General features: G+C 41.8%; 1 protein-coding gene across 2 annotated transcripts; it reads right to left on the reverse strand.

The window, feature by feature from the left end:
• Positions 1–20102: 20102 nt before the first annotated feature.
• WAPL (WAPL cohesin release factor) lies at positions 20103–98328 on the reverse strand. 2 transcript variants are annotated; one of them, XM_063433606.1, is made up of 20 exons: positions 98099–98328; positions 91699–92213; positions 82781–83863; positions 70915–71024; positions 59721–59801; positions 49529–49624; positions 47122–47271; positions 41835–41971; positions 40436–40547; positions 37254–37478; positions 35816–35927; positions 33120–33217; positions 32341–32417; positions 31284–31459; positions 30297–30412; positions 29754–29912; positions 29005–29212; positions 24246–24334; positions 23918–24013; positions 20103–22556 (listed from the first exon to the last, which is right to left on the reverse strand). In XM_063433606.1, exons 2-20 carry the CDS (start codon positions 92189–92191, stop codon positions 22491–22493), a joined length of 3684 nt encoding a protein of 1227 aa, XP_063289676.1. In that variant the 5' UTR covers positions 92192–92213; positions 98099–98328; the 3' UTR covers positions 20103–22490. The 2 variants fall into 2 exon arrangements, with proteins under 2 accessions (XP_063289676.1, XP_063289677.1); XM_063433607.1 differs by lacking the exon at positions 59721–59801.
• Between the last annotated feature and the right edge of the window lie 45851 nt (positions 98329–144179).

Here is a 144179-nt window from a genome sequence, read left to right on the forward strand (position 1 = left end):
AGAGACAGAGACATATACATACAGGGCCCCATGGATTGTGTGGATGCCACCGCATACATAGAGACACACATACGGGGCCCCATGGATTGTGTGTACGCCACTGCATACATAAAACACATACAGAGACACACACAAATAATTACAGACACACATACAGAGAGACACAGACACACACACACACACACATACAAAGACACATACAAAGACACACACACATACACACACACACATATATAGAAACACAGACACACACACAAATATAGAAAATGTTTCTTACCTTGTGACTTTCCCTGGGGTCCAGTCCCCCCTGATGGGAGTCAGAGTTCCCACTCTGACTCCCTCCTCCTTCCTCCCACGCGGGCTCTCAGTATGCTGGGAGGAGTGACCGGGGAATCACTTCCTCCCAGAGATGATGTAAGCACAGACCGGGCCCCCTCACAATACATATCCATCAGGTGGCCCTGACAGCATGGGCCACCCGATGGACCCCTCCATATATGGCCCTGGCGATTTGCCGCGCAGGCCGGGCCCGCAAAACGTGGCAACTGGCACCTGATGTCTTGCAGCTGCGACCCCTACGACCGCGGTATGTACGCCGCTGAATTTTAGTGTGCATAAGATTAGCATACATTCTCACCCTGTCCCAACAGCATTGGCAAGACAGTTAATGAGACAAAGCATAATAGGTACAAGGCATTGGAGTATACTGCACAAGTTTTCAATGTAGTGTAGAGTAACATGTCTAGCTTAACTATTTAGAGAGGAGATACTAAGCTACGCAAAGTCATAGACATGGTGATAAATGTGTTGACGTATGTTGTGAAACATGCTTATGTTAGTGTGCAACGTGTATCCAGCCCTGTGGTGTTAGAGTATGGCATTAGCCTGCTGAGAGTAGGTATACATAAAACAAATAAATTAGAATTCCGCTAGGAGCCAGAAACTAAATAGTGTTAGTAGGGATCAGTCATTAATTGTCGTCATAGATAGCAATACTACAGAGTGTTAGCCCTTAGAACTGGTATGGCGATGGGGAATCTGCTGATCCATCACAGATCCGCTCAGCCGATGCCCCTGGATGGTAGGCAGGTGTCCCATACATGTTGCATGAAGTAGCTTAAGAGTCCAAGAGGAGGTCGATGCGGCAACAGGCTGAAGTGTGGAGATGTGCCGTGCTGCAGTGTTGGTGATCCCCCAGACATCACAGCCTCTCGGGGAGGTACAGGATATGGCCTCTGCTTATGCACGCCAGATGGTAGGTTGCGGTCAGCACGAGAGATGAGGAGTTGTTGCTGACTTTTCAGACTTTTTCCGGTGCGCCGTCGGTGGAGAGTTTGGTCGAGAAGATGAGGTCACTAAGGGCTCAATGCTGCAGAGCGGGAGCCTCCCCCGTCCGACCGGTTGGTAGGCCTCAATGGGATCCACCGGACAGGGGAGCTTTGGGTGCTCTATGGGAGCTGACAGACTCCCAGGGTTGTTTGGGAGATAATCAGGCCCCAGATTAGGCAGATTGTGGTGTTTGGGCATTAGATCGAGAAACTCCCGTGTCAGGCTAGGAGCTCATGCAATGTGCGTCCGGCGGCCATGCTGGTCAGGCCCCGCGATTTGGCTTTATTAATTTCTGAGCATTGCGAAATAAAATTCAGTTATTACAACCTAATTTTTTTGATACAAACTAAATCCTTTCCTCACCACAAATGATACATTTAAACAGAAACATCCTTGAGTTGAAATTCTGAAAAACCTTCCCAATTTACAGCTTGTTAATGGGAGAAGGAGGAATGTGCAGCGTATGTGGATGCGGTTTTTGAGCAGATTGATTGCTCCTATCTGTGATCCCACCAGGGATGGCATTGTATCTATTGATTAAACCTGCCTGTTCTGCAGCTGCTCTCCTCTACGGCTGACTCGTAACATCTTAAAGGAACGTGTTCCAACTCGTCATAACCACCTCTTTTAGCATTGAACCAATACTCCCAACTCCTCCCTAGTGTGCTCTGACAGTCAGCCTGAAAGTTTTCATTTTCCCAGAATGAACTCACAGTGGTTGCTTGTTGTCTATGTTTTTGCCTTTGTAGTGTGAGTCTAATGAGATTTACAAAATAATAAAAATGTCTTCCCCCCTTTTATTAAATAGGGGAGAAATCAGGGATTCAACAAAGTGTTTATTATAATATTTGTGTGTGCATAATTGCCAGGAAGTAAAATTCAAGTTGCAGAGTAAGTAGCGTGTCTATGGGATCAGAAGGTGCAAAGCTTCAGCTAAAGCTCCATAAAGGAACAGTCATTTCTCAGGATAATTGGTTCTTACAGAAATCAGCACACACTGAACATTAAGTCAAGTTTTCTTGAGTTGTCTGCTTTGCCTTCTTTTACTGCAAGGACGCATTTCACAGAAGCTAAGAGCCCAAAGACCTTTCCCCCATGACTATTATTAAAACTGAAAAGAGATGGGGCAGGCTTCGGCTTAGGCCACTGCTCCTCAGCAGAATTTTACCCTTCACCTTAAAATTGCCCACTTTTATCGACTGGAATAAGTCGTGTGCTAACAGGGGCTACTCTGGTGATCAAACAGATCCCTCAATCACTGACCTTGGCTACTGATCACCGTGATTTCTTGGCCGTCTACTTGCTGCATAGACACGGGAGATGTGGCCACTGTCCTGTTGCCTTGATCGATCTGCAACTTGACTAAGCTTCACCACCTTTTTGGCTTGGTGGGGATTATCCCAGTCCTGTGTGTCCATTTAATTTTGTTGACACACACCTTGTAATCTAATAGTCTCCCATTGCAAAAAGATTGGCAGCACATTGGGTTTGTTCTTTGCCATCAATGCAGGTGGTAACCCGCAAAGTCCAGTGCTTTCGTAGGGTTTATGCCCTAACTAGCCTTTTAGTCTCGACATTTTGTTAAACACTTTGAAAAAGCCCCTTTGGGTTTAACGCATTAGTGTTTTTATGTCATTGGTTTTATTATCTTTGTTTTAAATAAAACTAGTTTCTCACCTTACTTGGACCTTCCTGATTTTATCCCTGAAGTTTTTATCTGGAGGAGCCACACTTTCTACCTCCTTAGTGGGGGAGGAAACCACCTACACTACACAAGATTAAGCAAAAACCTAATTTTTTGCTCTCCTTTTTGAATATCTGTGACACTGCAATTTTGGAGGGAAATAACCGTGAACGTGGCACTTTGACGGTTGACCCTGACCTACTATTTACAAGGAACCAAGCTGAACGACATATCCGCAGACGGCGATCATACCGTCCATGTGAATATATCTGGAGCTAAACATAAGCTCCAGAAAATTGTAAGTGGCATTTCTCTTATTTTACCTCATCAACTATAGAATATACTACACTATATTCTGTTTTCTGACTTCATATTTTCCATACTGACTCGCCATTATACGAGTTTGAGGACACCCTGAAGGCGCTAATTTCCTGTACCCTTTCCTGACCTTGACCTAGTTACTGCCAGATAGAAGAGCCTCTGGTTTAGGAAGTACCAGCGATCAGACCCGGATCTAACAAGCGGTTGGAACCTCACCAGAGCACGTACTCTAAGCACCACAACCACTACATATTAATTAACCCCTTAAGGACACATGAAGGAAATATTCCGTCATGATTCCCTTTTATTCCAGAGGTTGTGTCCTTAAGGGGTTAAGTGGTTTCGTGATTTAGGCAATGTTTACATAGTGACCAGAAGTTTTTACATTCCCTTGTAATGCTTTCTTAAACTGAAATAGATTCCACGCTTTAAAGGAATACACAAACTGTGAAAATATTACAATTAAAATGTTTGTGTTTATGAACAAACAGAAAATGATCTATTAGGCAGACAATGTCTGTAGATATGTATTAGAAACATTTTAATATAGAGTATTTATTGTAATAACTGCAGACATCTACCACTACTGTTTTTCCTTTGAGCAAACTTCAGAAAAAGATGAAATTATTCTATCAGCCATAAGTCTTTTGGATGTACAGATAACTGATCTAATTACACTGAAGATTATCAGATTAATGTCTGTCTGATTCCTGTTGTTACCCATCAAGAAAGCGCTGGGGAGAATCAAATCCGTACTGAATGAACGTATGTAATAAGCTGCCTTTTCTCTCTGAAAACATACGTTATGTGCATTTTGGTCTTAATCTTTTTTGCTTCTGCTTTTTGCCTTCATTTTTTTTAACCCCTTTCTTTGTGAGGCCTATTATCCTCATTTAGCCACGTGATGCCAAGTGCACAAAAGATCTAAAATGAAAGCTGAAAACGAGCAAGAGGGAGAGAATCATTGTGCTTGTTTCTATAACAAACACAACTCTTAACACAGAGCAATAGAAAATGGTATGATTATCATCTTGAAAGGTTATACCTGAACGATTTGCCTTTCTTATCGAAAGACTTGAGAAGAATTTTGTTTGCAAACTCTGAAGAACATGCACACGTCATGCTGGCGGAGAAATACGTTTTGTTGAAGAGCCCTTCAAGGCACAAAACCAACTTTACAACTTGGATTTCTCCACTAAGTGGATCGCACGGAAAAGAAAGAGAAATTGGATAGTATCTTAAAAAAAAAAAAAATTATGTTGGCACTAAATCTAGCATTTGACCGTCTCCAAAGTGTTATCCTAGGAATAGAGAATGCAAATAAAATTGAGATATACAACACCATGCTTGCTACATTACTGTAGCAGGAAGGAAGTACCAGCCAAGATATTGGTGCAAAACTGGGTTTGTACATAAGGAAACAGTTAAAAACAGAACATTCTCCAAACGTTGATCCTTTTTTCTTCAACTCAGAACAAATGCATCCCGCGTACGATACTTCTGCAACCAATTTTACAAGCCACCGATCCTAAAAAAAAAAAAATTATTAACCACTTTAATGTCAAATGACTAAACTGAAATATGTCAAGCAAATATCCGCTGTCTGAATGTTATGGAGCATAAGTGATCAGTGAATTGCATTAAACAAAACAAACAAAAAAAAAAGCTAAGTTACAAACAAATGATCTTGCAGTAACTTGCCTAGCATTGTATTTAAGGGAACACTATAGGGACAAGAACCCAAATTCCTTACTCTAAAGTGTTAAAACCACCATCTACCCCCCCACCCCCTTGCCTCCCTAAATATAGTAAAATATTACTTCTATTCAAGTCTGCTGCTGCTGTCTTTACCCCTAAACTGCCTGCTTGCCTGACATAAGACGTGAATCATTGAGCCAATCACAATGCTTTCCAATAGGATTGGCTGAGACTGTCAAGGAGGCAGAATGAATCAATGCATCTCAATGAGAAAAGTTCAGTGTATCCATGCAGAGGGTGGAAACACTGAATGGCAGTCACACCGTGCAGCACTGCCCCAGGAAGCACCTCTAGTAAGCACCTGATGAGTGGCCTGTGGAGGCTGCAACGTAAACACTGCCCTTTCGCCGAAAAAAAATAGTGTTTACAGCAAAAAGCATTAAAGGAATGATTCTACTCACCAGAACAAATGCAATAAGCTGTAGTTGTTCTGGTGACTATAGTGTCCCTTTAAATCGAGGTCTTGGTCTGCTATGTAGTATTGTGTCTTAAAGTAGATGCATTATTGTAAAGAATAAAGAGAACATGACCCAACAGAAGCCATATTCTCCCAGTTACATTTTGGATTGTATCCGTAAATATCAGGTTAAAAGTTTGTAAGGAACAAAATGTCAGTAACGTCTTTATATAAAATCACATGAAGGAAAAATGGTTTGTTTGGTGTATGTTCTGTGAATGATAATGTCTATCACGGAGGATAAAATAATGGCACCTCCCAATCTTCTACGGGCGGGAAAATAAAAATCAATAAATTATATACATTGAACTTAGTTTGTATAAAGAAAAGTTCTAAGATATTGTACTTGTATTATGAAGATTAAAAAACGTCTTGCCGAGATATCTACATTTAACCTGAGGACACTGTGAGCATAATACTGTTAGCTCAATGTAGATGTACGTCTGTGCTAAAACACTGCTCTCTAATATAGAGCTTTGTAAGACGTTGGAAAATCACATCCGTTCAGACCAATCGATATGTTCTAAAGATCATACTTAAGACTAAACCACTTAGAATTATTGTTGTGTACATCTTTTTCATTAGTGAGATACATGATAGGATTATTTAACCCTGCCTAAGAATATGGTTTGTTGGAAATCTATACCGTGAAAACATTAAATGAACTATGAATAGCCCAACAGTGGAAAGAAGCAGAACACTTGGTCAATCATGTGAATAATATATAGAAAGCCATTATACCCATATTTAAAGTTCCAGGGATACTACGTTTAACACTGTGCGCAGATTTAAAGGATTCTCTATTATGTCAATGCATCGTCTGACAGTCACCATCTGCCTAAAATGGTAGAATTATAAAAATAGCTTTAACTACCTCTGGATATAAACTTTGCTGTTAGAAGAAAAAAATATATATATATAGAACACACACTATGCTATATCTACAAAGTTTTTAAATTCATAAGAGAGGACAAGGTTTAAATTGGTGGGGGGAATTTAGATTTACAGCTGTTGAAATACATTGATTGGACCACAGAGGACCCTGGTCAAGGCTCCTGGCTCCTATCGTTCCTCAACAGCCTACTAAGCTCAAAAAGTCCCATTATAAGTGGTGGGATCAGGCGTCCCCTTGTGGGAAGGTACTTACTCTAACGGGAAATCCTGCTCTGATCATAGATAGAAAATGCCTCCCATTGCTCATCCATGTGCTTGTATGTCAACTTCCCGCATAACAGCAGCACATTGTAAACACCCTATCTCCTAGTAAACCATCTGAGGTGGGTGAGCCATCTCATCGCTCTGCGCTTAGCCTGGTCGAGCTAATGGAAGCTAATTGTAGGAGCTTCTGGCTCTATAGTACATCACTGCCAGTAGAGCGCAGGCAAGTAGACTGACCGGCAGAGCGCAGGCAAGTACACTGTGACCGGCAGAGCGCAGGCAAGTACACTGTGACCGGCAGAACGCAGGCATGAACACTGTGACCGGCAGAGCGCAGGCATGTACACTGTGACCGGCAGAACGCAGGCATGTACACTGTGACCGGCAGAACGCAGGCATGTACACTGTGACCGGCAGAACGCAGGCATGTACACTGTGACCGGCAGAACGCAGGCATGTACACTGTGACCGGAAGAGCGCAGGCAAGTACACTGTGACCGGCAGAACGCAGGCATGTACACTGTGACCGGCAGAACGCAGGCAAGTACACTGTGACCGGCAGAACGCAGGCAAGAACACTGTGACCGGCAGAACGCAGGCAAGAACACTGTGACCGGCAGAGCGCAGGCAAGAACACTGTGACCGGCAGAGCGCAGGCAAGAACACTGTGACCGGCAGAGCGCAGGCAAGAACACTGTGACTGATAGAGCGCAGGCAAGAACACTGTGACCGGCAGAACGCAGGCAAGAACACTGTGACCGGCAGAACGCAGGCAAGAACACTGTGACCGGCAGAACGTAGGTCAGTTATCAACTTATTCACAACCAGTTTGACTACTTTTGCAGGAGTATGCCTGAGCATTCCTGGAATCACAACTCAGTGAGCTGTAGTTGTTATGGTGCTTGGAGAGTGACTGTGCCTACAGCTGCATTCATAATATAACATTAAAGGAACCTTTTTAAATTATAATGGTGCCCAACGTGTCCCTTTAAACAGCTTTTAGACGTAATCATGGTGGTAGGAGTCGGCAGATGCTGCTTGAAACTCTGCACTTTCAGAGATATTTGCACTTGTGTATTGGTGGCCAGCCCGAGAACTTTGTCTCGGGCTGGCTAATGTTACGTCTCTACAAAAAATACATCTGGCTTCAGACATTGGTAGCCCCCCGCCCACACCCTCCTCTCACCAGCTCCAAATGCACGCATGAACTCAAAGCAATGAGAATGGGTGAATCAAATGGGCCTCTTGGAGAAGTGTTTGATTGGACAGCACGAGGGCGTCTGTGACATCGGGTGAGAAATAGAAAAGTGCCAGGAGCTTCACCTGCTGTTGGATTTACAATAACTAACTCCTTCACAGCATTATAGAGGGTGGGGGCTACTGAATGATGCCCAATGGGGCATTCTAAATCGGGTTGGAGAGGAGGATTAAATAAGGCATGGAGCAACCCTTTAATGCAGTGGTTCTCAAACCAGTCCTCATGGCCCACCAACAGTCCAGGATTTATGTATTTCCCTGTTTTATTCCAATGGAGATACTAACAAAACCTGGACTGTTGGGTCTTGAGGACTGGTTTGAGAACCACTTCTTTAATGCATTTGATAGGTTCAGGCCAAATTAATATGCGTTATGGCTTTGCACGCTCAAATGTTTCAAATTAGTTTTTTGCATTTTTCACACAAAAAAAACGCTAACTTTGGCCAGTGTTTTTGACTAAGTGGCTACGAAAAAGCACTGGACATACCCCATTTGCAATACTTTGTGTTGTTTACTTTTGCAAATGGTATGCCATGATGGGGGTAATTCTCATTCCTGGGCTATCATACGTTCTCAAAGGCAACATAACCAATCTGGCAAATTTTATGTGTATAAACTGAAAAGGGGAACATGCTATGATTGACCCTGTAACTTTCCAAAACCCCATTAATCTTGTACATGGGGGTACTGTTTTACTTGTGAGACATTACAAGGTACAAATATGTGCATTTTATTGTAGTAAAAGCCAACAGTATTATGACATTCACAGTCAAAATGTCATGTAGAACTAAAAAAAAAACATTTCTTTACTTTAAATTATGTTTCATAGCTAAATATTTGATGTGAAATGAAAGCCCTGTTTCTCCAGAACAAAATATATAACAAGGGTGGGAGCACTTAATGTGAAAGTGGAATTATGTTTGAACAGACATATAGCGCAAATTTCAGGTTTCGTTTACATTTTGTTTTGATCAGAACGTGTACAATTGACCCCCTTTAGGGGTTAAAACTCCGATAGTAATATTTACCAGGCTCTGGAATGTTAATGGAATTGTTGAGTCCATTCATTCCTTCCCCCTTTGGACCATAAGAATGGTATCACCCAGTTAAACTTCCTGTGCTATTAGGAAGCAGGGAGTGAGCTAGTATTTTCAGAAATTTTACATTCATTATATCAGTGACTAGTGGCTTCTCACAGAAAAATGTGTTCCCCCTACAGCAGTGATGGCGAACCTTTTTGAGCTTGAGTGCCCAAACCGCAATACATGGCAACTTTTTTTTTCCTCAAAGTACCAACACGGCAATTAAACCTGAATATTGAGGTTTAAGTTTAGAAAAAATAACTCATACAGTTGTCCAAACTAATTCCTCTTCTCCCAGCATCTCATCTCATCCCCTCCCCTCTCCTCTCCTCCCAGCATCTGCTCTCCTACCCCAGTATATCCCCTTCTCCCTCACATAAATAATGCTACATTTTGGGTGGGGGTTTGAAGTCCACCCAGGTTCCCTACCTGGTGGATCCGATTCCTTCCTGCTGCTGGAGGTGTGGTCGTGAGGGAGCACTGACTTACCTGCTGTTCCAGCACTGCTCCCTTCGTTGATGCAGCCGAGAGACAGGAAACGATGTCAATCAGGCCAGCAGTGCTGGAATAGCACATAAGTAGGTGCTCCCTCGCAGCCCTCCATCCCACTCACCAACGATACGAAAGCAGGGTAGGCGCCAGCCGTTTTGGGCAGGCAGGTGCCTAACTCTGCATTGCCACCTGGTGGGGCCTAAGGCTGCCGCCCAGCACACCTTATGGCCTGAGTAGCGATCCAGCGACTTATGGCTGCATGCCCACAGTTCGCCATCGCTGCCCTACACGCTGGTAATAACAAATATTAATGAGGGTGAGTGAGACTTTACATTGATATAAAAACATGTATACTTTATGTTGGTATTGAAGGGGTTAATAAAGGCTAAAACTTTTCAAATGTATTTAAAAGGGTTACTCCAAGTACCATGACCACTTCAGTGATTTGAGCAGCATTTCTGTATAAACTTCCATCAACATCATTAGGTTCCAGGCTGGCTCATGCCAATTTTGTGCACAGGATGCCATTCATTGACTGAGAGTGGTCAGCGGACACTCAGGCAATGAATGGCGACAGAATCGGCTTCTGCATCTCTGCAAATCGCGTGACCAATGCAGCAGGGGAGCCTCGGAGCCTCAGGTAAAAGAACACACTATTGCTAAACAGTTTAGCCCATTACTAGGTAACTCAGCAAGGGTACTCCTTACCTGATAACCATTACAGGCAAGGGCGGACTGGCAACTCATAGGGATCTCGGGCAATAGGAGATCAAGCCTCCCCCCCCCTATCCTGGAGCAAGGTCTTTGTGTGGCTCTCATACAGAAATTGTACGCCCAGCACCCTTATTGGCTGTGTGAGACCAACACATTTATGACTCCCAAATCCAAAAAGTCTACAAACAGGGCCAGATTTACATGTAAGGGGTTAATCCAACCAAAGACAGTGTTTGAATAAAACATTGTTTTTGAATGGAGTAACTCTTACTGGCACACAATGGAATGAAGCAAATTTAATTACACGCTTCCTCTGTGTATGCTGGTGACATCACAAGCAATGTCTCCCACGTGTCACCATACAAATAGTGTTGAGCTAGAATAGTTTGTCTTGTTTTACCTATTGTACAGCTCTGCAGAATATGTTGTGCTGTGTAAGTGATTGTAAGAATTGTGTTATTAGGCTGTACGCAGTATTGCAATGGCGAGGATGCTGGTTGTGGGATTGTGTGCATACAGTAAGACTCCTTAAAGATGTGATTGAGTGGATGGGGCTGTTTGCACTGTAGTATCTGAGTTGAGAGGGCTGGTTGTAGAAAGCATATGGATAGGGGCTGTTGTATGTGTGTGGGATAGAGGCTGTAGTAGGCTTCTGGGAGATACTGCTGTGTTTGTATACTAGAGGCTCTGTGTGTGGAGGCTATAGAGGCTGCGGTATGTGTATAGATAGTGGTTGCAGTGCGTTGGGGGGAAGATATGGGCTGTAATAGGTGAAGGGGGCATAGGGATGGTAGGAGGTGCAATGGTGCATACGGACTGTAGTGTATGCATGGGGGCGATAGTGGCTGTGGTGGGTGCAGGAGGTATAGGTGCTGTAGTCCAGTGAAGGAAATGGGCTGTAGTGGGTGTAGAAAAGCATAGTTGTTGTAGTGGGTACAGGAAGAGATAGGAATGAGAAGGATGTGGGCTGTGGTGGGTGCAGGGTGGCATACGGGCTGGGGTGAGCATTGGGGCTGTAGTGGGAGAAGAAATGCATAGGGGCCGTGGTAGGTGCAGGGTTTAGGGCATATGGGCGTTGGGGAGTACAGGAAGGGATAGGGTCCTTAGTTGTTTTAGGGTGGGCACAGGGTCTGTGGTGGGTGAAGGGGGGGCTGAAGAAAATTTTTACATACCTGCAGGCTGTTACTTAGCTTCAGCCGATTCTGCAGGTGAGGTGGCCGGATGTGATGTATCATCCCATCACACGGAGCTCCGCACAGCCATGGTTTAGGGGAGGTCTGGCAAGCAGAGCACGATCACTGCCAGGTCTCACTCAGAAGGTGGGGGTTGAGGAAGGACACTTAGAGTGCAATAGGTTGCAGGAGTAACTATCACTGTACTTTGTGTCAAATCATAGATCTCCTCAGCCAGAGCATGGCTCTGGTCAGTCAGCCCCTGACTACAGGGCGATGTAGTGGTAATAATGCTTGGCGCAACCCTTCAAGTTGATTTGGTGCTTTGAGTGTCCTTTTACCAGAGCTATAGCATCAACTTAACAAATGCTCTACAGTTTTTTTTTTTTTAAAGAGGCCGTAGTCACATAAGCATGTGATGTCATGTGATGTAATGAATAATTAATTTAGAGCAAGCAAACTCAAAGGCTGACACAGGCCAAATAAACAAGGTTGGCCAACGCCAACACACACACACACACACACACACACACACGTTATGGTGGGGAAAAAAATCGTGATTGAAACCCCTTCCACCTGAAGTCTCTGGATAGTTAATACAATGTTAAACAAAAAGCTGCACACCGGTCAAGCCATAAGACCTGCTTTTCCCACAGAAATCACAAATCTGCAGTGAAGTTACTACCGCAAAGGATTCTGGGTGGGCATATGCACATTTGTTTAAGCCACATTTTTGCCTCATTCCATTTTAAACATGGATTCCTTTGAGTCTGTTTGCGGTAGTAACATCACTGCAGATTTGTGATTTCTGTAGGAAAAGCAGGTCTTATGGCTTTACTGGTGTACAGATTTTGTATATAAATTTTATATATAAATTTATTCGAAAGCTTCAGCCCAATCTAATACACTGCCTCACCTCCCTCGAATCTAATATAATGGTCCCCACTCTGCTCCCTACCTTCCCCAATTTAACACATTGCCCCCTTCCAACCACTAATACACTGCCCTCTCTCCTTCCACTAATTTAATACACTGCCCCCCCACCCCCACCAATTTAATAGACTACACTAGAGGAAGTTTCCCCCAAACCCTTTCTTCTTCCCTACCTTAAAGGACCACTCTAGTGCCAGGAAAGCATACTCGTTTTCCTGGCACTAGAGTGCCCTGAGGGTGCCCCCACCCTCAGGGACCCCCCCCCCCCCCCCGCCCGGCTCTGGAAAGGGGTTAAATCTTACCTTTTTCCAGCGCTGGGCGGAGAGATCTCCTCCTCCTCTTCTCCTCCTCCCCGTCGGCTGAATGCGCACGCGCGGCAAGAGCTGCGCACGCATTCAGCCGGTCACATAGGAAAGCATTCATAATGCTTTCCTATGGACGCTGGCGTGCTCTCACTGTGAAAATCACAGTGAGAAGCACGCAAGCGCCTCTAGCGGCTGTCAATGAGACAGCCACTAGAGGACATAGGGGGAAGGCTTAACCCATTCATAAACATAGCAGTTTCTCTGAAACTGCTATGTTTATGAAAAAATGGGTTAACCCTAGAAGGACCTGGCACCCAGACCACCTCATTAAGCTGAAGTGGTCTGGGTGCCTAGAGTGGTCCTTTAAGCAGTCTTCCAGCCCTGCGAGCAGCCAGCCACTCTGCACACTGTAGCACCACCAAGCAGCAGCTATATATAATTCCGTACCCTGGATGTGCATATCTGATGGCCAGCGTGGAAGAATGCTTTGCGTTCTTGCAGGAGCACGTGATCAGCCAAGGCCTGTGGGAGGGCCACAACACAAACCGGGATATTTCCCAGCATTTCAGTAGGCCAGTCCAGCCCTGGGCCGCAAAGATACTCCTTGTGGGCCGTATGTCTGACATGCTTGATTAAGCGGAAGTGTATATATATTGATAAGTGGATTCATAACCCTTTCATGTGGACTTTTACATGCAATAAGGCTTGATAATTGGGGGTTTCAGGTAACCACGTTCCGGGAGCCTGGAAGAGTGGAACCCCTTAAACCATAAAGTTCCAAATAAGAACACATTGTTATAATGCATGGATCATTGCTTTTAATACGGTGTTAGCAATTTCACATTATTAGGTAGCAGCAGGTGCAGGTAGAGCATAAACAGTGATTCTGCACCTTCTTTTAACTACAAGCCGGACAACATAGCACCCTAGTGACGTTCAGTGGTCAAATTGGAGCCGACCTATCGCTTCTGAGTATTTCAGAATGATAAAGTCTTTGACTGTGTTGGAACTACATTGCAATGCCAATGCAAACATATATCAAGGCAAAGACGGGGAACGGAGGTTGACAAACGTACAGTTTCAATCATGCACGTGTAGTTCAGTGGAGGATCCTGCCTTCTCATCAACAGACCTCTGTGTTGTACTCTCAGATAAATGTATAAAAAGTGACCCAATCTACTGGCCGATAAATCTCCAGGAGCTGAAGATGGAATCTGCAATAAAAATGGCGGCATCCAGAAGCAAGAGCTTCAGATCTTATATATATCCTTTTCACATTCTCACAGGCCACCACAAACCAAGAGAGAACAACCTATCCAGGGGTCTCGTAAAACATGCATTTCTACTACTGCCACATCAAGCGTTTTAGCCATTAAAAAGGGGTGGGGAGGGACATTTAACAAGAACATGTCAATTCTCATTTAAATGACAAAGTATAAAACTAAATTAAACAAACTGGGGGGGTGGGGGGGGGGGTGAGAGGGAGAGAAGAGTGCCAAAATAAAGACAAGAAATTAATTACGGAAAGTAGCAATTTTATTTGAGTTAAAATTATTTACAAAAACCCAAAGACAAACTTCATGAAACTAGTACAAACTTGATTTTTTTTTCCTGCCGTTGGCTTTTGCTCCAAAGATCACAGCTGAGAAATACTGTATAAAATAAAATAAAAATAGGATTGGATTCAGAAAAGTACTATACCATTCTAATTTCCAATTGCTTGTATTTACAGAAATATTTACAGTGGAAAAAGGTTACTTTAGTTGATTTGCAAGTAGGCTTCAAGTACCCTTAAAGCAGCCTTTTGACAGGGTCTTCAATGTGTAAATGAGTTACATTGTACAAAATGGCTCCCAACCATGGTCTTCATGGGGCCGTCCTGAACACATCATAGCAGAAAAACTAAATTTGCAACCTACGGATTTAAACTCAAGTGCTATATTCCAGGGATTATGAGTGAAAAAAAAAAAAAAAACGTCCGCCACTATTTTATGGGTCATTTTCACACCAAACACGTGAGTGGCATGATCACAATTATTTATTCATTTAATTATTTTTTTTAACCATGATAAATAGGCCACGCTTACAATTTTTTTTTTTTTTAGACTTCCACCCTTGCACCCTGTATGCCACATATTCACAAAAGGCAAAATGATAAGCTCACAGATCGTATAGGATTAAAAGGACACAAAACCTGCAAGATCAAAGTCAGCATGTGACCTTACCCTGATGTTGCGTTCCAGATTAGCTACTACTACCCCCAATGAAGTAACAAATGTTATTCTTTATCATAATAAGGCATCACACCATAGCTCTTCTAGCAAACACTATTTAAAATAGCATGTGCAATAATTCAGGCCAATTTTTCCAAAAATCCCAACTGGAAGAGGTTAAAAATTATAGGAGAATGAAATTAGATTAATGGGGTATAATGTATGCACACTTATGACAAATATTTTGTTAACGTACCCCCCCAAAAAATTAAATCTACTTCGAGATTAATGAAGCTCTATAAATGTTTATCTAGTGATCACTAGCCATCTAACATTATGCTATTTATCAAACCAAGCATTATGCAGAATCAACAGATAAACAGCAATTTCTAAACCAAAATATCAGCAACAGGATTTTTTCCCCTGCTTTTATTTTGGCCTCATGGGAGACTGTCAAACCTCCCAGTGTTCTCTCTGTAAGTACGGTCATTATAGTCATTGAAACACATTGATCTGACCAAAGATCACACTACTTTGCCCTGCATGGAACTCACATTGCAGTGACGTCAGCCGTCATCATGGGGCAAAACAAACTTCAGTCGGAAAAAACTTCCTCTTGTGCAAAGATTACTTAAATGGCAGTGTTCATATAGAGATAACACCGGTGGATCTGACCATTTTCCTTTAAAATGTATAATTGCCCCTTTCAATCTTTATAATTCCTGGTTTGGTAAAGAAAACAAACAGTGCACATATTTAAAAAATATCTAAATCGTACGCACAATAAATTAGCATGTTTATTTTAATTGGATCCTTCTTTTTGGCCACCACTTCTGATAATGTCAGAGGAAGTTCTCGGGTAGAGGCAGCAGCTTCACACTTGAATACAAGTACGATTTTACTATCTTTAGGGAGGCAAAGGGGGCCAGATAGTGGTTTTAACCCTATAGTGTCAGGAATACATATTTGTGATCCTGACCCTATAGTGCTCCTGTAATGGTAATATTCCAATAAGTTTTGGCTTGTAGGACATTTTTACCATTTAAGAATTAATGTACAGAAATAAAAACAAAACAGTATCTTAAAATTGAAGTTCAAAGCTTTAACACTGCCATCTCATTGAAAATGACTAAAATCTTACCAATACAACATACATTAATGGTTTGAGAATGTGACTTTTATATGTAGAATTACACAGAAGTGACAACGATAAACAGGCAATACTGGTTTCCCACAGGATCAACACCACTTTCACAAGAGGAGCCTTCCTGGTGGGAAGACCAGTTCGCCATCAAATGTTGCAGCACCAAGCACCTGGTAAAGTGTGGGATATTTTGTAATTTTATCTGCATTGATAAAATTTCTAATCTGGAGCAAAGCAGTATAGTAATATATATTGTAAGTGTGCATGACACCAAGATAAAACCAGTCCTCTGAACTCTGACTACAACAAATCAAATACCAACAGTGCTCAAGTGAGGCAGTTTTTCAACAAGAAAACCTTGTTACTTTTCATTAAATATTGAATTGTTAAATTCGTTTTTTTTCACCTCAAGTCGATTTTAGGGATACAATTTATTTCACCTCACCGTATGATACACTAAGTGTTCATTCCAACATGAAAGCCATTACTAAGTTTTGTTTCTTTTTACCAACTAAGTTTTGCGGGCGTTCTATTAATTATGAATGAATCTGGATACAGGGGTTCATTAAAATGGAGCACCATTAGCCCAATATCAGCTTCTTATAGCCCTCAGTAACAAGATGCCTTGCCCCCTCAACAGAGCTATGATAGAAGTAAAAAACACAATACAGAGAAAGATTTACCAAATGGCACAAAGCTGGGAGAGCGAAAGGCATACCCCTTTGTGAAATCGCCTCAAAGCTGATGCCAAACAGAATAATAGAGCATGTTGTATCATAATATAAAGACAGGAGGGACTATACTTTGCATAAAATTGATGCACAACCACATTTGTTTTATAGATTATAAAATAGTGGTTATCTTGTGAACGTATACTCCAAATACAGCTAATCTACTGCAGGCTTTGAATAGAATCTCAATTTATGGTACTCGTGTTCTGTGCCCTTTTCCTTTTGGAAATGAAATACAAAATAGAGATGCATGTTTTTTAGTATGCAATACATTCTTGTACCTTCCAAGACTAGACTGTACGTGTAAGAACAGTTATGAAGAATTTTATTACAGCCAAAGAATCTATTTTATATAACGTACTTTTTTGTCCAGCCATCCTAATCACTACATAGTGATGTGTACCATGGCATCAATGATGGCACTATGACGGTTGAACTACATCCAGTCTTTTGCAAGACAGCAAAAGATGGATGACAATCAAACCTGTCTGTCATTCATTGGCTGAGAACGTTAGCTGATCGCTCTTCACCAATGAACAAACTTCTGGCAGTAATATAGTTACCAGGTACCATGACCACTTCAAATGACTAAACTGGCCATGGTGCTTGGAGTAACCCTTTAACAATGTACATTGAAAAATTTGAGAAAATACCTTTCCACTTGTAAGCAAAATCACATTCAAAACCAATGGGTTGGATTCAACCACTATTTTATGCTTTTCTGAATAGATTTTGTTCAAAGAGGTGACATCATTCATTGCCGTGTGTTTTCACCACAGCAGAACTTCTATCTGCATTGTGCTATTTTGATTTGGCATTTCATTACATGCTGTGAAATATAACTACCTATATCAGAGAGCAAGTCCCAGATGATTGCCAATATACCAAACAGTCCTCAGATGTGAATGCAGGAATTACACTTAAAAATGGGAGATCTCTGATTTAGGTAGTTATACTTCATAACAAATAAGAAAAATACAAAAGAAATAAAAAAAAAAATAGAAAATGGTTATCTTTTAAATTCAAACTTAGCAATTCTTCCTAGAAGGGAAATGGTTAAAGTAGTAGACACCTTGGAGATTGTTTGCCAAAAAAAGGTGTGGTTAAAAAGAATTAATTTAGGAAGATATGTGCATATTCTATACATTATGCATGGTTAGCAAGTGTATAGGTTAAAAAATGCGTTGGCCTAAAGACCATTTCTGGGCGTTTTAAGGTAGTCTATACAAAATGGATGGGAAATTACATGCATGCAGTCACCTACCCCCTTCCAAACGATCATACAACATCCCAAAGTAGATTTACCTATAAATATGGTGTTTACTTGTCATAATTTAAAAAAGAACCACACATTTAGGGGCATTTTAACTCATGTGATTTTTGTTTTTAAGTAATTTTCCTCTTCCAATTTTTCTCTAGAAGCAGCACCTCCAGTACTGAGGTGATGCAAATTAGCCAGGTGGATTAAACATTCACAGACTAGGTTAAAGCCTAACACAGGACTCAACATAATACCATATTGGTCCTAGATTTTTATGGGGGCTGTAAACCGAAATTGCCATGATTATGTGCAGAGTAGAATGGCTCATAATAAACAAGTACAAAATCACAAAAACTATCAAAAAATGGAGTAACAGCTATTTGACTGTCAAAATGAGGAACCACTGAATAAGGGCCTTGCTAATAAACAGCTTGAAAGAAACTAGTTGGGTGCCATTTTTAAGGAAATGCATAACTGACAGCAATAAAATGCGATGGAAACTTTTCAATACATGTCATATGATGTCTGCAATTTTCTAGAAGACGCCACCATGAGAAGAAGAAAAAACATTTTTTTTCCAGTTTTATTACCCGTTGGACATAAGCCTCACAACTTAGGATGGGAATCTGCTTCTAAGAAATGGTTTAAAAGACGGGTCTGCAATGCAACTTGCTATTTAAAATGTTAAGTGGGGTAGTAGAAGAAATTATCACCCAATTATGGAGAAGAGTGATTACAAATTTATTAAGCATAAAAAGTAAGGTACCTATGTCCAACATCTGACCTGGAAGGAAATGAAGCGCTCTCTAGCAATAAGACTGTTACACAGAAACCACCGGAAGTGAGCTAAGGTACCTAGCAATTTATATCTCTCCTCTTCCATTGTTTTTCCAGATTTCTCCAATCACCATCCTTTGACATCAGAGGGGTAAACCTATCGCTTGAAAAACCCTCTACATAAAATGATGTCGCATGACAATATGGAAACAATTATAATGGCAAATATTTTCAGAATTATCAAACCAAGGATACAGAAATAGGTCATCATTTATTGTTAGAAAGTCCCATAAGAGAAGAGCGTGTATGATAAACTTGTACTGAGATAATTACAAAAAGGGGCATTAACAAAAAAGTTGTTATATACACAACTTCACATGTCAAGTTACAGAGAACAAAACTTGCTTTTGAAACAAACAGGAAATTACACTGCAGCTGTTTCCGGTTAAAGGAGCTCTCTGGGACACCATAACAACTTCACTGAAATTAAGTTGTTATGGTGCCAGAAAGCCCCTGGGGCTGGCTCACATTTCGGGGTTAGATAGTTCTAAAACAGTTTAACTCCAAAGTCGGTGTTGCACCGCCTGATCTCCTTGCCCCTCTCTTTGCTCAAATTCTGGAAACCGGAAGGCTCGAGCAGCGGCACTGATGATTGGTTGAGAAAGATCAGCTGATGCTCTCAGCAACTCCACACTCATAACTGGCTTGAACAATTTATGTTTCTATTCAAGTCACTTTTATTAACAGGGAGTCACTGATTGGCTGAGAGGGTCAGTCAATCAGTGCATCGCCGCTCGAGCCTTTCAGTTTCCAGAATTTGAGGAGAATGGAGATCCGAAGCTGGGAGACCACGGGCTGCAACACAGACTTTGGGGATAAACCATTTGAGAACAAATGAACTGCTAAAGGTGAGTCAGTACTAGGGACCTCCAGTAAACGTAACAGCTTAATTTCAAAGAAGTTGTTTTGGTGAAAAAAATGATCCTTTGATTTAATATAAAACACTATTGCAAATGTGAGCATCAAAGAGAGGAAGCTGCTTAGATTCTTTTAAAAAAGAATAAACTTGGGCATTAGTTTCTTTAATCGCTTAATTGCCAATAATAGCCTGTTCAATAACAGTCTTGTGTTAAAGTTTCAGCAGCTGTATCAAAAAATACTACTAAATTTTCTATGCTTGGTCTTGAATACCCAGATCATGTGATAGTATGGACCGTCATTGTTTCTTAAGGAATCATAACACATGTTGATTGTTAGATAGACAGGAATTGAGGAATGACACGAAAGAGTACAAAGTAACTGAGAACACAAATAAGCATTTTATATTAGTTTTTCATTTAAATTGCATAAGGTTTGATGTATACGAGAACGGATGCAACTTTGGGAGACATTCTGCTGACTGCCAAGTGTGTGGAGCACATTAAAGTGGGCCTCCTTTTCTAAGACGTTCAGGTTTAAAAATATATGGTCATTATGACTCTGTAGATTAGACTCCTGCACGAATATTTAAATCATGTAAATAAAACACAAATGATGAAACAGATTTAAAAAATAATGTCACATATCCGAACACAAAAGTCGAAGAGCACCTGGCATTAAGAATGTTTGTAAAGAATATAATCTCCCCTATTAAGTGGCACAACTTGTAACCCAAACTGAAACCATAGTGCTACACAAAGAACGCATGTCTGATCCACACAGACTGTGTAACGACCAGAGTATGAAGCAGAGTCCAACACAGAGGAAAGCCACTCTTTGGAAAGTAGGTTTTGCTAGCACAGTTACAGATTGATGACAATGTACACGATATATGACCTCGCCCTCCCCTGACATCTGCCAAAATTGCAGGTGATTACAACTGTGGGCAACGAGTGCAAGATTAGTTGGTCTAAAAATTAGCCTCAAAACTGTATATACTTTATTAACAATTTCCCATAAATATTGCTAAAAAACATCTTAACTATTTTTTTTTACATAATAAAGCATAGCCATTTGACATGGGTATTGCTTCTTCCGCCTGCTTAACCTTTGATTGAAGGTAGAGAAGCAAATATATGGCTTTGAGTGTTTTACCTTTCACTTAAAACAGCCATGCTCTGGTTTCCTTTTGTTTCACTTCTAAGAAACACCCGTTAGAATAAGAACAAAAAAACAAAAACTTTTCCGGCACATAATTAAAACCGAAACGGATAACACCCAAGTGTTAGGCCATATTAGGTGCTAGTCCTGAAATTTACAATTGCTTCTCCCACTGAGAAATTGCTCTTTCCCAAAAATTCTAAACAATTTTGCCAACCATGGCATAGTCTGAGGAACCACCGAAAGAAGAACGAATGGCTTGAACATCCAGTTAAAGTTCACACTTCCTGGTGTTCGGATGGGCTGCTAAAAGCTGGCAAAGTCTTCTGTGATAATAAGGCTTACAACAAAAACCTAGCCTAAAATATGCTTAAACCTTTTACCATTGTGAAGAATGCCAATAAGAGGAGTCAACTTTATGAAAAAGAGGTTGCATGCGTCACCCCTTCACTCTTCAATCAGTTCACTGATAAATTGCTGAGAACAGTCACAGACTAGAGGCAGACCAGACGTCAGCAAACGCACTCTGAAAAAGTCAAGTAGAGTAATTGCAAAACCGTTCTCAATTCTCTTAATTAGTACAAGATGACACCTGAGATGGACCTTCTGATATATAAAAATAGACCCCTATTTTCTAATAGGACACAATGTACAGCTGTGCAATTGTTGCAAGCCATCTCCCTTTGGATTATTGCCCCGTTAATCTTGAAATGTGGGGTTATTGGCCTTATCGTTTAAAAGCTCTGCACAAACATTTTACATAATTGTCTTAACAGGATCAAATTATGGGGAAAAATAATTAAAATAAAACCAAAACCAAAGAAATATTAAATTATGGGGGAGGGGACATGTACAGAAAATACATCTCAACAACAATTTATGTTTTGATTGGAAGCATCTAGTAGAAAAAAAAGCAAAGTAGACAAAGAACATAAAGCAATCAAATCTATAGACAATATGTGAAAACGTTTCGTATAGTTTAAAGAATCTTGGAAGCATTTCTTAATGAAAAGTATTACAAAGCAGGAAAAATAAAAAGGAGCAAACAAAAGTAGCTTCTTGTCGAGCTATACTATACGATAGGGTATTTTTATTCTCGTTTTAACTCCACCAGCAGAGCCGTTTATGTACCTGGCTGGCATAAAATGCAGTATTTCACCAGTAAACAGCTGTTGAATAATCAGCAATATGTCTTTTTTGTTTGCATTGAGAAAAAAAATAGAAAGTAAAAAAAAAAAAAAAAAAATTTTCTTAAACTGGCCTTGACCAAATGTCATCCCCCACTTTTACAGAAGATTCCACTGACTCGTGGGAACCCAAATAATTCAAACACTGCAATGCACACCAGCCGGCTCAGTTCGCCGAACAGAACTTCTATAATCCTTAATCGCGAGAGCTGAGGAATGTCCTGCAGCAATCTGATCCACATGGCAAAAAAAAACAAAAAACAAACACGTTCAACAAGGACTGCAAAACCAGAATCTTGTTTGCCTTTAATATCTGAGTAAGTAGCATAGACTGGTGCTCTCAGTGCATTTTCAGGGACTTGATAAATGACTTGTTCCTTTTGTAGAAGGGTGTATTATCCAGCATTATTGAGGGCCCATGGTTGAATGTAGAAACCTAGCAGTGTTCTAAATACTCAATCACTCTAGAGATGGACTTCTGGCCTGTCGTTCCGACTGCACACTACAAGTAAAGAGAACAAAGGATTACAAAAAATATATATATATTTTTTCCCTACATTAAATTCTGACATTTCATGTGTGTGGAATAAAACAACAAGTAGACAATTATGTGCAGTATCTGTAAAAGCATTTTAATTAACTTTTGCTTATACAGTCATCTAATCCAGGGAAGTTTCTTCTCAAAATCAAACCTGATTTAAAAAACCAAAACAAAACCAAAAAAACACACATCACAGACATTGATATTCTTAGTTGCCCAAATTCTACTCAAGAGACTCAGGCCTCTTGCAACTTATATTGTACTAACATACCAAAAGGCTATTCTACACCACCATGTCTTTAAGTAGTATTTTCAATTCCCAGCCATACAAGTTATATCTATTAAGATCATTGCATTAAATTTCACTTTTTTTTTTTTTTTTTTTTTTTTTATAAAAACACTCTTGCTTATATTAAAATGGAACTCAAAAAAAAAAAAAAGGCACTCTAAGCACAAAACCACTTGAGTTTAATGAAGCGGTTTTGTTGTATAGAACATGCAGTCTCACTACTCAATGCTCTGTTATGTAGGAGTTAAATCACGTTTGTTTTGGTTTATGCAACCCTAGTCACGTGTCCTCGAGCTGTGAATTACACAAGGCTACATGGAAAAAAAGTAATGGTTTCATTTTCAATTAGATGTTACAGCAGTGTGTGTTTGCTTTAGAAGTTTGTATATCCAGTTCTGTTAACTGAAATGTAATCGCACACAGAGGAGGATCATATAGGCTATAGCAGGCTATTAACAGAGCAGGAGATTTGAATTTCTAAATTAACCAGACAGTGCAATACAGGAAGTTTACAAGAAATGTGTAGGGAAGCACAACCAGTTGTCTCTAGAGCCGCATAAACAGAAAAAAAAAACCCAAAAAAACTGCATGATCTAATACCAAGACTGCTTCATTAAGCTAAAGTTGTTTTGGTGCTTAGAGTGACTATTTAACTAGCTCCTCCAAAGAACCACCAAAAGATTTACTTGTGGTGAATAACCATATGATCTAAGCTGGTAAACAAATTAAACCGGAAGATCTGTGGGATTAGTGCTTAAGCTGTGACATTTTTGCTGCTTTGATGAATCATATGCAGGTTTCCTAGATAGCAGGGAGGCTGGCAAAGAGTGATGACAAATTCACAATCGAGGTGACTGCAGATTTAAACTGTAATTATACTGTGGACAGGTTTATTGTGTTTAATACTTGACTGTTCAAAATTATTTATTGTCAAAACTATTTTACAGCTCAAGATTTGCAATTCGAAAAATAAAGCTGCAAGATACTGTTAGAATTCTATATTATTCAGGGAGAGGATTGAGCAGTTACTTACAGTAAGATTCATAAAACCGAGAAACTTTTTCAACATTTCTGTCATTATTGAGAAATCCCCGTTAGGTAAATTATCTCGTACAGTAGTCACATTCATCTAAAAGAGAAAAGTAACACTGCATTATTAAGCTGGACAGTTGAGAAACACGCACAGATGAAAAATGTCAGCTAGTACACATTCCTGAATATAGCGCATTAAAATATTTCAACAAAATATCTTCATTTACAAGACAAAAAAATATATATATTATTCCTCACTGGCCTGAAAACACAGCTCTCTTGATATGTTGTATCTGGTAATTATTGTGAGAGGGGAAAAAATGACTGACCGGACTCTCCTGGCAAAGACATCCCAGAAGTAAAGCTGTGTAGGAGGCAACAATGCAATCTTCCATGTGCTTCCCTGCATGCTGAAGGGCTGGAAGAAAAACAGTATCAATAGTTAAAGAGTACCTATCATGCCAATTACAACTTGTGAAAAATAAAATTCCATATATACACTGTGCTAGCAGGTTTGATGACAAATGTATAGATTATAAGAAACACCTATTTAAATATAGGCCATTCTTCCACCTGTCAGTCAATCCTTCAGCACAGACTACTCTCTCTGTGATTCAGTCCTTCTGCTCTCCAAGTACACAAACCACCGCGCATGCACTGTCATTGCTATGGTAACTACTCAGAGAAAGTGGTCACAGTGATGAGAATTCAGTGGCAAGGATTTAATCTCCAAGGGTTGTCTATGATAAAATGTGTAAATATATGCAATCCACTAGAGAGAGAAAGGTTGGCACAGAGAGTAACTATACAATTCATTTCAATTCTGTCTAAATAAACAGAGCCAAGCTATTTTAAAAAAATTACATACCGTATATACTCGAGTATAAGCCGACCCGAATATAAGCCGAGGCCCCTAATTTTACCCCAAAAAACTGGGAAAACTTATTGACTTGAGTATAAGACTATGGTGGGAAATGCAGCAGCTACTGGTAAATTTCTAAATAAAATTAGATCCTTAAAAAATTATATTAATTGAATATTTATTTACAGTGCGCGCCTATGAGAGTGCAGTGTGTGCGCGCGCCTATGAGAGTGCAGTGTGTGCGCGCGCCTATGAGAGTGCAGTGTGTGCGCGCGCCTATGAGAGTGCAGTGTGTGCGCGCGCCTATGAGAGTGCAGTGTGTGCGCGCGCCTATGAGAGTGCAGTGTGTGCGCGCGCCTATGAGAGTGCAGTGTGTGCGCGCGCCTATGAGAGTGCAGTGTGTGCGCGCGCCTATGAGAGTGCAGTGTGTGCGCGCGCCTATGAGAGTGCAGTGTGTGCGCGCGCCTATGAGAGTGCAGTGTGTGCGCGCGCCTATGAGAGTGCAGTGTGTGCGCGCGCCTATGAGAGTGCAGTGTGTGCGCGCGCCTATGAGAGTGCAGTGTGTGCGCGCGCCTATGAGAGTGCAGTGTGTGCGCGCGCCTATGAGAGTGCAGTGTGTGCGCGCGCCTATGAGAGTGCAGTGTGTGCGCGCGCCTATGAGAGTGCAGTGTGTGCGCGCGCCTATGAGAGTGCAGTGTGTGCGCGCGCCTATGAGAGTGCAGTGTGTGCGCGCGCCTATGAGAGTGCAGTGTGTGCGCGCGCCTATGAGAGTGCAGTGTGTGCGCGCGCCTATGAGAGTGCAGTGTGTGCGCGCGCCTATGAGAGTGCAGTGTGTGCGCGCGCCTATGAGAGTGCAGTGTGTGCGCGCGCCTATGAGAGTGCAGTGTGTGCGCGCGCCTATGAGAGTGCAGTGTGTGCGCGCGCCTATGAGAGTGCAGTGTGTGCGCGCGCCTATGAGAGTGCAGTGTGTGCGCGCGCCTATGAGAGTGCAGTGTGTGCGCGCGCCTATGAGAGTGCAGTGTGTGCGCGCGCCTATGAGAGTGCAGTGTGTGCGCGCGCCTATGAGAGTGCAGTGTGTGCGCGCGCCTATGAGAGTGCAGTGTGTGCGCGCGCCTATGAGAGTGCAGTGTGTGCGCGCGCCTATGAGAGTGCAGTGTGTGCGCGCGCCTATGAGAGTGCAGTGTGTGCGCGCGCCTATGAGAGTGCAGTGTGTGCGCGCGCCTATGAGAGTGCAGTGTGTGCGCGCGCCTATGAGAGTGCAGTGTGTGCGCGCGCCTATGAGAGTGCAGTGTGTGCGCGCGCCTATGAGAGTGCAGTGTGTGCGCGCGCCTATGAGAGTGCAGTGTGGGCGCGCGCCTGAGTGCAGTGTGGGCGCGCGCCTGAGTGCAGTGTGGGCGCGCGCCTGAGTGCAGTGTGGGCGCGCGCCTGAGTGCAGTGTGGGCGCGCGCCTGAGTGCAGTGTGGGCGCGCGCCTGAGTGCAGTGTGGGCGCGCGCCTGAGTGCAGTGTGGGCGCGCGCCTGAGTGCAGTGTGGGCGCGCGCCTGAGTGCAGTGTGGGCGCGCGCCTGAGTGCAGTGTGGGTGCATGAATGCAGTGTGTGTATGAATGCAGTGTGTGTGTGTGTATGAGTGCAGTGTGTGTGTGTGTATGAGTGCAGTGTGTGTGTATGAATGCTGTGTGTATGAGAATGCAGTGTGTGTGCATGAATGCAGTGTGTGTGTGCATGAATGCAGTGTGTGTGCATGAATGCAGTGTGTGTGCATGAATGCAGTGTGTGTGTGCATGAATGCAGTGTGTGTGCATGAATGCAGTGTGTGTGCATGAATGCAGTGTGTGTGCATGAATGCAGTGTGTGTGCATGAATGCAGTGTGTGTGCATGAATGCAGTGTGTGTGCATGAATGCAGTGTGTGTGCATGAATGCAGTGTGTGTGCATGAATGCAGTGTGTGTGCATGAATGCAGTGTGTGTGCATGAATGCAGTGTGTGTGCATGAATGCAGTGTGTTTGCATGAATGCAGTGTGTGTGCATGAATGCAGTGTGTGTGCATGAATGCAGTGTGTGTGCATGAATGCTGTGTGTGTGCATGAATGCTGTGTGTGTGCATGAATGCTGTGTGTGTGCATGAATGCTGTGTGTATGAGTGCAGTGTGTGTATGTGTGTGTGTAATGCAGAGTGTGATGCAGAGCCTTGGTGGGGGGTGGGCATTTTTATTTTTTAATTATTATTTTAATATTTTTTTGTTTCATTACATTTTTTTATTATTATTTTTTTATTTTATTATTATTTTTTATTTAATTATTTTTATTTAATTATTTTTATTTTTTTTATTATTATTAATATATATAAACATTTTTTCGTCCCCCCTCCCTGCTTGCTAGCTGGCCAGGGAGGGGGGCTCTCCTTCCCTGGTGGTCCAGTGGATGGGCACTGTGTAGGAGGGGGCTGTGGGGGCTGCAGAGAGATGTTACTTACCTGTCCTGCAGCTCCTGTCAGCTCTCTCCTCCTCCGCCGGTCCGTTCAGCACCTCGGTCAGCTCCCAGTGTAAATCTCGTGAGAGCCGCGGCTCTCGCGAGATTTACACTGTGAGCTGACAGAAGAGCTGAACGGACCGGCGGAGGAGGAGAGAGCTGACAGGAACTGCAGGAAAGGTAAGTAACATCTCTCTGCAGCCCCCACAGCCCCCAGTCTGTATTATGGCAATGCAAATTGCCATAATACAGACAATTGACTCGAGTATAAGCCGAGTTGGGGTTTTTCAGCACAAAAAATGTGCTGAAAAACTCTGCTTATACTCTAGTATATACGGTAAGTATCTCTAATTATCTACACAGCTCCTTAATTAAAATAGTGCAGTGTTTTCACTGAACACCAAATTGTTATCAAATGAAATCCAAACTGCAAATTGTAAGCGATTTGGAAAAACGATCAATCTTTTCTTTAGTAAGATCGTGGCTATTTTAGCCAGTGTTTTACATCAGGTTCCAGTTTAGTACTACTCGGTGTATTGCGAGTAAATGGCACTGAGTTGGACAGAGGGTAATTGAGGCCATTTGTTGGGATTGCAGATGTGTTCAAGGCAGATCATGAGTCCAAAATACAAAGTAAAAAGTGCCAAGGAAAATGGGTAAATAGCTAGTGTGTGACAGAGGCTGCAGTGGACAGTTATCACAATAAAGTAGAGATGTTGTGACCTATATGGCATGAAAACCTAGCATAGCAAAATACAAAACTAACAACTATAGTCAATTAGTAGAAGAAAGAGTATTACTAAAATGACGGTATCTCCTACACAACAATTAGTTAGTAAAACCTTATTAAATAAGGATATATATAGTAAATCGTTTGTATATTGCAACAATGCATGCACAATTTTCCTAGAATAACGTGTGAAAGGTAAGTAATTATACATTATATAAACTTTTAATATTGAATGTTCTTTTAACTCATCTTCAGGGTTATTTTCTCCTATGGCCTTTGCTTTTGATTATTTTTCTTAATTGGTAATTTTCAATAAAAAAATTGCAATGACAGGATTTAGAACATCCCAAAATACGGATATGTTCCTTATTCCTTACCATCGTAGTTGATATGTAGGACTAGATTATGTGGTGCTACTACTGGTGCACACATCGTAGACACAAACTCCTATGTTGTATTGAATGCTAAATGCTATCGATGAGCCTAATCCCGCATGAAATCTGTAAGTGTGACCTTGAAATCTGGGGATTTTAAGTGCTTTTATAATACTACCCTATGAGTAGTTTCTCAATATTTAATATTTTAGGTCCATCTGTTTGTTTATATTGGAGGAAAAAGAGGAACCTTGTTGTTATACCTAAATGTGAAGGGTAAATACCTCTTCACTTTGATTGCCATTATACTGCACCATAGGTGGTTTCAATATTAGAGACACAAACCAAGAGTGGGATCTTTGATTGCTGCGTATATCACATGCTTTTAACACAGAAATTAAACCTCTAACCCAAAGAAGGGAATGGGAGCTAAGTATATATTATTAAATTGTAAGAAACATCCATGCCATAAGCTTGATTGGGAGTTCTCATTTAGTTTGGGCATTTCACGAGCGAGTGTGCACATCTCAGAGACACACTCCAGAATTTTCATTTATAAAGCAATAATCAGGATTAGTTGGAATATTACAGCTACATGCTTGCTGAAGCAGTGGAAATGTTAAAATGACATTTCAGGCTTTAATAGATGTACCTTTATTAAGATCAAGTTCTTCCTCCTCCTCTTCCTTCTTTTCGGGTTCCTCTGTGTTTGGGCCTTTCTCAGCAGAGACCCACTGGATCTCGCCCTTCGATTCCTGCCATTCTCCGCTTTTGTCATGCTGGGCTGTTGGAACTTCTTTGATAAGCTCATCTGTTTGACTCTCCGCTAACAGGGCTGCCTGCTCCCTCTCTAGGAAAAGCTGAGGAGGAATAATGACCAATTAGGCAATGGTATTTTTATTGCAAATAAAACTGAGAATATGAGAATGGCAAAAACTCATAGAAACGTCAGTTAGTTCCTGCTCAGGTCTCAAAAATGTTTTAGCTCACTTGTGCCATTACAGGGAGAATGTATACCATTTGCATATCAGACTGATCCCAACTGCAATGAGAGTCGAGACCCAAAATGCCAGCAATGGCATTTTCCAACATGTCTCTTCATGTGAAATATCTGACAGCTTATAGTCAACGGTACAACCTTCATTTATGTATGCATAGCAACGACAGAACCTTTAAAATGAATTAAAGCAACTGCAATGTACTGTGAATTACTATGCTGAAGGAAGGATGAAAAACTGGATGTGCCAAGGTTAACCAGCAAAGGCCATTCATTGGTTCAAAAGAGGTTAAAAAAAAATCAAGCTATTTTGGAAAGGCATCAATATCTCTCAATGTAACTTTCAGGGCCTCGCCCAGTGAAAATCAAATAGTTCCCCTGGCTGACATGTTAAACATGCTTACCAGCACCAAAGCTTTGACAGCATCAAGTTGTATATATTTTTCTTCGTGTTCCCCGCTTTCTCCACAGAAGGAATCATAGGGCTTTGTTGTTTCCATGTTCACAAGACAGTGCCTGTTACGTGCACTGTACTCAACCAGATTAATCAGTAGACCTAAGCCCTAAGGTAAAAAAAAAAACAATCGTCCAAAAACCAAATAAATATTGGAGTACAAGATCTTCCTGCTCCGTAACAGAAGTCAGGAAAATTGGCTTTAAAAATATAGACAAGTAGCATTTCAATGGATTTCATGTATTCTCCCAATGATCTCCCCATTTATTTATCACATAACTCTAGCCCCATTTTTTTAATTCCATTGCTATTAAAATACTACTACAACAACGAGTATAAATATCTCCCCCATCCATTATGTTATATGATCTGCCCCCGGTAATCATAATGGCCAGTAGACCCAGTTTACCAGAGGTAGAGACCGCTACTGTGCAGTCCTGGTCACACAATCAACTGAATGTGTAATTAATGCACAAAATAAGAGTTGTCTTACCAAAACTCGAATATCAAATCTCTGGTCTTGAGGTAGGAACCTTGGAACTTGAAGCACACAGTCCAATGCAGTGCTAATAAGATTGTCCTGCTCACCAGTTTTTGTGCTTCCCCATTCTAAGGAAAGGGAATAAAAAAAATAAAATTAAAAAAAAAAAAAAAACTATTACATATACACACTGACCATTATTATAAAATTAGCTATTAAAGGACCACTATAGTGCAAGGAAAACAAATTCGTTTTCATGGCACAATTGGGTCATTAGGTCTCCCCACCGTTAGAGCCCCTACAGCTACTTACCTTTCTCCAGCGCCAGGCTCCTGCGGCGCTGGGGAACTCTCCTCCCTCTGCCGACGTAAACTTCGAATGCGCATGCGCAGCAAGAGTCGCATGCACATTCCAGCAGCCCATAGGAAAGCGTTACTCAATGCTTTCCTATGGACGTCCTGCGTCTTCTTGCTGTGATTTTCACAGTAAGAATCGCGGAAGCGCCTCTAGCGCCACTAGAGGCTGGATTAACCCTCAGTGAGAAACTTCAGAAAAAAATGCAGTGTTTACATTGCTGCCTAGCTCCAACTCTAGTGGTGGTCACTTGAAGTGCTTCCTATGCAAGTGCTGAACTGTGTGCAGCACCTACATTCAGCGACTTCACTGTCTCGATGTAGATGCTGAACTATCACCACACAGATGCATTGATTTGAGGCTGATACAGCCGCAACGAGATGGGTGTAACGGGGGAGAAAATGTGAGTAAAATGTTTTACTTTTTGCAGCCTAGATGGATGGGGCTGTTATCCTAAACAGTCACTTCAGCACTATAGTGACAGGTATACATATTTGTATTCCTGACACTATAATGTTCCTCTAAACTCAATATTTGTAGAGCAAAAATGGGAGATGATTAAACAAATATAAACATGTGATTGAAACATACAAGATAACATTTTATCATGTGTATAAAAGGCAAACACTAAAATGCATATCTTACCATTATCATGGGTTAAGTTGAGCAAAACACCAATGATAGCCCTCATGCAATCCTCCACGGCTTTTCCAACATGACTAGACACATTATGGTGAGGAAGGGATTTGGGATCTGGAATGCATATGCTATCTTCAGCACGGTTGAATCTTCTAATAAATGATTCACAGTGTCGCAGCGCTCTGAACAAAACCAGGAATAAAAAGATCATGAGACAGTGGCCAACACACCAGAAATACCCAGAACATCTACCATAAACTACACGCATTTTCTCTAGTCTTCCAAATAGAGTAGTGGTTTTAAGGTGGGATTTTAAAGCATTCTTCTATTTTAAAAAGTGGCCAAGACAAAATGTATACTTAAAATAACTGCCCTCTGCCTTTGTGAAACCTCAGCCGCGTAAAAATGTAAATTGCTGTAACTTAAAAGGACACTCAGTACCAGATCCACTACAGTTTAATGTAGTAGTTTTGGTGTAAACGGCCTGGTCCTTGCAGTCTACGCACAGTAAACTTGTACAAAAAAGGCAGCATTTACACTGCCCGTTAAGGACAGTGGTCACCCTCACAACAACTGGAGATGCTTCCTATTCAATCTCTAATCTTTGCAGACCATTACTCTTCACATAGAGCTGTACTGGGATAATGAGGAAATGCTTGACTGGCGCAGTCAGTGATATTACCGTCACAGTATCCTTAGCCAGGGACAGAGTGGCTGCAACAGCGAGACTGGCACAGTGTGGGATGGAAGTTAAAATGTATTTATTTTTACAGTATGAAGAGCCCTACAGTTAATTCGTTTTAAAGTTCGAAATGTGTCACTGTACGAGTAACGTTAAACGTCTCCCTTTCAGCAATATAACACTGGAATTAAAATTCTAATTTCCAAAGAATACTCTAATTGCAAGGTAACTGATGGAAAAAACAAGAAATAAACAGGATTCTTCTATTTTATCTACATCGTCAGATAGCACACACACAATTACATACATGCTGTAAAAGTAAACTAAAATAAAAATATATAGAAATCAGACTGAGCATCCAGCAAGGTTTGGTTGTCTTACTTTGCTGAAGACACAATAAGCTGTGAATCTTTGTATGCAATTAAGTAACTCTGATTCTCTGGGTTGTGTACAGTAACCTATAAAGACACAAACAAAACATGGATAATAGCAAATTGGACCTCTGAACATACACATTTACAAACAAATCAAAGTGCTGAATGACAAAGGTAAAGTTATAAAAAATATCTTATTTTTGGCTACAAAGAGAACATTGCATATACTCTTTTTTCTACCACCATTATGGACTTTTGTCTCATGATTACAGTGTGACTGATATTATGGTGTGTCTCTAATTCACAGAAACTAGAATAGTTAAAAACTAAAACATTTCTAAGTTTAAAAACATCCTTTAAAAGAACAATAATGCTTACACAAAAATTTCCTTTGTTTAAAACAGACAAGTTTCCTAACATTTCAATAATATCGCTTGTGTTGCACCAACAAATATATATTTTATAACAGACAGAGACTGCCATTCGTTAATTCACTTCTTTTTGAACATCACGAGAGATGTAAAGACATGGTTAGCCATTAATGTGATGACGAATCAAGCTTTGGCAACATATATCCTTCCCTTAACACACTGTGTATGGATCTCGTTTCACAAAATGAGAAATGCGCACTGGCGCAAAAAACAAACAAAACCGCACACACACTAGAGTGCTTCTTCACTAAGCTTCCAAAATTGTTCTAGTTAAGATTGCATTTTAAAAACAATATGATTGTTAAACAAAGTTTGGTAACCAACTGATTAAACAGATTAAAGGACCAATACTCACACTCTCCAGGACCCGTAAACATCTTTCTGCTCCCCAAAGAGAAGCTACTAATTTCTCCTCACTTCCTTCATTGTCTAGGTTATTCACACATTCTTTAACTATCAAGGGAAAAGAAAAACAGTTTGAATTAGATGAAAGGAAAAGCAGTGACCTCTATTAAAATGACTAGTGAACGAGTAACAATTATCTTATTTAAGGAGACACTGTAACTGCTCCATCCCACTGTAATGGCTAGTGTCTGGAGTCCTCTGGCACTGTCCTACCACTGAGTGGCAAAACAATTGCAATGGTTTAATGCTAATCAAGTGTCCCCAGCATCCCATGCCCTCTGTGCTGCATGAGCAGCAATGGGTGGCTGTGATTGGCGGACAATGTCAGCTGACTGCTTTCAGTAGTAGGAGTGTGTAATCTCTGCACATATTAAACTGCTTGAAATTGATTTAACACTGAATGGAGACACCATACCAGGGGACTTTGCGCACCATTATCACTGCAATGATAATCAATAATAGTGCCTACAGTGTACTTTTAAGCCTAAACTATTAAACCATTACAGAGAGGAGATCGATGCAGGAGGGAGCACAGTTTGTAATGGTGTCTTTAGTCAAATCGATTTTACGCTTGGCAAAGAAGGTGGTGTGGCTTGCTTTCTAGATGGAGTATCTAAGGGATATTATTAAAATGCGATTTCTGTAAACAGAACCTATATTATAACAGAGGGGTGGAAAATGACCACTTGGTGGAATTTACTTGTAAAAGGTGTCTGGTTTGCCAATTTGCTTTTATGCTGCTTAGATGATATTGCTGGGTTCCGCTGTCTTTCTATGATATTGGTGACTGAGTCACCACATGTGAAAGGGATGCTCCAAAACAGTCAAAGGACTTCATTTAAACAAAATTGTAGGATACAGCATGCGTCACGTCTGAGTAAGGAGGCTGCCTAAGTTCATCTGGTCTTTTTCTATGGTTATTAGAGAGCTCAATTTAGCGATTTTCAGATAACTATCGTTTAAGGCAGCTATACTTTTGCTAGCAGCACAACATGCAGATTACATATACCTACCAGAAAGTGGACATGTCATCCAAAGTTTGAGGATATGTTCATTTTAAATGGGATGACATAAGCTTTTATAATTTAGAAAGCTACTGGGAGGCATGTGCAGCCATTGCCAGTGGTTTCTTAATACAGAATTCATTAGACCAGCAGTCACAGTAATTAGATAGTAGAATAAAGGCTAGGTCTGTCAAAATCTGCATATAAGGGGAAAATACATAAAAAAAAAAAAAAAAATGTTTAAGTTATTTAAGTAATATAGCAGCACCTGTCAAAGAGCAATAGCTCATGAATACACTACCATAACAAAACAAAAATCAATGTGCGCTGTAACTTTAAATATATTTCACGAGTATTCCCACTCTCATATAAAAGTGCACTATGCCTTTAAGGTGAAAAAAATGGTAGTGCACTATTGTTACAATAAAGTGCGTCAAACTAAAGCGCAAAACATTGCACACACACTTCCTTGTAAAGTGCATGCAATAAAGTGCTAAGTGGTCTGGGTGCCAACTCCCACCACCCTTAACCCTGCAACTGTAATTATTGCAGTTTTTATAAACAGCAATAATAACCTCGGCGGGTTAAGTCCTCCTCTAGTGGCTGTCTATCAGACATCCATGTTCTTAGAACACGAAAAGTTTTAAAACTATGTTTTAAACTATGCTGGACATCGTCATGCTATGCATGAGGACCTCCAGCGTCAGACAGCCAAAAGAGGGACTTCCATGTTCTTAGAGCACGAAAAGTGTTTTAAACTATGCTGGACATCGTCATGCTATGCATGAGGACCTCCAGCGCCACCGGAATCCCCCTAGGAAAGCATTGAATAATGTTGTCCTATGGGGAGGACACTGAGCCTGACGGCCTGCAGATTGTGTAGTTGGGCCTAAAATTACAGTGCCTATGAATTATCGACATCCTGGATTCAGGTAAGTCACTGAAGGGGTTTTAACATTGGATGGGAGGGAGAGGGGCACTGGAGGGTCCTGCAGTGCCAGGAAAACAAAAATGTTTTCCTGGCACTGGAGAGTCCCTTTAATACAAAAATGCATCAAACATAGCGCAAAGATAACTTCAAAGTGCATAGAATTTACTTACAACACTTGTTCCATTTATAAAATATATGTAAGGAATAATCTTCAATTAATAGAGATTATTGGAAGAAAGCTGCTGCCTGGTGGATTCCTTATGAGATACCTATCGAAGTGATTTGTTTGGAGCATCTATAGCCTGTTCCCTGTTTGTGAATGTGCATGTAGAAATTATTGGTATTTACAGTATTACACTATATTGTTCCCCTTTCCCCCCCATATAGTTTATGTTACAGCGCACCTTCATTTTTGTTTTACCTAGGGTAACATGCCAGTGTACCATGATGGATGTTTCCGAATCCAGTGACCGTAATGGGGATAATGCTGTATGCACAATGCACTACTCCAGTGTAGTTCAAACATGAACTTTTAAGTGTTTAATTAAAACAGAGAAAAATATCACAAAGTGCTGTTTAAAAGTAAAAATATATTGCACTAACTGCAGAATTTGAGAATATGTGGATTATTCTAAAATCCCACCTTTAAATAAAAAAGAAAAGTAAACAATGCATTACTTTTATTAAAGCAAAGCTGTTACTTTGCCTTACCTTTGTCCACAATGTGGTCAAGTCCACCAAGAAGCCTGAGCTCTTCTTTGAACCAGTCCCCGGCTCGTTTCGATGTTAGAGATAACAAGGTTTCCATTGCTAAATGACCAGCCTAGGAATTTTGCAAAAAAAAAAAAAAAAAACATACAAGAATTAGAAAACAACCCTCAACCAGCTATACTACCAAAAGTAAATCATAAATAAAATAAATACAGCAAACAGTCAAACAAAGGTTACCAGGCTGTAACAGAGAAAACAAAAAAAAAAAAAAAAACACTTATATGTAAATGACATATATAACACACAGCATACATGCAAACATATTTCTTCGATTAGAAGAGGAAATACTTTTGTGATGCAATTAACAGAAATATTAATATTTTGAAATAGAAAAAAAAAGTTTAAAAAAAAAAACAGAAAACAAAACCATCCGCTAATAAACGGTTTATTTCCATTGTTTAACAATGAGTGTAAACTTAGCAATTCATTTCAAAAGTGACAGAATGGATTGTCAGCGGTCATTTCATAGTACAGTGGCCTAGTTCAGAGCAGACAGTGTTATGCAATCTGCCAGTGACCGTATTGGCTGCTTGCCCGATCACATGATTTGTACTCTAAGTAACAATGCCACCAGAGGGAGCAAGGATCAGTAAACCACTTTTGCAAAAGATATACAAAGAAAACAGAATACACTTAAATAGTTAACCTTGAGTAACCCACTTCAATGATTTTTCCAATGCATCACTCAACTAACAATTCTCATCACACTGCATCAGCTTTTTGGTTTTCAAGTAATAGAGACCAAGCTATGAAGCAGAAAAACAATGTCATGATTCTTATGAAAATTCTATCCACTTAAGCCTATGGCCTGCAGATTGTGGAGTTGGGCCTAAGATTACCCAGTGCCTATGAATTATCGAGACCCTTTGAGCCAAGCAGGCAACATTAGGAGTGAGGGAAGTGAATTTGATCTGTGGATATAGGGGGTGGGGGGGTGAGAGCATTTATTCTTTTTTTTGCACAACCACATAGGTCAGTGTAGACCTATACACAAAAATCAAAAGTGTGCCATCTATCCAAACAATCAAAATTAACTCATCTGTAAAGTACAAAAAACTATTAAATAGGAAAAGGCAGATGCAGGTAAGAAATGTGTTTGTCAATGCTTAACATTTAATGTACGAAATGCAAAAGTACTATTGAAATGGAATGGCTTATGGATTTACTCAAAACTGAACTAAATTAAAAGACTATGTTCTAGTTTATTTTTTTCAAAGAGTTTTCTGGGAGTTTTATTTTATCCCACATGGTGCTTCAGCTGGTATTACTGCCCACTCCTCTTACAATACCACCCAACAGCTTGTGAAAGAAAGACCAATGAGACAGTCATAACGAACGTACACAGTGTGCTCCATCTAGTGATTTCAAAGAAACTCACCGTTATGTTCTCAAAATCTAAATGCTTGTTATGGACCGTCTCACAGAGCTTCCGGATTTTCTCTTTGATCTTGTTCATTTCTTTTTCATTCATGAACCTGGCAGTAAGGTCTTGTTCCATCTCTAGAAGTCGAATCATGAGATCCAAACTAGCTCTATCAAGGTCCATGTTTAGTCTGTCTCTGCTTAGTATGTACATCAACGCAGCCGTACAAAGCGCAAGATTCTAAGCAAAATACAAGAAATTTGATACAAATTAAAGGCTTAGGAATATTTGATTCCTATCATTTCAGAATAAACACAGTAAGAATTGCACAATCTGAACAGATACTTTATATATGGTATTGTAATTATTGCAAGCCATGCCTGAAATCCCCAATACAAGGCAGAAGACTGAAACTGATAGCAAGCTTATTCATTGAAAAGGTTCTAGGGCTAGGTCTTCTATAATAGAGTCACAGGTAGGGATAGACCAATTATCGGTTCTGATATTTCTGGTATAGGCCTTGTTACTTACCAATAATATACTTAACTCTCCCAATCACTGCACGCCGTCTTCTACATCCAAAAACTTACAGCCACTAGAAAAATGAGGCAACCTCACAACACCTCTTTCTTTGAGAGCCCACATGCGAAACTCAGCTGATGGCAATGAGACTGAATAGTCTACTGTACTGGGCTGGCTGCCTGACAGTGATAGGGGGGTGACTGCTGTCAGCATGTTCAGTTCATGCCAGATTTGGGTGGAAATTGTACTGGTTTTCAAAACTTCCAATGCACAGAATATCGGCAATCAGTCCAAAGGGTGGCTGATTGCCTGTATCGGAATCGGCATTGGAAAATTAAATTTGTCAATCTCAAGTCACAGAACTAGAAGATACATCCTGTTGCAAAGCTTGTAAAGCTGGCCTCCTGAAATATTTAAAGGAACACTATAGTCACCTAAATTACTTTAGCTAAATAAAGCAGTTTTAGTGTATAGATCATTCCCCTGCAATTTCACTGCTCAATTCCCTGTCATTTAGGAGTTAAATCACTTTGTTTCTGTTTATGCAGCCCTAGCCACACCTCCCCTGGCTATGATTGACACAGCCTGCATGAAAAAAAAAAAACTGGTTTCACTTTCAAACAGATGTCATTTACCTTAAATAATTGTATCTCAATCTCTAAATTGAACTTTAATCACATACATGAGGCTCTTGCAGGGTCTAGCAAGCTATTAACATAGCAGGGGATAAGAAAATCTTAATTAAACAGAACTTGCAATAAAGAAAGCCTAAATAGGGCTCTCTTTACAGGAAGTGTTTATGGAAGGCTGTGCAAGTCACATGCAGGGAGGTGTGACTAGGGTTCATAAACAAAGGGATTTAACTCCTAAATGGCAGAGGATTGAGCAGTGAGGCTGCAGGGGCATGTTCTATACACCAAAACTGCTTCATTAAGCTAAAGTTGTTCAGGTGACTATAGTGTCCCTTTAATGCACAGAACCACCAAGATTTGCTCCCACCTTTCTTTGGTTTTATTTCTGCCCTCTTATCTATTCTCCTGCTGGTTTTAATAGTTTTTCTTCTACTTTTGTGCGTCCCCATACTGTTTAGTCATTCTTTCACATCAAGCTCAATCCTCGTACAGAAATGAAAACCTGAATTCATACTGAGCCCAGACCTGTTTGCATGCATTCCTTAGATCACCCACAAGATTAAACCATATGATTACTTGTGTGAATAGGTCTGAGCCACACTGGTTCCAGTTCGCACTTTACTCAAGTCTGGATAACCACTAGCAACGACACTAAAGTAACAGATTAGTGAATGCAGCAGCGGTAGGAACAGTATGTAACTATTGTCCATATTGTATTTCAAGTTCATGTGTAGGCTTTCCAATTATGGATTTTCCGTAAACAGACTTCTAAGATTATTCACTAGAGTTCAAATTCAAAGTAAAGGGAAAACTTCAAATAAAGACCAAATCAGCTGAACTGGAGGGCATAGCCGGCTTAGAGAAGGTTTACAGTTTGGCTAATTTTACCTGGAATTTGAAATTTACGTTGAATTCTCAGTTTTATGAACTACCAACAATATTTATTATATTTAATGGTTTTTATCAGTTAGATGTTTAAAAACTAAGAACTTCAAGTAAAAAATGTATGAATTTTGGCCCATTTTATCCCCTGCGAGGAGACTATGATGCTTATTTAATAAATGCAGATTGTTTGTGAACTGAAAACTAATTGCATAGTTAAGGCACAATGGCATGTGAGTAAACAGAGTAAGAGGACTTTCCATACCAGCTATCTGGGCATTATAATGTTGCAATTTGATTATCAATTCAATAAAATTTAATGTTTATTGTAAAAAAAAAAAAAAATATATATATATATATACACATTTCTGGTCTGCTCCACTGGTTGAGAGTTACAGTTTTCCACATATATACAACCGAGAGAAGACAAGCAAAGCAGGGTTCATCGAAAAATATTGGGTTCTCACTGCTGTCATAGCGTGAGATATTGAACCGCAGAAAGAGGTCGTGGAGATCCCGACTGACCCGAGTATAAGCAGTGAGCTGTACAGCAAAGCTAAACATATACAACCGAAGATAATGGATACATTTTATTTTCATTTTTTTTTTTAAACACCATACAGGTGACATGTTTAAAGAAGCAAAAATTCAAACAAAATGTTTACTGTACACTTTAACTACAATATATAAGCATGTATGAAATGAACTACAGAGTGTGTTGTTGAACATTCTGCTCATGTGTAGGTGCTTCCATCTATAAATACAGTTGGAGGTACAATTATATAAATTACGCACCTTTACATTTAATAAGCAACACCTTATAAATGACTCTACAAAAGGGAACAGTTTAATCTTTATATTAGTCCCAATAGAAATAAAGATTAGGTTAAAGGGATACTCTAAGCACCATAACCACTACAGTGGCACTATTTCACACTAAGCTGTCAAGCGGTTTATGTTTCCAACACTGAACCACAAAATGTTCACAAAGCAGGAATGCAAATGAAAAAATATAAACTTCTACTTTAGCAAGTCAGTGCAGACCAGCAGGACTGTAGGTAAATATCAAACTGTTTGTAAACACTTGGACAGCACGTTGCAATGGAAAATTGGCTCATGTAAATCTTCAAAGATGCAACAAGCAGAGATGTAGGTACATACCTGGTGGTGCTGACTATCATCCAGTGTTCTGAAGACCATGGCTACCATTCCGTGCGCTCTCAGGTGCATTCGGAAACTTGGCATGGCGCACTTTGTCGCCAGGCTTATAACACTGTGGGCAAGAAAACGACCATTCGTAAGGCACTCTGGGCTTGAACGGACACATTCTTTATAAACTATTGTATTAACAAGGCAAAAATATATATAAAAGGAAAAACAGCTACACACTTGAGGCTGCTACATCCGCAACAAGTTCCCAAGCTATGCAACACTGCCCAAATCAGGAAATGATCATCCAATAAGGATGCTTTATTTTTTTATATATCTTTGTGTGGTCAACATTATCACACAAAATGGAAATAAAAGCAGCTCAAAATTTGTATTCGCTATTTCATCATTGGCCAGTGGAACTGGCCCTTCTGGGAGTGAGGGTTTCTTGGTTCTGCTCAAGTGGTAATTTCATTGGTACAGATAAAACCTGAGTAAGATCAGCAGTTGCATCTGTTTCAGAGCCCTCCCCCATTGCATGTTACCCCACTCAAAGTACTGAGAAGGTCACAGCTTAGGCAGTTGCATAGTGGCTTTTGACTTCCCAGCAATACAACAAATAAATAGTAGTGCGGGGGATCTGCCAGCCAGCACACTGTCTCACTCCACACATAAAACATGCAGGGAGAACTACATATGAACAGTCATCTTGAGATTTAATATTGGATGGATTTTAACTCAATCAAAGCCTGTTTAAATGGCTGCATTGTGTGATATTAGGAGCCTGAATCAATATGATCACAGTGAAAGAGCTAAAACCACTAAAGTTTAATGGGCTTTGCTGTATTGGTGCCCACATACTGTCTCTACAGTTTGACATGCTGTTTCCTGATAGGTCGTTGCTTACATTTGTCAGTATGACTCTAGTGGCTGACAGTTTAAAGGCATCATGACACCAAACATATTTAAATCTCTCCATAGATGAGCATTATAATGCTTTACTTTGAGATGAATGCAGTGCAGCAACTGGCATTGAACAAGCCTGAAGTCACGTGATAATCTAATTAGAACGCAGAGCAACAGCTGCACAAGACCAGGATGCCACTGGAGGAGACATGAGTTTCTCTTTATTAATTTAATTTCTAGAAATAAAGCCACCAGGAGCACTATAACATTATAATATACATAACACGTATTTATGACCGAGTGTTACTTTAACGTGGAACGGAGAGGCAATTCAGGCTGTATAACTACTTATACCCTTGTGCTTAAAGCCATGAGGACATGAAGTATCCTGGATGTTCTTAGCATGTCCCTTTAAAAAATACCTTGCCATTGGACAGAACAGACCCACTGAAACTATATCAAAGACAATTTAGGAAAAACGCAATAGAAATACAGAATGTCTTACCTAAGGCAACGGGTGTTTATGGGCTGGCTGCTCTTCAGTCCACTTAGCAGGTATTCTATATCATCACTGAATTCTTGGTTCTCTCCAAACTCCACTACATCATTGAAGTGTTTCACATGTTGAACTACAGTGTAAAGCTGTAAAGAGAAAACATGGCAAATAAATACAGAGACTTGATGATTAGTCATAATATGTATGATAAATAAAAGGTGTTAAAGGGACACTATAGTCACCTGAACAACTTCAGCTTAATGAGGTTGTTCAGGTGAGAACTATAACTCCCTGCAGCTTCTCTCATGTAAACACTGTATTTTCTGAGAAAATACAGTGTTTACATTGTAAGCTAGGAACTAGGGATCGACCGATTATCGGTTTTACCGATATAATCGCCCGTTATTCGGTATTTTCGGTATCGGCCAATATAGATACCGATATTGCTGATAATACCTCCCAGGACCGCCAGGCTCATTACAAGCCCGGCGGTCCTGGGGGAGGGGGGGGGGCAGCAAGCACTTACTCACCTCCCTGCAGCTCCTCCAGCTCCCCAGTGTAACTCTCGCGAGACCCGCGGCCGTCAGAGAGTTGCCGTGGGTTACCATGGCAACGCTCCGCGTGGCACGCTGGCCGCGAGAGTTACACTGGGGAGCTGGAGGGAGGTGAGTAAGTGCTTGCTGCCCGACCCCCCCACAGCTCAGCCCATGCCACTGGACCACCAGGGACTGCCACAGCCCCCCTCCCTGGCCAGGCAACAAGCATTATATTATATACACACACTGCATTATATACACACACTACACAAACACACTGCATTATATAAACACACTATACAAACACACACACTCCATTATATACACATACACTATACAAACACACTGTGTATATAATACAGTCTTTGTGTAGTGTGTTTATATAATGCAGTGTGTGTTTGTGTAGTGTGTTTATATAACGCAGTGTGTGTTTGTGTGTATAATGCAGTGTGTTTGCATTGTGTGCGTATCTAATGCAGTGTGTAGTGTGTGTATATAATGCAGCGTGTTTGCATAGTGTGTGTATATAATGCAGTGTGTTTGTGTAGTGTGTTTATATAATGCACACTACACAAGCATGCTGCATTTTATACACACACTATACAAACACACACACTCTGCATTATATACACACACTACATTCACTATACACACACTACACAAACACACACATTATATACATACACTACACAAACACACACACTTTGCATTTAGTATATACAGCATTCACTTCACGCACACTACCCACTACACTAATACACACTGCATCCACTACACACACTAGACAAATACACACTGCATCCACTACACACACTAGACAAATACACACTACATCCACTACACACACTAGACAAATACACACTGCATCCACTACACAAACACACATTGCATCCACAACACACACACACTAAACAAACACACACAGCTCCCCTGTCTAAACACACTGCATCCACTACACGTGGCATGTATATTTTGTGCACTTACCTTTAGAAATAGTTTTTAATTTTCCAAAATGGTAAATGTACAGAATATCGGCAAATTATATCGGCTATCGGCCTGAAAGTTCACAGAATATCGGTATCGGCTTTAAAAAAATCAATATCGGTCGATCCCTACTAGGAACACCTCCAGTTGCAGTCACTGAGTGAACCAGAGGGACTTCTGAGTTGATGGAGGCATAATATGCCTCCATCCACTCAGATCTGCTGTGCACAAGCATCCTGTGATTCAGTATCTCCTCCCACTGCATGCAGACACTGAACTTTCCTCATAGGGATTCATTGATTCAATTCATCTCTATGAGGAGATGCTGATTGGCCAGGGCTGTGTTTCAATTGTGCTGGCTCTGCCACTGATCTGCCTCTTTGTCAGTCTCAGCCAATCCTATGGGGAAGCATTGTGATTGGATCAGGCTATCACATGTCAGCAGACTGCTTGTTTTTCCCCCGAGTCTAACAGCATGCAGATTTACAGCTTCTGGCTTGAATACAGTAAGATTTTTACTATATTTATGGGGGCATGAGTGGCCCAGGGGGGGCTAGATGGTGGTGTTAACACTATAGGGTCAGGAATACATGTAGTTGCACTGGTGACTATAGTGTCCCTTTAAGGCTTAGATGCTGGCCAGTGTCAAGGCCTTGAATGTCTAACTTGAAGATGACCCCATTACTCATTTCGTGAAGAGATAAGCACCTGACGTCATTCTGAGAGGATTCCGAAAGTTCCCTAAGAGGTGTTTAGTCTGGTTCTAACAAAAAGTCTTCTGCTCACAGTATTTGTGACATACTGGATTTGCTTCAAGATTCTAACAAATGCTAAGCTTTCAGTTATAAATCCCATACTCTGAGCTTACAGTGCTCCAATCACTATAGGAGACAACACCTTAACATCAATAAATGACTACAGACAGGAGGTATATTTCAGGCAAATTAGATCACCTTTCATCTCCCAATATAAAATGTCTGTACAATTCTGTGTTTAAAAAGAGAAGCATCAAAACTCCAGGTAATAAGTAGAGAACACAAACCAAAAGACACATTCCTAATCATGATAAGTCACTAAATTGCAAACATTTAAGAGGCTTCAGTTACTCACCATTCAAAAGTTAAGCAGTTTTATTAATATTGAACCATCACGTGCACAGCATCGTTTTATTCTCCAAATGGATCTTGGTCAAGCACCCTGACCAATACCTCTGTGGAGATCGAAACATTCCTATGCACGTGATGGTCCACTAAAACGGATTAAAGGGACACTTTACTCACTAGAACAACTACATTAAGCTGTAGTTGTTTTGGTGACTAAAGTCCGCCTACGCAGGCTTTTTAATGTAAAGGCTTTTGGTCCATAATCTGACACTGGACGTCCTTACGGACCTTCAGTGCCAGATTTTCCCTGTAGAAAAGTATTGAATAATGCTGAGGGACATCGGCACTGGATTCAGGTAGGTAGCTAAAGGGGTTTTAACACATTCAGCCCTGCAGGAGAGAGGGGAGGGGACCTATTAACCCTATAGCGCCAGGAAAACCGCTTTGATTTCCTGGCCCTGTAGGATCCCTTATGTCATAGAACTGAAATAATCACTAGAAGTTAATACTTTACTTTGTGAAACTACAAGTCCTACTATCTGTGACAAAGAAAAATAATATCTAATGGCTTAAGATGCAGTATTATCTTGAAAATGGTCTATGATACTGAGGTGGTGTTTCAAAGCATACAAGGAACTGTGTTGTGAGGAGCTATGCAGAGATTGACCTTTGGTTTTATTTTCATTATTATTTCTTCTGTTGGCAGCTGTGTCATTAGGTGTGGTTCCCAACACGAGGTATAACAACAGCCTTGGATTTGCAAGGTTTAATACTGGAATAGAATTGGGAAATGGCAAAAAAGACTGTTGGTTGAAAGCATGCAAATAAATAATGAGCCATGACCCCAACGCTGATTCCGTAACATTTTCAATTCTGTTACAAGCTCTGATGTCTAACCGCAACCAAATGATTAAAGGGATTCTACAGGGCTAGTAGTTTCCCAGTGCTGATGTCCCTCAGCGCTGGGTCAGGCTCCGCGCGGTGGGGGAGACCTAATGTGCATGCGCAGTAATGTCCGCGCGCACGCGCATTAGACCTCATCAATAAAAGATGATTAAGTGCTTATTTGAGGATAAAGTGCATATTGAAATATATAGTTCAATGTGTTGAATCTGTTAAGGTTATGGTGCAATGGCGGTTACCGTAACAGATTCAACACATTGAACTATATATTTCAATATGCACTTTATGCTCAAATAATCACTTTATCCTCTTTCATTCACTCCCCCTATTCCTTAGAACGAGTCACATATTGCACTGTATTACTGCAACCGCAACCCTATTCCCATGGCGACAATGTTTGTACCACGTCGCCATGGAAACAAACGCGATGACGTCACGGAGGGGGGAGCTTCTTTGCACATGCGCACAGGGCAACACTGAACGCCGATCGGGAATGCCTGGGGGTAAGGTAACAATACATTGTTTAATGTATTTTGCTATTTGTGTCTGTCATTTTGATTGTGTTATTGTATTGATCCTTTTTTATATGAACTAATAAAGACTAGAAAAATATTAAAAATAAGGAAAATCGGAATGTCCCCAACAAAAGGCAGTCAAAAAAAAAAAAAAAAAAAGATACTAGTGATTAATAAGCTGGTCTAAAGAGATGGGTCTAACCCATTCTAATTGATACACAATGTATTTGGAAAAAAGAAGACTATAACACATGTATCTAATTGTATCTCATTCCATGTATACCTAGGGCTTGTTAAGATGGCAAACATCCATTGTGTATACTTTGTATCAACCGAAAAAAGAGAAACATTAATCCTCATTCAGTATGTTCGCTTCATTTTATTATTTATGGGGGCTTATTGGACAATCAAATAACATAGAATATATTGACTATTCAGGGGTACCCAAGGCAAACAAATGCAGGAAAAAGCCAAACGTAAAAACCCAAGTCAATACTAATTTGTTAATAAATCATATTCTTACTGGAATTACTAGCAGAGGATATAGACCCCCATACGACAAAAATCAGCTGGTGTAAGGGTAAATCTGATTTTATAAATATATTACGGTTATATTAGAATAGAACTATACCCAGAGTATACCACACCATCCTGATCTAGAATATTCCTGAAGTAGAGGATAGTGAACACTAAATTCTAAGCTGGGTACTGATATCAGACCTCCAACCAACTGATTTTTGGAGGGAAGCCTCCCCGCTTTATATTTGTGGCATTGGAGACTTGCTCTCAAATCTTTTTATTTTCTTTGTTCAGCGAATATATTGGGTAAGGCCCTCATTATCCACCCAGCCCTGATTTCGCTATAAGGCTCGGATTTTTGTTTTTTCTAAGTATTATAGAATATATAGTTCACAAGGAGTGGGGCTTCGGAGGTAGCATAGATCTGCCAAATCATGGCTTCTAACAGTTTATGGACAGCACCATTCACTCCGGGACCTGATCAAAGCCAATAAGCAGAGACAGGAACCTGAACAGCGTGAGCCCTACAGCAAGCACATCTCATACAAATTTTGAAAGAGAAAGAAATAAAAGGGGTTTGAGCTGTGAGATTCTGTAGCAAATTGTCATCTGAGGATTAGAGGACCTCTTTGCACATTTATATATTCAAGGTGAATAAGTTGTTCTGGTGTTTGAAGTATCTTTTCCAACAGGTTAAATCTTCGTAATCGCAACTGAAATGAAAACCAGTACTCACTTCTTTGTGCTCCTTCCTGCATTTCAGTGCAGTCACTATGTCCTGATAGGGCTGAGTAGGAATAGTCACAGTTTTGATCACTTTAACAGGAGGAGCTGGTGCTTTAAAGACTCCATCATCCTTTGGATTGGGTGCTTCTGTTGGCTTTGCCTAAAGAAGAATATTAATAAGGCAGTCGTTAAATACACAAAAAAGGAGTCGCTGCTTGTATGTCAAATTAAAGAGAACCTCTGAACTAAACAGTTTTCAGGGTGTGTGATAATATCCTCGCTCTTGTAGTAAAACAACATGAAAATCCCTATGCACATTACCTGTTAAAAGCCATTTGTAAATCTTCAATTTAAATTTCATAATAAACTAATGCTAATTAACAATTCCATTAGAACATTCATGGAGATATTTGCCAAGACATTCAAACTCCTTGGAATCAAATGCTTGAAATCGCTTTGTTGCTCAAGCGCAGAGGATTAGCATCCTGTTAACTCAAATGATGCCAGATGGCTTCAATGTGAAATACGGTATTGGTTTATGGTCTACGGCAGGGGTAGGCAACCTTTTAGCAGCACGCTGGTCCTATTTTTTTTTTTATATATATTGAGGAGTGTATGTTGCCGTATTGTGCTTCTGTTATTAATACTGTAGTTGCTTTGTATTTGTGTGCATTTAAGCTATTATATTGTATATGTTCGTGAGTAGTTTGTGGTATCATACATGATACTTATGAATGTGGGCTGAGTATGGGGGCTGCTTGTGGAATTGTGTGTGGATGGTAGTGTGTGAATGTGAGGGGCTGTTTGGGGTATTGCAGGTGAGTGGCTGCATGTGGGATTGTGTGCATTTATGTGGATTGTCAGTGGTGTCGCGTTTGTGCGGACTGTGTATTGTGTTTGTGTGTGGGCTGCTATTATTTGTATGAGGGGAGGGTTATTCTGCATCTCTGTGTCTAGCAGTGTTGGTGGCTTCCCTGGGGACCATTGGGGACCAGGCTGGTCAGGTACAGGTCAAGGACAGGAGCTGCAAAAGCTGCTCTACTACAGTGTGGATTCCCATTCACAAGTGCTGGGAGGAAGTGATCACTTCTTCTACGTGCTACAATGCACAAATTGAAAATTGTCCTTCACCACCTTTTCGTATTAGCAGAATTCTTGAGTTTCACTGGGACTCCTGTAGGCCAGAGCCTGTTTGGCTATAGCAGCCTTGAGTGCTGTGCAAAAGCACCTTGAGTGCCGTGCATGGTACACGTGCCATAGGTTGCTTACCCCTGGTCTACGGTTTCAAACCTTGCTCAGATTTATTTTCAAGATTTGACTATTTGCCGGCCAATGCTCAATCATGGAATTAAATAAATGCTTATCTGTCATCACAACCTGGAATGGCCCTTTAAGATTATACACCAGCAATGAACGTCTTACTTAACCTAAAGATCTCTTCTAATAATACATAAATAAGTTGCACCAGGGAAGGGATTAAAGTGTTATGAAAACGTACACATACACTGGTCAGTAACAGTTTAAAAGTATAAAAAAATGCAGATGGGATTATATGATTAACTGTTTAAACGTCAGTCATCACTGTAAGAAGAAAAAAAATGCTGACAAATGAAAAGTTTTACTAAATGTTCTTACAGTGTGCAAAGTATAAAACCATATTAATGAAGAGGGAACGTGCAGAGATTACAGTATTAATAAGTCATGATGGGTAGGAATGGGTAATGAACATTCCAGCAGCAACACACTGATGTCAAGCAGAATTCTAATATCCAATGACATTGCAAAAATGATGTATTGTATTGAGATCGGATGGCGGCGGAGTACATTAAAATATTGTGAATTCACGGTCAGATTTGTGGAAAGAGGATGTTTGCTTTGCGGCATGGGCAGGAAGTTTTTCGCAATCCGATGCACATGGTCAGCAACAATTCTTAATTTGTGTCTAAACATGTTGTTGCCCACAATACGCCTCCAGGTACACACCATCACATAAGGCAGCTTGAATCCATGTTTATTGAATTCTGGGCCTACCAAATGCATGGTGAAGCACAAATCGAAACTGCACACCATTAAATAAACCACTTTTGCAATAATGGGGAAACAATTTTAATTCTTCGATGTGTTAAAACCTCAGGTGCCGAAATCAAAGAATAATACTTGTGCACCTTATTAAACCAACAGGAATGAATTGTTCCTTCTGCCATACGGGGAACCTTCGATTCCCAATAATATCAGTGATAGAACACGGTTAATATACACAATAACACAAACCACCTATTACTTCAGGTGAGCAGCATAACTGCTTCTGCACAGTAAGGTAGAGACGAAAAGAATACCATTCATAGAGTCCTTTTTGTAGCTTGTATGGATAACATTTCTGGAACTTGAAATAAGAGGATAATAAAAGCCAAACTTACTGGTGCAGGCTGAGCTTTGAGTGTTGGTAAGGTTGGAAGCTCCTCCGATTCTGGCTGATTCCAGTGTCTTGCATTATATACAGCTTTTGTAGGAGACTAAAAATGAAAACCGCAAATTAATTGATTTATTTTGCAATCCTAGCCTGTCAGGACCTGCACTATGGATAAATTATAGGTTAATGCATGGCAGGAAAGAGATTAGCGCAAATGGCGAATTAACGAGAAGAGGAAATTTACTAGGTCTGTGGTACCTATTACTTAAATATCCTTGTTCATTTTTAAAGCGTTCAATTAGTAGCATGCTAATAAAAAAAAAGCAGGGTTTAATCACCCTTAACAAATGTTAGAGCTTTGCTGAAGGCTTGTATAATGCCATAATCTTCTTTACTACACATTCTGCTTGTGTCTGATCTGAACTTCCACTGGAGCACTCTCTGACCGTTGCCATCCAACCAATAAACTGATGCGATACAGACTTGGTAGACCGTTTTAAAGACAACATTTTATACAACAGTGTCTCAAACACCCCCGACATTTTTAAATCAGTTGAGCAGCCATCTTGAATGTGGAGGTATCCTGTCATTTCAAAACGAATTACACATACTTCACTTACAGTATATTAGTTATATAGTGCCAACATATTCTGTAGCGCATTACAATTCAAAAGGATATATATTTGACAAGTAATTGACATCCAGAGACAACAGGTAAAGAAAGCCCTGCTCAAACACGCTTACAATCTATAAGGATTTGAGATTGGTGGAAATCAGTATCTTGCCCATGAACACTTACTGGTGACGTTGTTTTACCGGAATTTAAACCAGAATTCCCCAGTTATCACTGCATTAACACTTTGTGACCAATAAGAAAAAGGGGGCAAAAAAAAAAAAAGTAAAATTTTTTTTTTTTTTTTTAAAGAAAACTTGTTTCTCATGATTGGCAAGAACAGCTACTTCTGGATGTATCACCAATAAGATATCTGAGCTATCTGGAGGTCCCCTCCCACTCTGACAAGCACCAATAGGACACACAGGCCCTCCATTAAAGAAAGCATTACTACAGAGTTTTGGTAACAGCCCAGGATGGCTGTTACTGACATAGAATAGCTGTGACCGCCAATCACATCAATCCTCTCCCATGATTGATAGCTGAAGGCCAGCTGCTGACGTGCATGCCAGGAGAGCAGTTAGAGGACTATTTCCGGCTGCTTGGGCAAAGACAACTGGCTGGTTTCTGGGCCGTTTCATTGCCATGGGAGCCACGGTGATTAAGGAAATGTGATCACTCCGTTTGGGGGCTTAATTACTAAAACAGTGCACTGCTAGGTGTCCAAGTTTGGTGCTGGCAGTATTTTCTTTTACTATGGTAAAACTATGGTAACATATGAGGATTCTATTACAGGCAATGATTCAACAGTAAAATGATTTCTAGGCAGGAATGAACAACACTATACAATCATGGAGAAACATCAAATTCCTTTACTATATTATGTAGAAAAACATGAACTGCAATAACCAATATTCATGCATACCTCCCCTCCCTATTTTGGGCCCAAATCTCTCAGTCCCTGTTTTCTATCCCAATAACCTTCTTTTCTAGGAGCTCCATATTGTTGGTGTGAGTGTTGGCAGTAGACACACAAAGTTTATAAATTGCGCTTAGTATGAATGGTAGAATATTTTAAGCAATTAAACCCATGTGATACTAAGCTGTGTTTGTCAAAATAAATGTACAAAACACATAACGAATATGTGAGTGTAATTAAAAGGACTCAAGCTCCCACACCACTATAAAGAAAAAGATATACATTAATACAAATATTTATAGAAATAAGATTTACTTCAACTAAGCCTTTGTTAGGAAGATTTAAAAAAAAAAAAAAAAAAAAACATAACATTTAATTTGCAGTGAATACTTAATACAACATTTAAAGGAACACTATAATGTTAGAAATACATATTTTTATTCCTAATTCTATAGTGTTATGCTTGCTGTTTAGGCGATCATCCTCCTGTAAGGAGTATTTAAAAAAAAAAAAAAATTACTTTTCAGCCCACGTTGCTCTGCTTTTGGCAATGCCACCTTGTATGAGACCATTTGATTAAAATAACCAGGATTTACCAGGCAATTCCGGCAGAATCATCTCTAGTGTATCAGTGTGACAACCACTAGAGGGATTTCAAACCTGTTGCAGGGTTAAAACAATAAGTACATGGTCTGGGTGTCCATAGAGTCCCATAAAACACATTTATAAATTGTGTGGGATATTCCATAAATATTCTGCATGCATAAGAGCAAACAAGCGATACGTGATCCCGGCCACCAGGAACTGAACATGGTGGTGAAGAGACATTGCAGCGAAAAGAAAAGGTCAGTTGAGTAGAATCACCCTTCACCACAGACGTCTATCTACATGGCAACGGACATGTCATGTAACATGGTATTTTGCAAATTAACAGAGTACGGTAAGCACCAGGAACAGCATTTAGAAGCCCACACAGCAATCCCCAGAGAAGGGCAGGAATAGGCATTGATTCAATTTAGAATCCCCCGCACCCCCCATAACAATTTAAATAACACACTTTACATACTAATTTAGATTGCTGTATGTTTAAATAATAATACACATAATCAAAAGGTTTATTTCCAAATAAAGATGGAAAATGTATCCAATACTGGTACAGTCACAGCTCGGCTACTTCAGCCCGCATTGTGTAATTCCGTTTACTGTTCATTAATACGTTACAGTTAATGGTTAACCTTAAATAAAGTAATGTTGTCAAAATAAAGTCTAACAAAATAAAACAGTGAAAGCTGAAGTTAAATGGTAACTAACACTTCATACATTTTTCTAAAAAAAAATGTTTTAATGAAAAATGCCCTATTGGCATTATGTTTTAGGTCCCCGCAAAAAAATAAAAAAGGCATAACACAAGTTTAAGTCCCCTCAAATCCAGCGCTCCCAGCCCTGCTCAGTACACCCAATCCAGAGATGAGGTCCAATCAAAGTCTTCTCATAGAAAAACCCTTGATTGGACTGATTAGCCAGCTCAGAGCGCATGCGCATGCTTTGAGTGAGGAGGGAGAAAGGGAGGGTGGGACCTTTAAAGAAAGAAAAATACCGCACGGTAGGGAGGCTGGAGTGCTGCAATGAAGGAGCAAGGGAGGGAGCTAGAGAGGGGAGACCCAAAATTCCCCTTGCAGGCTTATTGCCTGCAATGGGAGAATCAGATTATGTATGTTGCCAGCATGCATTGCGCACTGACGACAGACATTTTTGCACAGAGCAAAGCTAGCCCCCGATACACAAGTGCAAAAACTCGGGATGAGCAGCGTTTCAAGCAAAAATACTGCACGTCCAGATTCCTTCCTCCATGAACACTTTAAAAAGCGGTCAATCATGTTGCAGTAACCCTTAGATAGATAATTGATTACATTTAACACTGGAGGTTTTACGCTTGAGGTTTTCATTTTGGTTTGACATTGCTGGCAGCACCCTAGAACACATCAAGTAAAGTGTTCCTGCAGAAAACAGCAAATATCTGGTAAAAATGCATAAAACAACAAGAACACAATTCTGCTTCATGACAACACTGCTGTAAACAAGGATTCTAAACGTACTATTTTGTTTTTGTCCCACCCCAAACAAAAGAACTTAACAGCAAGAATTTCCATCTGCAACAGGGCAATAGCAGGGAGCTTCCAGAGAAAATGAAGTTACGCTTTTCGTGCCCTGTGTGACACGTACTCATAAGAAGCAGACTAGTGGCGTTAACCCTCCATCGGTGGATTCTGTTCACTGCCACTCAAATTATTTTATTTTGAATCAAATAAATAATTCTTTGTGTAAAAGAATATTACTCAAGTACTTTTATACTGGTTATGTACATGCATTTTCTTAGGCGCAGCGGTAAATGTTTTCTGGGATAAACAGTAAATGCAATGTATCCGAAAACTTATTCTCCTGGTTTATACAAAATTAAAAAAAAATAAAAATTAGGTTTTCATACAATAATCCTTTTATGAAGGTTTAAAAGGATTGTGCAGAGCGAAGCAGTGAAGCCCATAGTGACAGTTTTAAAATACCGTAACACAAGGTTCGTTGCATATGGCTCAAGCATCCTGTCATATACTAAAGTTAGGGATGGAGAGGGTAGAGGTAGATTTAATTTAAAATAAAAAAATTAATTATTTCCTTTCAAAACTTGATGGAAGAATTACTTTATAAAAATAGTTTTAGTGAAAGTTGTAATTTTAGGGAGAACCAACACTGAACATCGCCTACCACTGGTAACCTTTTCACGTGATGCTCAGTATTCCTTTGAAGGGAACCGGTCATGCTAGTAAGACATCATAAAATTCTATCTAGACATCTTAGTAGTTTTGATAACAAATGTATAGATTGGGAGAAATTCTACTAGATCTTCCACTTGTCAATTATTTTTGATAGACTATACCAGTGGAAGTCAACCTTTTTCTACCTACCGCCCACTAATGCATCTTTTTTGATGGAAAAATTGCCTTACCGCCCAACAGTTTTCGCGCAAGTGCAGAATATTTTTTAGAAAGGAGGGTGTTTTTAAAAAAATAAAAATAAACGTACGTACATTTATCTTTTTATTTCTACTTTATGCATGTTTATAATGTTTTTTAACTTTATAAAGTTTAATGAGAAAACAAAGTAAATTGAAATTACCTTTACTAGTGATTAATGAGATCCTTGAGGTTGATGCTGCGAGACTAAATATTTGATATCTGGTTCGATTTTCGTAAGGAACAAACGAAGGTCTCCTCTTTCGGTGATATTCAGACGATTTCTCTGTTTGCTCATAATACGATTTCTCATCTGTGCATCAGCTCCCTTCCTCACCTTTTTTCTATTTTTTAACCTTCCTTATAGCAATGCCCAGTAGGAAGGCTGAGCTAGGCAGCCCACTTACTATTATTAGCCAACAACAATTCTCTCCTATTCTACTCCTTTCTCCTATTCTACAAGTACTCTACTCCTTTCTCCTATTCTACAAGTACTCTACTCCTTTCTCCTATTCTACAAGTACTCTACTCCTTTCTCCTATTCTACAAGTACTCTACTCCTTTCTCCTATTCTACAAGTACTCTACTCCTTTCTCCTATTCTACAAGTACTCTACTCCTTTCTCCTATTCTACAAGTACTCTACTCCTTTCTCCTATTCTACAAGTACTCTACTCCTTTCTCCTATTCTACAAGTACTCTACTCCTTTCTCCTATTCTACAAGTACTCTGCTGAGACCGACACACGCTCACCGACAGACAGACAGACAATTAAAGGGACACTATAGTCACCTGAACAACTACAGCTTAATGTAGTTGTTCAGGTCTGATCTATAGCTCCCGGCAGGCAATCTAATGTAAACACTGTATTTTCAGAGAAAATACAGTGTTTACATTGATTGATAGGAATACCTCCAGTGGCCGTCACTCAGACACTAAAGACTAAAAAGGCCCTGTATACGTCTGACGTGTGCAGGAGAGAGAAGGCACTGTGTGCGCGCCTTCTCTCTCCAGCCTGTCAGCAGAGGAGGGGGGCGGGCAAAGACCGCGAGCTGAGCTGTCAGTCAGCTCAGCTCGCGGCCGCGCACACCACACGCATGCGCGGTAGTGCGCTCAGGACTTCAGAGGGTGGCATGAATGCTGCCCTCTGAAGTATGTGCGTATGTGCGGCGAAGCCGCGCATGCGCACAAGGGAGCAATGACGCTTCCAAATGGAAGTGTCTGATTGCTCCCTGCTCGGCGCGGCTTCACGAGGCTCCCGGGGCTGGAACGAGGTGAGTAAAAGACTCTGCCTGGAGAGTCCCTTTAATATTAAATGTCCACCCAGCCTCCCTACCTGGGGTCCAGTGGGGCTTCACTTCAGCTAGCAGCAGAGTTTAAATTCGAGGGGCCAAGGAAGCTCTAACCTCTCTGCTCTGCTCCCTCGCGGGCTGTCTACTGATGCCGAGAGCTGTAATATGACGTTATATTCCGGCTCCGGTGGCATCAGAAAACATTGCGCGAGGATTTAACCGCTAAAATCCCTACCGCCCACCTGGATGGAATCCTGAAACGGTAGGGCGGTAGGGACCAACTTGACGACCCATGGACTATACCACCGAACTGAACAGGAAGAGCAGAAAAAATGTCCCCCATGAAGTCACCAAAGCATAGGAACCACTGCACATGTGCAGCGGTTGCTATGGAAACTTCATAGCAGAAGCTGCTAGCGCAAAGAAGCCAGCATGTCTGCTTCACGTAGGAGGTTTATCCTGCCTATGGAAGTTTTCCCACAGGGAAAACCGAAGAAGACAGCTGCCAGAGCAAATAAACGTCACAACCACCTCTGGTGAGAACATTTTTGCAGCGTATTGGAGGCGAGTTCAAGATTTAGCAAATGACATCACCACCCAGTTCAGTCCTGGCACAACAAGGTCACATGGCATTGGAGGATGGATCAGAAATACTATTTATCCTACTCTCTCTGTGGACATGTGCAAAAGGCAGAGATTATGAATAACAGGAAGCCAAGATGAAGACGCTCAGTTCCAGGACAGGGGTAAATACAGTAGTACAGAATTCTACATCAAATATTTTTCAGACATCAAAAAAAATGTGGCAAACAAAAGGGATAAGTAAACAGACTCTGGGCAGTGATGGAAACACTCCTGAAGTGTCAAAGGAAAAACATTAGGCCTTACCCACTCTGTAAAGTGTTACTCAAAGAATAATAACTGCTATACTGGTATGGTTAGGACACTACATTTTAACACATACCTCTTTTCAGCGCACAGGCCTCTCCGCCTTCTCAGATATAGGCAAAGGGCAGAAAATGATGCGCACGCGTGGCGAGCACTACCCATGGGGGATTTTAAGGCGCTGGATGTCCCCATGCTATAGAATTCTTTCACAGAGTTAAATTAAGTATCGGTATCGGCCGATAATCACCGGCAATACCGATAATGAATAGGTGGGCCAGCACGTCCATAAGACGGCACAAGCGGACGCCTTAGGGCTCACCGACCTGGGGGGCGCTAGATCGGAGTCACCGAAGTGCACACCGCGGTATAGGAACAGAGCACTTCCTGAAGTCCGTCCGGGTACAGGAGACTGAATCTTCTATACTGCGGTGCGCACTGCTCCGCTCGGCCACGCTATCAGGAGACACACTGGGGAGCGGGGACCAAGGAGGGGAGAGAGAGTAGCACTAAGGGACGGGGGTAGGAGGAGGGGGTAGTAAGGAACACTATGGGGCAGGGAAGGGGGGGGGTGAAGAACACTATGGGGCAGGGAAGGGGGGGTGAAGAACACTATGGGGCAGGGAAGGGGGGTGAAGAACACTATGGGGCAGGGAAGGGGGGGTGAAGAACACTATGGGGCAGGGAAGGGGGGGTGAAGAACACTATGGGGCAGGGAAGGGGGGGTGAAGAACACTATGGGGCAGGGAAGGGGGGGTGAAGAACACTATGGGGCAGGGAAGGGGGGGTGAAGAACACTATGGGGCAGGGAAGGGGGGGTGAAGAACACTATGGGGCAGGGAAGGGGGGGTGAAGAACACTATGGGGCAGGGAAGGGGGGTGAAGAACACTATGGGGCAGGGAAGGGGGGGTGAAGAACACTATGGGGCAGGGAAGGGGGGGTGAAGAACACTATGGGGCAGGGAAGGGGGGGTGAAGAACACTATGGGACAGGGAAGGGGGGGTGAAGAACACTATGGGACAGGGAAGGGGGGGTGAAGAACACTATGGGACAGGGAAGGGGGGGTGAAGAACACTATGGGACAGGGAAGGGGGGGTGAAGAACACTATGGGACAGGGAAGGGGGGGTGAAGAACACTATGGGACAGGGAAGGGGGGGTGAAGAACACTATGGGACAGGGAAGGGGGGGTGAAGAACACTATGGGACAGGGAAGGGGGGGTGAAGAACACTATGGGACAGGGAAGGGGGGGTGAAGAACACTATGGGACAGGGAAGGGGGGAAAAGAACACTATGGGACAGGGAAGGGGGGAAAAGAACACTATGGGACAGGGAAGGGGGGAAAAGAACACTATGGGACAGGGAAGGGGGGAAAAGAACACTATGGGACAGGGAAGGGGGGTAAAGAACACTATGGGACAGGGAGGGGGGGTGAAGAACACTATGGGATAGGGTGGGGGGGTGAAGAACACTATGGGACAGGGATTGGGGGGGGTGAAGAACACTATGGGACAGGGATTGGGGGGGATGAAGAACACTATGGGACAGGGATTGGGGGGGTGAAGAACACTATGGGACAGGGATTGGGGGGGTGAAGAACACTATGGGACAGGGATTGGGGGGTGAAGAACACTATGGGACAGGGATTGGGGGGTGAAGAACACTATGGGACAGGGAAGGGGGGGGTGAAGAACACTATGGGACAGGGAAGGGGGGGTGAAGAACACTATGGGACAGGGAAGGGGGGGTGAAGAACACAATGGGACTGGGAAGGGGGGGGGGTGAAGAACACAATGGGACTGGGAAGGGGGGGGTGAAGAACACTATGGGACTGGGAAGGGGGGGGGTGAAGAACACTATGGGACAGGGAAGGGGGGGTGAAGAACACTATGGGACAGGGAAGGGGGGGTGAAGAACACTATGGGACAGTGATTGGGGGGGGGGGGTGAAGAACACTATGGGACAGAGAAGGAGGGGAGTTAAACCTAGAACTAAAGGACTACTATACTGCCAGGAAAACAAACTACCTGGCATTATAGTGTTAATAGGTACCCCCCCTCATGGCCCCCCTCCCACCAGGCTCAAGATGGATTATGGGGTTAAACACTTACCTTTCTCCAGCGCCGGGCTCCCTCAGTGCTGGGGACTCTCCTCCCTCTTCCCCCGAATGCGCATGTGCGTCAAGAGCCGCGCGCGCATTCAATCAGTCCATAGGAAAGCATTTCTCAATGCTTTCCTATGGACGGCAGCGTCTTCTCACTGTGAAAATCACAGTGAGAAGCGCGGAAGCACCTCTAGTGGCTGTCAATGAGACAGCCACTAGAGGCTGGATAAACCCTAATGTAACCATAGCAGTTCCTCTGAAACTATGTTTACAGCTGCAGGGTTAACCCTAGATGGACCTGGCACCCAGACCACTTCATTGATGTTTTGAGTGCTTAAACTAGGGAGTAAGGAAAATGGTCAGTAAGTTTTATAGGGATTAAATAAGGTTAGGAGAAAAGGATTGCTTAGTAGGGATTGACCGATTTAAAATGTTTAGGGCTGATACTGCTGTTAGGTGGCCAGCCAATAACTGGCACCGATATTCTGTTCATTTACAGTTTTATACCATTTCTACACAAATATGCCATTAACTGAACATGTTTATCAAATGGTTTTGTTATTCTTTGTTTTATTCCGTGGTAAATACATAAAATACATGCCACACAGATTCGCTCTTATATTTAAGTGTGTTTAGTGGCTGTTCTGTGTGTAAATATGTGGGATAAGTTTCTGAGGCAAATATATTTTGTGGACTAACGGCTTTTTTTTTTTTTTTTTAAAGAAAATAATTTCATATAATAACATTATTTTATAAATTAAAAAATAAATAAAAGCTGTGGCCAGAGAGGGGGTCATTACACTCCTTGGTGGTCCAGTGGCTTTGTCCAGGCTGGCAGGGGGTTTCACGTAACTTATTTTCATGGTAGTTTCACTGAAATTCTAACCTAGTCAAGAGATATACAGAGATAAAGTATGGACTATGTGTCAATCAAAATCTGAAACTATCATTAGTGACAGGTGCAGGGAACTTGCTGGGTCTGTGGAGGTTCCAATGGTATTGCGGGATCTTCCATAGACCTCAATGCTGTATTCTAGCGCAAGCCAAAATGATAATCAGTCGATCCCTAGTGCTTAGGGCACAGGCTTTTTTATGCTTATTTTCAAAATATTCATAGGTTAATAGTTAAGGAGTTGGAAGAGCTGCTATTGTGTGAATCACCTGGGGCTTCCCCTATTCCCGCTGCAATGCATTTCCTGTGTCAGTATCACATCTACACATTTCTTCAGCTTAATTTCAAATAAAAACTTTGGAAACAGAGTATGAATATTTGCAGAGTGAAGCAAACTAATTACGTTTGCACATATGTTCAACCCTCCTGTTACTTATACCGTAGAGATTCAAACTTACTGAAATATCACATTGTGGTTACAAGTTACCTTGGTCTTAAACAAATGAAATTCAATTTGTCTTTTATTGGTAAAACGTTCCTTTGTCCCAGTTTGAGATTCGCCCACTGTCTGTTAGAGGAGAATAAGGGGGAAGGGGTTAGGCTTTTATAACCATTTCTTATGAAGCTACAGGGCAAAATTTACTTACTTTATACATTGGTACAATGCAATGCCATAACTAAGGACCCATCAGACTCCACATGACCTGAGAGTACAAATTTACTCAGCACATGAAATTCATTTTCACAAAATGTGTTATTTAAATGTATTGCATACAATTTAAAAATTACCATGTAAATGAGTACAGACTGTACAGATATGTACGTATCCTGCAAGTTAGTTATGCCTGATATATTGGCTATAGTGGAGAAGTGCCTGGCCTACAAGCCAAAAAAAGATTAGAACACTACGCAGGTTTCAGGTCCTTTAAATACTTCTCGTTTACTTAATGCAAAATGTGGCACCTCATTCAAAAATATACAAAACCCCCTTAATAGTTATATGGAATTTAAATGAAGAAAAATATATAATCTCATTAAAGGTTGTATAAAGAGCTTCTGTAAAGATAACCAAGTACAATAATCTTATATTTGAAATTTACATGAGGCACAGCGGTTATGCCACTTATCTCAGAGTGTGAGCTGTATGACATTAACTAAACAACACCAGGGTGGTGATCAATTTGTCTGAGATTGGCACGTGTGGCACGTGTGTTGAATAAAAAGCTGCTGCGAATGAGCATGTGGCACAAAGCAAGCGAGAGTATTTAAACACAAATCATCAAAAAATCAGACTTTAAAATTGCAGAAAGGGAGCAAAGGGAATGATCGTAAAGTCAAGCAGAAATCTGATTTATTGACCTATGTGTTGAATGATGTTTAGCAAAAGTTTTGAACATGAGTAATAGTGACTACTGCAAGGTCATTGGTTGTATCCTGCCCGGCATTCTCTCTAACAGGATAAGTGGAGATACAATGAGCTAACACACCAAGTTCTAAAAGGTTTGAACTGCCACATGACTCACGCATAATCAAAGAGCTTCTCTTCTCTTTTTGGCTTTAAATCCTTTGTATTGCTAGTGACAAATAAGTGTTTTGAATGGACAGAGGCCTTATCGGGGTCATTTCCTTGCTTGTATGAATTTCTGGTTTGTCTGGCACAAATATGGAAAATTAAAAGCACCACAACAGAGAGGATGGAGAAAAGGAGTAAATAAAAAAAATAATAAAATAAAACACACACACACAAGAAAAAGGGAGGGGTAGACTAGGTAGACTGCTTAAAGAAAGAGTAAGTCTCTGCTTTGAGAAACTATATCTATTGCCCTTCATAAGACTGGATTGGATGAATTCATATAAAATCAACAAGCCTCATCCAGAGACATTTAAGTAAATATACACTAACAAAAAAAAAACTGCATAAAATTTAAAGTATAGTTCAGATTTTATATCATGCAAGCCTGCAACTCCTCAAACGTGTATTTTTAGGAAAGTCACTGATCAAAATAACACACTGATTACCTTACAAAACATGGTTACCAAAGAACGTTTTCTTTATAAAAGGACACTATGGTCACGCAGACCACTTGGTCTCAATGAAGTAATCTGGCCATGTTAACCCTGTAGTGTACACTACAGATTTTCTTTATTTTTACAGGACAGTAATTTTTATGTATCCGCCTGGGCTTTCCCTGAAATCTAGCAATGAGGGATCAGGTCAAAAAATCTTTTGCCACCAGGCATCAGTAAAAATCTCACCATGGAACATTTCCCATTTCCTGGCAAACGAGTGAGGAGGGGTAGATGGATGTGATTGAAGTAAAGCATAAATGTGAGAGACTCCATGCTCTGCAGGAGTTGCAACAGGATTCAAATGTAGTAAGGAGAGACATTCTTCTTAAATGGGTCCAGGAAATAGTAAAATATTTTATATGGTTTAATTTTTTTTTTTATTATTCTTTATTTTATTTGTGCATATAATAACATATGTAGTCACATTGCCACAACAGCTTTGCGACATAGCATTAGATTTTTAACAATATAGCGTGGCTGGTCATATCTTGCACATTTTGGGTTTAGTCACAGTATACAAAGTAGTCTCTATAGCTGGGGATTCGAGCCCTGTACCCCGTGGTAGTTTGTTGGCCCTGTGTGTACCCGATTAGGTGAGGCTTGTGTGGAATATGTAGTGTGCTCTGCGTGCGTGCGTGCGTGCGTGCGTGCGTGCGTGCAGGTAAGCCCGAGTCTATTCCATCAGGTATGCTTAGTGCGTCCCGGGTACAAGTAGATTTACTCCTCAATGGCTATTTATTAATTCGGAAAATACTACAGATATGAATTGCAAAACAGCATGCTTGAAAAAAAAAATGAGTCACACAAATAGTTAAGAGGATTTTGCATGTAATCTGTTAAACATGTTATTAGGAGTAGCAGTCACACGAGTCAATCATTGTATGATCTTCACTGCACATTTTAAAGCAACATTCAAGCATCTATGACAGGGGTAGGCAACCTTTTAGCAGCACTGTGCCGATATAGGATTGTGATGTCCCGTAGCCAGTGGTGTATCCTGGTTTTGTGCTGCCCTAGGCAGGACAAAACTCAGGCGCCCCCCTCCCACCCACGCCACCCTCACCCAACCCTCCCCCCCCCACCCGCGCCACCCCCACCGAACCCTTCCCCCGTCCCGCCTTCTAAATACACACACACACACATTCACTGACAAATACGCATACACTAGGTAACAGAAACACACTCACTAGCAGACACACACACAGTCTAACAGACACACACACAGTCTAACAGACACACACTTACAGACACACACACTGACATACACACATACACACACACACACATACAGACATACACACACACACACACATACAGACATACACACACACACACACACACACACATACAGACATACACACACACACTAACAGACACACACACAGACACACTAACAGACATACACACACTAACAGACATACACAGACATACAAACACACTCAATCACTCACATATTTAATACATTTTTTTTTTTTAATTTACCCCCCCCAGCCTCCTTACCTTTGGGAAAGCTGGGGGGGGGGGGGGGGGATATCTGTCTCCCTGGTGGTCCAGTGGCTGCTGGGAAGTGCGGGTAGGTGGGCGGCCGGCGAGGGAGCACTTCCTCTGAGCGGTCTGCTCAGCTCCCTCGCGCGCCGCAGAGTGATGCTGGGAGGCGGAGCCGGAATATGACGTCATATTCCGGCTCCCAGCCTCACTCTGCGGCGCGCGAGGGAGCTGAGCAGACCGCTCAGAGGAAGTGCTCCCTCGCCGGCCGCCCACCTACCCGCACTTCCCAGCAGCCCGCCGGCCGCCCAGCATGCCTTGTTAGCCGCAAGGCTAACAAGGCATTTGCCCTGGGCATTTGGGGGCGGCTTTTTTTGCCGCCCCCTGAAAAATGCCGCCCAAGGCAAATGCCTTGTTTGCCTCGCGGCAAATACACCCCTGCCCGTAGCATGCCGATCCTATTTTTTTTAATTGGTGTGTGTATGCTGCCGTATTCTGCTTGTTATTTTTACTGTTATTGCTTTGTATCGTTGTATTTGTGCGTATATGAGCTTTTATATTGTATATGTTCATTAGTAGTTTATGGTATCGTGTATGATACATATGAATGTGGGCTGTGTATGAGGGCTGCTTGTGGAATTGTGTGTGGATGGATATGTCACATTGTGTGTTTGGTAGTGTGTGGGGGCTGTTTGGGGTATTGCACATGAGAGGCTGCATGTGGGGTTGTGTGCATGTATGTATATTGTTAGTGGTGTTGCGTTTGTGGGGATTGTGTGTTGTGTGTGTGGGCTGTTCATATAATTTGTATGAGGGGGAGGGTTATTCTACATTTCTGTGTATATCTAGCAGTGTGGGTGGGTTCCAGTGGGGACCAGGCTGGCCAGGTACAGGTCAAGGACAGGAGCTGCGATAGCTGTCGAGGGCTGCTCTACTACAGTGTGGATTCACATTCATAAGTGCTGGGAGGAAGTGATCTGAGATCACTTCCTCTATGTGCTGCAATGCATAAATTGAGGATTGTCCTTCACCACCTCTTCATATTAGCAGATATCTGAAGTTTTACTGGGACTCCTGATAGGCCAGAGTGCGTTTGGCTCTAGCAGCCTTGAGTGCCGTGCAAAGACACCACGAGTGCCGTGCATGGCACTAGTGCCGTAGGTTGCCTACCCCTGATCTATGATGTCAACATGGAGAAATGACAAACAAACTGACTATTTGTATGGCATGTTCTGAGATATACTCCATTCAAAATAGATATCTACTATAAAACAGTAGATGCAATCCCTTAGGATAGGTAAATAACAGTCCAAGCATAATAACCATGAGAGGTTATGGTGCTAGGATTGTCTAATGCCCCGGCATTTAAGAACTTTCTACTTTTTACCACAGGTCCACCAGGCACCGCTCCTTGTCTTCACTACTTCTCACAGTGAGCCGTAAGCTCTGATGTGTGCGGAGCACTGCACCGATCAGGTGACACGCTCAGCCAATGAACTTGCAGGGCTTAACTCAAGAGAAACAAGGAAAGTGCTAATTAAAAGCTTCCGGCTATCCAGCTGATTTAGTGGAGCTGGCAGTAGCGATTTCATATGTAAGAAGTCAAACCGCTCTATGGTTTAACTACAAACAATGGAAAAGCACCAGCACGCTGTAGCAGTTATCGTGCTTAGAGTTTTCCTTTGAGTGTAATCCTAAAATAACACTAAAAGGTGCTTTAGCTGGCCTAAATGATATAGTGCATCACAAAATAGGGAAATGGAAGTTGTTTTTTGCTACCAGGTGTTTGTCACATAAGGAAAAGAGCCAGGATTAGGGATCGACCGATTATGAAGATACCGATATTGCAGACCAGGGCCGCCATCAGGGTCCTGTGGGGGTCCCAGCACACTCCTACTTACCTTCCCAGCAGCTCCCTTCAGCTCCCCTGTCTAACTCTCGCGAGTCCCGCGGCAGTCAGAGTGTTGCCACGGGTTACCATGGCAACGCTCCACACGGCACATATGCCTCAAGAGTTAGACTGGGGAGCTGCTGGGAAGGTAAGTAAGAGTGTGCTGGGCCCCCTCTGCACAGTCCATGCCACCGGACCACCATGGAATGCCATATCCCCCCTCCTGGCCAGGTAAGAAGTAGGGAGGGGGCACTAAAACATAATTTCAACATTTTTTAAATAAAATGCCCCCCCCCCCCACCCACCATTTTACACGCGCTGCATCCACTACACACAAACACACGCGCTGCATCCACTACACAAACACACGCGCTGCATCCACTACACACAAACACACGCGCTGCATCCACTACACACAAACACACGCGCTGCATCCACTACACACAAACACACGCGCTGCATCCACTACACACAAACACTTCCATATTGATAAAGCCATTATAGGCAAAACGCGTTTATGGACATTTTATTGGTGTATTTTATATATTAAAGATTATTTTGGTCACTTTTTCGTTTGTGCCAATAATCTTTATATACACTCCATCTTTTACCTGCCATTTTCTACTTCGGGACTCCAAGTAATCCTTGGTGGGGATTATTCCACCTACGCTATCATCAAGGAGCAGTCAGCCTGCTCTATTCTTGTGAGTACCATTTAATTTATTTATTTTACTTCATCATTTTATACAGAGAACACTATTGGTTGTGTCTTTTTATTCTCTTTGAGTGGCATTTTTCCTTTGAAGAAAAGAAAAAGCTGCAGTATATCCTACAAGCGGGGATCTAAACCGCTGTCGCGTTCCACACTAGAGCTAGTTATAGCTCTACCAAATGTGAGTGCTATACTACTCTCTTAATTTGTTACACCTTAGTGAATATATTACACTATTTTGGATATTTGTTTTATCTTTTCATATTATTGGATTTACCTGCGGAAGGACAACGAGGACACCGTTCTACATCCATCATTGTATAGACTATCCTATCTAAAGAAGATTTACTCAGCTAAGACTTTACTTATTTTATTTCGACTTTCTCTTTTATTTGGACTATTTCATTGACTTATTTTTTAGTAGCGCAGCTTTTTTTTTAATTTTATTTCATTGTGTTTTAAGGGTTTTGAGAGATTCCCTTTTAAAGTTGCTGCCTTGTTCTGTTTTTAGCGCTAACCCTTTTCTTTTTAAACACTACACGAACTGCATCCACTACACGAACTGCATCCACTACACGAACTGCATCCACTACACGAACTGCATCCACTACACGAACTGCATCCACTACACGAACTGCATCCACTACACGAACTGCATCCACAACACGAACACTACACGAACTGCATCCACTACACAAACACTACACGAACTGCATCCACTACACAAACACTACACGAACTGCATCCACTACACAAACACTACACGAACTGCATCCACTACACAAACACTACACGAACTGCATCCACTACACAAACACTACACGAACTGCATCCACTACACAAACACTACACGAACTGCATCCACTACACAAACACTACACGAACTGCATCCACTACACAAACACTACACGAACTGCATCCACTACACAAACACTACACGAACTGCATCCACTACACAAACACTACACGAACTGCATCCACTACACAAACACTACACAAACTGCATCCACTACACAAACACTACACAAACTGCATCCACTACACAAACACTACACAAACTGCATCCACTACACAAACACTACACAAACTGCATCCACTACACAAACACTACACAAACTGCATCCACTACACAAACACTACACAAACTGCATCCACTACACAAATACTCTCACTGCATCCACTACACACACACACATATATTCTTGAAAACAAAAAATTCTGACTGGCATGTATATTTTGTGCATTTACCTTTAAAAAAAAAATTTGCAAAAAAATAAATAAATAAGCATGTTCAGTTAACAGCAGATTTGTGTAGAAATAGTTTTTTTTTTTTTTTTTTAATGGTAAATGTATAGAATATCGGTATGTTATCGGCATGAAAGTTAACAGATTATCGGTATCGGCTCTAACAAAATCAATATCGGTCGATCCGATATTGCCAGGATATAACTCAACAAGGAGACATGAGTTTATACGGAGGATGGCACAAGAATCAGACTAAAACCATTCCTTCTGATTGAAACAAAAAAGGTATATCACTAAGTGCTGCAGGTATGCTTTGCTCCTGGGGCTCACTAATGTTTAAAAGTAAAGTAGATATGGTTTGCCATGCTAATGTCACCAGGGCCAGATACACTTAACACAAAGAAGTGTTCATTCTATCTTCATTGTCACAGGAGACAAACCTATTGCATCAGAACCCAAGAAGACACGTCAGGTTATTTACTAAAAGGAAGCATGGCTGACTTGGATTATTTTTTCCAGTCAGCAACAGTTTCTCGACATTTGGAACATTGTTGTTTTTTTCTAATCACTTATTTAAGAATAAGGCCTGGCTCAAGGACCTTCATCCTAGTGACAGTGTACAATAGTACAGCGTGCAATTAGTGCCTGGATTCTGCACAACACTGTGGGGACAAATAATATCATAACACTTGTCACTCCATTCTACGGAAGGAATGCCACAGTGAGCATGCACTTTTATTCCACCCGAGTTGCATGGGCAACATGGAAGGCCACAAGGAAGAGCAATGGAAACCCCAAAGCTGCCAGTGACTGCCAAGACTGGGTTACTATAAACATGGTTTTCCTCTCAGTAATCCCAGATTGCTCAGCCTGGACTTTGCACCAGCTGTCAGTTTACCTGTATTTTGGGTCACTTCACCAACCTCCAGTGATGCTGAATGTCCTCCTGGTCGAACAGCAGAACTTTATTCTGCTCTGACAGGAGGTGGAACAGCAGCACTGAGAAACCTTACCCAAGTATGAGTAAATGATTGCGGCATTAATCAATAATATTAATGGCTGAACTAAAACTAAGGAAACAGTCACACAATCAAAACAGTCAGAACATCTTTACATTTCAATTTATCATGCACAGCCAGAGATTGTGTGCGTGTGTGTTTTGTGTAATAATGCCCATTAAGGGCAGTCTCTTATTCCTGTACAGCAATAAACAATACTATTCCTTATATTTGCAGAATGCAAAAACTATACAACAGGATATCCTGAATGTTTCCTTTATTTGTATATGTACAACATCCCTGAAGTATTTTACTATTTCTAGAACATAGAGTAGAATTTAGTCAGAAAAGACCTGATGCATCTGACTTTCCCTTACATAAGTTAAACATTATTTCTCTTAGCTTGCTGTGTGCTTTCCAATGTAGTTATTCCCAATCTGTTAGAAACATGCTTACAGTAATTTACTTTAAAAATGGAACCTAATGGGAAACATATAGATAGCTAGGGACACTAAAACCACAGGTTGTAGCTTCGATAAAAAAAAGTCTATTGTCCAATATATCATATCCTAAGCTGCTAGCAAGGCATAGACATTACATGACTCTACAAACACATAGCGTATACTATAGCTTGTTGTAAACAATATGTGTAAAAGCAAGAGTGCAATTGTGTAGGAAACTAGTGTGTGTGCAAATGCAGGGAGCTGGAGATGGTAATTGTGTTGTGTGTGAAACTGCAGCAGTGTATGTGTGCGGAATGCCCCTGCGTGAGATTGCTGGAGTTTGTATTTGTGGAGAGTCAATGTGTGAAGGAGCAAGAACCAATTTGTGCAAAGTACTAGTACAGAGGAGGTGTCATTTAGAATCACTGCTGAACAAAGCAGGAATTGCATCATACCTGTTGAATTTTTTGCACACATGCCTGTTGGTAAACCCTGAAATCCAGTAAAAACAAGTTAAAGGGACACTGCAGGGACCATTAACCCTTTATCAGATGCAAGTGGTTATTGTAAGCTAACTGTCCCTGCAATCATAGCATTTCTATATCAAATGCTCACTTGCTCAAAGGCAATGGTACTACACTAACTAGTTCACATCCCAAGACAGCCAACTCAATAAAAAGAAACATTTTAATTTGTGGAATGCACAGTAGCTGTACATATGTCTTAAATCCTTAACATTAAAAGCATTTGATTGAACAAGTTATTTTGAAGCTATGAAGTATATTGCTGACATACGGTAAGTGTGTGGATAAGGTTTGAATGAAGATGCTGGAACAAAGCTTTAAAATCTTTTCTAGACTTAAAAGAAAAAAAGAAGGTGGAAGAGGGGGATGATATAGCCTAGCATTAAGAAACACTAAAAAGCCATCAAAAAGAAAAATCTGAATTTATAAATAAATACCTATAGTGACATGAAAGTAACAATGCCGAGCGCTCGCGTTGAAACAAAGAGGTTGTGTACTAAAGGCTAAACCTGAAGCAGATTGATCAAATATTTTTTACCCTCATCTCAATTTCTATCCTGTAGACCAGGGGTAGTCAACCTGACTACTGACCACTAGTAGCCAGTTTGGGATTTCAAGTGGGCAGTGGTGGGTTCTGCAAAAAGAAAAAAACCACAATGGACCTCGATGACCATGGACCAATGCCAGCAGGGGAGATCCTTTCATCTCACCTGCCAGGCCATGCAGAGCAAGCCTTTCTGAAAGCCCATTCGGGCTGGTGAGGAAGGACCTGGGAGGCTCTGTGTTCCTCCTGTGAGCAGGCTGGTCGGAGAATCAGCCTGCAGCCGCAGGAGATGCTGGCAAACGTGAACATGCCACCACTGGATCACCATGGCTTGCAGCATTATGTCTCCCCACCCTGGTAAAAGGTAAGAAGAAGGGAGGGGGAGACAAGAAGATATATTTTCACATCTCACACCAGAGACACACCCACCCACCCACCCGAGAGAGAGAGAAGCACCCCCACCCACCAGAGAGAGAGAGAAGCACCCCCACCCACCAGAGAGAGAGAGAAGCACCCCCACCAACCAGAGAGAGAGAGAAGCACCCCCACCCACCAGAGAGAGAGAGAAGCACCCCCACCCACCAGAGAGAGAGAAGCACCCCCACCCACCAGAGAGAGAGAGAAGCACCCCCACCCACCAGAGAGAGAGAGAAGCACCCCCACCCACCAGAGAGAGAGAGAAGCACCCCCACCCACCAGAGAGAGAGAGAAGCACCCCCACCCACCAGAGAGAGAGAGAAGCACCCCCACCCACCAGAGAGAGAGAGAAGCACCCCCACCCACCAGAGAGAGAGAGAAGCACCCCCACCCACCAGAGAGAGAGAAGCACACCCACCCACCAGAGAGAGAGAAGCACACCCACCCACCAGAGAGAGAGAAGCACACCCACCCACCAGAGAGAGAGAAGCACACCCACCCACCAGAGAGAGAGAAGCACACCCACCAGAGAGAGAGAAGCACACCCACCCACCAGAGAGAGAGAAGCACACCCACCCACCAGAGAGAGAGAAGCACACCCACCCACCAGAGAGAGAGACACACACACACACACACCCACACACAAAAAGTAGAATAGAAAATAAAATAAAAATGAAAGGTAAATTTAAGTACATTAAAAAAAAAAAAATTAAATTGCACGTAATTGCACGTAATTAAATCTTACCATCAACAAAGACACAAAAGTGGGCAGTAGGTATTAAAAGGTGCTGTAGACAATAACATATGCTTCCCCAAACCTGTGCTTTGGGAAGTTGTGATTAATGCAGATCATTGGACAGCCAAAAAAATCTATATTAAAATAAATGTAGCGTTCAAATCTACAAGTAGTTTTTCCTTCGCTATCTTTCCTGAAGATGACAGCCTTGTAAGCTGAAAATTCTAAGTTTATTTTAGCAGTTATGGGGAGAGAAATGAGGAAGAGCTATAAGCACAACCAAGTACACTACAGAGATTCTTTCAGATGGTAGAAGAAGCCTGCACAGCCCTGTATAGTGTGAATATTTTACATATCCAACTTCTACAAATCGTTTAGAGAAGCTAAAATCACTCAGATCTGAAAGTTAGTGCAGCATGTGAAACTGTGATGATGCTTCAAGTGGCCCTTTAATGTTACAGCTCTAAAGTAACATTGGTGTCATGCACAGTATATGATTGGATGCCCCAGCTCCCACAGATTGCAAAGGTTAAAGTGCAGAGAAATAGGACTTTGATGCTTGCATTTCCTTAAGCAGCACTAATGACATCATTGTACCAAAACCATTTTAATTTACCCTTTTTGGTCCACTGAAAATCTTTCGGGCACCATCTTTACTTTTCTCTGCTGGTCTGCTGGCTGGCTTTTTGAACACTTCAGGAACTGCAAACATATCATCTTGGAACTCTAGGAAGTCATAAGAAAATTATTTCGATTTGGTGAAAAATTAACTTTATACTTGGATTAACAAATCAGACTTGTTTTTATTACAAGATAAAAAGCATCTAATTATTTTAGCATTTTTAGACGTTTGTTGAACAAATTCCCTAAAGTAAATGAAAGTCAAGCAATTTCCAAAATTTTTTTTTTGCTAGAAGGCGTGTGCACGTTCTATCCCCAACTAGACCCACAGGTGCTTAATTTCATCCGGTAAGACAAAGGGTAGACACATTCCTATAAAAGAGCCAGGAATAAAAGGGGAATCAGATATACCGTATATACTCGAGTATAAGCCGACCCGAATATAAGCCGAGGCCCCTAATTTTATCCCAAAAAACTGGGAAAACTTATTGACTCGAGTATAAGACTAGGGTGGGAAATGCAGCAGCTACTGGTAAATTTCTAAATAAAATTAGATCCTAAAAAAAATATATTAATTGAATATTTATTTACAGTGTGTGTATAATGAATGCAGTGTGTGCTTATGTGTGTGTGTATGAGTGCAGCGTGTGTGTATGAGTGCAGTGTGTGTATGAGTGCAGTGTGTGTGTGTATGAGTGCAGTGTGTGTGTGCATGAATGCAGTGTGTGTGTGCATGAATGCAGTGTGTGAATGCAGTGTGTGCAGGGCCGGTGCAAGGATATTTGCCGCCGTAGGCAAAACATTTTTTGCCGCCCCCTCCCCCCCCCATATGTCCTGACTTCCCCTCCTCCTCCCTCAGTGGTCCTTACCTCCCCACCCCCGTGTTCCTTCACTCCCCCCCCCAGTGGTCCTGACTCACCCCTCCCCTAGTGGTCCTTACCCTCCCCTCCCCTAGTGGTCCTTACTTCCCCCTCCCCTCCCATAGTGGTCCTTATCCCACCCCCTCCCCTCCCATAGTGGTCCTTATCCCACCCCCTCCCTCTCATAGTGGTCCTTATCCCCCTTCTCCCTCCCATAGTGTTCCTTATCCCCCCCCCATCCCTCCCATAGTGGTCCATATACCCCCCCTCCCTCCCATAATGGTCCTTATACCCCCCTCCCTCCCATAGTGGTCCTTATCCCACCCCCTCCCATAGTGGTCCTTATACCCCCCCTCCCTCCCATAGTGGTCCTTATACCCCCCTCCCTCCAATAGTGGTCCTTATCCCCCTCCCTCCCATAGTGGTCCTTATCCCCCCCTCCCTCCCATAGTGGTCCTTATACCCCCCTCCCTCCCATAGTGGTCCTTATCCCCCCCCCTCCCTCCCATAGTGGTCCTTATCCCCCCCCCTCCCTCCCATAGTGGTCCTTATCCCCCCCCTCCCTCCCATAGTGGTCCTTATACCCCCCCTCCCTCCCATAATGGTCCTTATACCCCCCCTCCCTCCCATAGTGGTCCTTATCCCACCCCCTCCCATAGTGGTCCTTATCCCCCCCCCTCCCTCCCATAGTGGTCCTTATCCCCCCCCCCTCCCTCCCATAGTGGTCCTTACCCCCCCCCCCTCCCATAGTGGTCCTTACCCCCCCCCACCTCCCATAGTGGTCCTTATACCCCCCCTCCCTCCCATAGCGGTCCTTATACCCCCCTCCCTCCCATAGTGGTCCTTAACCCACCCCCTCCCTCCCATAGTGGTCCTTATACCCCCCCCCCTCCCATAGTGGTCCTTATACCCCTTTTTTTTTTATTATTAATTTTTTTGTTTATTATTTTATTTATATATTTTTTTTCGTCCCCCCTCCCTGCTTGATATATGGCAGGGAGGGGGGCTCTCCTTCCCTGGTGGTCCAGCATTGGTAGTTCAGTGGGGGGGAGAGGGGGGCTGGCAGAGCTGTACTTACCTTTCCTGCAGCTCCTGTCAGCTCTCTCCTCCTCCGCGCCGTCCGTGCAGCTCCTTCTATCAGCTCACACTGTAAGTCTCGCGAGAGCCGCGGCTCTCGCGAGACTTACACTGGGAGCTGACCGAGGTGCTGAACGGACGGCGCGGAGGAGGAGAGAGCTGACAGGAGCTGCAGGAAAGGTAAGTGCAGCTCTGCCAGCCCCCCTCTCCCCCCAGTCTGTATTATGGCAATGCAAATTGCCATAATACAGACCTTGACTCGAGTATAAGCCGAGTTGGGGTTTTTCAGCCCAAAAAATGGGCTGAAAAACTCGGCTTATACTCGAGTATATACGGTAACTACACTGAAAAGCAGTTCACATTCAGAAAGACATTTTAAGCATTAAAATCACTTCTTATTAATGACAGTTTTAGCGCAGTCTATGGATGTAGATTTGCAAATACCTTACAGCAAATAGGTGATTGGTTAGCACAGGATAAAGTAATACAGAAAGCAAATAAAGTTCATGTAAACAAAGCCCGAGGGGCTAAATGGTATGCATCCCATAAGTGCTTAGTGTAGAAATATCCAAACCACTCATTTTTTATGATTATTTTCTTTTAGGAACTGTACCAGAGGACTAGAGAAAAGCAGACGTGGTGCCTATATTTTAAAAGAATTCAAACGCTCAACCTGGAAACTACAGACATGTAGCTTAATATCTGTGGTTGGGAAATAATTTAAAGGACTCAGTCAGAAAACCCAGTACATTGCAGAATATTATTCACAGTCTTACCTCCCTGCCTTCAGCTGAGCTCTGCATGCAGGGTGTCACCGGGAGGGGTGACATGTAACCTCATTGGTTGGATGGATTTTCCAGATGCAAAGGTGGAAGATGACATGCAGTGACTGGTAGATGTGAATAAGTTACCGGTAAATTACAAGGGCGATACGGATTATCTGAAATATGCCAAATATCGGCTCCAATAATCAGCAGGGACAGAGCAGGAAAGTGGCAGATTAGATTCAATACAGATAAATGTAAAGTCATGTATTTTGGAATAAGGAACCCAAAAGCCACTTATGCATTAAAGGAACACTATAGGGTCAGGAACATAACCCATGTGTTCCTGACCCTACAGTGTTATCACTATCTAGCCTCCCCATCCTTAAAGAGACACTATAGTCACCAGAACAACTACAGCTTAATGTAGTTGTTCTGGTGAGTATAATCATTGCCTTCAGGCATTTCATGCAAACACTCTTTTCAGAGAAAAGGTAGTCTTTACATTGCCCCTAGGGACACCTCCAAGTGGCCATTGGAGGTGCATCCTGGCTCAGTGCTGCACAGTAGGCAGCTCTGCCTTTCAGCGTCTCCACGCTCTGCATGGGGACGTTGAATTTTCCTCATAGAGATGCATAAATTCAATTGCAAACAGGGGAATTTTCCATGCTACAATTGTTTCTCCTGTCACTCTATGATACGAGGGGATGTTATACATCACCCACGAAGTTGCAGAAAATGCCCGATTAGACAATTTTTTACACGCAATTCTGATTTTGTTGTCTATGCACTCAAATGCCCATGTGGCCTTGTGTACGTGGGGCAAACCAGTCAAAAATTTAAAATGAGGTTTTCTAAACACAAGTCCACAGTATGTACTGGATTGACTGATTTGCCCCTTCCTGCACATTTTTTGGAAGCTAGACATGGTGTCTCAACTAAGATTCCAGATTTTGGAACAGATTATGGAATCACCAAGGAGAGGGGATAGGAATAGGAGACTTATTGGATACGAGAACTTGATACATATGCTAAAGGTTTAAATTACGATTATGATTTATCTATGCTCATTTCAGTATTGCTTGCTTTATTCTCCTGTTTTTATTTATTTGTAATTATACGAAATCATTTTTTAAACTATCTTTTCTCTACATTTTCTTCAGGATCCCTTGTAGATATTTGGTGCTAGTTCTTTCGACACCCTAATCTTTCTTATAGCATGGCATGATACTCTGGATCTCTAAGGGACTACTTTGATTTGGAAACACCAAGACTTTTATTGCACTTTAAGTAATGAATTATAAATTTGTTTTGATTACACTTAAGTAATTACACTTTCTAAAATAATATTTTTATATGCTGGTAATTATATTAGTGTTTGATTAATATTTTTTGATTTATAACTTGGTCACTTCCTTTAGAGGCATAATTCTTGAGCAACATGGCGCTTTGTTTATTCAATATTTTTTATATTCTCATTGCTGCACTTGCACTAGTTATACATTATATGTGCACATTGATATTTCTCTGTCTCCTCTGCACTATGCTTAATTCTATAGTGTATAGATACATTTTTTAGACATATGTGTATTATTTAGATTTGTATATTTTTTTATATATCTTTATTGTCCCTTATCTTATATCTTGATCATTGATATGCATCTCATGCCTGCTTATTTTACATGTTTTTTGTGCACTGTGCTGTGATGAATTTTGTATTCACTTGTATTTTTTGCTATAAATATTAGATTTTTTTTATATGTATTTCTATATCCAGTGTGGCTTGTACCCTTCTTTGTGCCCTGTATTGAGATTGATTTTCTTTACTTTTTTTATTTTATTAATTATTTATTTATATTATTATTTTTCTTCTTTTTTAACTTCATTTTAATTTTTTTCTATTATTTATCTTACTTTATTTTTTATCTTTTGTTTCTTTCTATTTCTTTTTTGTTGTTTCCTTCTATTATTTTTATCTAGGTTTTTCTGTTTGTCTGTCTATTTTTTTGTGTTTATGTCCCTTGCTATCTTATCTCTCTCTAGTTTACATTAGCCTTTAATAAATATTATTTCGTCAGATTGCCGTTGGATGCAGTGGCTATGTTCTTTATTGTAATATATTTTGGTCCGTTCGTACGCTGCTTGTGCACACATTTTGAAGTGCCGTTCGTGTGTCTGATCACACGAACGGGTATTATTTTGACATCCTTATCAGCATGCTTTTGCGCACGCTTTGAAGTGCCATTCGTGTGTTTAATCACACGAATGGGTATTAGTTTGACTCTCACGTCGCCCCGTAAGGGGGGGGGGGGGGGGGGGGGGGGCGTTCACTTCTTGCGTTCCATTAGCCCTGCATGCATTCCAAATAACCGGAAATGTATTTATTTTTGTACATGATATTTTTTTTCTTTTCTTTCTATGCTTTGTCTCTCTCCCACCTGGCACCTAGGGGTTAAGTTTTTGATGAGATTATATTACATATATTGTATGATCATGTATATTGTATTCATATATGTATATTTGATATGATCTGTGTATTTTGTGCTAATTGTTGATTCTTATTAACTACTTAAAGGACCACTATAGGCACCCAGACCACTTCAGCTTAATGAAGTGGTCTGGGTGCCAGATCCAGCTAGGATTAACCCTTTTTTTCTGTAAACATAGCAGTTTCAGAGAAACTGCTATGTTTACCCATGGGTTAATCCAGCCTCTAGTGGCTGTCTCATTGACAGCCGCTAGAGGCGCTTCTCACGGTGATTTTCACAGTGAGAAGACGCCAGCGTCCATAGGAAAGCATTGATAATGCTTTCCTATGGACTGGCTGAATGCGCGCGCGGCTCTTGCCGCGCATGCGCATTCAGCCGGTGACGGAAGAAGAGGGAGGGGAGGAGAGGAGAGGAGAGGAGAGGAGGAGAGCTCCCCGCCCGGCGCTGGAGAAAGAGGTAAGTTTAACCCCTTCCTCCCCCTAGAGCCCGGCGGGAGGGGGCAGTATGTTTTCTGGCACTATAGTGGTCCTTTAACCCCTTAAGGACCAAACTTCTGGAATAAAAGGGAATCATGACATGTCACACATGTCGTGTGTCCTTAAGGGGTTAAGTGAATTATTGATTGATCTTTCTTCTAGCACAATTTGCTATAAATACACACACTTATTTGCTCTGTGGTGTTAGCTTGAAAAAGACACCTTGGTGGGTCGAAACGTTGCTGTTCACTTTGTTGCAATAAACCTGCCTACGGCTTTCACATTCAGAGTGCCTGGAATCTTTCTTATTGTCTAAGGCAGGGCTCGACAAATCCCAGGGGCCAGGTCGCCCTGGCACCTAGGATGTCAGCCCTTTAAGCCGGCCGCCTTGGGGAGCATGGAAGCGGCTAGCACGGTAGAATTTCCTCTCTGCTCCCTTACTCTCTGATCAGAGATGGCAGGAGTCAAAATATGATGTTACTCCTGACCCGGCATCAGTACAGTGGTCACCCAGGGAATTAGAGAAGAACTGCAAGATGATTAGAGAGCAGACACACTGGGCGCCAGGGAAAGATCCACTTAGCTCTCCCAAAGGTAGGGAGGCTGAGTGGACATAAATTAAAATGAAGATGCCAATTTATAAGTGTCTGAGAAAGTGTTTATGTACCTGCAGCGCTCCAATCACATGAGAGGTGATCAACTTTAGGATCTTAGCCAAGGATATTGCACATGCGCAGCAAAACACCAGTCATGATCTTTTCATAGAGATGCATTCAATCAATTCGACTATGGGGAACATTCAGAGCCTCTATGCAGAGCATGGAAATGCTGCACACTGTCCAGCACGGAACCAGGATTCTCTAGAGTCCGTCTGAACGGCTGTCACAAAAAGGTGTTATTAGGCAGCAATGTGAACGCTGCCTTGTTACTGAAAAGGCAGTGTTTACACTGAAAAATGTGATGGTACACCAGAACAACTTCATTAAGCTGCATTGGCTCCAATGCCTATAGTGTCCCTTTAACAAAGTTTAAAGGACCTATCTAGGCACCCAGACGACTTCAGCTTAATGAAGTGGTCTGGGTGCCAGGTCCCTCTAGGATTAACCCTTTTTTTTTATAAACATAGCAGTTTCAGAGAAACTGCTATGTTTATAATGAGGGTTAAGCCAGCCTCCAAATCCTCTAGTGGCTGTCTCATTGACAGCCGCTAGAGGCGCTTGCGTGCTTCTCACTGTGAAAATCACAGTGAGAGCACGCAAGCGTCCATAGGAAAGCATTGTAAATGCTTTCCTATGCGACCGGCTGAATGCGAGCGCGGCTCCTGCCGCGCATGCGCATTCAGCCGATGACGTCGCGATCAAGATGGAGAGGAGGAAAGCTCCCCGCCCGGCGCTGGAAAAAGAGGTAAGTTTAACCCCTTCCTCTCTCCAGAGCCCGGCGGGAGGGGGTCCCTGAGGGTGGGGGCACCCTCAGGGTACTCTAGTGCCAGGAAAACGAGTATGTTTTCCTGGCACTAGAGTGGTCCTTTAATTTTCAAGGAGAAAAATGCATTTCTTAATTAAATTTTTTTTTAAAGGATCCTACCTTTTTTAGTTGGATTACTTAGATTCCAAACAAATTTGCCAAGCCCTGTACTAAGGGCATTTTGTGCATAAGAAGGTATTCACGTGATCATAATTTTGCCTCTTTATAAATCAGTGGTAAGCCTCCACCCCGAACATGCAGTGCAATCTTGGATACCAGTTTTAAAGAAAGATATTGCAAAACTAGAAAAAGTGCTACAAATGTAATAAAGGGGATGAAACAGTTCTGGGGGGGGGGGGGGGGGAAGGGCTAGAAAAACATTCTAGCATTTGCTTTCTTAAGAAAAAAAAGGCACCTCTCGAAGGCAATATGATAGCACAAAAATTACACAGGGTGTGTGGAAAAACAGTGATGTGCCAATTTCACTAGAAGGAATATACAACAGACAAGAAGTCACCCATTTTGCAGTAAGGACAATAAAGATGTGGAATTCCCTGCCTGATAAGGTTGTCTTATCAAATTCTATAGATCCATTTTTTTAAAAAGTCTTGGGTGCTTTTGGATAAACAGAATATTCAAGGATATGATGGATATGTATGTGAGCAGGCTGTTGATCCAAGGAGAAATCTGAGTGCCATTATGGAGTCAAGAAGGTAGGCTTTTCCTTTTTGTGGCATAATTGGATATGGTTACAATTGAATTGTTTTCCATTCTTTTGAATGAGCAGCATAAGAGAATGGGTTTCAAGATTTAACATAATGAGACTAAAGTCTTACTTCCAGCCTAGACTACTACTCTGATTGGAGCAGTATTTTGCCATGCATGTGCACCAGCTTTCCAATGATTTCATATGGGGAAGCATTAAATTGAGATCATCAACACTGATGTTACCTGCATAGCAACTTGGAATTCATCTGTTCCTTTGGTCTCTAAGATATGCACTGTATCCAATGAATCTCTATGAGAGGCATTTGGTTGGCTGAGCACAGCGACTGCTGTGCATACCCAGTTGGCCCCAAGTGACTCTCCATGAGAAACTTTGGACTGGACCAGAGATTTGCCTCTAGATAGTACACTAGTCTGAGCAGGGTCATCAACAACCTATTATTTATGTAGCATTTTGTAAAAGCCATTTATTATTAAATTTCACCCTTAAGAGTTTTGTAAAACGCTGTGGAATCAGCACGCCCTATATAAATGATGATAATGATCTTTTTTTTTTAACTTAAGAGCCTGAACCAAAGTTAATTTACTAGCCAGTAAGACTCTATATATCATGGTTTTTAAACGTAAAGATTCATTCTTGCTGATTGTTATAATCTTTTTATTAAAGATAAAGATTTCATAGCTAAATAACTTTACAGATTGAGTTAAGTTATATCTAGAGTAGGGAAAACCCAGAAAAAACAATAGAGGGGAGTTCCACAGTCTTATTGCTGGAAAAACTGAAAACAATTTGAGCATGAAATATGTTATTTTAGAAGGATAATTGAGGTTTATGACTTGGAATTTACATATTTACACTTCCAGTATTTCTAAAAACTATTTAACATGAATACTTTGTTGAAATCATTGCAATCCCTTTACCCTTAAAGGATCACTATAGGGTCAGGAACACAAACATGTATTCCTGACCCTAAAGTGTTAAAACCACCATCTAACCCCCTTGGCCCCTCATGCCTCCATAAATATAGCAAATCCTTACTGTATTCAAGCCTGAAGCTGTAACTCTGCATGCTGTTTGCCTCAGAAAAACAAGCAGTCTGCTGACATCATCAGAAGTGGTAGCATGATCCAATCACAGTGCTTACCCATATAATTGGCTGAGACTGACAAGGAGGCAGATCAGGGGCCTATCCAGCACAATTCAAACGCAGCCCTGGCCAATCAGCATCTCCTCATAGAGCTGAATTGAATCAATGAATCTATGAGGAAAGTTCAGTGTCTGCATGCAGAGTGAGGAGATACTGAATGTTTGGATGCATTTTAGGAAGCCATCACCCAGGAAGGATCTCTAGCAGCCATCTGAGGAGTGGCCAGTGCAGTTATCACTAGGCTGTAATGTTAACACTGCATTTTATCTGAAAAGACAGTGTTTACAGCAAAAAGCCTGAAGGTAATGATTCTACTCACCAGAACAAATTCAATAAGCTGTAGTTGTTCTGGTGAGTATAGTATCCCTTCCCAAGAAAGTCAAGTTCTGGAATACAATTCAAGAAATTACTGGGGATGCAATTCTCAAATAAAAGAAATATGCTGCAAGAAAAATACTTTTAGTTTCATTTGCTTGTGGGCACCATCTTGTTGGTATAGTTTCTTGACTTGTTTCAGTCCAGTCGGTTAGGCCTTAATTAAAAGGTAAAATTCCTCTGAATTCTGAAAATGAAGCCATATTTTAACTATTAGATTATCTAAATTATGACTTGTTTGTTTTAAAGGACCACTCTAGGCACCCAGACCACTTCAGCTTAATGAAGTGGTCTGGGTGCCTGGTCCTTCTAGGTTTAACCCTTTTTTTTAATAAACATAGCAGTTTCACAGAAAATGCTATGTTTATACTGAGGGTTAATCCAGCCTCCAGAGCCTCTAGTGGCCGTCTCATTGACAGCTGCTAGAGGCGCTTGCGTGATTCTCACTGTGAAAATCACAGTGAGAAGATGCCAGCGTCCATAGGAAAGCATTGTAAATGCTTTCCTATGCGACCGGCTGAATGCGCGCGCGGCTCCTGCCGCGCATGCGCATTCAGCCGATGACGTCGCGAGGAAGGAGGAGGAAAGCTCCCCGCCCAGCGCTGGAGAAAGGTAAGTGTTTAACCCCTTCCTCTCTGCAGAGCCCGGCGGGAGGTGTCCCTGAGGGTGGGGGCACCCTCTGGGCACTATAGTGCCAGGAAAACGAGTATGTTTTCCTGGCACTATAGTGGTCCTTTAATGCAGCCTCTCCCCCATCACAGCAAATAAGGTTATTTACTAACTGAGAATTCACAGTGAATCTAAAATTTAAGAGTAGAGTAGCCAAACTGTAAGCAAAGTGGACTTGGAAATTGTCATTTTAGTAAATAACAGTTTTGTTTGCCTGTAATTTGGACACTAATTGGCATTATAACTGGTTCAATAAGATTAAATTGTTATAGTTCCAATAGAGTCCCTTTAAGAGTCGCAGTCATACTGGATATTGTGTAATTAACATGTCTACATTATCAGAGTAAATCTGGGCAACATCACATGTTACGTGCTTTTGTAATGTACGACCTAATAGTGTTCGCTTTACTAACAATTTCTGAAATAGCACTATAGTAAAATGACTTGCATGATGGTTGGGCTATCTTGGGCGATCCCTGCCGCAGCACTCTTGCGCATTATGCTGCCCACAAGCCGCATTACCAGCTACACTCACTGTTCAAGAGGAGTCTGCCCTTCTCTCTGACCACTCTCCGCTCTCTTACAGCTACTTTACTGAGCATATCAGGCTATGCCTGGAAGAAATCTAACAATCTCTGGCTCAAACTTAAAGACCGCAGACTAGCATCACTGCCAGTTTCCATCGGTATTCTGAAAAAACTGAGCCGAAGAGGAGTGGACCCTCTCGGGGGGAATCTACTGTGCTCACTCTCCCTAATGCAATTCGTCCTCCTCTGCCAAGAGCCACCCAAGACAATGTTCTCAAGTATCGACCACGTAAGCCGAAGACCAATAGCCATTGCAGGCACTCACCAGCACTCTCCTGCTGTTCCTATGTTTAATTTATGCAATTTGTACAGCAGTTCAATGAAGGTTCCATATTTATCACAAAGCACATGATGTACCTTGCCATGGAGAAATGTCAGAATAGACAGGGTCTGTTTTGTTTATTTCCCCAAAGTTTAAACTTGGGCAAACGAAGCTGAATATTTGCCAGGGTATGAGTAATGCCCAAGTATATCTTATAAAATAAATCTGATCTACCTTGAATATATCACAATCCTAGACTTATTGGTGACATTAAGATCTGAAGGGGTGGCGATGTATTGCCATTTTAATCATTTATGTATGTAATACAATTATTTCTATTACAGGATTAATGTTTGGACTACCTTCTAAACTCCTGTAGGTAGAGGCCCAGAAAAATAGCTCCAGACGCGATTCACCTTGCTTGGCAGGATAGAAAACCAGTTACAATTCACTGCCATTACAGCTTTTACGCAGAAATGCCTTTTGTTAGCAATGTTCTATTTTTCTTAAATCACTATTCCAAATGTGAAAGCTATACCAAAAACACACATATACAAGTAAACCATTTACAAGCCAGAAATCACATCTGGTAACGCCAATCACATTACGTATCAAGCGGTTTGAGAAAAAATAAAAACAAATTACAAGTTTTCTCAATAGAACCCAGAGACACTTCAGTAATATAAATGCTCATACAATAGATGCATTTTTTAGTATTAATCGCATACTACCTGGGAGGTGGTATTAACAGAGCAGAAAGTGGGGTTACCCTAGGTTTCAGCCTATCAACACGTGTACTGGTGGCACATGACAGACAATGGCGATAACGTGGAAGTGTTAATTCCCAATTATCCACATAACAGCAAGGGTGGGGGGGGCAGTTTCTGGGAACCATAGAGATCTCCAGGTTTTATCAAAGCACTTCTGAGCAGACATAAAACCAAATCAATAAATGTTCACCTACCTAAATGAATAATGGATTGGTTGTCCTGCAAGTTTTCTGTGACACCTGAGCTTTGTTGGATAGGTGAAGTGGGAGCCACGGCCATCTTAGCTTTCTTTTTAGCTTTCCTCTCTTTCAAATGCCAATCGTCCTCATCTTCATCATCACTTTCACTAAGGTCATCAAACCCAAAGTATTTAATTCTATAATTGGACTGGCCACATGATTGGGAGCCTCCTTCCTCGCCACCTCCATCATCTTGATCATCAAAACCAAAAAACTCCAACTTGGCATCTTTTTTGGATTTGGTATTCCCCGGTCGAAATCTTGTAGCTGTCTTAGCAGTTGCCATATCAGCTTTCTTTCGAAGTCGCCCTGCTTCTCCGATGTCTGTAGTTGGTGTTGTGGCAAACTCATCAATACTGCGGTCCATGCTATCCTGTATAGTGACGTTACAGACTGATAAACACGAAGGATGAAGAACTGTGTAATCTCTAGTCCTTCCTGGGGCTCTGGTGGTCCCACTACTAAATCCTCTGCTCACGTGACTTGACTTTTCTGTCTCTGATGTATTATTAGATTTGTAAGATAAGTGACTTGAGTCATCCAAAAGTTTGTCAAAGTTTGATGATCCCTGTGAATGTTTGGCTTTGTTAGACCTACAATATGTCCTACAATTGCCAAGCTTAATACTACCCTGGACAGCCTCTTCACTAAGCTGTTCCTCCCCGGTTTCACTTTGATCATTGTTGGTGCCACCATCATGTTCATTCTTGGATTCTGAATGACTATTTTCATCAGCATTAAACTCCATCTCTTCTGGATTTTCAGTATCAAAATCAACCCATTCATAGAGTGTTGATTTTAATCTCTCTTTTGTGTGCTCCCTCTGTGATGGAGAGTCTGATTCCTTTCCAACTAACAAGTCCCACTCCGCATCAACGTCAAAACTAGAAATTAATGTCTCCATTGGTTTCTTGTTGCTGTCCTCATGCTTTGCTGAAAAACTAGTGAATAGTGTTTCTGCAGACCTCTTGAAATCATTGTCTGCATTCTTTGGGACAGTCCAGCTATTTTTCTCATCAGTAGAACTCTTCAGATTACCTAATGCAAAAAGACAGTACAGGTAAATTACAAATGTGTATATAAATAAAAACAAAAAGACAACCTTAGAAGATTTAAGAGACAGCCATATTTTCTGCCTAAAATAAAAACAAGTCTATATGCTGCTCCCTCCCCCCAAAGTGTTTCCTGCATTTAAGTTATTTGATGTAATCTCCATATTTTGTCTTTCCCTTCATTGTTTTGTCTGTCCCTGAGGAAAATAAAGCAGGCCAAGCAATTTTTATAAAGGCCACAATTGGAAAGTGGATGGAGGAAAGACAATGGAGTGTATTCACTAAACATTGAACTATAGAGTAGTGAAAACGGAACTGCAAAACGTAAGCTAAAATAGACAATTTGGAAAGATTCTCCAACTTTGCGTTAAATATAGCTTGGCCATTTTTTTGTTTACATTTTGGCATTTTCAATTCACAACAATTTATTAATGAGCGAATAAATCTCAATACAGAGGGGTGTGGTTAAAAGCAGACCCAGATCTCTACATAATTTCTTAGTACTCTATGTCTGAGGAAGGATTGCTAGAGAGGATCTTTAACCTACAATCTCCAACTGACCTCCCGACGTTGTGGATAGTACTACAGCTGAAAGCTTGTCAGACGTCACTCTCCCTTCACCAAAGGGAGACGGATGTCATGGAGTAAATGGGCGGCACAGAGAAAGGGAATAGTGTGTAGCCATTGGATGATTGGTGCCAACATGCTGAGTGTGCTAGCATCAGACAACAAATTTACACATAATTAATATTAGCCAGACCTTAAGTGTTCTAGGCTGACTAATGACACCCTTACGACACTGCTGGAGGTGGAGTTACTGGTTATTTTTTTACATAGGTCTTCTCATTGTTTTACAATTTGCCCAATGAAAACATTGGGCTTATTCTGTCCTCTACAACGTCATGTCCTGTTTCAACTGGGCTAGTAAGAAAGAACATTAAGGCTTTGGGACTGTTCATTTTAATATTATTTCTCAATTGTGTAATCTAATGGCATTCAATCTTGTCCCCCTGCTAGGGTGGGTTTGCACAACAAGGTCTTTGCTTACATATCTGACGTGTTTTTATTTATATTTATCTACGTTGCTTCAGATCTCAATATCTGGGCACAGTCATTTTTGTTTTCCTTTGTCCATGATGTATGCGGGTTGTCCTTTTGTGGTATTGTGTTACTGTGGGCAAATTTGATCACACTGTGTAAATAATGCAGTGTGTGTTTGTGTAGTGTGTGTGAGAACTGGGTGGGGGGCATTTAATTTATTAATTTAATATTTTTTTTGTCCACCCTCCCTGATTGTTGCCTGGCCAGGGAGGGGGGCTATCTTAATCCCTGGTGGTCTAGTGAATGGGCTGTGCAGGGGGGAGCTGGCAGCGAGCTGTTACTTACCTTTGTAGCAGCTCCGGTCAGCTCCCAGAGTAAATCTCGCGGTCTGTGTGCCGCGCGTGGCAACGCTGACGGCCGCTGGTCTCACAAAACTTACACTTGGAGCTGACAGGGGAGCTGCACAGAGGTGAAGGGAGCTGACAGGAGCTGCTACAAAGGTAAGTAACAGCTCGCTGCCAGCCCCCAACAGGACAGCCGTGCTTGTAATGAGCCCGGCGGTCCTGGTCTATATTATGGCAAAGTTGCCATAATACAGACCTTGACTCGAGTAGAAGTCGAGTAGAAGTCGAGTGGGGCTTTTTCAGCACAAAAAATGTGCTGAAAAACTCTACTTATACTCGAGTATATACGGTACCCATTAGGTGAAAAGTGTTATGCTTTGCATACTTGTTCCTATTTTTGCTTTAATTTATGTAAGTAATAATAAAGCTTAATCTATATTATACTCCAGGACCTTCTGGATTTTCCTGACGATAATACATCATTTTCCTTGGTGAGGAATATACCACCCAAGCGTTTTGGATTGAGCTAAACCTTTTTGATCTCAAAATAGTGACTACATCTCCTATTTTTATATGTGCTTATAGCCACATGGTGTGCCCTATGTTTTTTTTTATATATATATAGCTACAGCAATGATAGATTTGACCTACCAATAGAAAGAAACAAGTCTGCACCTATATACTAATAGTGGGGATTATTCCACTACAGGCCATATGCAAGGAGCCAATAGAGGGCTCTAACAATTATTTCATCATTGCTACATCTAGAGCTAAGAGATAGCTCCCTACACTGTAAGTGTATTTTCCTTCTGTTTTTCATTTGGAAACCACCATATATTTCTCCTTTTTTCCCCCACTACATGTCACTTGGAATTTGAGGACCCCTCAAAGACGCTTCTCCCAATTTTTCATCTTTAGTAAGAGGGACCTGCCTGACAACCCAGCCAGAAAGTCCAGAGAATTTGGTTTGCAAGCCCTATATTTAAGACTTCACTGAACACAAAATATTAGTGTTTCAAAACAGTAAAACATGATATGGTCACAGACAGGGACGTTTTTCTTTTAAATTTTTCACGGACTATATAATTGTTGTGATGCGTTTTACTGTTTTGAAACACTAATATTTGTGTTCAGCGAAGTCTCAAGTACAACAGTGCCAGATTGGGAATATTGCCTCAGACCGTATGGTAGCCCAGGAATGAGAATTATCCCCATGATGGCATACCATTTGCAATAGTAGACAACCCAGGGTATTGCAAATGGGGTATATGTGCAGTCTTTTTTAGTAGCCACTTAGTCACAAACACTGGCCAAAATTAGCGCTCAAATTTGTTTTGCCTTTTTTACACACAAACAAATATGAACGCCAACTTTGGCCAGTGTTTGTGACTAAGTGGACACTAAATAAGGCTGGACATTTCCAATTTTTAATACCTTGGGTTGTCTACTTTTGCAAATGGTATGCCATCATGAGATTAATTTTCATTCCTAGGCTACCATTTGGTCTCAAAGCAATATGACCAGTGGGGAAAATTTCAATGTGTATAAACCGAAAAATGGAATGTGCTATATTTGACATGTAGAGCAATTCACACAAAAAAAAAAAAAAAATAGTATAGTCCACACTTATTTGTTCATCTTATTTTTTCATGTGGATCTCTAAGATTTATTACTGAGTGCGGACTATACCATTTGTTTTTTTGTGAATTACCTATAACATACTCACCTTTCCCAGTAACCACACGCCATTGTCTGCATCCAGACACCCCCGCTGTCAGCCAACGAGGCTGTGAGTCCCTGCATGCAGAGCTCAGCTGAAGGCAGAGAAGGGATACTGAAAAATCTACTGTAATGTACTGTGTAAGCTGCCTAAGAGTGATAAGAGTAGGAATACTGTCAGCATGTTAAGTTAATGTCAGATTTATGTCGAAATTGTGTTGCCCTTTCAAAACTCTGAACATACAGAATACAGGCAACCGTCCCAAAAGGCCACTGATAATCTGTATCGACTTTTTTATTGATCATTCCCTAATTTATATGGTATCACATGTGCGCGCGCAAGTCCATTCCCCCTCTATCCTCTCACCACTTGTGTACTACTGGAGACTACATATATTTTAAACTCCATTGTGCTAATTTTGTATTTACTTTCTAATGCAAATAAAGAGATTGTTTTGGAGTTTTTGAAACAATCTGGAAATGAAGACAGTTTCTGAAACTTCAAAACTAAAATGAACGTCAAGACAATGGTTCACTTCATAAACCAAATTTAAATTGAAAACCAAGACTAAAAATAACTAAATCAGATCTGTCTTCATGCTCTTTTGTTCAAATTCAGATTCCTGAAAATAGTATTGTGATAATGTTGCCAAGTGACTGAATAATCTTATTCGCTTCTCTACACTGGGTTTTTTTTTTTTTTTTTTTTTAAGGAACAGTTCAACACCATAAGCACTACAATGAATTCAGTGGTTATGGAGCTAGGAGTACTCAGTCACCCCCGCAATTTAACTTGTCAAGCAATTTGTCAATTGACTTCTTTCTTGGTGTCCACCAGGTATATCAGTTCTTGCCTCACTGCCTGAGCTAAGATTTGCTCAATCATTGTTACCAAAAAGTTTGCCGGTTTACATTTGGTGCAGAAGCACGTAGCATGGTTTCAAGTCTTTGTTGGAGGCTGTGGTTAATTTGAGGTTGTGTAGATGTTTGTCAAATGAGACATAAATCCCAAAGTCCTATAATGGCATAGGAAATGCTAATCTGAAGTGTCTACTTATCAAAAAAAAGATAGTCAGTGATAGTTTTTCCTCAAATGCAACGGCCAATTTAATGGCATTTTCCACTGACCTACGTAATGATGCAAATGGAATCTGTAAGGTATATTTACAAAAGTCAAAACAATAGTGAAATGAAACCAGGGATGCAAAAGTGAGGCACAAACAGCAGATTTTGAAAAATTCTCCAGCCAAGCCATGGTTAGAGTTTGGATATTTCAGCTTAAATTTTTGCATTTGCTACAATTCAAACCCTGTGAATAATCCTGTGTCCCCTAAGGAAGTGAAGGCTAGCTAAAAATTGTTTGTTTATTTAGGGTTGCAAAGCTAGGGCAATTTCCAAAAAAAACACCTTACTTAAAATGAAATACACTATGCAATGTCGATCGGACCATTTCAAGAAATCATTACAAGGCAAATATAGCGAAATGGAAAATATGTACTCCCAGAAGATAAGTACTGCAAAACCACAAATTACAAGAGCAAAGTGGTACTCGATGGGATTTGAGCGAAGCACAGAGCATGTTTCTACAAAACAAATTACAACCTTACCTTAAATCTAAAACAGCACATCACAGCATCTGGATTTGTTTAGAACAGATAATTACGTCTGATACATAAACGCAATTTTATTTCCAGTCTGTGGTAATTAACCAGAAGGATGTTTATTATGTACTGAAATCTCTGATATCATACATTGGAGAATTCAAAGGCTTAGAATGTATAATGTCTAGCAGTCCAAGCTCTTAACATCTCCCAGTGGTACTCAGACTCTCACCAGTGCCCTAAAGCATACCAATATCACTAAACATCAGGCATTCAAATATGATGAAATTACACACCAAGTTTAGAAGAAAAAAAAAAAAAATAGGTAAACTAAGAATAGAAGTGGAAACCTGTATTAGGATCATAGGCACTGCAGAGCGTTCTAGTAGTTATGGTGCTAGGAGTGCAATGGCACCCTCCTTAATGAAGTATGCAAACCACTGGCCAAAAGTCTAATTTCTTACCTGCAGTCTGCATTTTACCCTGCCTCTGCAGCTTGACTTTATAGCCAGGAGCCCTGCGAGGAGCTTCCAATAGCTCTCTCGAGCTAAACCCTGCACTGCCAAAAGAGCATCTGAAAGGAGCCAGGGCAGGGAGCAGCACCCTGCAGATCCAGGTAAGTTGTCAAACTTACATTGAGCGGCACCAAGGCACAATATCACTATGGTGTTCTGTAATGGTTATGGTGCTTGGAGTGCTATTTAAACCATGGCAATATCACATTTGTCACATAGAAACTACAGCTAGCCAGTCTCTAATTCTTTAAAACCATGAGGTGATATGTTTAAGATGGCATGCAGAGCGTGTTTAAGTTTGGGGTGGTTTCTACCGTGTGTTTGTGCATGATAAACCATGATCCAAGAGGTCAGTAAGTTTGCAGATGGTCATTTATTAAAAAGATATATATAAAAAAAATTAAACAAAATTCTGCAGCATAATTAAAACTTCTTAGCCACGACAAAAAAGGCCTCAATTGCAGTGTATGTGCACAGCTCAGCCTTCAAGAGATCAGTTAATTGATATGATTCCACCCCCTATCCAATCAATGTCCTTTTATTAACAGTATAATATCAAAGTGATAAAGGGGGCGGAAAAAATGGAGACCGCGATTGGCAGTGAAGCAGAGACACATCAGCAGTTCTGATCACAGTGATCTCTCATTGGCTGAGCTGCATATATTCACTGTGCACTTTGGGAATATGTTAAACAAAATGAGTGACTTTAATGGAGAACAAACGCAGCATAAATATGAGGCCAAAATCTGGCAAATACACTTAAGTTGTGTTGGTGCCCGGAGAGTGTCCTCTATGTCTAAACATTGCCATTTTAAAGGTGTCCTATGTTTAAGATTTTATAAAAGGTGATGAGAGCTACGTTGATGTAAATCTTAAGCATGTCAGAAAACACAGAAAGAACTTCTCTGTTAGGGCCATGTATAGATGAAATTGGATTCCCTACAAAATGAAATTAAGTTACATTTGCCCTGACAGGTGCAATTTAAGGACCAATATGATCTATCTACACAGGGAAGTGGTGCATTTATAAAGTTCTAAAGAAAAGCCTAAAACACCTACATAACCTAAATACCCCTCACCCCACACGCATCTTTAAATCTATCAAAGAGAGTATACATCCCTGCATAACAGCCCTCGGTTTTAAAGCCACCATTAGCCAGGTGATGTACATTTACACCGATGTATTTAACTGCTGTTCAATCATAACACCAACCAATCTAATCTATTTTTGTACATTTACACGGTAAGATTATGGCTTCGACAAGCACAGCAAGCAAAGCAAAAAGCTAATGTTTTCTGAGTAGACCTTTAAATTCCAAAGAGCAAAATACAGAACACAGTGGGATAAAATTATAAATAGAAAGAAAGAAAAAAAAACAAAAAAAAAAAAAACACTACACACCTTTCTAAACATAAGCAATAATCACTAACTTGGGAATTCAGTGGAGGTAGTGATATTTTTTTCAATTCACCAAATTTTACTGTAAATAAACATGATAGACCGTACTAAATTAAAGAATATGGTGGTGCCCATTTGTGTAGGACTTCTAGCTAAAGATCAGAAAACTTCTATTCATTTGAGTTGGCAGTGCCTGAAAGTAGCTTGTTTATGTCACCAAATTAAATACTTGATAACCTATTGCTTGAAATCTATTAGCCTGTTAAAAAAAAAAAAAAGTTAAGAGACAGATTTTTCAACATCAAAAATGCAATCCTTAAAGGGACACTGTAGTCACCAGAACCACTACAGCTTAATTAATGTAGTTGTCCTGAAGTCTATATACTGTCCCTGCACACTTTTCAATGTTAACACTGTTTTTTTCAGACTAAACTCCATGTTTACATTACTGTCTGGTCACACCTCTAGTAATAGTCACTCAGACGTCCTCTAGAAGTGCTTCCGATATTAAAGCTCCCCATAGGGATGCATTGATTCAATGTATCTCTATGAGGAGAAGCAGATTGTGCAGCATGACGATTTGCTGCACATGCGCAATAGTCTCCCAATGTTTTTCTATGGGAAAGCATTAGACTGGCTGAGATAGTCAAAATCGATGATTTCAGCCATGGGGATTGGGCCAGCCACGGTGTTAACCAGCAAGCAAAAAAAAAAAAAAACCTTTCCCATGTGATTGCAGGAGGGCAGGTTTCCTAAACATACATACTGACTGGCACACACACATACTCTCACTGTTTTGACACACACACACATCCGCCTGACTTCCTCATTACATTGTGTTTACATTGAAAAGGCTACAGGGACATAGGCAAATTAATATGTAGTGGTTTTCGTGCCTTTAGTGTCCCTTTAAGAATTGCATTTTTCTCGATGAAAATTAAACTTTGCTCGTTTAAAAAAACAAGCAAAAAAATGGCACCTAACTTTTGTAGGTGGCTCCTAGATTCCAAACAAATTCGTCAAGTCCTAAACATATGCATCCATTACCAGCAGTCTTCTTTGCAGGTTTTCATTTCTAAAGCAATTGGTAGAGGAAGAACTAGGTACACATATGCATAATTAAGTTGCATAAATATAGTAGCAAAATGGGAATCTGTCATGATAGTCCCTTCAACATGAGAAGTATGTCAAATCAGAATTACCTGTCATTATTTTCATAGGTGAACTGTGCAGACTTTTTCCATCTTCAACAATTTTATTTGTGTTTTTTTCTTTCAATCCATGCAGTGCGCTGTCAAAAGATGTGAATTTGGATGACACTGTTTCCGTGGCACTGCGCTGGTCACTTTTAATTTTAGTTTCATGTGTTGAAGTGATGCGATCAGGTACAGATGATCCCAAATGCTCAGAGGGTGGCTTGGGCTGTGGAACATTTTTTGATGAAATTGGCAAGGAATCCTCATCACTATCAAATCCAAATGGATCCTCATTGAGATCATCTTCCACTTTGGGTTTCTTGGGTATTTCAGCAACATCTGGTTTGTGGTTAGGTCTCTTCTGTCCCAGCTTAGCCATGAACGTGGTCTCCCCCCATTTTGTGCTAAGCGTGGTTCTTTTATTGGAAAAGACTTCATCAAACTTGGAGGTACCATTCCCTCCTTTACGGCTATAGGTTTTCCCAAATCTTGATGTCATTTTGAAAACAGTTTCATATTCTCTGCAAGAAAGCAAAAATATTTAAAATATAAATTTTGGCATTCAAATAACATAATAATTTACTATTTTCTGTTACACTGAAGGCATATGTATTCACATAGGTAATCTATATGCTGACCTGTAATGGAAATTGTGGACATCCCTCCCCCTTTGAGGAACTTTGAATCTGATGGTGACCTATTTACCAGACAGAAATTAAAGGAACACGCGAAAGTTAAAATCTGATGTTCAGTTTTAACATTTTGAGTGTATCTTATAAAACTTTCTGAATACCTGGCTTCCCCAAAAACCTAAAAAATAAAATTTACTTTAAAAAAGTGTAAAGTACAAGTTCGCTCTCACAGATGCTCTGCTCTGTCCCTGGGAGACTGTCAGTGAAGACAGTCTCCCTTCCTGTCCAAATGGATTTGGCGCATGAGCAGCAATTGCCATAAATGAACCAATTACAAGATCACCCAATAGAAGGCTTCTCTTGGGGAAGTATTAGACTAATGCATCCCTATGGAACTTCTTACTGCCGCTTGAACAATCAGTGAGTCAGGAAGCCCTCCTGGCTGTCATCGACTTTAGGTTTAATTCCTTGTCTTAATGTTCTACAACTTACAGATAAAGGAATAACCCTACAAATTTCTAAGATATTTAAAAAGTTTTATAAGGGCACGCTAAGCCCCACTATAGATTGCTGTAATGGTCCTGTTGCCTAGCCTGATCTGACACTGTCCGCAAGTTAAGAATTCCTACAAAGTTTGACATAAATCGTTGCTCTTCCTAGCTACTGGCCCCTTCTCAGTCACATTAAAAGAAAACAGTGCGATGTAGTGATTATGGTAGTAGAAGGCTGGCACCTCATAATTGTAAGTATTCAAACCACTCTCACTATAACCACAACATCAGCTAGAGAACCAGTATTTCTTGAGCCAAGACATTTTATTGGCTGAGAACATACGTTTTTTTCCTATGTCTGGGATTTGTGAGATTGTTCCCTCACAGCTGGTAGGGCGGCTGGCTGCATGTACTGTAGGTGAACGGCAAAGAGCTGTGATCTTCCTGCTCTGCTCCCTGGCACGCTGCTTGGTGATACCAGTATATGAAGTCACTCCAGCCCCAGCATCACTAAGGTTTGCATGAGGGAGAAGAGCAGGAAGATCACAGTTCTATCGCCTATAGTATGTGGCTGGCTCCACTCACCGCCAGTCACCCATTGGACCACTCTGCCAAAGGTAGGAAGGCTGGGTGGACTTAAATTGCATTAAAACATATAAAAATAATTGTGAGTGTGCATGTCTAGGTGACCATCCCCCTCTGATCGCATGGGAATGGAGTTTATGCTCACCTTTTTTCCCACGCCATGCCGGTCTCCCTGCTGTTTGCCTTGCCTCTATGGCTGGGATCATCAAGCATGATTATCTAAATCAAATCCAATGCTTTCCAGTAGGAAAGTATTTGGAAGCTATTGTGCATGTGTTGCAAAACACAGTGCCAATCAGCACCTCCTTATAGAGATGCACTGAAAAAAAAAAATGTATCTCAATGGTGAACGTTCAGCACCTCCAGGCAGAGCGGGAAAACACTGAATATAGGTGTCCCACCTGAGTGACTATAACTAAAGGTGTCACTAGACATCAATGTAAACACTGCTTTTTCTCTGAAAATGCAGTGTTTACATTGAAAAGCCTGCAGTGTTATCCATACCAGAACCACTACACATTAATCTGTAGTGGCCCTGGTGACTACAGTGTGCCTGCTCCAGTGGCTGTCTACACTTCCTGGCTGTTAACGGGCTTTTGGTCCGGTAATGGTTGCTGCACGTCCTAGCGCTCTGCATGAGGACATCAAGTGTCAGCTATTTCCCCATAGGAAAGCATTGATTCATTGCTTTCCGAAGGGAAGGGCCTAATACATGCGGCACTTGTCAAGCATGTGCATTAGCGCACTCTCGCCAGTAACGCTGGAGGAGGCAGAATTGTGACCCAGTGCCGAGGGATATCGGCTCTGGAATCAGTTAAGTAAATAAGGGTTTTTTAACCTTTTATTTAGCACTATGGAGGGAAAGGGGTGCAAGGGAGCTATAGTGCCAGGAATACAGCTTCATAAAACTGGCACTATAGTATCCCTTTTTCATTTACCAATGGATAGTGATGAGTGAAAATGTTAGCCCTGGAAGACAGGGGATATCAGCACTTTATTTTACCTGGCAGATCATGTCTAGAAGCCCATATTGGTCAGGTGGTTATAATAAATAGATCATCTACATGCGGTCTGACAGACCACATGTCCCAGGCTGCCTGACAAGGGTGGGAGTTCCGCCCTCAAACAGCATGTCATTTTTAATGGTGGCAGCTAAATAGCTACTGTCTAGGACTAACTCAGCTTTGGTTTCACAGTTTATTAGGTCTATAGAGTGGAATTAGATCTTTAAATATACACACATACTTACAGATACATGATTTGTCCAGTAAAATAATAGATCATGTTTTCAGGTCCTGCACTGCACACTGGGTAACATCTCTACTTCTCATTTCCCATACTGCACAGTCTGACTAACTGTAGTACATGTCACCCTAATTTCCAGGCCATTCTGAGAGTAGTGGAAGTTACACTCCCAGGTTTCATTCTGAACTCTCCCAATAATGATATTGTGGGAGAGGAGCTAAGGAGACACCAACAGTGCAACTTTGCCTCCCCTGCAACTCTACCAGAATATCATTATTAGGAGAGAATTGTTTGCAGGTAGCATTAATGAATAAAGGAACCATAGATGAAATGTAACAAAATAATTTGATGATTTATACAAGATCCATAACACTGTTATGTGCATTAATGGAAGATAAAGAAATCATAGGGTTTTGTAGATGTTCACTAACCACTTGACGTTTGAGCTTTTTTTGATGTCTCTAGAACTAAATGGCATTTTCCCACAATACATTGTTCATAGTAATACATCCTCTCAGACACTATGTATTGAAATTGTATTGGAAAGGGTGGCAGGCAGAACTCACTGACACCTAATATTACTATGTTGTGTAATTGACGGTATCACAAGATTCCACAGCAATAATTCTTTAATATGGGGCGTGACTGAAGGCCACTTCAGGCTCAACAACAATACAAATAATTGTATCAAACATTTGTATTTTACAGCTGTAGTGCTCTGTGATATATATACACACACACTGCGCATCCTCCTCCCCGCCATAGCAAACAGTTTTAACACCCCTGCCTTAAACAGGAACATTAAAGAATTGATAAAACCCAAAATGTAACCTCCTTTCCCCAAGTACAAAATTAAACCCTCATGTACACTCAATTTGTAGTTTATTATTATATTATTATAATTTATTTTGCAGTATCTCATGTTCCATGCAAAAAGGTAGGAGAAGCAACATGAAAAGTGTCAATAGGCTGTACAGGTACCAGCGTACAACGGACCAATGAATCTAATAGTCCAAACCATTATTAGTAATAATTTATATAAGCCCACCTTATTCCACAGTGATTACAGTATTTTGAAAGGGGGAAATGTAGCAATATTAGTTGTCAAAACTACCGTATTTATTTTGATCTGAATCCACAGATAGAATTTTTTTTAAAGGTTTATGTTTAACACCAAGAAAGAAAAATAACCTAATCCCACCAGAATGCACTAAAATATGAAAGCGTGACCAAATTAAAAATGCAAACATTAGAAGTAGCCTTGAAAAGTATTATGAAAAATAAACAGGGGTAAATTGAAAGGACCATTTTAAGTAAACACATAATTTGCCTTCAATCTGGAAGTCCATTATAGCATTCAATATTCCTTCTGTAGCGAAACAAGCAAATAATTCCTTAGAACAAGCCACTCCTAACACCATCCAAGTATGATAAAATGTCATTAATACGCTATATATAATGCAGACAGGTACATATAATTCACATACACAATGCATATAGTCATAAGGTTACAAAAACAACTTTGAATTTATTTTTCAATACAGAAAAAAAACAAACAAAAACAAAACCCAAGGCCTATAAAAAGGTCTATCCACGGCAGCCATTTACAAAGCATAACATTTACAAGACATTATGGATGATGCTTCATTTTTGTCTATTAGGACAGCCAGATGCCCCTTGTTATCCTAAACACGTATCAATTCTTCTACCTGACGGGCAATGCATGAAAAATGATTCTGGGGGGATATCACCTAAACAGGGCAGTTTCTGGGAGAAGATGCTCTTTAGATCCAGCAGCACATGATTTACTGTAATAGGGCATTATATCTCCTAGGCTGCCTATGGACATGTTAAATGGATGAGGGCCCTGGAGAGCTGTCTAGAAAGTAGGGGGCCGGGTTGCAGTATAGGGTCCTGTCCCCCGGGGGCCGCGTTACAGTATAGGGTCCTGTCCCCCGGGGGCCGCGTTACAGTATAGGGTCCTGTCCCCCGGGGGCCGCGTTGCAGTATAGGGTCCTCTCCCCCGGGGGCAGGGTTGCAGTATAGGGTCCTCTCCCCCGGGGGCAGGGTTGCAGTATAGGGTCCTGTCCCCCGGCGGCAGGGTTGCAGTATAGGGTCCTGTCCCCCGGGGGCAGGGTTGCAGTATAGGGTCCTGTCCCCCGGGGGCAGGGTTGCAGTATAGGGTCCTGTCCCCCGGGGGCAGGGTTGCAGTATAGGGTCCTGTCCCCCGGGGGCAGGGTTGCAGTATAGGGTCCTCTCCCTGGGGGCCGGGTTGCAGTATAGGGTCCTGTCCCCCGGGGGCAGGGTTGCAGTAAAGGGTCCTGTCCCCCGGGGGCAGGGTTGCAGTATAGGGTCCTGTCCACCGGGGGCAGGGTTGCAGTATAGGGTCCTGTCCCCCGGGGGCAGGGTTGCAGTATAGGGTCCTGTCCCCCGGGGGCAGGGTTGCAGTATAGGGTCCTGTCCCCCGGGGGCAGGGTTGCAGTATAGGGTCCTGTCCCCCGGGGGCAGGGTTGCAGTATAGGGTCCTGTCCCCCGGGGGCAGGGTTGCAGTATAGGGTCCTGTCCCCCGGGGGCAGGGTTGCAGTATAGGGTCCTGTCCCCCGGGGGCAGGGTTGCAGTATAGGGTCCTGTCCCCCGGGGGCAGGGTTGCAGTATAGGGTCCTGTCCCCCGGGGGCAGGGTTACAGTATAGGGTCCTGTCCCCGGGGGCCGGGTTACAGTATAGGGTCCTGTCCCCGGGGGCAGGGTTGCAGTATAGGGTCCTGTCCCCCGGGGGCAGGGTTGCAGTATAGGGTCCTGTCCCCCGGGGGCAGGGTTACAGTATAGGGTCCTGTCCCCGGGGGCCGGGTTACAGTATAGGGTCCTGTCCCCGGGGGCAGGGTTGCAGTATAGGGTCCTGTCCCCCGGGGGCAGGGTTGCAGTATAGGGTCCTGTCCCCCGGGGGCAGGGTTACAGTATAGGGTCCTGTCCCCGGGGGCCGGGTTACAGTATAGGGTCCTGTCCCCGGGGGCCGGGTTACAGTATAGGGTCCTGTCCCCGGGGGCCGGGTTACAGTATAGGGTCCTGTCCCCGGGGGCCGGGTTACAGTATAGGGTCCTGTCCCCGGGGGCCGGGTTACAGTATAGGGTCCTGTCCCCGGGGGCCGGGTTACAGTATAGGGTCCTGTCCCCGGGGGCCGGGTTACAGTATAGGGTCCTGTCCCCGGGGGCCGGGTTACAGTATAGGGTCCTGTCCCCGGGGGCCGGGTTACAGTATATAGCCCAAACTTCATCCCTTTCTGGGAAACACTTGATGGCCCCCGGGGACAGGACCCTATACCAACCCGGCCCCCGGGGGCCATGAAGTGTTTCCCGGGGGGGGGGGGATGTAGTTTGGTTCCCACCCTCCCCGGCCCGGATCACTTGACACAAACTTCCCCCAAACTCCATCCCGGGGAGGCCCAGCCCGCACTCACAGGCTCTGACGGCCGGACTCCTCCTCGCACAGCTCGGCCCGGGCTCCAACTCGCTCTCCCTCGGCTTCTCCCCCCACAGCGGCGGGGCCTCTCCCTGCCCGCCACCACCGGCCGGAGCAGCTGGGACTCGGACCGCGCGAGCTCTGCAACGAACGGAAACAAACCCCCCGGCCTCGGCTGTTAGGATTTAAACAGGGCCCGGGAACATCCCTCCGCCATTTGCCCCCTCTCCGTCACTACGCTCACACAGCGCCCGGCCGACCAATCACAGCGCGCCTTACTCAGCCGGTCTGCGGGGAGGCGGTGTGCGCATGCGCCGCAGGTGGGCGGGGAGCGGCTCGTGACGCGAGCGGACAGGGGAGGGGCAACAAATAAATAAAAATAGTCAGGGCGAGACGGTTAGTGACGCGGGCCGCGGGACATGCCGGGAGTTGTAGTTTTGAAAATAAATGGCTGTTAGCAGGAGTAAAAAAATTGTTTTGTTTTTTTTTTAAACGTAGAAATATAGATAATTGAGAGATTTATTCCTCAGGCAATGGAGAATGAGTCATAATGAATGACATAAAACACATTATGAAATGAATACATTGGGGAGAAAAAAAATAAAAATAAACCAAAGTTTACAATCTTTCCGGTTTGACTGTTTATGGCCAATCAGGGGCGTACCTAGAGCATTTGGCACCCGGGCGGATCCTGTGCTTGGCACTCCCTCCAAATAAAAAAACCTGTAAAAAATGTTAGATGTTTTCTTTTTTTTACAATTTGTAAACTTTGCATAACCGCTGTCTGCCCCTCTTACAAAACCTGTCCTGCCCCCTTCTACAAATCCTGTACTACCCCCGTCTACAAAACCCCTGCAACCCCTTCCACAAATCCCCTGCTTATCCCCCCTTATAAAGACTCCTGTCCCAATACAAAACCCCTGCCCCCTTCTACAAAATCCCTGCAGCCCCACAGACACATTTACAGGCAGACAGTCACACACTCAGTTACAGACAGACAGTCACACACTCAGTTACAGGCAGACAGCCACACGCACACAGTCACAAATGCAGTCACAGACAGTCATGCACACAGTTACAGGCAGACAGTCACATATACATTGACACACACACACACGACAGCAGCAGACAGTTACATGCACACAGTCACAGACAGATATTCACACACGGTTACAGGCAGACAGTCAGGTAGATAGTTACACACACAGTCAGTTACAGGTAGTCACACACAGTCATAGCCAGACAGTTACAGGCAGACAGTCTCACACACATACACACAGTTACAGGCATACAGTTACACACACACACGCACACACACACAAAGTTACAGGCAGACTGTTACACACAGACAGTCTCACACACACACACACACACACAGTTACAGGCAGACAGTTACACACACACAAACACAAAGTTACAGGCAGACAGTTACACACACACATACACACAAAGTTACAGGCAGACAGTTACACACAGACAGTCTCACACACACACACAGTTACAGGCATACAGTTACACACACACACACACACACACACACAAAGTTACAGACAGACTGTTACACACAGACAGTCTCACACACACACACACAGTTAGAGGCAGACAGTTACACACACACATACACAAAGTTACAGGCAGACAGTTACACACACACATACACACACACAAAGTTACAGGCAGACTGTTACACACAGACAGTCTCACACACACAGTTACAGACAGACAGTTACACACACACATACATACACACACACACACACAAAGTTACAGGCAGACAGTTACACACACACACATACACACACAGAAAGTTACAGGCAGACAGTTACACACAGACAGTCTCACACACACACACACACACACACACACAGTTACAGGCATACAGTTACACACACACACATACACACACAAAGTTACAGGCAGACTGTTACACACAGACAGTCACACACACACACACACAGTTACAGGCAGACAGTTACACACACACACACACACACAAAGTTACAGGCAGACAGCTACACACACACATACACACACAAAGTTACAGGCAGACTGTTACACACAGACAGTCTCACACACACAGTTACAGGCAGACAGTTACACACACACATACACACACACACACACACACACAAAGTTACAGGCAGACAGTTACACACAGACAGTCTCACACACACACACACATACACACACAGTTACAGGCAGACAGTTACACACAGATAGTCTCACACACACACAGTTACAGGCAGACAGTCTTACACACACACAGTCACACAGACACACAGTCTCACACACACAGACACACACTCTTACTTACAGACAGTGGGCTGGAGGAGGAGTGGATTCCCTGAAGTCCTTCTCTGAAGCCTGTGGAGAAGCAGACATTCCATCTTGCTGCACCTCCTAACAGCAGCGGGTAAGGGCCATTTTAAGCCCCACCCCTGCTGCCGATTTGGCTCCGCCCCCAAGCCTGCTTAGCCCCACCCCCATCCCCACCTCCGTGCGGCCAGTTCAGCTGCTCTTAGCATGTGTGAGCTGTTCTGGCCGCACGGCACCCTAACTACCATGGGGCACTGTGCAGCCACAGCTCACACAGCCCCCTCCAGCACCCAGACCAGGGTCATGGCTCCCCCACCCAGTGGCACCCGGGGCGGACGCCACTGTGGCCTTAGTATGCCACTGTGGTCAATCATAGCAAAATAAGTTCACATTTGGAAATGTCAGGCGGTCTCATTACTCCCAACTGTCCCGGATCTGTCAGGGCAGTCCTGTCGCGCCATGCTGAAATCACTCCCACCTTATTTGATTGCTATTTCCTGTCCTAATGTGTTTATACCCCACCTCCCACCTCGATAGAGCAGGGTCCTCTTCAACCTATCGTTCCTGTAAGAGTTCTTGTAATTGTCCTATTTATAGTTACATCCCCCCTCTCATAATATTGTAAAGCGCTACGGAATCTGTTGGCGCTATATAAATGGCAATAATAATAATACTTTAATAAATGTGGGCTACTAGAGACTCATGGGAGGGCTAGTGAGGAGGTCAGAGGGTCGTAGCATGCTCCCGGGGCTACTGGCATTTAGGGGTTGTGGGCTGTCGCCCTAAACTATCAGCAGGACTGTCAGATGAGGCAGCAGGCAAGTCTTGTTTCCTCTTTATTACATTTTAATAACCGGACATACATAGTAGACACAAAGTGTCAGCCGAGTATAATGCAGGGAGACAATCCAAACGCCAGACGAGCTCAACGCGTTTCGCGTCTTTCGAAACTCTTTTTCTCAGCAGCTAACATTTGAGGAGCGTCTATGCTAGGGCAGCACTGTGAGGGTTTGTGCATCTGAAAATCTCATTGGGAGATTACCCCACTGGGATATTACTTGATGGACTGCATTATCTGAGACGGACTGCGCTGCCGGGCTGTAATCAGGAGATGTTTGTGGATTGTATAGAGGGGGCTGGAGTTTATTAGAGGAGGAGCTGGAGTTTAGTAGAGGGGGGGCAGAGTTTTGTAGAGGTGGGGGCTGGGGATTTGTAGAGGGGGTTATGTAGAGGGGGTGCAAGGATTTTGTAGATTTATTTGCAGCCAGCAGGTCTTAACTTGAAACTTAAACCTTGTTTATTTGATTTGTTTGTTAGCTTTTGAGTTTGACTTGCTTGCATTAGAGTATTTGAGCAAATATTATGCGCAGTGTGCTTTCTGGTGCATCCCAAATAATTAATTTTGTGTTACATAAAGTGCTTAATAAACCACAGTTCTGTGTGGTATATGTGCAAAATACAGTGATTATTTTCAAACCGTCTGCAATTAAATACTTAGCAGCATTTAATTTTCATGGCAGTAACCTCAAAACCCCCAAAAATCGAAGCAGAAATATAAGGAAGAGAGAAGGATGTCAACAACATGGAATTACTGTCAGTAGCTCTAGGGAAAGAGAGCGAAAATTTGAAGGAAATGCAACGAGAAAGAAGAAGGAAAACGGTAATGCGCTACTCAGAGAGGAAGAGAAACAAAGAAAAAACAAATGGATAGAAACAAGAGATTAATATAAAAGAAAATACGAGGGAGGAAGATTAGAGAGGACATACTCTCCAAATTCTGAAAAAGATAAAATCTGAATATGCAATTGATAAAGAACATAGAAGAATGATAGCGAATGAGATTCTAGCCAATCATACTACACTATCCAGTAGATATGAAAGACTAAGGGAACTGGTTGATGAAAAATATATTTTTTTTTCAAAAAAAGATACCACCCAGAGAAGGACAAAAAAGAGATGTGGGAGATGATAGGGGGAAAGTGGAGAAGATCACAATTGACACATCTGGGATTTTTCATTTAAGTGGAAAAACACTTACAAAATGTCAAGTCAACAGCAAAACTCAACAAGTTTGAAACCTATGTAGATCTGAATAGATTCAGACAGAAATTGTGCTCACATAAATATTTTCTAAGAAACCCCTACAACCAAAGCATGGTGAGAAAACTCCCGATAGATACACCCTACAACCCTAAAATACAAATCAAACTTCTTCCTAAAGGATCAGATATCGGAGGAAATGATTGCCTTCTAGAAAGTAGTGATGAACGAAATAAAGCATAACATAAGTAAATTAGAAAAACAGGCAATACAAGAATTGGAAAGGGATTTAGATAAGCAGCAGGGGGTGTCCTTTTTCTTTTTTTTTTTTTTTTCTAATTCCCACTGTAGACAACCCCACAGACAAAAACACACAGAAAAACAAAACAAAAACAAAACACCAATTGGTCATATAAGATCACACTTAATAGGAGTATCAGTCTCAACATGGACCCAAAGTATTTCAGAAGATTATCTATAGATCACCAACAAGCATCTAGCCTCACAAGCCAGGAGTTATAGCGCTCTTGATATTTTCTATTTAACCCAGCTTCCATTTTTAATTGATATTTAATTTGTTCTTTAACTATCGACCAGGATGGCACTAACGCCATTTTCCAATACCTTGCGATAGATAATTTGGCCGCTAGAAGTATATGTAGGATAAGCGGAAGTGAATTGTGTCTAGCCTGGCGGATATCTAATTGTAGAAGACACAATTGTGGTACAGGGGATAATTCAATCGTGGTGATATGTTTTATCTTAGCCAGGATCATTTTCCAAAACTTCTGTATATAACCACAATCCCACCATATATGTAAATAATTCCCACAGACCAAATTACATCTCCAACAGATGGAATCGCCTGAAGTATTAAACTTCTTAATTTTGCTAGGTACCATATACCATCTGTTTACAATTTTAAATTGGCATTCTACCAGATTAAGACAATGAATATATTTATAGACCAAGTTTAAAGCTTCTCTCCATTGTTTACAAGTAATCTGAATGTCCAGATCTTTTTGCCAGGAATTTATTATAGCTTCCAAATAGGGATCGACCGATATTGATTTTTTAGAGCCGATACCGATAATCTGTGAACTTTCACACCGATAGCCGATAACTTGCCGATATTCTGTACATTTACCATTTTGAAAAAATAAACTATTTCTAACGGTAAATGCACAAAATATACATGCCACATGTAGTGGATGAAGTGTATTTAGACAGGGGAGCTGTGTGTGTAGTGGATGCAGTGTGTATTTGTGTAGTGTGTATAGTGAATGCAGTGTGTGTTTGTGTAGTGTGTATATATAGTGAATGCAGAGTGTGTGTTTGTGAAGTGTGTATAGTGAATGCAGAGTGTGTGTTTGTGAAGTGTGTATAGTGAATGCAGAGTGTGTGTTTGTGTAGTGTGTATAGTGAATGCAGTGTGTGTGTAGTGTGGGTAAAGTGAATGCAGTGTGTGTGTGTTTGTGTAGTGTGTGTATGTAATGCAGTGTGTGTTTGTGTAGTGTATGTAATGCAGTGTGTGTGTGTTTGTGTAGTGTGTATGTATGTAATGCAGTGTGTGTGTGTGTTTGTGTAGTGTTTATGTATGTAATGCAGTGTGTGTGTGTTTGTGTAGTGTGGATGTAATTCAGTTTGTGTGTTTGTGTAGTGTGTATGTATGTAATGCAGTTTGTGTGTGTTTTTGTGTAGTGTGTATGTATGTAATGCAGTGTGTGTGTGTTTGTGTGTAATTCAGTGTGTGTGTGTGTTTGTGTAGTGTGTATGTATGTAATGCAGTGTTTGTGTATTGTGTATGTATGTAATGCAGTGTTTAGTGTGTATGTATGTAATGCAGTTTGTGTGTGTGTGTTTGTGTAGTGTGTATGTATGTAATGCAGTGTGTGTGTGTGTGTTTGTGTAGTGTGTATGTATGTAATGCAGTGTGTGTGTGTGTTTGTGTAGTGTGTATGTAATGCAGTGTTTGTGTATTGTGTATGTATGTAATGCAGTGTGTAGTGTGTTTGTGTAGTGTGTATGTATGTAATGCAGTGTGTGTAGTGTGTTTGTGTAGTGTGTATGTATGTAATGCAGTGTGTGTGTGTGTGTGTGTTTGTGTAGTGTGTATGTAATGCAGTGTTTGTGTATTGTGTATGTATGTAATGCAGTGTGTAGTGTTTGTGTAGTGTGTATGTATGTAATGCAGTGTGTGTGTGTGTGTGTGTGTGTGTGTGTGTTTGTGTAGTGTGTATGTAATGCAGTGTTTGTGTATTGTGTATGTATGTAATGCAGTGTGTAGTGTTTGTGTAGTGTGTATGTATGTAATGCAGTGTGTGTAGTGTGTTTGTGTAGTGTGTATGTATGTAATGCAGTGTGTGTAGTGTGTGTTTGTATAGTGTGTGTGCATGTATGTAATTCAGTGTGTGTAGTGTGTGTTTGTGTAGTGTGTGTGTGTGTAGTGTGTATGTATGTAATGTGTGTTTGTGTAGTGATGTAATTTGTGTAAAATGGGGGGGGGGGTGTTTATGTTAATTATTTTTTTATTTTATATTTAAATTGGTTTTTTTTTGTTTCTTTTAGTCCCCCCTCCCTGCTTCTTACCAGGGAGGGGGTTATAGTATTCCCTAGTGGTCCGGTGGTTTGTTAAGTCCTGGGGGGGGCGGCAGCAAGCGCTGACTTACCTCCCAACAGCTTCTCCAGCTCCCCAGTGTAAATCTTGCGGCCCTTAGTGCCGCGCGGAGCGTTGCCATGGAAACCCGTGGCAACGCTCTGCCGCCGCGGGTCTCGCGAGATTTAGACATGGAGCTGCAGGAGCTGCTGGGAGGTAAGTCAGCGCTTGCTGCCGGCCCCCCCAGGACCGCCAGGCTTGTAATGAGCCTGGCGGTCCTAGGAGGTATTATCAGCAATATCGGTAGCTATATTGGCCGATACCGATATTGCCGAAAATACCGAATATCGGCCGATAATATCGGTAAAACCGATAATCGGTCGATCCCTACTTCCAAAGGTTTATCCAGATCTTTTTGCATTAGGCTTAATCCCATAGATAATCATTTTTTAGGAGAATCTCTATTAAGAATATTTCCTAAATCTTTCAATTGATCAGAATTTTCTGTGATAACATATTGATTACAAAAACCTTTTAACCTAAGGTAACTAAAGATCTCCTTATTATCTATTTTATATAATTGTTTGAAAGTCCATCCACCCATTACTATCCATTAAATCTTGAAATTTATATATCCCCTTCTCAATCCGGCTTTTTAAATTGAAATTGAGCATATAGTGTGATATATTCCCTAAGGGAAGGAGGGGAATTAGCTTATTATAAAGACCTAGGACATTTTTAGTTTTTTCCCACTCTCTTAAAATATTATTGGTGGTGTCCTTTTTCTATCTAAACGTATACTGTAATAAAGAGTCTTTTAAACTTTTAAATGATCAATATGCCTACCAACAGGTGAATTTAGATCCGATTAAGGAGATTAGGAAGAATTGTTTAAGGCGTTTACATAAGGGAAAAACTACTGGATTTTAACCCCAAAAGTTACATAGTTACATAGCTGAAAAGAGACTTGTGTCCATCAAGTTCAACCTTCCTCACATTTGTTTTTGCTGTTGATCCAAAAGAAGGCAAAAAAACCCAGTTTGAAGCACTTCCAATTTTGCAACAAGCTAGGAAAAAAATCCTTTTTGACCCCAGAATGGCAGTCAGATTTATCCTTGGATCAAGCAGTTATTATCCTACATTGAAAGATTATATCCTCGAATATTCAGTTTTTGCAAGTATGCATCTAGTAGCTGTTTGAACATCTGTATGGACTCTGATAGAACCACTTCTTCAGGCAGAGAATTCCACATCCTTATTTTTCTTACAGTAAAAAAAGCTTTTATTTGCCTTAGATTAAATCTTTTTTCTTCCAGTCTAATTGCATGACCTCGTGTCCTATGTAAAGTCTGGTTTGTGAATAGATTTCCACACAATGGTTTGTATGGGCCCTCGAATATATTTGTATAATGTTATCATATCCCCTCTCAGGCGACATTTTTTAAACTAAAGAGGTTTAAATTTGTTAACCTTTCTTCATAGCTGATATGTTCCATTCCTTTTATTAATTTTGTAGCCCGCCTCTGCACTTTTTCTAGTGCCATAATATCCTTCTTTAGAACAGGTGCCCAAAATTGCACAGCATATTCAATATGTGGTCTTAGCAGTGATTTATAAAGAGGCAAAATGATATTCTCGTCCCAAGAATGACAATACCTTACTGGCCTTAGCCACTGCTGAATGACATTACACATTGTTGCATAGTCTTTTTTTGTGTGTTGTTATCCCTAGTTCGCTTCCATTAAGGGTATACTTTGCTTGTGTATTCTTTACACCGAAGTGCATAACTTTGCATTTTTTAACATTACATTTCATCTGCCATTTTAGTGCCCAGTCCCCCAATCTATCCAAATCCCTCTGCAGTAAAGCAATATCCTGCTCACATTGTATTACTTTACAGGGTTTTGTGTCATCTGCAAACACTGAAACATGACTTTCAATGCTGTCTTCAAGATAATTTATAAACATGTTAAATAGAAGGGGTCCCAGAACAGAACCCTGAGGGACACCACTTGCCACCTCTGTCCAGCTTGAAAATTTACCATTAATGTTTTTAAAAAACACTTTCTGTATGGAGACACTGAGATGCATTGATTCAATGTAATTCTATGAGGAGATGCTGATTGGCCAGAGCTGTGTTTGGCTTGTGCTGGCTCTGCCTCTGATCTGACACTAGGGCACTAGAGCCATGCAGAGGGCACTACAACAATGCTCTGCTCATACTCAGCCAGTAATGGAACCTGCCAGCATAATTGGCATGCCCCTTTTTGGACACATCCAACGCATGCAGCATTGCCAGTGATACCGATTGCCTCACTGACCCCCTTTTAGGCCTGTTTAATCCTAGTCCCAGTTTGCATACCTCTTTATGTTAGAAGGTAAGTACTGTTGTCATTGAATATTACCAAAGGTCAGTTGCTCCATATCACATCTTAGTAACGGGTTTAGTCTGACACATCTGAACCCATTGATCAGTAGGGAGGTCCACATACTTTTAGCCGTATTGCGTATTGTTTGTAACCAAGATATGTTGACAGACTTGTTTTAACCTCTTTATGTTTAGCTGACCTAGGCTTATTTCAGGGGTTAGGCAACCTTCGGCACTCCAGATGTTGTGAACTACATCTCCCTTGATGCTTTGCCAGCTTTATGGCTTTATGAGCATTATGGACGATGTAGTCCACAACATATGGAGTGCCAAAGGTTACCGATCCCTGGCTACTGTATAGTCAGATGGCAAGAGTTAGGTGGTAATTAGAGATGTCGCGAACATAAAATTTTCCGTTCGCGAATGGCGAACGCGAACTTCCGCAAATGTTCGCGAACGGGCGAACCAGGCGAACCGCCATAGACTTCAATAGGCAGGCGAATTTTAAAACCCACAGGGACTCTTTCTGGCCACAATAGTGATGGAAAAGATGTTTCAAGGGGACTAACACCTGGACTGTGGCATGCCGGAGGGGGATCCATGGCAAAACTCCCATGGAAAATAACATAGTTGATGCAGAGTCTGGTTTTAATCCATAAAGGGCATAAATCACCTAACATTTCTAAATTGTTTGGAATAACGTGCTTTAAAACATCAGGTATGATGTTGTATCGATCAGGTAGTGTAAGGGTTACGCCCGCTTCACAGTGACAGACCAAACTCCCCGTTTAACGCACCGCAAACAACCGCAAACAGTCCATTTGCACAACCGCAAACTCCCCATTTGCACAAGGTTGGATACCAAGCTAGCCATGTCCCGTTCCTTGTCCTCACTGATGACAACATCATCATCACACCGTACGTCCATGTGTGTAATGCTGCCTGACTGAGATATATCCCTGTTATCTACATCCTCTGGCAATAATGGTTGTGCATCACTCATTTCTTCCAACTGATGTGTAAATAACTCCTCTGACAGATCAAGTGAAGCGGCTGTGGTGCTTTGTGTTGGTGGTGGCGGCAGGTGGGCGAGTGGTAACTTGAAAGGGGCCCGAAGCTAAGCTGGAGGAGAATGGTGCGTCAAGGTTCCGAGCGAAAGCTGTAGAAGATTGGGTGTCCTGTGTTAGCCAGTCAACTATGTCCTCAGAACTTTTCGAGTTCAAGGTACATGGCCTCTGAACACTGGGCATTATTCTAGGGCCAAAGGGAATCACAGCACCACGACCACGACGGCCCCTGCAGGGTGGCCTGCCTCTGCCTGTCATTTTTTTTCCGATTAGTGGTACTATGTGTGCAAGCTACTGTGACAACAGATATGAGTGGCACTGTGCACTGGCAGAAGTTGGCAGAGTAGACGCTGTAGGCCTGACACACACACTTGCAGACAACTAACTGCTATTCAATCTATTACAGTCAAAAAACATTTTTTTTTTTTAAATGTACACTACTGTTACACCAGATATGAGTTACACTGGTGTGACAATGTGCCCTGGCAGGCCCTGAAACGCACACGTGTGAAGGAAACTGACTGCTTATATTATATTACAGTCAAAAAAGTTTTTGTTTTTTTTTAAATGCAAGCTATTGTGACACCAGATATGAGTGGTGGCACTGGGCAAGTGGGCACAGTATACGCTGTGAGCCTGACACACACGCTGGCAGGCAGGCAACTGCAATTAGATTACACAGGAAAAAAAAAAAGCAGACTGATGTTCTAGAGATAAAAAGGGTTTTTTGGGGTGCTGTCCTTAGAGATCAGATGAGTCCTTCAGGACTGTAGTGGACACTGAATACACTAGCCTAGCTATCGATTTCCCTATTAAATCAGCAGCAGCTACACTGTCCCTCCTCTCACTAAGAATGCAGCTTCCGGGGGGCGGGGCCTAGCTGTCATGGAGGAAAGACGCACTTCGTGTGAGCTCCCTCAATATCTCACTTTAAGCAGCTATCAACAAGCAAATTTCACCCCAGAAGGGGATGACCCAGCAATGTTGCTCCTAACTGACCGACCCGACATGCTTAATAGCGGTCAGCAACTCGACAGAGTCTTACTTACCTCCGCGTGGCAAGTGTGGCCTGGTGCTCACCAGGCGGGAGAGGTGGCCGATCTCCCAATCCTGGGATGCCCAGGAGCAGCTACTTCCCGGCAGGAGCTTCGTTACCCCCCCTCGGACCGGTGGGGGTTATCCCGGTCCACCCCTGAGAGGCTGTCTGGAGCTAATGGACGCACAGAGCACAGCCGCCCAGGCTGAGATACTCATCTGCGTCTCTCCCAATATGGCGGCAGCCGCGTGTCCTCCTGGTACCAGCAAAGCATGGCAGGATATTGAGTATAAGCTGGACAGACTCTTTAATCAATTTTGGAAGCAAATAACAAGCAGGAAGCCCCAACAAGCTCCACCATAGCCCCAACAAGCTCCACCACAGCTAAGCAAAGCAGTCCCCATTAAAATCCACCAACGCAAAAGGCGTCGAAGACGGGGCCGGAGGCACAAACAGAAATGCAGAGCCTGTCCCACGTCAAGCATTCGCCTCCACCTTAAGCCACCACAATCCCGCACCGGACGTGAAGCACCACCGGGACAGATCCGACCATCCGACAAAATAAGCTTCCACCACCTGAAACCGCGAACCCCGCACTCAGCCAGAGACTTGCCTTTGTTGTTCCAGGTATCAGGGACTCCCAGGGTCTGCACCTGGCGCCCAGAAGGGATCGGATGAGCACAAGCAGTAAACAGCAGCCTGCCAAGCATGTCCCACTATAGCCGATCCTCCATGCCTTTGATCACATGAACTGCTCTCTGCACATTAACTAATCGTAAAGTAGCAAGCGTTTAAACATGTCATTATTTCACCTCCTAAAGAGTTTATTGTCGTAGTTCCTTACATGCCTTTACCTTAACCGATCATGTATTATGTTATTCACTAGTCTCATCTCATGGGGCGACTCAGACTTGATTTATAACTAGTGGTGGAGCTGCTGATATAAATACACAGTTGATAACGTGCAAGCTACACCCTAAACATGACAGCCATCTTTCACAACAATGTACTGCTATATACTCATACCCTCAGTGCAACTAGCCATGATATACGCACGTTCAGCCTAGCATGCTCAAATATAACACACTTCTGTCTAAAGAAAAAAAAAAAAAAAAAAAAAAAAAAGAATGCAGCTTCCGAATGAAACTAAAATGGATGCTGTCCAGGAGGTTGGAGGGTCTGGGAGGGAGGGTCTGCTCAATGATGATGAATAGGGGGCGGACCGAACATTGCATATGTTCGCCGTCCGTGGCGAACGCGAACAAGCTATGTTCGCCAGGAACTATTCGTCTGCGAACCGTTCGGGACATCTCTAGTGGTAATATGTTTTTGCTGGGAAAGTAGATGGCCTTTAAATGGAAAAAAAAATGGAGGAGCTAAATCAAGAGTTGTTTTTACACATTAGCTCCAGTTATCACAATACAATACTTTTTATGTACATAACCCTCATGTTCTTAACAACTGACTGGAGGTGCCCAATTGCAGGATAAAGATTTTATTTTCTGATCAAGAAATAGGTTAGCACCTCCCCTCACCGCTGAAATGACAGGTAGTAGAGTTCAATAATAGAATCGAGCCGCCCCATCAGCCAGCCTTTTTTTATTTTTTTCACAGCAGATAGGAAGGAGCCTTCGTTAGCAGACACCCATCTTATGCATATATCCTAAATATAGGGGGAATGTACAAACAATATTAAAGGGACACGAATATTTTTTTAAATCATTATTTAGTAGATCTACCCCCAATGAAAACATGTATGCATTTAATTATGCATTTTTTAATTGGTGGTATACATAAGAACAGTTTATAAAAGCTGCAGATGTATTGTCTGATGCCTTTGCAAGCCCTCCACCTTCAGTTTACCTACGAATGTGAATCCCCGGAGGGGGCCACCCCCACTACCTGGAGCACTTAAGCTAACACTTGACAGCCCAACATCTGAATATATCTTATACTTGTACACAGGGGGCAGTACTTTTGCTATGTTTGCAATGTTATGTCGTTGACTACCATGTTTCTCACAAAAAAAAAACCTCACTCAGCGTGGCACCATGTTCCAGCCATTAACAACACTATTATTATTATTGTATGTGAACTTTAAGGGCGATAGCCCACATATTGTATTGATGCTTTTTCACATGCTGAGTGACCAAAATAAAGAATAAAAAAAAAAAAAATGAATTGTTGGAAATAGTGGATACAAAAACGTTTAAGGCATGATGTTTTTGCTAATTTTCTTGGTCTCGTCTGAGGTACTTGCAAAATTACTGTCATGTGAATAGAAAATTTAAATAAATAAAAGAAGAAACACAATTACATTTGAATGTTCTTGCATATTGTAAGCAGATCTGAGAATATCAATCAAAAAGTTCATTAGCTCAATGCCATAAAACTCATAAATTAGACAGAGCGTTCTGCTCTTTTCCGCTTCTCCTAATTGCAATGTCACAAGGATAGATACTTCTAAATCATACTGCAATTAAATTTGTTTAAAATACAGTTGTCCCTGGTTGCCAAGTAGTGTAGCTTTCAATATTGTCACATGCGATGCCTTGAAAATGGTGTTAATCTTTTCAAGTAAAATAAGAATGGAAATGATAACACCGATGTAATTACCCGAAGCCCGGGACAGGCAGATTTTTGTTTTTAGCCCTGCAAGCGGCATGGCTTCCTGGAGAGCAATGGACAGGGAGCGTGTGATTTTATGTACCTACCTGGCTTCCTGTTAGAGATCGAGAATAAGTGGGTTTGTCAGAGGTGTCTGATCTAGGCAATACTTCTACCAGACCAATTACAGGAGAGTTGGCAGCGTCCTAAAACCCAGTGCGGCCTATTGATATTCCAGTGTTTTGTCCTTACAGGTGAAACCCTCCATTGTAAGCTGAGCTTAGAAACACGGGGAAGGGGAAATTTGACAACATGGACACAAGAAAGAGAAAGGTATATACGACAGAAGTAGGTAGTGGGGTGTATGGGTAGAGAGATAGAATGTATGTATGTATACAGAGGCAGAAGGACAGAAGTGGGAAAGTGGGGTGAATGGGTAGAGCGATATCAAATTGGAATGATCACTGAGGAAGCGATGCTTCCAGGATGATATTGTGGTAGGAGGAACGGGTGGCACTTAGTGTCAGTGCTGGGGGAATTTTTTTTTTTTGCAGTTTAAAAGGGAGGGTCCTGAATGTAAATAGGGACTAGGACATACATGTTTGTATTTCTAACGCTATAGTGTTCCTTTAAGAATTTGGAGAAACATACATGTATATGGTGCTTGGGCCTATTATACAACATGGGTCTGGAGCTGCAGCTCCAATAGCCCCTATTTTAATTAGGTTTTGGTGCCACTGATCAACTGATATCATAAGCTGATGCCTATAGAGTATCAGTCGGTCTACATTATTCACAAAATGGAATGAAAAAGATTGGTACTCTCAGTTTACTGAAACAAAAGTTTAGGGCGAAGCTTATGGGTGCCAGACTTTGAGATAAAACTGTTGGTGAATGGTTTAACTCCTTCTGGCAAGCAAGTGCCCAGAACCAACACACACCATAACAGCTTCATTATGATTAAAGGGACACTATAGGCACCCAGACCCACTTCAACTCATTGAAGTGGTCTGGGTGCACTGTCATGTGTCCCTTAACCCTGAGCAGGCAATTTTTCCAGTTTTTAGGAAACTGCATTAATTACCTGGTAGGGTTAACTCCACCTCTAGTGGCTGTTTACCATACAGCCACTAAAGGAACTTCTACACTCATATTACAAAGGCTTGAAACTTTTCAGTAATTTATGTTGTTTTTTACGGCATAATATAGATAAGTAGATCAGTACATTTTTATGATTCTTCCATCTCAACCAGAACTGGTTAAGTACATAGATTTACTGAAACACCCTTGAAATTTGAGATATCATTGCAGTTAGGTAAGGACTATGAAGCTGTTAGGTCGCCTAAAAGACTATGTCTTTTGGTCGCCTAACTGACGCTGGGGGTCCTCACGTTATTTACGAAGACATTCAGCATTACCCAAAGCCCCATAGGAAAGGATTGTACAATGCTTTCCTATGGGGAAATCCTAATGCGAGCGTGGCCATTGCCGGCGGGAAAGGAGTGAAGGAGGACCTAAGCGAGCGCCAAAAGACATTGTTTGTTTTCTTGGATCTTGTCAGGATCGGGACAGGGATCCAACACGCAGAGTACAAAGAGTGGAAAGGTACGTATACCGGGCCTTAGAATGGCCGGACTAACGTACCGAGAGTAATAGAGAATAGTCAGAGACAAGCCGAGGTCGAGGGAACGAGAAGACAGATAAGCGAGAGACAAGCCGGGTCAAGGGATAACAGAGATAAGCAGGGTAGTACAACGAGCCGAGTCAAAACCAATAGAGCAAACTAGAATACCAGAGCACTGAGTGACTAGACAAGCTAGAACCACGACAGGGCAATGAGCTGAAGTGAGAAGTAAGCTTAAATACCCTGGCTCTGGATGGTAATCACGCCTCTGACAAGTACCGATTGGATATCGGACACTTGAGTGACAGGTCGCTCGTGATAGCGTCATGACGTCACGTATTGAGCGTCCCGCTAGAAAAGAACGTGGATTCCTCGCGGCCGGTGTTTAAGTGACTGGATGAACCGTGAGGAACGAAGGAAACAGCTCGCCTGGACGGACAAACCACCAAGTCTCTACCTCCCTTAGAGGTAGAGGCCTCAGGTACCCTGACAGTACCCCCCCTCTCAGATACGCCCACCGGGCGGAAGGAACCGGGGCGAGATGGGAAGCGGAGGTGAAATGCTCTGCGAAGGCGAGAAGCATGAACGTCCTCCTGAGGTACCCAACTCCTCTCCTCAGGACCATATCCCCTCCAGTTGACCAGATATTGCAATTTTCCCCTTGAAATTCTGGAATCAATGATGGAGCTGACCTCGTACTCCTCCCGACCCTCCACCTGAACAGGACGAGGCGAGGAGACCTTAGAGGAGAATTTGTTGCAAATAAGAGGTTTCAACAAGGAGACATGAAAAGAATTAGGAATGCGTAAGGCAGGTGGCAGAGCAAGGCGATACGCAACCGGATTGATACGAGTGAGAACCCTGTAAGGACCTATGTAGCGAGGAGCAAATTTCATAGATGGAACTTTTAGGCGAATATTCTTAGTACTCAACCATACCCTATCCCCAGGAACAAAAACAGGAGCCGCTCTTCTATGCTTGTCAGCGTGTTTCTTGAACAACGAAGAACTATGTAACAGAATTTGCCGAGTCTGATCCCATAATTTCTTCAGGTTGGCGACATGATCATCAACCGACGGTATCCCCTGAGAAGAGGAAACCGAAGGAAAAATCGAAGGATGAAAGCCATAGTTCATGAAGAAAGGGCTAGAGCGAGTTGAATCACAAACAAGGTTATTGTGTGCGAACTCCGCCCAAGGAATCAGACCGACCCAATCGTCCTGGTGTTCGGAAACAAAGCAACGCAGATACTGTTCGATCTTTTGATTGGTACGTTCAGCAGCTCCGTTAGACTGAGGGTGATAGGCAGAGGAGAAGTTCAATTTGATACCCATTTGAGAACAAAAGGATCTCCAGAAACGTGAGACAAATTGAGAACCTCTATCAGAAACAATCTCTGAAGGAATCCCATGTAGGCGAAAAACCTCTCTCGCAAAAATCTCCGCCAATTCAGGAGAAGTCGGAAGTTTAGGTAATGGCACGAAATGGGCCATCTTAGTAAATCTATCCACCACCGTGAGAATAACAGTCTGTCTCTTGGAAGCAGGTAAATCAACGATAAAGTCTATGGACAAACAGGACCAAGGTTTCTCAGGAATGTCCAAGCGGTGTAACAGGCCACATGGAGATGCATGAGGTAGTTTAGTCTTGGCACAAGTCTCACAAGCTGCGACGAACTCCTCATTATCTTTTCGAAGTGAAGGCCACCAGAAATCCTTGGATATCAGAGAGTATGTCTTGCGAATACCAGGATGACCAGCTATTTTACTTTCGTGAAAACATTGTAAGAGCTCCAGTTGAAGTTCAGGAGGAACAAAGTTTCTTCCCTCAGGGGTGTCTCCGGGAGCTAGATGTTGTGAGTTCAAGATCTGGTCAAGTAGCGGAGAATGAATTTTAAGACTGGTATTAGCAATAATATTGCATTTGGGTACAATGGAGGACAAAAGTGGTTCAACTGAAGCAGAAGGCTCAAATTGGCGAGATAGCGCATCGGCTTTAGAATTCTTTGAACCAGGTCTGTAAGTCAGAACGTAATTGAAATGGGTAAGAAACAACGACCAACGAGCCTGCCTGGAGGACAAACGCTTGGCCTCTCCGATATAAGACAAATTTTTGTGGTCTGTTAGAATGGTAACAGGATGTAAAGTACCTTCCAATAAATGTCTCCACTCTTTCAAAGCCTTGATAACCGCTAGTAATTCTCTGTCACCAATGTCATATCTGCTCTCAGTACCGGACAATTTTTTAGAGAAAAATCCACATGGATGTAATGGTTTATCAACACCCAACCTTTGAGATAGGACAGCACCTAAACCAGTCTCTGATGCGTCTACCTCAAGTAGAAAAGGCAGGGAAGTGTCGGGGTGAACTAAAATTGGAGCGGAAGCGAAAAGCTCCTTGAGAGTTTTGAACGCAAGAAGAGCTTCAGTAGTCCAATTCTTAGTATCAGCCCCCTGTTTGGTCATATTAGTGATAGGTGCGATAATGGAAGAATAGCCCTTAATAAAGCGCCTATAATAATTAGAAAAACCAATAAATCTCTGTACGGCTTTAAGACCTTTGGGTAAAGGCCACTCTAGAATGGACTGGAGTTTATCCGGATCCATCTTAAATCCCTCCCCAGAGATCACATAGCCGAGAAAGGTTACCTGGGTTTGATCAAAGCTACATTTCTCCAACTTGCAGTACAAGCCATGCTGGAGAAGCTTGTGCAAAACCCTCCTGACTTGCTTGTGATGAGTCTCAATCTCACTAGAATGTATAAGTATATCATCTAGGTATACAATGACGCAATCTTGCTGAAATTCCCTAAGAACCTCATTTATCAGATCTTGGAATACAGCTGGTGCATTGCATAACCCAAAAGGCATAACCGTATATTCATAGTGGCCATAGCGAGTATTGAATGCCGTCATCCACTCATGTCCCTGCTGGATTCTCACCAAGTTATATGCCCCTCTGAGGTCTAACTTGGTGAAAATTGTAGAGCCCTTCAAACGATCGAAGAGTTCGGTGATCAAGGGAATCGGGTAGGCATTTTTAATGGTTATCTTATTTAGGCCTCGATAATCAATACAAGGTCTCAAAGAACCATCCTTCTTTTTAACAAAAAAAAATCCAGCCCCGGCAGGAGAGGAGGACCTCCTAATGAATCCCTTGTCTAAATTTTCGTGAATATACTCCTCTAGAACTGAGTTCTCTTTCGTAGATAATGGGTATACATGACCTCTGGGGGGCATGGTACCAGGGAGTAGGTTAATTTTGCAATCAAAGGACCTGTGTGGGGGTAAGGTATCGGCTTTCTTTTTGTCAAATACTGCCTTTAAATCTAGATACTGAGACGGAATTTGTGTCTCTGTAGGATTGTCAGAGTTAGCCGATGTGTTGGTTAATCCGAGAGGTGAGACCTTCCGCAAGCATTTTTCTTGACAATTCTGTCCCCACGAAACTATCTCCCCTGACTCCCAATTAATAATAGGGTTATGTCTCCTCAACCAGGAGTACCCCAGAACTATGGGAATAGACGGAGAAGAAATGAGCAGTAAGGATATGTCCTCTCTATGTAAGATGCCAACAGTTAAGTTAATCGGTATGGTCTCATGGAAAATAACAGGCTCAAGTAACGGTCTACCATCAATGGCCTCAACAGCCAGTGGTGTCTCTTTTAACTGGGATGGAATAGCATGCTTGGCAGCAAAACCCTGATCTATAAAGCTCTCAGCAGCTCCAGAATCGATTAGTGCCATAGTCTTAACTACTCCCTTCTCCCACTTTAAAGAAACGGGTAACAGGAGCCTGAGCTCTTTGTAGTTGTGAATAGAGGACAAAGTAGAAACACCCAAGGCCTGTCCTCTAGAGAAACTTAGGTGCGAGCGTTTCCCGAACGATTGGGACAATTTAGGCGTAAATGACCTCTGACTCCACAATACATACATAAACCCTCCCTTCTCCTGTACTGTCTCTCCCTCTCTGTGAGATGAGTACTGCCTATCTGCATAGGTTCAGGAATACGTAAGTCCTCGAACTCAGAATTTTGAAAGGTAGGTGCTAGTTTAAAGGAGGGTCTACGGGTCCTATCTCGGGTGTTCTGCCTCTCTCTTAAGCGTTCATCAATACGAGATATAAAAGAAATTAAATCCTCCAAATTCTCAGGGAGTTCTCTAGTAGCGACCTCGTCAAGAATTACATCTGATAACCCATTCAGAAACACATCTATATAAGCCTGTTCGTTCCACTTAACCTCTGCCGCCAGGGACCTGAACTCTAGTGCATAATCCACAAGTGTTCGATTGTCCTGTCTAAGGCGCAACAGTAATCTAGCTGCATTGACCTTTCTACCAGGAGGGTCAAAAGTTCTTCTAAACGCAGCTACAAAGGCATTATAATTATAGACTAGTGGATTATCATTCTCCCATAAAGGATTGGCCCATCTCAGAGCTTTCTCAATGAGTAAAGTAATAACAAATCCAACCTTCGCTCTATCTGTAGGATAAGAGCGGGGTTGTAATTCGAAATGAATGCTAATCTGGTTCAGAAAGCCACGACACTTCTCCGGTGACCCGCCATAACGTACTGGTGGGGTAATACGGGAAGAAGCACCTACAGTGGCTACCTCTAGACCTGAGACTGCAGGAGAAATAGAAGGAGTACGTGTCTCCTCAGGTGGGTTACTAGCACGAGACAAAAGTGCCTGTAGTGCTAGGGCCATCTGATCCATCCTATGCTCCATGGCGTCAAACCTGGGATCAGAAGAACCAAGCTGACTGTTTGTACCTGCAGGATCCATTGGCCCTGTCGTAATGTCAGGATCGGGACAGGGATCCAACACGCAGAGTACAAAGAGTGGAAAGGTACGTATACCGGGCCTTAGAATGGCCGGACTAACGTACCGAGAGTAATAGAGAATAGTCAGAGACAAGCCGAGGTCGAGGGAACGAGAAGACAGATAAGCGAGAGACAAGCCGGGTCAAGGGATAACAGAGATAAGCAGGGTAGTACAACGAGCCGAGTCAAAACCAATAGAGCAAACTAGAATACCAGAGCACTGAGTGACTAGACAAGCTAGAACCACGACAGGGCAATGAGCTGAAGTGAGAAGTAAGCTTAAATACCCTGGCTCTGGATGGTAATCACGCCTCTGACAAGTACCGATTGGATATCGGACACTTGAGTGACAGGTCGCTCGTGATAGCGTCATGACGTCACGTATTGAGCGTCCCGCTAGAAAAGAACGTGGATTCCTCGCGGCCGGTGTTTAAGTGACTGGATGAACCGTGAGGAACGAAGGAAACAGCTCGCCTGGACGGACAAACCACCAAGTCTCTACCTCCCTTAGAGGTAGAGGCCTCAGGTACCCTGACAGATCTATAGATTCCCTTTAAGTTGTTATGAGAGTTGTGCAATGGGCCAGTGAGGGAGATCTTTGGAAGGACTGAGTTCTCAATCTTACTGAATAGGCCAGCGATGACGAGAGGCTTTGATATCCCTGGTCAGCCTTGTCCATGGCCACCGCAGGCCACCGGGCTATATTCATATTCATTAGGGCATCCATGGCAGTGATACTATGGCAGACCGACTCAAATGGATATATTAATAAAATTAACATTTAATGAGCAAAGCTATCAATCCTTAAATTTTGCACTTTTATAGTTCCCAAGTTAAAGTAACACTATAGTGTTAAAAACACCATCTAACCCCCTGGCCACCCCTAAACCCCTAAATATAGCTAAATCTTACTTTTATTCCAATCTGCTTATGATGGCTCTACCCCTGACCTGCCTGCTTGACTGACATCATCAGAAGTGGTGGTCTAAGGCAATCACATGCTTCCGCATAGGACTGGATGAGACTGTCAAGGAGGCAGGTCAGGGGCAGAGCCAACACAAGCCAAACACATCCCTTACCAATCAGCATCTCCTCATAGAAATGGTCCTTCAATGTGTTTGATATATAAAAGATAAAATTCGCAAACAATAGTGCTCACTGTAATCAATATAATGATGGTTGTAAAAGTAAGAATATTCTACTCACATGTGGTGGAGCAATAGATCCTGCTCAGGTGGTAGTGTTTGGGTGGTATAATCCCCACCAGGGATATGATGTTAAGTATATTCTCCAAGGAATAGTATCCAAAGTTTCCTTATTTGATATGTTTTTTTATTGCCAGGAACAGAAGAAGTTTAAAAAAAGAATAAAAGCAGCTAAAAGCATAAAAAGCATAATAAATGGACAAACACAACTAGTAGTGAATGCCAAATATACTTTAATGCTTTAAAAAGTTAAAACAACACGGGGGGCGGAGCCAAGCTACTGGTGGGGAAAGTCGCATGGCCGAGGAGCTCCCGTCGAAAATTGCACTAATTTGCCGAAATTGGCGACAACCACGGCTCAACGGACCCCCAAAGTGCCCCTAACATACCTGACAACGATGGGCAGGAAAACAAAGAAGCCTAAACCCGATAAACCCAGTCAGGGTATGAATATCGGAGACATGTGGCGACAGGCCCGCAAGGCCACAAGCGCAACAATGGAGTCCCTGCACGGAGGATGCACCGATTTCTCTGACGAGACCTCCGAGGACGAAGAAGGGGGCCCCATACAGACAGGCTCACTACCACTGCCTGAGAGACCTCGACCGCCTGCATCAGCCCACACACCAGTCAGCATGGAGGCCATCACGACCCTCATGGCCTCCCACCACGAAAAAATCTCGACGGAGGTGGCCACAATCAGGTCAGAGCTACGTGGCCTTTGCACCCGGCTGGGAACGGTGGAAAACACCTCCAAAGAACAAGCAAGCCAAATAGCGGAATTGCAAGCGGCAGTATGTGAGCTGAAACAGCAAGCGACACTACATGCGCAACAAATGGCTACCCAGGAAGATAGGAGACGCCAAAACAACATAAAGCTAAGAGGGGTCGCGGACTCCATACCAGAGGCGGAACTCCCTCACCTTACCAGGCGGCTGCTAATCGCACTACTGCCTCCTAAAATGGCGAAAACGGTCCTGCTAGAAGGGATTTTCCGTATCCCAAAACCAGCTACAGCACCACCGACAGCCACGGGGGATATAATCATCCGCTTTCAATCAGCGAGAGATAAAAGGGCTGTACTGGATGCTATCAAGGGCCGGCCAACCTACACCTTTGAAGAAATGTCCCTCTCTTTCTACGCAGACCTGTCAAGCGGCACTCTGTCCTGGAGAAGGTCCCTCCGGCAGGCCACCTCCCTCCTACGGCAACAACAGATCCGATACCGCTGGGGACCCGGTCGAACTCTGCGCATAGAGGGCGCAAATGGCCCCATACTGGCCCGGAACCTTCAAGAAGCCACAGTGGCCTTGGAAAAGCTAAACCACCCACTACCGACCCTGGAAGGCACTTCGACACAGAGGGACCTCCCAAGCCGCAGACTTGGGGCACACTCGGTAGCAGCGCAGGAATTTGTGCCACGGCAAAGACAGGCGGCACCCCACGCGACCGCCACCACCTGAAACGGGACGCAGAGGCTACAGACACTTGCCACACTGGCTGCCCATGGACTGTGTAAGGTTGCTGCTCCACACTACACTTCTCATGGACTTAACCCTCATAGAACTTTTATCGTTTCTTAATTTCATAGGGAATAACATGACTGACATAATGCTGATAATAACGTCTTTAGCCTATTATCATTGATATTGTTATATGTATTACTATTCTGAAGCAATGACAGCATCTGTTTAAGGAGCCAGTTTAAAGCATGAAGAGGATGCTGACTCTTTTCTTTCTTATTATAATTTCAGTTGTTTTTTGCTTTATGATTCTTATATTTTGTCTACAACTGTTTTACTATCTTATTGCTGACAACTTTATATTAGCGCAGGACATACATAATTTACAAAGCCTGAAGACAAGGTGCCACCAGCAGTCCTGTCACAGCAGTTATACCCACGGCTACACACTTACCCGTTGTACGCAAGGCCACCAAGAGAGCTTGACTCTCTCTTCCCCCCGGTAACCGGGGATACTTAATCTCCCTTCGTGCCACTAGCCACAGGTTAACGGCACCACGCATGCACTACACAAATGCAGGCCACAGTTAGACCACACACATCATACATAGGGGATGTCAGATCCCGCAAAAACACCTAGATCTGGAACGAAAAGTTTCCAAGAATGGTTTACACGCTAGTCTCACGCTACTCAAACTTTTACTTCACGACCTAAGCTAGTGATTACATACGTTGATATTCATACATAAATATAAAATGTGCTGTCTATATATAACCATGTATCTGTCCTACGCTGATTGTTTATAATGTGCTTGTTTCAGCTATCGTGGCGACTCAAGCTTGTTTGTCATTTTTTTGCACGTGAAAAATAAAGAATTAAAAAAAAAAAAAAAGTTAAAACAACACAACGCGTTTCGCCAACTGGGGGGCTTTCTCAAGCTTTCTACACTTGAGAAAGCCCCCCCGCTGGTGAAACGTGTTTGCTTGGATTCACTGTGTTGCAGTAACCCACTGAAATGTAATTATCTAAATGGGAAATTGCTCAAATCCTGAACAATATAAAGGTTAGAGGGAGATAAACAAATACTTACTTTTGAGACAACCTGAATGACAGAAGATATGTAGGATGACTTTAATCAGAGGAACATTAATAAAGGCACACCAATAAAATGAAGATGCATGTAATTTTCATGAGAACCTCTGATTACACTAACTAGATGGCGAAACTATTACTACATAGCTCAGAATTGGAGGCATGGACACCAGATGTAAATGAGTGTCTCGATAAAACCTATTATATAAAATACTTGTTCTATAGGAAGAATCTTTCAAATCTATTTCCTGGATCCCGCAGGAATTTCCCAATTCTGTCCCAGATTTTTCCCCAGTTGTCCTGGTTTTCTGGGCTTTGGTCTAGATGGACAGAGAGCAGAATGAACACCCTTTAATGGGGCCTAGCACTCCTACCCCTTGATATAAACATACTGAAACCTTCAGATATGTCTCCCTGCCTAACTGCAATGATATCTCGAATTTCAATTGTGTTTCAGTAACTCTATGTACTTAGCCAGTTCTGGTGCCAACTAAAACATGAATGGTAGAGATTGAAGAATCATAAAAATGTACTAATGTACTTATTTATATTATGCCTTAAAAAAACACAATAAAAATGACTGTGTAAAGTTTCAATTCTTTTTCAATATGAGACCGATATAATCAGAGTAAATCTGTTTTCTCAATCTCAGCGGAGTAAATGATCTCAGATAAACTGATGTGTCTGTGATTATGTGCTTGGTGTCTCGGTGAGAAAAGTAGTCTTCAAAGAATAAACAGAAAGGTTCTAAGAAAGGAAGACAGCTGGTGTTCATACTTTTCATCAGGTAACCCACACTGACCCCTAATGGCGAACTAGATTATTGTAAATGGAGGTTTCTAGAAAAAAAAAAAAAAACTTTTTAAATAACATACATTTATTCCACAATTCAGAATTATCAATTAAAGGACCACTCTAGGCACCCAGACCACTTCAGCTTAATGAAGTGGTATGGGTGCCAGGTCCAGCTAGGGTTAACTAATTTTTTTATAAACATAGCAGTTTCAGAGAAACTGCTATGTTTATCAATTAGTTAAGCCTTCCCCTTTTTCCTCTAGTGGCTGTCTCACTGACAGCCGCTAGAGGCGCTTGCGTGATTCTCACTGTGAAAATCACAGTGAGAGCACGCAAGCGTCCATAGGAAAGCATTATGAATGCTTTCCTATGCGACCGGCTGAATGCGCGCGCAGCTCTTGCCGCGCGTGCGCATTCAGCCGACGGGGAGGAACGGAGGCGGAGAGGAGGAGGAGAGCTCCCCGCCCAGCGCTGGAAAAAGGTAAGTTTTAACCCTTTTCCCCTTTCCAGAGCCGGGCGGGAGGGGGTCCCTGAGGGTGGGGGCACCCTCAGGGCACTCTAGTGCCAGGAAAACGAGTATGCTTTCCTGGCACTAGAGTGGTCCTTTAAGGCAAGTGAATAAGCAAATATAAATATAAAACATCCTTTATGGGTTTTGCATTGTTTTTTTTTTTTAAACATGTTGGTGTCATATTCAAAGAAAATGGGGATTCACAAAAAAAAATTAAATAGCAAAATGAAAAAGAAAGCTGCTACTATAGCTGCATGCATCCCAACCATCCTGATTTCAGCGGGACAGTCCCAATTTACAGGTCCTGTTATACCATTCTGACCAGGCCCAGACTGGCCTTGCGGTCGGCTCCCATTGGCCAACGTCATCCCGGTGCCCCCATTCACGCACGTTTTGGACCAATCAAATTAAAAATAAAGATATTTAAACTTACCTGGTCCTAGATTCTGTGCCCTGTTGTGGTTTCTGTTTCCAGTACCTTTTAGAGTGTTCCTTGTGATTAGTATTGTATTGTATTCTGGTATTGACCTTGGCTTTGTTTCTCTTTTACCCTTTCATGTCTTGTTTGCCCTTCTGATTATTACCGTGTATCTGACTCTGGCTAGTTCTCGTATTTGCTGTCTCTCCGTTATCCTGACCTCGGCTCGTATTTCAACTACGCTTTTCTCTGTCTAACGTTAAGTCCGGTAAGACGTTTATATTTATATTGTCTGTTCCTTGCTGTCCTAAACTCTGCGTGTTTGGGTTAGCACTCCGTGACAGTCAGACACTGAATTGGGGTTCTATTATCAAGGCCTGAAACTAATGTAAGTCACAAAGACAAAAAGTTGATTTGTTAAAGGTTTAATCTGAATAAAATATAAATAAGCAGTGTAGTAAACACAATACCCCATACATACAGAGACACACACACACATACACACACACAGACACACATACACATACAGACACACAAACACACACACACACATACATACAAACAAAAACACACATATACAAATTGTTCAAGTCACCCTCCTGTTTCCTACCTTTAAAGTGCAGGAGGGTGACTTTCCCTGGGGTCCAGTGGTGGCTCAGGCTGGTGGGAGTCAGAATTCCCACTCTGACTCCCTCTCCTTCCTCCTGCGCGGTCTCTCGCTGATAGCTGGGAGGATTGACGGGCAGTCACTTCCTCCCAGCTGTGATGTCATTACAGGGGGCCCGGTCGTGCTGTTAAAGCGCAGAAGCGCTGGCCGGGGCCCCCTGGAAATTCATCTCTATCGGGTGGCCCTAGCAGCATGGGCCACCCGATGGGCCCCTTGAATGTGCTGCCCCGGCGGTTTACCATGCGGGCCGAGGCCGCAACACATCGCGGTGGGTACCCAGTTGCAAGGGTCCGCAGGGCAGCCAGGCCCCCTGGAGTGATGGGCCTGGTTGCAGCTGCGACCCCTGCGACTGCGGTATGTATGCCACTGCCCCAATCATGTACCTGAAAACTAGCCAACACGAAATGAATATACCAGGAGTAGGCAACCATCAGACTACATCACCCATAATGCTCTTACTGCCATAATGGTGGCAAAGCATCAGGGGAGATGTAGTCCACAACATCTGGAGTGCCGATGGTTGCCATCCCCTGGTATATACTCCTTGTTGAATACTTTGATATTATCATTGCAAACAGCAAAATAGGAGCTGAGACAGTTTCTAGCCATATAATTATTACTAGTATAGAGTAACGCTCTGAGTTTTTGGTTATATAACAGCGCCGTGCTGTTTTTATTCCCACTGTCATCGGAGAAGGAAACATGTTTGGAGCCTAATTTACATCCTGTTACAAACTGCTGGCAGATTCTGCATGGAGGTGTGCGATGTTTGAGAGAGCCCGCTACGTACGCTGTACATCTAGAATTATGTTACAGTTACATTCAGCAACAACACCCAAAACATTCCAGCTGAGATCACAGCGATCCAACGTTTTTCTATTTACCAAATACAGTGGTAAACGTCTTACTATACTAAATGCAATCACAGCACCCCCCGTATCATGCCTGAGATTGGTGGGAGTTGCACTGATCCCTCTCTCTCTATCCCATTAATTTAGTCAATAATAGGCTAGGTTTGTCATCTCGGCACACATGCACCCATGCAATTATTTCTCCAGCGTGGCTGTTTGGGGCTAGAATGTGTAATTGCTTTTAAATCCCGTAGTACACTGTGCAATACAAACATGCATGAACACTGTGCCTCGACATGGTAACAAGAGGGCCCCAAGAACAAGCAGGAACTGAAGACAGTTGCAGTAGAGGCCTGGCAGAGCATCACCAGGGATGAAACCCAGCGTCCGGTGATGTCTATGTGTTCCAGACTTCAGGCTGTAATTGACTGCAAAGGATTTGCAACCATGTATTATTAAGTGAAAGTTTGAGTTCTGACTGTTAATCTGTCCCATTACTTTTGGTCCCTTGAAAAGTGGGAGGCACATATACAAACTGTTGTAATTCCTACACCGTTCACCTGATTTGGATGTAAATACCCTCAAATTAAAGCTGAAAGTCTGCAGTTAAAGCACATCTTGTTCATTTCATTTCAAACCCATTGTGTTGGTGTATATAGCCAAAAAGATTAGAAATGTGTTGATGTCCCAATATTTATGGACCTGACTGTAAATACTCCTTGTCGAATACTTTGATATTATCATTGCAAACAGCAAAATAGGAGCTGAGACAGTTTCTAGCAATTTAATTATTACTAGTAGAGAGTAACGCTTCCGGGTTTTCGGTTATATAACAGCGCCGTGCTGTTTTCATCCCCTCTGCCATCCTCTTTCGTTTTGATGCATTTTCTGTATTTGCTATTGTTGTTTTCACTAACCTTGAATACATTTTTTTTTTTAAAGGGTTTTTAAAGCAATACTTTCACTTTCATCTCCATAAACCCAATCCAGCATTTACTGGGATGAGAAAAGCAGCAGAGGTGAAAAAAACCAAACAAAAACTCACTTACTTCACTACCCTAAGATGCCTTGGACGTGCGCGGGCAGCTAACAGAGAAATGCGACACGTGGGCATGATCAATCAGCATTTTCTCCAGCAGTGCCTGGCAAAGCATGGAAATTAAATGGAAAAATACGAAAATGTAAAATAGGTTCAGCACAACTAATAGTTAACATTTCGTTAGCTATCAAGCTGTGCTAAACTTAATGACTGACTGTTCCTCTTTAAAAGACATTCTTAAAAGACATTCTTAGTGCAAAAATAATGGACTTTTAGGAGGAATGGTTTTAACCTTTCGAGAAAATTCATTTATCTCAACCCAGAACCTTTATAGTTTAGTTACGTTCATTACAAACTACTATTCGATGGAGTTTCGACCGAGTAATTATTAGACTTGGACAAAACCCAGAAAACAAGTGTTTTTGAAAACTAACATTCCTTGAACAGAAGGAGGATTGGAGAAAGTATTCCTTGGGTGAATTGAAGCCATCTGTAAAACGGAAAATACAATGAAGAAGTTGGCAATAAACATTTCACTCTACATTTGAACCATGTGCCACATTATGCTGTTGCAAATAGGACGGTAGCGGGGAATCAATTGTGTGCAGAGATTTTGGAGGTTACAAAGTAATTGTAATTGATGGGTTTTTTTTTAATTAAGTGTACAAAACATTCTTGAAATAACCAAAAAAGGTTCATGGTACCAGGTTCATGGGGCAACAGAAAATCACCAGGCCTACCTCTATACATCCAATGGAGTCTGTTCCACCACTCGGGCAAAGGTCGACAGCCAGATCAGACGGCCTTCAGATATGGTCACACTCAAGAAATTACGTCGGGTAGTTAACCACCTGGAAAAACAAGTCACCTAGGGCAAATGCTATCTACATCAACATCTCCGGATGCAAACTATATGCAGGCATTTTCCGAACAGCCATATTGACTAATCATGAAACAAATGACTCGCTCAATGGACGAGCGTGTTCGAGTGGATTCGTAATTCAGAAATCCGCATGTGGCACCACAAAATAGACATGATTGATGAGAAAAAAGATAATTGATGGCTATGGCACAGTCCCTAGATGTTAATTTTATTCACAAATCAAGTGAGAAATGACCAATAGAGGAAAGAAAAGCAGGAACAGAAATAAATGCATATATTATGTGTTTAATAAATATATAATAGATAAATATAGATAATTTTACTGCTCCTCCACTTTTTTCATCTAATGGTAAATTTTTCTCACTTGATTTGTGAAGCAAATGACTAGAAAATGCATTATATTTATATATAATTCTATATAATGTTTTTATTTTCTATGTATATTTGAAGTACTTATATTATGTATATATTTTACCAGTGGTGTAGCTAGAGCTTTTGCCACCCTGAGTTTGCCGCCCCTCTCAATGCACACCAGTATTCCCCAGTTGAGGATCTACCTTTTGGCCTCCCCGTGCCGCACATATTACAGGCGGTAATCATGTGACCTTTGCACCCATGCCACATCCACATGCAGACCGTCACTTTAACCACCGCGCCATCAACCGACAGCCACCCTGCCATATCCCCACCCCCCGAGTCTGTCACCTTGCTGCAGCACACTTTGGTTGCCCCTTCCTGCCCTGGCAGATGACCTGGGCTAATGCAGCTCTCGGGGGTACCAGCTCTGCCACCTAGCAGGGGGCGGGGCCCCATGCAGCCTGGCTTGGCATACTTGGCACTGTGTCCAACCTGCTGCTACCTATCGGGCACAGCCGCCGTGTAGATCTGCCGGTGGAGCTTAGCCAGTGCCTTGACATACAGCAGCAGTTGGTAGCGGATCCTGCAGTTGACCTCTGGCCTCTGGCTGCCTACCTGGAGGAAGATGGGGGAGCAGGAGCTGCGCACATCATCTCCCCCCTACCCTCCTGGGCTGCCAAACAGTGATATGTCGCCGCCAGAATTTTTTTGTTTTTAGATGAAAATGTTCAGTCAAAACATTTTTTATTTTATTTTTTGCTGTGCAAAAGTCTGTTGTTCACTGTATTTAAAATTGTCCGGATTTTTGCAATTTTCCATAAATAAAATTGAGTAAATATTACGTATTCTATCCTAGAATCTATCTCTGCACAGATTCACCTAATGGATTTTATCTGCATGTGACGTGCGACCTTTGAGAACGAATTGTGTGTCTCGTTTCTTTTCCCCCTAGGAAAATGTCACACTTCTGACAGGGCTTATTCACAAAAAAAAACCTTATCAAACTACAAACTTTTAATAAAATTACTCATCAGTTAACAAACATTTTATTTTTCTGGATGAATCGAACACCATGGTTTACATTACTTTTCCATTGTATAAAATTTGGGATCCCTGGTCCCTGATTCCTGGTGCCTAATGTTATAGGATCTCCCGTACTCAGTATTCTCTTGCGACCCGTTTTTGCTCTCCATAAGTTTAAAGGGTAATCCAGACGTGGACCCCTTGCTCACAGTGCCTAGAAAGATATCAGCTATGCCTCACTGATGATGCCTAACAAGGCTGAAACGATCGTCTGTGTCTCTCGTTTAGAGGGAACTTGCTGACATTTCGGATCTGGACTGCCTGTACAGGTGGGACCAGTCTCATATGCTTCAGATATGTTCTCTCTGTAATGGCACAAGATGAGCTAAAACCAACTGGAGATCTGAGCTGCTGCCCGTTCTCAGTATTCTCTTGCGCCCTGTTTTTTGCTCTCTGTAATGTTATAGGATTGTACAGATCAGTGAGTCCCGTCTCTCTCTCTCCTTCTCCTTATCCCCTTAACGCCGTTACGGCGTTCCATGCCGTCGCGCTTTAAATGGGCTTTAAAGCCGTTGCGGCGGCATGGAACGGCGTAACGGCTGCAGCCCCCAGGAGCCAGCAACTACTCACCTCCGCCGCGATCCTCTTCTGGGGGGCTGCCTGACAGCCCAGGCAGCCCCCTTCCGGCAAATGAGGCCCCCGGGGGCCATGTGATCGCTCTCAAAGAGCGATCACATGGCCCTCTATAGCTGGCTGTGGACCTGCCAGCAGGGGGACTGTCTGAAATATCAGACAGTCTCCCTGCTGGCAGGTAGTGTAAAAAAAAAATATTAAACATATTATAAAATAAATTAAATGCATTTTTATATATATAATATATGTATATATATTATATATATAATATATATACATATTATATATGTAACGTGACACAAAGTGTATTTTAATACTAATATAAGTATATAAATTAGTATTAAAATACACTTAGAATGACGTTACATATATATAATATGTATATATATTATATATATAATAGATCTACATATATATATATATTATATATATATATATATACGTATAATTAAAATAATAAATAAATAAAATAATAAAATAAATAAATAAAATATTGAAACAAAATTTAATATAAATTATATATCCATATGTAATTTCATTCTAACTGTATTTTGTTATTAATATATATATATATATTGGTAACAAAATACACTTAGAATGACATTCTATATATATCTATCTATATATAAAATACAAATAACCGCAAATATATATATATATATATATATAGATAAATACATATAATTGCATAAAAGATTACGTTAATATACACGTAGAATTTAAATACATATATATGTATATATATTAAAATTCTACATGTATATTTAAGTAATCTTTTAACAGAATTATGTGATTTGATTAATTAAAATTTGATTGACATGCCTGACAACACAGGGAGAAAGTGCAGAGAATTTAATTCGCAAGTACTATATTTGACCCTGTAACTCTCCAAGACACCATAAAACCTGTACATAGGGGGAGACTTCGCTGAACTCAAATATTAGTGTTTCAAACTGGTAAATTGTATTACAATGATGATATTTTAAGTAAAAGTGAAGTTTTTTGCATTTTTTTACAAACGAACTGCAGTTTTATGGACTATATCAGGGGTAGGCAACCTCCGGCACTAGTGCCATGCACGGCACTCAAGGTGTCTTTCCACGGCACTCAAGGCTGCTAGAGCCAAACAGGCTCTGGCCTATCAGGAGTCTCAGTGAAACTTCAGATATCTGCTAATAGGAAAAGGTGGTGAAGGAAAATCCTCAATTTATGCATTGCAGAATGTAGAGGAAGTGATCTCGGATCAGTTCTTCCCAGCACTTATGAATGGAAATCCACACTGTAGTAGAGCAGCCTGCAGCTGCTGTTGCAGCTCCTGTCCTTGACCTGTACCTGGCCAGACTGGTCCCCACTGGAACCCAGGGAAGCCACCCACACTGCTAGATATACACAGACCTGCAGAATAAGCCTCCCCTCATACAAATAATACGAACAGCCCACACACAAACATACACATAATCCCCACAAACGCAACACCACTAACAATCCACATACATGCACACAATCCCACATGCAGCCTCTCACATGCAATACCCCAAACAGCCCCCATACACTACCTAACACACAATGTGACATATCCACCCACACACAATTCCTCAAGCAGCCCTCATACACAGCCCACATTCATGTGTATCATACACGATACCATAAACTACTAATGAACATATACAATATAATAGCTAATTTACGCACAAATACAACGATACAAAGCAATTACAGTAAAAATAACACAAGCAGAATACGGCAGCATACACACCTCAATTTAAAAAAAATAGGATTGGCACGCTACGGGACATCACAAACCTATATCGGCACAGTGCTGCTAAAAGGTTGCCTACCCCTGGACTATATTATTGTTGTAATATATTTGACTGTTTTAAAACACTAATATTTGTGTTTAGTGAAGTCTCTCGAGAATAACAGTACCCCAATGTACAGGTTTTATGGTGTTTTGGAAAGTTAGAGAGTCACATATAAGGCTTGCATTTCATTTTTTTCACATTGAAATTTGCCAGATTAGTTATGTTGCCTTTGAGAGCGTATGGTAGCCCAGGAATGAGAATTACCCCCATGATGGCATACCATTTGCAAAAGAAGACAACCCAAGGTATTGCTAGTGGGGTATGTCCAGTCTTTCTAAGTAGCCACTTAGTCACAAACACTGGCCAAATATTAGCTTTTTGCTTTTTTCACACAAAAACAAATATGAACGCTAACTTCGGCCAGTGTTTGTGACTAAGTGGCTACTAAAAAAGACTAAACATACCCCACTTTCAATACCTTGGCTTGTCTTCTTTTTAAAATGGTATGCCATTATGTGGGTAATTCTCTTTCCTGGGCTACCACACCGTCTCTAAAAGTAACATTACTAATCTGGCAAATTTCAATTTGAAAATGGAACGTTCTATATTTTACCCTGTAACTTTCCAAAACACCATAAAACCTGTTAATGGGGGGTACTGTTGTACTCGTGAGACATCGCTGATTACAAATATGTGCATTTTTTTGCAGTAAAACCTAACAGTATTATGACATTCACAGCTAAAATGGCAGACGGAAATACAAATTTAAAAAAAAATCTTATTTTCTCAAATTTTTCTAAAATTTTATTCATAATAAATTATGTTCCATATATGAATAGTTATTGATAAATTAAAGCCCTGTTTCTCCTGAACAAAATGATATATAATAACTGTGGGTGCACTTAATGTGACAGCGGTGAATTACGGTTGAACAGACATATAGCTCAAATTCCAGTTTTTGTTTACGTTTTGTTTTGATCAGAACGTGCACTATTGACTCCGTCCTGAAGGGGTTATTCTCTTTGATCTGTTTTTATTCTGTGTTTGCACAGTATTACTTGTGGTTCCATTTATTTTTACGTGGGATACTCGCCCATTTTTTTTTTAAAAATGTAAAACTTGGGTCATGGTGAAGACTTGTGCTGTACTTATAAGCTGTGCATTCTTTATGTTACACCATACTATTACTATTTTCTCTGTACAATTATTTTGAATATGTATTTGGCCATGCTTAATTAAATTAAATAAAAAAAAGTAAAGTACATTCAGATGTTATTTATTATCATACTGTTTCTGATCACACAGTGTAAAATTATTGGGAAAAAAATCCTCATCAGAGCCAAAGAACTGAATTTTTATATTTATTTCTATTCATAAAAGCAATAAATAACAGCCCTCTGAGTGCTCGATAATATACTCACATTCAGCAGTCTTGTACACGGGTACACTTGGTACAAATACAAATATCAAAGGTATAATACATAGAGATAATACAAAATGTAACAAACGAATACAGGAGGAGTCAACGGCCCTATTCCACTTACAATCTAACACACACATCTATCTATCTATCTATCTATCTATCCATTCATCTATCCATTCATCTATCCATTCATCTATCCATTTATCTATCCATCGATTTATCAAACCGATAAATGACCTGAAATACACGCTCTGATTTATGGAACCATATGTAATACTAACATAGAGGGACACTCCCGATGCCTAAAGCTTTCGTTCATTTTACAGAAAGTGCAGATTTCAATAAAAGTTGTAACTTTTATAAATTAACCAGGTTACATCCCCTGGCTGTCAATCAAGCAATGATCCTGTTACTTCCTGGTTTGTTTAGCTTATTGGAGCTAACCACAAGAGGCAGCAATTACCCAGAGCACCTGCCTTGCAAAGACTTTTCATTGAGCTGCATTGGGAAATCTGTGATTGGACAGCCACAGAAAGTCTGGGCGGGGTTAGAAGTAAAGGGCTTCTACAGACTGCAGGCAAGAGATCTACAGCTCTTTCAAGCTGTTTTTAGATATACACCCAATCAATTAAAATTCATAATTAAATGCATGCATGTTTTTGCTGCGGTATATCTACTGCAGGGATTTTTATATTTTTTAAATGTTTCATTTTTTAAAAAATGTTATTATTTTGCATTTAGGCAATGGAGTGTCCCTTTAACCCCTTAACGCTGTTCTATGCCATCCCCATTATAATGGACTTTAAAGCCGCTGCAGCGGCATAGAACGCCGTAACGGCTTCAGCCCCCAGGAGCCTCCAGCTACTCACCTTCCCAGCGATCTGCTTCGGTAGGACTGCCTCACAGCCCAGGCAGCCCTCCCTCCGGCAAATCAGGCCCCCGGGGGCCATGTGATCGCTCTCAAAGAGCGATCCCATGGCCCCCTATAGCTGGCTGTGGATCTGCCAGCAGGGGGACTGTCTTTTAATATTAATATAAGTGCATATATTAGTATTAAATACACTTAGAATGAAGTTACATATATATATAAGATATATATATATAATACATATATATTTTATTTTTATATATACACGTATAATTACAATAATAAATAAATACAATAATAAAATAAATAAAATATATTTTTTAAATTAAATAAATTATAAATACATATGTAATTTCATTCTAAGTGTATTTTGTTATTAATATATATATATCTATATATATATATATATATATAGATATATACATATACGGAACAAAATACACTTAGAATGACATTCTATATATATCTTTCTATATATAAAATACAAATAACCGCAAATATATATTTATAGATAACTACACCCTGTTCTAAATTATTATGCAAATTCTATTTAAGTGTCACAAAGATTATTTCACGAAAACTTAAGCGTGATCATCGCACTATTAAGAGATTTCTGGCTGATTCAGAGCACAGACGGGTTTGTGCAGATAAAGGCACATTGAGGAAGATTTCTGCCAGATCCATGCATCAGATCAAGAGAGCAGCTGCTAAAATACCATTACATAGCAGCAAACAGATATTTGAAGCTGCTGGTGCCTCTGGAGTCCCACAGACATCAAGGTGTAGAATCCTCCAGAGTCCTCCAGAGTCTTGCAACTGTGCATAAACCTTCTATTCGGCCACCACTAACCAATGCTCACAAGCAGAAACGGCTGCATTGGGCAGAAAAATACATGAAGACTAATTTTTAAACAGTCCTGTTCACTGATGAGTGCCGTGCAACCCTGGATGGTCCAGATGGATGGAGGACAGCCACCCTGTTCCAACAAGGCTGCGACGTCAGCAAGGCGGTGGTGGAGTCATGTTTTGGGCCAGAATCATGGGAAGAGAGCTGGTCGGCCCCTTTACGGTCCCCAAAGGTGTAAAGATGACCTCTGCAAAGTATGTGGAGTTTCTGACTTACCACTTTCTTCCCTGGTACAGAAGGAAGAACTATGCTTTCCATAATACAATCATCTTAATGCATGACAATGCACCATCTCATGCTGCAAAGAATACCCCTGCATCAAAGGCTGCTATGGGGATAAAAACAGAGAAAGTCATGGTGTGGCCCCCCATTCCCCCCTGACCTCAATCCTATTGAGAATCTTTGGAACATCCTCAAGCAAAAGATCTATGAGGGTGGGAAGCAGTTTACATCCAAACAGCAGCTCTGGGAGGCTATTCTGACATCCTACAAACAAATTCAAGCAGAAACTGTCCAAAAACTCACAAGTTCAATGGATGCAAGACTTGTGAAGCTGCTATCAAATAAGGGGTCCTATGTTAAAATGCAACATGTCCTGTTAAAATAGCTTTTGATTTCAGTAAATATGCTGCAAACACAACAAATGACAATTTTCAGTTCTTTACAACCTATAAAGTGTGTTGAAACTTACTTTTTAAGCTTACTTACTGTTTAAAAAAATACTGTTATCATTAGGAGGTTTGTTCAATAAAATTTGAATTGTACTCTTAATAGTTGAAAACATGAGAATTATGCTGACTGTTATTTACATCAATTATTTAGGTAAATGAGACAAATATCATTTGCATAATAATTTGGAACAGGGTGTATATATAATTACATAAATGATTACATAAGTATACACGTAGAATTTAAATACATATATATGTATATATTACAATTCTACGTGTATATTTAAGTAATATTTTAACATAATTATGTGATTTAATTAATTACAATTTGATTGACATGCCTGACAACCCAGGCAGAAAGTGCAGAGAATTTAATTTGCTAGCACTATATTTAACCCTGTAACTTTCCAAGACACCATAAAACCTGTACATGGGGGGGGGGGGGGGGGGGGGGGAGGGGAGTACTGTTTTACTCAGAAGACTTCACTGAATACAAATATTATTGTTTCAAAATTATAAATTGTAATACAACAATGATATTTTCAGTAAAAGTTAAGTTTTTTGCATTTTTCACACACGAACTGCACTTTTACTGACATTATTATTGTTGTAATATGTTTTAACACTTATGTTAATATGTTTTAACACTTATGTTTGTGTTCAGTGAAGTCTCCCAAGTATAACAGTACCTCCCCCCCCTTTCACATTGAAATTTGCCAGTTTGGTAATGTTGCCTTTGAGACCGTATGGTAGCCCAGGAGTGAGAATTACCCCCATGATTGTATACAATTTGCAAAAGTAAACAACCCAAGGTATTGCAAATGGGGTATGTCCAGTCATTTTTAGTAGCCACTTAGTCACAAACACTGGCCAAAGATGAATTTTTTGCTTTTTTCACACAAAAACAAATATGAACGCTAACTTTGGCCAGTGTTTGTGACTAAGTGGCTACTAAAAAAGACTGAACATACCCACTTGCAATACCTTGGGTTGTGTACTTTTGCAAATGGTATGCCATCAAGGGGGTAATTCTCATTCCTGGGCTACCACACCAACCTCAAAGGTAACATTACTAATCTGGCAAATGTTAATGTAAAAAAAATGAAAAATGGAACGTTCTATATTTGACCCTGTACCTTTCCAAAACACCGTAAAATCTGTAAATGGGGGGTACTGTTTTACTCGTGAGACATTGCTGAATACAAATATGTGCATTTTATTGCAGTAAAAGCTAACAGTATTATGACATTTACAGCTAAAATAACAGGCAGAACTAAAAAAAAAAAATTCTCTTAATTTCTCACCATTTTTTTAATTTTATTCATAACAACTTATGTTTCATATATGAATAGTTCATGAGAAATTAAAGCCCTGTTTCTCCTGAACAAAATGATATTTAATAAGTGTGGGTGCACTTAATATGAAAGAGGGGAACTACGGGTGAACAGACATATAGCGCAAATTCCAGTTTTTGTTTACATTTTGTTTTGATCAGAACGTGTACTATTGACTCTGTCCTGAAGGGGTTAATACACGGAGCATATAAATGCATATAATTATACCCTATATCTTTATTGGTGGGGATGGGGGGATCAATTACCTGATGGATTATGACTGAACTGTGATTACTAGGAATTCCAGGACACTTTATTCCTCCTGATATGCTTTAAAATATAATGATCGTACTTGGTAGCTATGTGGCACACCTGCCCTGTAATTATCTAATGTTTCATCTAATAATACATTCTTGGAATTATTATATGATGGTATACTATACTACCGGTATACTATACGTGTATGTATTTTAATACATAGTTAATTATAGCTATTTTTCTGGTTAATCCGTTCTAGATGTACAGCTACACCCTCCATTCATTTCCTTTCTGTTAGTTTATACTGCTTATATATTAGGTTATATAAAGGGCTGCATTTTCATTTTGGAGGTTTAAGGCATCTCCTTATGTACTCTACTGCAGCTATTGGTAAATAAAAAAAATAGTATAGAGCACAGATCTCTTTTTTCTCACAAAGTTCAATGTGGACAGCTCAACGCGTATGGAGATATCGTGAATAGGTTTAGATAGACGGAAGCTGATTGTGAGGTGAGGCATCATGTATCCCAGAAATCTCAGTTGGTATGGCTTGTACAATATGATGGAGCCTTCACAGAGATTCACTAAATTGAGAATTCAAAGTGAATTAAACATTTAAGAGTCGAACCGTCAACTGAAAGTCAAGAGTCGAACCGTCAACTGAAAGTCAACTCTTAAATGTCAACTCAAAGTTTAACAGACTTAGGTAATTTTTGCAGTTCAACTATTTTGACTTTACATTTGAACATCAGTTTGAATTTCCTCTTCAGTGAACAACCCGGGATTCCATTGGCATCAGTAAGCAAGTGATACGTGGTATGAATGGGATAATGAGCACTGTTTGATCACACACTTAAGTCATCATTACAAAAATGTCCAGGGGCAACATACTTACTGATCCCAGACTCTACAGTCGACCATGAAATATCCTACTGGGCCAGTGCAGTCCTTGGGAGCAATGGGAGCACAGGTCAAAAGCCCATGCATAATCCCACACCGTGCTGGGTGGGCTAGCAAAGGCCATGCACAACTCCTGCCTGCTGGCTTATTCCTGCTATACTCTGGCAACAGACATTCCATGGTATGTTTGCTATTTTAACCTTCAGAAGAATTGTTTGAGGCTACAATCCATGTCCCCCTTGCCAGTCCTACCATTCTAGTGACCAGGGGGACAATTGCTCTCGTGCCACTCTTGCCAGCCCTCCCATGGTCAGAACATAAGCAAAACAGGATTTAGATCTATATTATCAAAGAAGGTATATACTGTGACAATACCTTACCTTTCCTCCTCGGACCCGCGCAGCTAGGCATCCTCTTCCGGTGAGCGGCACAGCCCTTCTGACGCCAACTGCTCACACCGCTCGTCTTTTTATGATACGGCGCATGCGCGCCATAGCCGGCAAGTAAATGCCGACGTGATTCGTACGCGGCCACGTCCCTGGACCTTTTGGGTGCGTGGTTTTAAATCAATATACCCCACACTATAAAAGGGAGCCCCTGACAGTGGTAAGGCGCCCAAGTGTGGTTCTTGTTGGTTCCTCTATAGCTGTTAAGCTATTTTTATTGATTGTTTCCTGGTTATTGACTATTGGCTTTCCTTATTGACTACTCTACTCTCTGGTTCCCCGTACTTTGGCTAGGTTATCGTTTATCCGTCTTCCGTACTTCCTTGAACTCTGGCTATCCCTTTTGACTACTCTAAACGTTAGTCCGGCCATTCTAAGGTTCGGTATACGTTCTGTTCTGGGTTACACTCTGTGAGACATTGCACTAGGGCCATGGACCCTGCAGGTGTTAACCCTCTTGGGCCAATACCTGACAATCGGTTAGAGGAACTGGATCATTGTATGGACCAGATCGCTCTAGCCGTACAAACTTTACTAACCCGTACTGCTCATCTCCAACCGGAGGAGAAAATCCCTACCCAGAGAGGTCAGGAACACCCTATGGAAATGCTTGCTGCAAGCACTTCCAATCAGGCTACGTCTCCTCTTCGATGTGGGGGTGATCCTAAGGTATGTCGAGGTTTCTTGAACCAAGTCAGCATTTATTTTGAACTCCATCCAAGAGCATATCCTACTGACAGGGCTAAAATTGGTTATATAATCACCCTATTAGTAGATCGAGCATTAGTCTGGGCAAATCCCTTGTGGGAAAACGACAACCCGATAGTTTTTAACTATACTGAATTTGTTGCAGCTTTTAGGAGAACCTTTGACCCCCCAGAGAGAAGGACTAACGCTGCCAAAACTTTGTTACAGTTGAGACAAGGCCCACGTTCCCTAGTTGACTATGCTCTGGAATTCCGTACTCTTGCTGCTGAGGTTAGATGGAACGAACAAGCGTTTGTAGATGTATTTATGAAGGGATTATCTGACAAACTCTTAGATGAAGTAACCACCAGAGATTTACCTAATACTCTGGAGGAATTAATCACTTATCTGGCTCACATTGACGAACGACTCCGGCATAGGCAAAACACTAGGGAGAGACCTAGAAGGGTGCCGGAACGCCTAACCTTGACTTATCCCTCGTCTGAGACAACAACAGTTACTCCTCCAGAGCCAATGCAATTGGGAGTTACACGGTTGTCTGAGACAGAGAGACAATACCGTAGAAGGAAGGGCTTATGCTTGTATTGTGGCAAGAAAGAGCATTCCCGCTTTACATGTCCTAACCGGCCGGAAAACTCCCGCACCTAAGCCCTCAAGGAGGACAGGCCTTGGGTGTTATGTGTATGTCCTCCTTCAATGATAAGAAAGATCTTAGGCTTCTTCTACCTGTGACTATAGAATGGGAAAGAAAAAAGGTATCAACCATTGCTTTAATAGATTCTGGGGTAGCCGAGAATTTTGTGGATCACAAATTCGGTCAGAAACATGCTCTCCCATTTCAAAATAGATCCGCACCCTTGGCCGTTGAGGCCATAGATGGTAGATCACTGTCGGTGCCTCTAATTACTCAGGAAACTATTCCATTGGTATTGTCCGTAGGTTTCCTTCATAAGGAGGTTATTACCCTGCAACAAATAATTTCTCCCATCTTTCCTGTTATTCTTGGTTTCCCTTGGCTCTCCCAGCATAATCCTTCAATAGACTGGGAAAGAAAATACATTCTAAAATGGGGAGATTCTGGTCTCAGAAAGTGTATTCCCCCAATCAAACCAGTAGGTCTTATTAATATACCTACTATGGAACCTTTGACCACCCAGATACCCAAACAATATTCAGATCTTAAAGCTGTCTTTGAACCACGAGAGGCAGAAAAATTACCTCCTCACCGTGCATATGATTGCGCCATCGACTTGTTACCCGGCACTATGCCCCCTCGAGGCACTGTATATCCCCTTTCTATGGCTGAGAATAAGGTATTAGAGGAATACATTACAGAAATTTTAAGAAAAGGGTTTATTACTAAATCATCATCTCCAGCGGGCGCTGGTTTTTTCTTTGTTTCCAAAAAGGAGGGAGATTTAAGACCCTGTATTGATTACAGGGGATTAAATAAGATAACTATACGGAACGCTTATCCTATACCCTTAGTTACTGAACTCTTGGCAGGTTGAAAGGAGCAACGGTCTTTTCTAAATTGGACTTCCGCGGAGCATATAATTTAATCATGATTAAGAAAGGGCATGAATGGAAGACTGCAATTAATACTCGCTTTGGTCACTAGGAGTACCGGGTTATGCCCTTCGGGTTATGTAATGCCCCTGCAGTCTTCCAAGACTTCATTAATGATGTTTTAAGAGATTATTTACAGATGTTTGTAATCGTCTATTTGGATGATATACTGATCTACTCTAAAAACATGAAAGAACACTATAAACACGTCAGGTTAGTTCTTTCTAAGTTATTAAAAAATGGACTCTATTGTAAGCTGGAGAAATGCTTGTTTCACAAAGACGAAGTGCATTTCCTGGGTTACATCATATCAGGAACTGGTTTTCAAATGGAACCAAAAAAGCTAGAAGCCATTCAGCTATGGCCCTTACCCGTTGGACTTAAAGCCATCCAACGCTTCCTGGGGTTTGCTAATTATTACCGGAAATTTATTAAGGGGTTTTCCTCCATAACCACCCCTATTACTGCCATGACTAAAAAAGGAAGGAATCATATGGAATAGGGTCTAGATGCTAAAAGAGCTTTTGAGAGGTTAAAAGAGGCTTTTTCTTCAGCCCCGGTGTTAAGACATCCTAATCCTTCCCATCCTTTTTTACTTGAGGTAGATGCATCCGAAACAGGTATAGGAGCTGTACCATCTCAAAGACCTTCGGATGATCAACCTCTACACCCCTGTGGATTTTTTTCAAAAAAGTTAACTGAAACGGAAAAAAGATATGATATAGGGGATAGGGAATTGTTGGCTATTATTTCTGCTCTTAAGGAATGGCGTCATTTGCTTGAGGGGTCACCCGTCCCTATTACCATTCTTACTGACCATAAGAACCTTTCTTATTTCGGAGAAGCTAAAAAAATGTCCGACAGGCAAATCCGATGGTCCCTATATCTAACCCGTTTCAATTACATTGTAACATATAGACCGGGGTCAAAAAATACTAAAGCTGATGCCCTATCCCACCAATATGAACACCCCCCGAAGACTTATTGTCCTCCATAATCCCTACTGATCACATAGTAGCCATTGTACATGCTAAAATCTCTTCGTGGATGATGGAAGAACTTTCTAAATTCCATTCATTGACTGTTCCCCAAGGTAAATTGTACGTGCCCTTAGCCTATCGGAATAGAGTCCTATCCCTTATGCATGATTCCAAATTGGCAGGGCATCCAGGAATACATAAAACTGAATCGTTGCTTGAAGAACAATTCTGGTGGCCTTCATACAAGAAGGATGTTCGTGAATTTGTTCTTGCATGTAGTATCTGTTCCTCGACTAAATCTCCCAAAGGCCGACCTTTTGGTCTTCTCATGCCATTGCCTATTCCAGATACACCCTGGTCGAGTATTGCCCTGGATTTTGTAGTGGACCTGCCTCGTTCTAAGAAACACAGCATCATATTGACTATTATAGAGAGATTCACTAAAATGTCCCATCGTGTCCCACTTATCAAATTACCTTCTTCTTCCAAACTGGCTTCTATGTTTATAAGGGAGGTTGTCCGTTTACATGGCATACCCCAAGATATTGTTTCCGACAGGGGCCCGCCATTTGTTTCACGGTTCTGGAAAGCATTTTGTAAACAATTAGGTATCAACCTTAATCTTTCGTCTTCCTACCATCCCTAATCTAATGGGGTTACGGAAAGGATGAATAAATGTCTAGAACAGCATATCCGCTGTTTTACTTCAGTTCATTAAGATGATTGGGTTGAGTTGCTACCATGGGCAGAATTTGCCCACAACCATCAGGTGCACGAATCTACTCAAAGTAGCCCCTTTTTTATCAATTACGGTTTTAACCCTACTACCCTTCCGAGTTCTTTTTCTTCTACAGGCATAGGCGTGCGCAGCCTATTGCATTAGGGTGTGCACCCTAAAGCACAAACACACGGCGCATGTGTATATATGTAATATATATTTATATATATATATATATATATATATATATATATATATACATACATACATACATATACACACACACACATACACTGCTGTGTATGTGTGTGCTGCTCGTGTGCTGTGTGAGGGTGGTGTGAGGGTGCTGGTAGTGTTCTATGTGGGTGAGGGTGTTTGTGTGTGTGTTTGTTAGGGTCCTGTTACTGTGCTGTGTGAGGGTGCTGTGTGTGTGAGGGTGCTGTTTGTGTGATGTGTGCGTGTGATGGTGCCGTTTGTGTGATGTGTGTGGGTGTCGTGTATTTGTGAGGGTGCTGTTTGTGTGTGTTTGTGAGGGTGCTGTTAGTGTGCTGTGTGTGAGGGTGTTGTGTGTTTGTGAGGGTGCGGTTAGTGTACTGTGTGTGTGAGCATGCAGGCTGTATGCTTGGAGGGATTGTGGAGGTGGGGGCAGATTAGTAAATATCCCCCCTCCCTACCTTATATAGGGAGGGGGGATCCTTGCTGCCATGTGCCATCCCTGGTGGTCCAGTGGAGAGTGAACTCTAGCCTGCGGGGCTAGAGTTAACTCTCACGAGATCTGAGTGTTGCCGTGGCAATGCTCAGATCTCGTGAGAGGAACCTGGGTCCTCTACTGCCTCCCTCCATGTTGCTGTGGGCTGGTGAGGTAGATCTTTGATCTCCCCGCCAGCCCATGGAGGCTTAGAGCAGAGCCGGCACTCAGATAGCGCCAACTCTGCGTGAGCCGACAGGGGAGATCCGGAGATCTCCGGTGAAGTCCGGGGGAATAAAGTGTGGGAACTCTTTTCCCACCTCCCCAAAAAAATAATATACACGTGTGTGTGTGTGTGTATTTATATATATATATATATATATATATGCGTGCACACACAGACTGACACATACACAGACACACATATATACGCGTGCACACACACACATTCACAGACACCCACACACCTACAGACACACACCCATACACACACTCACAGACACACACACACATTCAGACACACACACTCTCAGACACACACCTACATTCACAGACACACTTACAGACACACATACATACATTCACAGACACACTCACTCACAGACACACACACACAGACACACACACATACATACATTCAAAGACACACTCACTCACAGACACACAGACACATACACACATTCACTCACAGACACATACACACAGACACACAGACACACACACATTCACAGACACACTCACTCACAGACATATACACACAGACACACACACACACACATACATACATTCACAGACACAATCACTCACAGAAACATACACACAGACACACACACACATACATACATTCACAGACACAATCACTCACAGACACATACACACAGACACACACACACATACATACATTCACAGACACAATCACTCACAGACACACACACACACATACATTCACAGACACAATCACTCACAGACACATACACACAGACACACACACACACACACACATACATACATTCACAGACACAATCACTCACAGACACATACATACAAATTATTATTTTTTAATTAAAAAAGTCCACCCAGCCTCCCTACCTGGAGTGCTGGCGTGGACTTGTCCCTGGGGTCCAGTGGGTCGGTCAAGCGCCGGTCTCCACTCAGCCGCGGCGAGGGAGCTGTGTGCTCTCTGCTCCCTCTCGCCGCGCGGGCTGTCTGCTGTAGCTGGGAGCCGGAATATGACGTCATATTCCGGCTCCCAGCATCAGCAAACAGCGCGCGGCGAGAGGAAGCAGAGAGCACACAGCTCCCTCGCCGCGGCTGAGTGGAGACCGGCGCTTGACCGACCCCAATGACAGGGGGAACATAGGGTGAGGAAGGGGGAGCTGAGTGCCTGCAGG

This window comes from Pelobates fuscus, chromosome 10 (assembly GCF_036172605.1).
Source record: "Pelobates fuscus isolate aPelFus1 chromosome 10, aPelFus1.pri, whole genome shotgun sequence".
Lineage (NCBI taxonomy): Eukaryota > Metazoa > Chordata > Amphibia > Anura > Pelobatidae > Pelobates > Pelobates fuscus.

Excerpts from the sequence above, each read along its gene's own strand:
- WAPL (XM_063433606.1), bottom strand. The coding sequence starts at position 92,191 with ATGACATCAAGATTTGGGAAAACCTATAGCCGTAAAGGAGGGAATGGT. Across the intron at positions 71,025-82,780 it reads CCAATCCATTATTCATTTAG|AGTTCCAAGATGATATGTTT; the intron begins GTAGGTGAACAT and ends ATGACTTCCTAG. Across the intron at positions 30,413-31,283 it reads CAACTTAACCCATGATAATG|AATGGGGAAGCACAAAAACT; the intron begins GTAAGATATGCA and ends CCCTTTCCTTAG.